Genomic DNA, 133,725 nt, shown 5'->3' on the forward strand with positions numbered 1-133,725 from the left:
ATTGAAAACAGGTCCAGGAGTTAATGTAGGGTCTAATCCCTCTAGATTAGAGTTTGCTGTAACTTCCACATTTGTCTCAGATTATACAGATTGATTCACGCTCAATTTCAACTTTGAAATGTATATTTTTAGATTGTATGTGTGAGCGTGTGAAAGGGACTCATATACACATGTAGAACTAGGTTTTCCCTCCAGGACTGAAGAGGGCTGAGGGTTCTATGGAATTGCAGTGATACCCAGATTGAGATACTGTAGGACTTCCTTGCCATGCAGTCTACCTGGAAAATGAACTCAGCAAAAAAAAGAAACATCCCTTTTTCAGGATAAGTCTTTCAAAGATAATTCGTAAAAATCCAAATAACTTCACAGATCTTAATTGGAAAGGGTTGAAACACTATTTCCCATGCTTGTTCAATGAACCATAAACAACTAATGAACATGCACCTGTGGAACGGTCGTTAAGACACTAATAGCTTACAGACGGTAGGCAATTAAGGTCACAGTTATGAAAACGTAGGACACTAAAGAGGCCTTTCTACTGACTCCGAAAAACACCAAAAGAAAGATGCCCAGGGTCCCTGCTCATCTGTGTGAACGTGCCTTAGGCATGCTGCAAGGAGGCATGAGGACTGCAGATGTGGCCAGGGCAATAAATTGCAATGTCCATACTGTGAGACGCCTAAGACAGCGCTCCAGGTAGACAGGATGGACAGCTGATCGTCCTCGCAGTGGCAGACCACGTGAAACAACACCTGAACAGGATCGGTACATCCGAACATCACACCTGCAGGACAGGTACAGGATGGCAACAACAACTGCCCGAGTTACACCAGGAAGGCACAATCCCTCCATCAGTGCTCCGACTGTCTGCAATAGGCTGAGAGAAGCTGGACTGAGGGCTTGTAGGCCTGTTGAAAGGCAGGTCATCACCAGACATCACCGGCAACAACGTCGCCTATGGGCACAAACCCACCGTCGCTGGACCAGACAGGACTGGCAAAATGTGCACTATACTGACTAGTCGCGGTTTTGTCTCACCAGGGGTGATGGTCGGATTCGCGTTTATCATCGAAGGAATGAGCATTACACCGAGGTCTGTACTCTGGAGCGGGATCGATTTGGAGGTGGAGGGTCCGTCATGATCTGGGGCGGTGTGTCACAGCATCATCGGACTGAGCTTGTTGTCATTGCAGGCAATCTCAATGCTGTGCGTTACAGGGAAGACATCCTCCTCCCTCATGTGGTACCCTTCCTGCAGGCTCATCCTGACATGACCCTCCAGCATGACAATGCCACCAGCCATACTGCTCATTCGGTGCGTGATTTCCTGCAAGACAGGAATGTCAATGTTCTGCCATGGCCAGCGAAGAGCCCGGATCTCAATCCCATTGAGCACATCTGGGACCCGTTGGATCGGCAGGTGAGAGCTAGGCCCATTCCCTCCAGAAATGTCTGGGAACTTGCAGGTGCCTTGGTCGAAGAGTGGGGTAACATCTCGCAGCTAGAACTGAGAAATCTGGTGCAGTCCATGAGGAGGAGATGCACTGCAGTACTTAATGCAGCTGGTGGCCACACCAGATACTGACTGTTACTTTAGATTTTAACCCCCCCTTTGTTCAGGTACACATTATTCCATTTCTGTTAGTCACATGTCTGTGGAACTTGTTCAGTTTATGTCTCAGTTGTTGAATCTTATGTTCATACAAATATTTACACATGTTAAGTTCGCTGAAAATAAACGCAGTTGACAGTGAGAGGACGTTTCTTTTTTTGCTGAGTTTATAATGAAGGGCTATCAGATTAGGATAGACTGATCATTACGCTGGATACTGGGGTCTATTTCATGATGTGAAACGTTCAGAATGTGGCAGACAGAAACATAATGAATAGAGCAGACAGACACATTCCCTGTTCTACATGACAGGCAACCCCACAGAAGCCTTGTGTTACAATAAGGAGCGGTGTTGAAAGAATGCAAAAGACAAAAGCTAAACGGCTGTACATAACTTTAACCAACAGTGTACTTTCTTGGGCATTGATGTTGACATCAATGTCCTATACAGACGTCAAGGAATTAACTTTAAATCAGGTATGACTCTCGGTACTTGTAAACAGGTCTTTCTTTAATGAGTGGAAAAGACAGCGGGATATTGGTGCATTAGTCTACTCTCAGATCAATTGGAGAGATCAATGGACCACAACTTTGTTTTCCATGCAATAAATCAAATCAATACTCTCCACAAAGGCTCTAGCTGAACATTGAAAGAGAATATGTTCTTTCTCCAGTCCAGGCATAACGTAATCTTATTGTGTATACTATAGTATAGCAGTAACAATGGTAGGAATGGAACTGTGTAAATACTAGGGGCTTACTATTCAATACTGTGCTGAATAGATTGAGTGATATGAAAGATATGGGTTGTCACAATGTAATTGTTTTGTGGTATTGTGGGCTCCCTCACATAGTAGAAACCTTATTATTGAGAAGAGGGAGACATTTCTCCACAACACTGGTAAATAGTGGGTTAATATGACTACTACCCCTCTCGCGCCATCTACCTTTAGTCCCATTGTCTTGAGATTGAACAACACAGTGTTCCGGCCACAACTAATCACACTTATATAACAGTATTACTGTACAACTCACACAGAAGGAATTTAGGTCATCTTCCTACATTAAACAATTATTAAATGTTAGACATTATTCCACGCTAGACAGTACCTAACAGTACAGAGACAGACATCCATCCTACAGCTCCTGTATCAATCACAATGATTAAAAGGGTCATAATAATTATCCCCATTTTCCCCAGCGCATCACATGTCATAGAATCCTTAGAAAGACTACATGAGATAGCGTCCTACAAGAGGAATGGGACAGGCTATCTGGAAATAGCCTACGAGTCTCTCACTTAATCATTTGAATGATACATTTTCCTAATCACTTAAGGGTTCATGAATTAAACATGAACTAATTAAATATTCATGAACATTTCAAGGACTTTGAAAAAATTGCAGCAGCTTACCTTGACCAGTCATTGAAGTGAGCAAAATAACTAAACAAACAAGCTTTGGTCATATTAATGAGTTGAAATATTTATTTTAAAAACTGAAAAAAGAAAACAAACCCACATACATTGTTTTTAGTATATCATAGAAAGACATATCAAATGTTATTTTGAGTACTGTTTGTTTCTCATCGACTACAGTGAGCGGCAGTTTGAAAGGCTGGCTGAGCTGGTTGGACTACAGACACAAACCAAAGGGTGAGAGGTTAATAACCAGGAAGTAGTGCCGGAAGTACACCGCTAAATCGTCATTAAATACCCAGTGTCACAACTTTTTATATAAAACAGCCAAAAGCATAGCAGAATATTAAAAACTCAAAAGGGGCATTAAGACACGCAGGAAGACAAACTCCAAAGAGCATCACACACAGAGAAAGTATGCTATGATTAAACCAGATCTGGGCCCAAATAGGATTCATACATTTTTGAATTGCATTGCTTTTCATCGAGCCTGACTTGAGTGCCAGATGGGCGTGTTTTGAAGAACATTTGGGACTATTTCATTGGTTCCATTGCGCCAGGCAAGCTCAAGAGCAGCTAAAGTATTTCAAAGGAAAACAAATACTGGATGAAACCCTACTAACCTAACTCATTGTGTACTCGACAACATACGATGTTCCCATTTCTTTTCAGAAAGCCAGATTGAAGAGCACTAGTGTCCACTGGCAAGAGAGAGGTGGAGGAGAAGTCATGACGAGTCTCTGTACTGTAGAAGCTCTGCTGTGGAACACTGCCCTCTTGTGGCAATGTAACTTATTGGACAGGTCCAGGTAACTGTTCCAGTTTTCTTCCGTTTGGTGCCTAATGAACACGGCCCAGGTGTTATTGCTATTGTAGACAGATGGTGATGGAAGTTGTCGGTTCCTCTGTCTAGGCTTTACAGCTACGTCGTCTGGTGAAGCTGATAAGAGCCCAGCAGTGTGGGTGTGTAGGGCTGCGTTCCAATTCCCTGCCTCTCTGCTTATTACTTGCTCACTCCACCATATTTCTTACACCATATTTCTTAAGTCCATTCCATTTAAATCAATGAGGGGAGCGCCTGGGGAAAAAATGGTAAATTATCAGACGGCAGCTTATGGAAGTCCATTTTCCAGCTACGTTACAGAGACCAGGAAGCTCAGAGCCACACAGCCAATCAACGGTCCAGCATGATCAGGGTCGTGTTCAATAGGACACGGCGTAGCATATCGTTTTGCAACGGAAAACAAGTGTTTCTTATTGGACATGTTCAGGTAGTACCTTTTAGATTCACTCCGTTTTCTTCTGTGTTGTGCCTAATGAACACAACCAGGGGTTCAAAGCAGCCCCAGAGCATCACACACCACTTCAACTTCAGCAGCAGTCCTCTCTGGCTGGTCAGACACACCACACTAGTGTCTTCAGAGAACCTAAACCCCATTCATTTCAACAGACAGAGCCAGATCTATTTCTAGTGTATCCTCAGGGTAGCTGGGTGTCTAAACGGTCTACTCTAATAATAATAATAACAACAACAACAGTCATCATGGTCTTTAAACCAGGAGGCGAAAAGGCAGAAGTCCGTATCTCGGTGGGCGTATAGCTCAGACGGGGTTTGGGTTAGAGAGGTAAAAGCTCACAGTGAGAGGAAAAAGAGGACCCAGGAGAAAAGAAAACTGGCGAGGGCAACAACTCTACGACTTAGAAGAACAACGCAACAACTGTTTAGTGGGAGAAAAACAGACAAGCCTGTTTTCGTTGCACTGATGAGACATTGGGTGGGCAAGGGGTGGGGTCTAACTGGCAATCAGTCAAGTCTCCCTCTGATGAGGGATTGGCCCTTGTGCAATGCATTGTAGGATGTCTGGTTGTGAAGAACTTGTGCTCGTGGTGGGTCGCTCCACACACACACTAGTGGTGCTCCCACTGGGACAAAACGAACCGTTGGTAGAGGACAGAGGAGCCATCAGCAGGTGGGCTATTCCTCAACAGTCGAGGGGGAGGGGCCAGGGAGGTAGTCAATCCATCCCCCGCCACTTTCCCTCCTCATCACTGTCCCATTGGAAGTCACCGGGAGCAAGAGGAGCATTTTAAAAAAAGCACCTTTTTATTTGGCTTTCGTAAAAATTAAAAATAAATAGGAAGAGAAAGACCGAAGAGAGTGTATAAATGGGGCAAGAGGCAGAGCGAGAGAGAAGTCAGTCTTGTGGTTGGAGGAGTGGTGGGGAACAGACCTCAACCTGTACCTGTGAGGAGAGTAGAGGGATATTAGACTGAGCTTCAACACAACCAAAAGGCCAAAAATAAATCACACACAACAGCTATTTCTGCCATAGTGCCTCTGAGTAATCATGTTGAGACGCACATACGCACCTTCGTCCTCCTCCCCCCAGCCCTCGGCCACCCCGGCCAGCTCGTAGTGCTTCTTCCTTAACTCTCCCAGACGCTCTCGCTCCTTCTGCAGCTTTGTCTCCAGCTCTAGAACCGAAACCTGACAACACACACAAAAACACAGTTTACTTAGACCTGTAACACACACACACTCAGCCACCCCACATTGCTCTTACCTGTGAGTCCATCTCCTGCCTCTTGATCTGAGTGAGGGTCATACTGGAGAAATCCATGGTGTCTGAAGCACACAGTCATAGGAGAGAGAGAGAGAGAGAGAGAGGAGAGAGAGAGAGAGAGAGAGAGAGAGAGAGAGAGAGAGAGAGGAGAGAGAGAGGAGAGAGAGAGAGAGAGAGAGAGAGGAGAGAGGAGAGAGAGAGGGGGAAAGGAGGGAGAGAGAAAGAAAGAAATTCAGCATTCAGTCACAAAACATTCAGTCACAATCCATGTCATGTTGATCTCTCACTGTAAATCAATGGCCACGCTACTGTTAATCCACTCACCTTTCTCCTCGATCTGGGACTTCCCGGACTTGGTGGAGGCTACAACCCCGGCGGTGGCCTGTGTGACCCCTTTGGATGCCAGCTTCAGGCGGCCCAGGTTGGCGTTGTCTTTGTCTGCCTTCACCTGCCCAACAGACCAGAGTGGCTGGGTTACCAACAGGAATGGGTCATGGGTGCGTCTTAAACACATGTAGAGATATGGTTGACACACCAAGTGATGAGACATGTAGGTTGACATATGTACATCTGGTTGTGAGTGAGTGTCTCACACACGCATGCACAGTTTCAGTTACCACATGGTAAAGTGGGTGGGGTTATATCCTGCCTGTTTGGCGCTGTCTGGGGGTATCGTCGGACGGGGCCACAGTGTCTCCCGACCCCTCCTGTCTCAGCCTCCAGTATTTATGCTGCAGTAGTTTGTGTCGGGGGGCTAGGGTCAGTCTGTTATATCTGGAGTATTTCTCCTGTCTTATCCGGTGTCCTGTGTGAATTTAAGTATGCTCCCTCTAATTCTCTCTCTTTCTCTGAGGACCTGAGCCCTAGGACCATGCCTCAGGACTACCTGGCCTGATGACTCCTTGCTGTCCCCAGTCCACCTGGTTATGCTGCCTGCGGCCATGGAACCCTGACCTGTTCATTGGACGTGCTACCTTGTCCCGGACCTGCTGTTTTGGACTCTCTCTCTACCGCACCTGCTGTCTCTAACTCTGAATGATCGGCTATGAAAAGCCAACTGACATTTACTCCTGAGGTGCTGACCTGTTGCACCCTCTACAACCACTGTGATTATTATCTGACCCTGCTGGTCATCTATGAACATTTTAACATCTTGGCCATGTTCTGTTATAATCTCCACCCGGCACAGCCAGAAGAGGACTGGCCACCCCTCAGAGCCTGGTTCCTCTCTAGGTTTCTTCCTAGCTTCTGGCCTTTCTAGGGAGATTTTCCTAGCCACTGTGCTTCTACACCTGCATTACTTGCTGTTTGGGGTTTTAGGCTGCGTTTCTGTATAGCACTTTGTGACATCGGCTGATGTAAAAAGGGCTTCATAAATACATTTGATTGATTGATTGATATCATTATACAAGAAGTACCGTCTCACCTTGGATGCGGCCACCAGTTGTGCAGTGCTGGCTGCAATCTCATGCGAACACACCATCAGCTCCTCGTACTTGCCCTTGCCCTGCACCACCAGGTCTGCTGCATCTCTATGGGATACATTACACAGAGCATTATGGGTACTGTAGTACATCATGCTACTATTTCAACGGTTATAGGCTATACAGTAGGGGCTGGAGTCATGTAGTCAGGAAAAACTTCTGGCCTAAATGAGTGTATTCCAGAATACCATGGTGTTGTGGAGTAGTAACAACACTGCTGTAACAGTGCTCCGGTGCAGTAATACAAGCTTACGTTAGAAGAGAAAGGGCGATACTACTTACACCATGACTGTGGCGCCCCAGCCCACGGCTTTGGAGGCTGAGATCAGGCCTTCGGTCCAGCGAGAGTTCTTGACATAGAACTCCTTCATGGATGCTGCCCCCTGGTGGGACGAATATATTATATTGGAATATACACTGAGTGCGCAAAACATTAGGAACACTGAAGTTTCCTCCTCCATGTCAATGAGGGGGAAGCAGCAGTGGGAGCACTGAGCAGAAGCTATATATGCAGCAGAGACGGCAGCAGCTACATAAAAAAAATACAGCACATGCGCATAAATCTCTGCATCAATAGCCCCGGCAAGTCAGCCACTCCGTATATTATATTATTATACATTATGATGCACATATGATAGGTTTCTGTTTCTCACCCTGCCACTATCCACGATGTCCCTTTGCAGGTCTTTGGAAGACAGAACGAGCGCTTTTATGGCCTGCATCAGGTCTGTACAGGAGGCCAGGATCCTATGGGGGGCGATAGAGGACACATTCGTTCGGCAGCTCCACATCTTGATCTGAAACGTTTCCCTCATTTGAAAGTTATGTGATTCTCAAAGCAAAGGGACAAAAAAAAAGAAGAGCTTTTCTTACTGGACATGTCCAGGAGACTCACCTCTCGTTGACCTCCATCTTAACCCCTGTGTCGACTGCACGCGACTTGTTGAGCATATCCTGTCAATGGAATAGAACAAATTAGACACCTTTTGGTTGATACTACTGTAAAATGAAACCAGAGGATTCTTTACACACACACACACACACACACACACACACACACACACACACACACACACACACACACACACACACACACACACACACACACACACACACACACACACACACACACACACACACACACACACACACACACACACACACACACACACACACACACACACACACACACACACACACACAAATTGAGCTGGTTACCTCTATCCTGGCGGCTGCCGACTCCACGGCGGCTGATGTGGCAGCCATTTCCTGCTCCACCAGATCTCCCAGCTCCCCCTGCTGCAGCTCCAGACCCCGAGGACGCAGTTTCTACAGACCATAGAGAGGGAGAGAGAAAGAGTGTGGGGGAGCTGACCTGTGCCTGAAGGTCAACTGCTAGTGTTGTCATTTCCCCTCCACGGTCACGTACTTTGTTGAAAGGATAAGAAGCAGTGAGACTCATCTTATCATGATGCCATCCCCTGGTTTAAATGTGCACAAATAGGCATTATGAAGATGCTGAGGTTCTCAGAATGATTGCAGGGTGTGGACTTCCACTAAATTTAGTAGACCTATGTCACAACCATGTCTGAGAATTTCACAACCATGGCAGGTCAGCACTAATTCTTCTTATAAAGCATTATATCACAAAACTTCCAAGTGACATGGCAAGAGAGAGCCCATGGCTAAGCCATAAAACAAACAGTGGTGGACGCCAGTCCCCAACAAATGCTAGAACCTAACCAGTGGCGTAGTGACATTTTTTTAGGTGCCGCGTCGCAAAATAAATGTATGACGTCACTGCTTCTCAATCAAAGTTTGTACCGACGTAGACCATTGAATAATACCATTTTAAAATATGCAGAAATGCATCATCTGTCTAAACCAACACATATTGGCTCAAATACATACTGTCAATTGTGAATGATAAAACCAGAGGAATTATCGGTGAAACGCCCAAGCTGCATCTGCATGCCAACCATCTGATCTCAATCAGTTTCATGGGAATATGAATTTAGATCTTCTACTGTTTGAGCAAATATACGAGCAGATTGTATTAACGTGCTACAGCATACACTATACATACAAAAGTATGTTGAAACCCCTTCAAATTAGTGGATTCGGCTATTTCAGTCACACCCGTTGCGGACAGGTGTACAAAAATCAAGCACATAGCCACGCAATCTCCATAGACACATTGGCAGTAGAACGGTATTACTGAAAAGCTCAGTGACTTTCAAAGCTTGTCAAATGTATGCCCTGCTAGAGCTGCCCCGGTCAACTGTAAGTGCTGTTATTGTGAAGTGGAAACTTCTAGGAGTAACAACGGCTCAGCCACGAAGTGGTAGGCCACACAAGCTCACAGAACGGGACCGTCAAGTGCCGAAGCCCGTGCACGTAAAAATCATCTGTCCTTGTTTGCAACACTCACTACAGAGTTCAAAACTGCCTCTGGAAGCAACATCGGGACAATAACTGTTTGTCGGGAGCTTCATGAAATGGGTTTCCATGGCCGTGTAGCTGTACACATGCCTAAGATCACCATGTGCAATGCCAAGTGTCGGCTGGAGTGGTGTAAAGCTCAACACTACCTGCCTCAATGCATAGTGCCACCTGTAAAGTTTGGTGGAGGAGGAATAATAGTCTGGGTCTGTTTTTCATGGTACGGGCTAGGCCCTTTAGTTCCAGTAAAGAGAAATCTTAACCCTACAGCATACAAATGACATTCTAGAAGATTCTGCGCTTCCAAGTTTGAGGCAACAGTTTTGGGAAGGCCCTTCCCTGTTTCAGCATGACAATGCCTCCGTGCACAATGCGAGGTCCATACAGAAATTATTTGTCAAGATCGGTGTGGAAGAACTTGACTGGCCTGCACAGAGCCTTGACCTCAACCCCATCAAACACCTTTGGGATGAATTGGAACGCCTACTGCGAGCCAGGCTTAATCGTCCAACATCAGTGCCCGACCTCACTAATGCTCGCGGCTGAATGGAAGCAAGTCCGGCAGCAATGTTCCAACATCTAGTGGAAAGCCTTCCCAGAAGAGTGGAGGCTGTTATAGCAGCAAAGGAGAGATCAACTCCATATTAATGCCCATGATGTTGAAATGAGCTGTTGGATGAGCAGGTGTCCACATACTTTTGGTTATGTAGTGTACCTGTATTTTGTTTCAATTAACACGACCTTTCAGCAAAATCATCCTAACATTTTATAAGAAATTACATGTTGTTTTTGGTCTAACACTAACGTTAAACTACGCTATTAAATTGGGTCTATTGTGTAGAATACCTATTAATCATTAAGTGATCTTGCCAAAACATTGATTTAGATTTGATCTAAACTTTATTAAACAACCCCAATTCTGAGTAGTGGCGGCGTTTTGTTCCGGTGCGGTACGGCAGCACCTGGACCTAACATTTTCTGAAACTTACGTTTACGGGAAAGAACCCCCCCCCCCCCCCCCCCCCCCATTATTACCAAGACAATAAACATGGGATCAGCAGTTTCAGCAGAATAGCAGAGTTTGTTCCTCATCTCAATAACAGTAACTGATTGAGTAAGTACTGCTGTGACATACCAAAATTCTTCTATAAAATGGTAGGTTGGAGACGAGATTTGCACTCCTGATCATCCAGATTCCAGCATCCTCCAGCTAAGATTCTAGCTACACCAACATTCACCATGGACAGAAAAGGCCTGGTCTGCTCTGTCCTCCTGTTGCCGTCCCTGCTCCAAGTCTCTTCAGCCGTCATCAGAGAACTCCAATCAATCAATGAACTGAGAACCATAGAGTTTGGCCACAGCTATCCACGTCACGGTCTCAAACTGCTCAACTGGTTCGCTCAACAGCTGACCATCCATGACCGCACAGGCGCCATTTCTGTTTGATTCAACGCACGCCGGCTGGAATATGGCTTCCATTCCTTTGGGAACACAGAGGCTACTCCCAGCAGTTGATACGACCACACGACTCTACTTTGCAGTGGGCAACCTCAACACAATAAGCAACCCCGGTGCTAGCAGCCTGCCAAATGATGTTGTTTATGATAACAGACCACCCTTTACTCCCGAGAAGAACATGGATCGGATCATTGTTAAGATCCCCTATGACCGGCTCGTTGTGGAAGACGTGTACATAACGCAGCACCAACCGACAGCCGTGCGGGGAGACGAATTCTACGACCAGGCGAATACCTACAAGATCAGTGTGGGCCTCTTGAGAGAGATACGCAGACAGAGAGATATAGCAGCTTTTTTGCGAGCGGCAGGTTATGTTGCCAGAAACCAGGGCTGAAAGCAGATTGATATGTTTGCCAGTAGGTATAATACAGATTGCAAAAAAATTTTTGGAACATGTAGTCAAATTGTGATTGTTTTGACTGTTCTTTTCAATTGTGATTCTTCTTCTGATGAGATGCCAAGTGTTAAATGACAGCCTTATTGTTTACTTTCTGTAGTTCACTTTAAGATCAACTGGACATGTAGCCTATTCTAGTTTATACATGAATCCCTCCGTCCCTGCAGCCTGACTGAGGTTTTCAATGGTTTTGTATCATCAGTATCAACGTTAGTAACCTCCTCCTCCTTTCAACTCGCTAGTAATTGTGTAATAATCTCATGTTTTCATGAAATCAAATGACTGTAATTTGCACCTATACTGTACTATGTACTCACATTAAGAATAAAGCAATAACAATAACAACAAAACATGTATGACCATAAAGACTGACCTCTGCTGTGGCCAGGATGCCATCCAGTGCTGCCCTCAACGCTGCGCTGTCTGCCGTAGCCAGGCTTTCCTGCTCCTTCATCTGACCCAGCAGGGCCAGGGCTTCAGCCCCACACGCCTTCACACTGTCTGACAACGCTGTGGAAAGAGAGGGGGGACAGAGAGGACGGTCAGAGACGCACACACAGTACGGAGACTTAGAGGAAGTGGGTGGCTAACTGCTATCCTGGTCCTTGATCTGTTTGTGCCGTATTCCCAACGCCGGCACCCGGTGACAGACAGCACAAACAGATAGGGGACCAGGCTATCGTTGCCTGTCTGCGCATGATCAGTACTTCTCTAACAGATGTATATAGGAACGTAGTGGTTTTTATAAGACATGGATCAAATCAAACTTTATTTAAAATCATGGAGCATTCCTGTCCTGGATGTGTGAGTGCACAATTCAGTTTAAAAGACAGGGACAGCTCACACTCACCGTCCGCTTGCTCCACTGGCACCATGTGAGAGGTGGCACTGCCCTGAACAATGGTGTCGCCCACCAGGTGGGCAAGATGGGTCACTGCCCGCACCAGCTCTGACACACCTGGAGAAGCAAAGGTCAAACTGATATAAAGTCTATATACAAATCAACAGGATATGCTACTTTTATATGAAGTACTTGAAGGCGGTAATGTTGAAAAACACTGTATTTGAACAATAAATACGCATTTTTACCACAGCACCAGTCAAAAGTTTGGACACACCTACTCATTCCAGGATTTTTCTTTATTTTTACTATTTTCTCATTTAGAATAATAGTGAAGACATCAAAACTATGAAATAACACATATGGAATCATGTAGTAACCAAAAAAGTCTTAACCTGTTAGGGCTAGGGGGCAGTATTGACACGGCTGGATAAAAAACGTACCCGATTTAATCTGGTTACCACTCCTACCCAGTAACTAGAATATGCATATACTTATTACATATGGATAGAAAACACCCTAAAGTTTCTAAAACTGTTTGAATGGTGTCTGTGAGTATAACAGAACTCATTTGGCAGGCAAAAATCTGAGAAGGTTTCATTCAGGAAGTGGCCTGTCTGACAAGGTGTCGTTCTTCTTGTCTCTGTTTATTGAAGAGTGAGGATCTTAGCTGTCCCGTGACACTTCCTACGGCTGCCATAGGGTCTCAGAAGGCGGTAAAAAGCTGAATCGTGGCTTTGCAGGCTCTGGCTGAAAAAAAGTAGCGCGTTTGGGTAGTGGCTGGTTACAGTACTGTGAGACTCAGGCTCGTGCCCACGTCGACCGAAAGCTTTGTTTACTTTCCTCTGTTTAGCTAAATGGACATTCCCGGTCGGAATATTATCGCTTTTTTTACGAGAAAAATGGCATAAAAATGGATTTTAAACAGCGGTTGACATGCTTCGAAGTACGGTAATCGAATATTTAGATTTTTTTTGTCACGAATTGCGCCATGCGCGCGACCCTGATTTACCATTTCAGATAGTGTCTGGGACGCACGAACAAAACGCCGCTATTCGGATATAACGATGGATTATTTTGGACCAAACCAACATTTGTTATTGAAGTAGCAGTCCTGGGAGTGCATTCTGACGAAGACAACAAAAGGTAATCAAACTTTTATAATAGTAAACCTGATATTGGTGAGTGCTAAACTTGCCGGGTGTCTAAATAGCTAGCCCGTGATGCCTGGGCTATGTACTTAGAATATTGCAAAATGTGCTTTCACCAAAAAGCTATTTTAAAATCGGACATATCGAGTGCATAGAGGAGTTCTGTATCTATAATTCTTAAAATAATTGTTATGCTTTTTGTGAACGTTTATCGTGAGTAATTTAGTAAATTCACCGGAGGTTTGCGGGGGGTATGCTAGTTCTGAACGTCACATGCTAATGTAAAAAGCTGGTTTTTGATATAAATATGAACTTGATTGAACAAAACATGCATGTATTGTATAACATAATGTCCTAGGGTTGTCATCTGATGAAGATCAAAGGTTAGTGCTGCATTTAGCTGTCTTCTGGGTTTTTGTGACATTATATGCTAGCTTGAAAAATGGGTGTCTGATTATTTCTGGCTTGGTACTCTGCTGACATAATCTAATGTTTTGCTTTCGTTGTAAAGCCTTTTTGAAATCGGACAGTGTGGTTAGATTAACGAGAGTCTTGTCTTTAAATAGCTGTAAAATAGTCATATGTTTGAGAAATTGAAGTAATAGCATTTCAAACGTTTTGAAAATCGCGCCACAGGATTCAACTGGCTGTTACGTAGGTGGGACGAATTCGTCCCGCCTAGCCCAGAGAGGTTAAACAAATACAAATATATTTTAGATTCTTCAAAGTAGCCACCCTTTGCCTTGATGACAGCTTTGCACACGTATACATACACACACACACACACACACACACACACACACACACACACACACACACACACACACACACACACACACACACACACACACACACACACACACACACACACACACACACACACACACGTCCTTCCCGTTAATGTTGCCGAGTTAATTACTGTCAAACTGCACAGCGACCGTCGGTGGCTAACTTTTGACCTGCTACACAAGAACGACGACAGCTTCGATAGGTGCCTGTAAGTAGATTGTGTGTGTGATGGCACAATGCTGACTAAGGGAGTAAGAGAGAAGATCTGAGTCTGACCTGTGTTGTCTGCCATGTAGCCGTCTCTGGCAGAGTGAAGTCTGTCCATACAGTCCAGAGAGGCCTGACACCTGGACGCCAGGTAGTCTACACACAACGAGGGTACACAGTGAGGGGGGAGGCATCTTCCACCATACAAACACACCACTATGAAGGGACATCATCCTACATCACACACACACAGCACGGGTTCCACAATGTAGCATCATCTCAGACGGTCGGACGGACAGACAGGAATAAAGATGGAGTCAGGTGTGCATAAGACAGAGGTTGGAGAGGGTTAGGGGCTGACCTGCAGAGCTGGTGCAGCTGATGTGTGCTGGGTCATCAAGCTGGGCCAGTGAGTCCTGGACTATCCTCTCTGCCTCCTCCACAGCCCCCTGTAGGGTGGACCAGCGGGCTGCCACCAGCTGGCTCTCCAGGGCCTGCTCCCTGCTCTCCTATCCACACAGGGTCAGTGAGAGAATCAGATATCACACACGCTCACTGAGAAGCTGAAACACAGGCGCACACAAACAGCTACCTCCCCTGAAACACACCTTCTCATTGAGTTGGTTCTGTAGGGCCTCGGCAGTCTTCACTCCACTTTTCCTCTCACTGGCCAGGCTGCTCTGAACACGCTCTAGCTCCTCCCCCAGACCTGCAAGCTCCTCCTCTTTCTTCAACAAGGATCCCGCTAGCTCCACCTTCTCCGATTCCACAGTCGAGAGCTGCGAACTGAGCTCCTCACTCGACTGAGAGAGAGAGACGGAGAGAAGGAAAGTGAGTGAATTGTCAATTGTCAAAGACCCCAGCCACCCCTAGTCATAGACTGTCCTCTCTGCTACCGCATGGCAAGCGGTACCGGAGTGCCAAGTCTAGGACCAAAAGGCTCCTGAACAGGTAATCAAATGGCTATCCAGACTATTTGCATTGTGTCCCGCCCCTCAACCCCTTTTACGCTGCTGCTACTCTCTGTTTATCATCTATGCAAAGTCCCTTTAACTATACATTCATGTACATACTACCTCAATTAGCCAACTAACCGGTGCCCCCGCACATTGGCTACCCGGACTATCTGCATTGTGTCCCGCCACCCACCACCCACCAACCCCTCTTTTACGCTACTGCTGCTCTCTGCTTATCATATATGCATAGTCACTTTAACATACATACTACCTCAAATCAGCCTGACTAACCGGTGCCTGTATATAGCCTCGCTCCTGTTATAGCCTCGCTACTGTATATAGTCTTTTTACTGTTGTTTATATTTCTTTACTCTGTTCACCTAATGCCTATTTTTTACTTAAAAATTCCACTGTTGGTTAGGGCCTGTAAGTAAGCATTTCACTATAAAGGTCTACACCTGTTGTATTTGGCGCACATGACACATTAACTTTGATTTGGGGGGGGGGGGGGGGGGGGGTCGTACCTATCCCTGTGTTATCTTCTGAAATAAACAACAAGGCTCACACACTAGACACTCCTAATACCACCTTCTTTAATGGTGACTACGCCCTAAGTGCTATGAGATGTGGATATGACAACTGCCATTCCTCTACTCTCCCTCGCCCGTTTGTGGGCACCCTCCTGAGCATGCGAACAGGAATGTGAATGAGAAACGGGAAGAAATAGTTTGTAAGTGAAATGTGTGACAAAGTATGTGTGTGAGGACAGGAGGGAGTGGTTGTGTGAGGGAGAATGAGAAAAGAAGGGGGTAGGGTGAGAGAGAAGTGAGTGTGTTGATAGAAGTGAAGAGTGGTAGGACACACACACACACACACACACACACACACACACAGAGATGGGTAGAAGAGTAACATGGAGTTGGGGAATGTAAAGACAGAAGACAGAGTAAAGATGATGTGAAGGTGTCAGAGTGAGGTCAGGTAGGGTAGAGTGGAGAGGAGTGTACTGTTGGGTGAGTGTTTTTGGCTAGAGAGTTGGCCACCTGTTGGGACGAGGCCATGGTGCTTTTCAGGGTGTCTAGCTCCGCCCTGCTGGAGATCAGCTCTCTCTGCAGCTCCTGCAGCTGCTCCACCTGTTCCTGCTCCTGAAGGGGGACAGAGGCGGGAGAGACGGAGAAAGGAGGGGGAGAGAGATGTCATCTGCTAGGTCTCCATCCCTCTACCTCAGTTTATTCTGACAGGTTTTCCTACCTCTCTAACACCTACATGTACAGCAAGGCATCTCAGTTACACAATGAGATAGAGAATGTTTAAATGTACTGTAGTATGAATAAGTTAAGTATATTACATTTGAAGTCATCTGTGTCCATGAAAGCAAGAGAGAGAGGGGGAAAAGAGAGAGGGGGGAAGAGAGAGAAGAGAGAGGGGGGAAAAGAGAGAGGGGGGAAGAGAGAGAGAGAGAGGGGGAAAAGAGAGAGGGGGGGGAAGAGAGAGAGAGAGAGAGAGAGAGAGGGGGGGGGGGGGGAAACGGTTGAGAGAGAGAAAACAAAAGAGGGTGATACAGTATTTCAGGACAGTGTGTGCCTCGCCCTCACCCGTCTCTCCGCGGCCTCCTGGGCAGCCTTGACCTTCTCCTGCATCTCTCTCCTCACGCTGTCCACCTCGTCCTGAGCCGCTCGCGCCACTGTCATCTGACGAGTCACCTCCGCGTTCTGAAGCCACGAACAGAAAAACACAAGACGTTTTAGGGGAGGGAAGAGCTTTTAGAATTACAAACAAGAAATCTGGAGTAAACGTGTGAGCATTGCTGCGTGAAGTGTATTCTCCATAGAGGTCCCTGTTCGCACCCTACTCCTGACCCCTCTCCCTTGGCCCAAACACCTCTGATGTTTGCAGATTGCTAAGTTGGAAGCAATATGGTGAAAACTCCACCACTACACTGTTCATACTTATCCAGACCGTTCAGATCTGCAAACAAGGGAGAGGGCCAAGTGAGAGGGAGCAAAAGGGGACTGGCTGAGAGGGTTACGAGTTAGCCTGCACCATGAGTCTGAGGGGTGAGGTTCTTCAATCGTAAGGGGTCTGGATGGGCCTACCTTCCTCAGCAGGTCAGCGTGACTCTGCACCAGCTCTGTGTACTTCTCCTTCAGCTTGACGTAGCGCTGCTCGTTGGCCACCGCTTTCCCTGAGACACACGGACAGACAGCGCTGTTACTGTCACAACAGTCAGAGGGCTGAACACACGTTAACTAACAAAACACATGTCAAGTGGTATAGATTGGTCCTGGAGTGTCGGATGGTAGTGGGTAACTGCTAGAAGGTGGAGTTGTGCAGATGTGCCCGGGTTGTTTCTGGACTCACTCTCGATCTCAGTGAGGCTTCGCTGCTCTTTCTCCGTGTCCTCTTTGACCCGGCGCAGGTCGTCAAGCTCCGCCCTCAGGAACTCGCTCTCTCCCAACGCCTGCATCCTCAGGTGGCTCTGCTCTGCTAGCTCCGCCTCCAGCTCATTGACACGCCCACGCAGCGCCTGGCACAGACGCCCACTCTGAAGAGAGAGAGAGAGAGAGAGAGAGAGAGAGAGAGAGGCAGAGCGAGAGATGGAAAGAGAGAGAAGGGACAGAATGTTATGGTTCAACAGTGTGTAAAAACACACTGCCTCAGTAGTTCAGGCATTATGGAGAACTGTCTCTGTAGTGGCTCAAGTGCCTCATTAAACCTACTCCCCCCTCCTCACCTCCAATCTGAAGGACTCCAGTTCCTCCCTGAGGGCCTGGATCTCCCGTGTCAGCTGCTCGATCAGGCGGTCCCTAATGGAAACAGGACAGGACAAGGTCGTGTTCATTAGGCAAAAAAACGGAAGAAAACAGGCCAAAACAGAAAAAGGACTAACTGGACGTGGCCAATGATAAAAGCGTATTTTCCGTTGCAAAACGTTTTGGTACGGTATGCCCAGGCCATACCTCAGCTGCAGGGCTTTCAGTTTGTCACACAATTCAGACCAATCTATACAGACAAAGGATATCCTACAAATGTCAAACTCGGTCATCCAGAGTGCAGCCAGTTTGGTTCTGTTGTCTTACTTGTCGTCCTTGCGCATCCCGTTCTGATTGTTGAAATTGAAGGGGTCCGTGGCGGCGGATGTGCCAAAGAGGTCGTCGAACCTGGGCTCTACCACAGCAGCCTAGTCGGAACCAACACAGCAAGACAGACAGTCAGTCAGTCAGCCAGCCAGCCTGTCATTCTATAGGCTTTAGGTTTCATTAGGTTAAGTTGACAGACACAGATACTGTACAACTGAGACTGAGCACAGAAGGGGCACCGTTTGTAACATGCCAAATTCTGTAAAAAAAACACATACATACATACATACATACATACATACATACATACATACATACATACATATTCCATGCCACAGGAATGGGATAAGTTTGAGTCAGCGAGCGCACAGAATTCATCTTTCACACACAATATGGCATGTTCCAAACGGCGCCCTATAAGAAAGCAGTAATGGGACATGTTCAGATGCACTACCGGCTGGATGGGGATGTCAGTATCCACCAGGTCCTCTGTCACCAAGTCCACCATGTGTTCCGTCTCGGGGGAGGACGACTCAGCCGGGATGACTACCACGGGACTGATGTGCTCCGACAACGCCGACGCCCGCAGGAAGTTAGGTGGGTTCTGACAGCAGAGAGAGACACACACACACACACACACACACACACACACACACAGAGACAATTAATCAAATTGTATTTGTATAGTACTTAACCCAAGTAGCTGAACAGCAACCTGGGCCCAAATTCCTCAAGAGGAAGCAAGGGCAACAGAGAAAATGGGAGACTACGTGCATGTGCATGGGTGTGAGCGTGTGTGAATGATACAGTATTTACTTGATAATACACAGCAGAGATCCTGTCTAATCTACAGGCTAGTTCAGGAGGACTCCAGGCCTTACCTCAGGTAACTGTGGGATCTGAATGAGCCTCTTGAAGTACTGCAGGTTACTGGAGCGGTAGAACAGACTCTTCAGCCTAGCAGAGACAACACACACACACACACACACTGATGAAACACTCCGTCTTCATCATCACACCTTCAGCACTGCAGGCGATAGAGCACTACGCGCGCTGGTCAAAACTAGTGCACCATATAGGGAATAGGGTGCTATTTGGGACGCTATCCATGACTTGTGCGTGAACTCACTTCTTGAACTGCTCCTGGAAGCGGTCTCTGTGGCCCTGGAGTGTGTCAGCAGGAAGGCCTGGAACAGACAGACAAACAGATCAGAGTTTTGGAATGTGTGTGTGTGTATGTGTATGAAACTACTGAAAATGTGTGTGTACTACAGTGCGTGTGTACTAAGGTTTTAGCCATTTCCTAACCCCATGATATGACCAGGAAAATTATGTGAATGACGTGCCCTTGGAATAGCCACAGGTTTTCTGGGAAGGTCACAGGAAAAAAACTGTTGGCCCTAGATTAGTAGTCAAGTATGAGATATTCAGGCTGTCACTCTTCCATTTGTCCAGCGGGGGGCGTGTGTGCTGGACTCACAGGAGTGCAGCTTGAAGAGCAGCTTAACGGTGTAGTCGTACAGGTGGCTGCTGTCCAGGATGACCTGGATCAGGGGAGCCAGGCGACACTGGCCCGCCGCCGTCACCGACACAGACCGTGACATGTCCAGGGAGCTGAACACTGCAAGGGAGAACACACAAACATATATCTGATCATCTCGCTCTATCACTCTCTCTCACACACACCCACACCAGTGACTGTCACACACCAAAAAAGGCACACACTGTTTGTGCACACAGGTGGTTAGGAACCGCTGTTCTAGACTGAATCAACCAATGAGTATGTACTCCAACAGCATCTCTTCCTTCCTCTCTCATTACAGCTCTCTTTCAGTCCCTCCATCGCCTTTGCACTCCCTCCCTCCCGTTCTGATGCCAGTCCCTACAGATCCAGTCGCTCCCTCCACACAGAGGTGTGGTTTCCTGTGCAGCCAAACCCAGACACACACACGCCTCTCAGCTCCTGGGTGACGTGATGCTTTAGCCTGCAAAACATCTCTCCTGATGGGAGGCAAAGGGTGTGTGTGTGTGTGTGTGTGTGTGTGTGTGCGTGCGAGATGGATGAGAGGAGGAGGAGACAGGGTAGAAATTAGTCCTACTGAGTGTTCAAATGGAGGACGAAGGGCACTCATGTTGAGATAGATGGAAGATGTGTGTTTCACTTTGTGAAGAGCATACAGTGGCTGGGAGACAGGAGAGTACTGTATAGCTCTGTTTTAATGTCCATACTAGTACACTACTTTCAATTAAGCAATTTATTGGGCACACATTCTAAGTGGCATGCTAGTGTGGATATTGGGATGAAGCCAAAACCAGGGTTATGTTCATTAGGCACCAAACGGAAGAGAATGGACAAGAACAGAAAGGGACTACCTGGACTTGTCCAATAAGAAACGCCCATGTTTGTTTTCCATTGCAAAACTTTTTCCGTTGACTGCGCGGATGAACATGACCCTGGCATATAAAAGCTAGAACCAGATGGTTGTGTGTGAACGCTGAGGGCCATGTTATGTCACAACATCTTTAGATAAGCGTGGTTGCAGAGGAGAGATGGAGAGAGAGAGACAGGAATAGCTTACCACCAAGGAATAGGTTGAGCTCACACTCCAGGTAGTCGAACATCTCTACTGTCAACTGGAAGCTGTATTGAGAGGACACACACACAGAGGGGTTGGATTGGAGTGTTCACAGCATGTACAAAGTGGATGAACCAGAGTTGGTTTGTATACATATAACAAGAGTCATATGCTATATATAGAGTATCTAATAGAAGGCAATAACAAAAACATTCTGCATTTTCTTGTCACTTTCAACACTTGTCACTTTCAACACTTGTAATCATAATTAAAAGGGAACATTGGGGTTATATTAGAATATGTATCATTATAGATCCAGCCCTCTGTGGTTTGGTGAGAACAACAAAGGCAAGCGACACTCACAAGTTGTTGACGTCGTTCTCTCCTGCCTCGTCAAGCTGCCTGTTTGACATCTGAAGGTTGCCGGGGAAACGGGGATTCTGGGGGAGAGAGAAGAACGAGTCATATCAGAACGGGCTGAATCTCAATTGTATTTTCGTGCTCCCTCGTCTCATCTCTCCTTGCGTCCTTCTCAAAACGTATCGGAGGAGAAGATTCGAGGGGAGGAACCTCAGATCTTCTGCTCCAATGTGCTTTGAGGAGACGAAGAGAGAGGACGTGAGGATTCAAGGAAATACAATTGAGATTTAACCTTGGTTTTTTTCACTTCAGTAGGCATCTCCATCTCCAGGAACAATGACTAAAACCCCCAGAGCAACACCAAGTCTGCTGCCTGCAGTATTTCACTGAGCTTAGCTATCTATTAACTAATGATTTCTAAAAGGCCATTCGTTTTAGAAAAGTGTTTCTGTGTTAGGAATATCCTCAGAGAAGGGTATATGCGAGAGACAGAAACAGACAGACAGACGAGACTGGTCTGCCTGTCGTTCATACAGGCTGGGGCACTACTCACTTTGACGTGGAACTCCATCTTGGTGATAAGCAGTTTGAGGTAGATGCTGCACAACTTCCCATATCCTTCACTCAGGTGACCCTGTGGACAGAGGGGAAAAGGGGACCAGATCAAAGTGAGATAGACATGGTCTTCTCCAGGGCCTTGGGAGAGTTCCAAAGGAGTCGCTAGTTGCTGACGTTGCAGAAGGAATTTTATCATTAAATCAAATTGATCTGCTTCTGCAATGTCTTGCACTGTATGAGTGCAGGCCTGTGTGTGTGTGTGTGTGTGTGTGTGTGTTTGTTAGTGGTACGCAAGTCAGCTTGTTGTTCACCTGCACCCGCTCGCTAACACATCCGCAACCGCCTGACTATGTGATAACGTGAAAATCTGAGGCCCACACCTGATCCTAACCCCCTAATATAGCAAATGCGCTGTAGGCTAGTCAGAGACGGCAAAAACAATTTTTGACAGGGGGTGCAGGATTTGTTTTTGCCTGATTTAGACATATTTCTGCTTGTAATTGTTATAATCTATAATTAGATACATGTAGCTTCTCTTCTGTCATTAAATGTTGGCCTAGAAGACTAAATAAACTCTTGCTTACCAGAATAATGTAATAAGTCGATAGAATGAATGTTTGAATCTAGTTGACATCACTAAAGTTCTCTTTGTCATCTCTGCTCCTTTCACAGAGCAAAGATGTTTAGAGACCAGAGAGAAAATGCAATAATGTTTTTGTTTTTAAACTGAAAGATTTTCTGTACATCAGGAAATAGAGAGTTGTGAAAACAACCCGACATGTTTCTGATAAGTTTTCAGTTCGGCTTGGATGAATATTTTGTGTGGTTGAAATACTAGATCAGCTTTTATGACGCTGATCAGAATCACCTTTATTTGCCAAGTACATTTACACATACTCAGAATTTTACTTGGCGATATGGTGCTGCTAGTGAAAGACAACATTTAGAGACAGAATACAGACGACAGATTTTAAACACATTATATACAACTTTATATAAAAGATATATACCGTCGGTAGAGGGGCTAAATGCACATTCACATTCTCTCAAGATGCTGAAAGATCTAAATCTTGTTCCCCAGTCAAAACTTTGCCTAAAATTGGTGTATCATTTTACTGTAAGTAATGTTTAATTCTGCAGGAGTTAATATTAAGGCTGTCAGAGGTTTTAGACCTACAGTCAGTGTCCAGATTTCAGTTACTATTGAACCCATCTGAACAGTAGGTTACAGTTCCCTTGACATGCCATAGGCCTATGTCGTGTGTACAGTTAGGCCCGAAAGTTAGGTTCATGCACTAATGCTAGATAGCCTAAAATAATGAAATAAACATTTTATGTAGCCTATAGAATGATACATATGGACTTAAGGTATTGTTTTCTCTTTATTCAACCACACAATATTTCATGACCCTAAACCCACCAGTCCGCAGATATAGCCGCGGCGACTGCGGGTTATGAGTCAACCCATGCATCACTAGTGTGCATGTGTGTGTGTGTCAAAATGAATAGCCAGCTATAAAGTAAATTGCTTCTTCTCACTTCCCTTTCTTTGGGCCCTCAGTGTGTTGTCACAACAGGAAGGAAGCAGTACTGACTGGTCATCAAGGTCACTAGCCCAGAGTCATAGTTAATTTTGTACCATCAATAAGTACCAAGAGAGACTCAACTAAGTGTACTTCCATTAAAAGGTTACTTGTCAGCATTAGCGCCTACTGCACCCCTGTCCATCCTGCTCACTGAATGCATGGGCAGTAAACGGTTTGGCTTTTCCACTGTACTGCTGCAACCCAGAGGCAACTCTTTTGTTGAAATGTGGTTATTTAATGTAAACGTTTTACGTATGTCAAATTAACAGTCCTAAATCAATCCTTTAAATGGACAGCCAGCCCTCCAAAAGAGTGTAAAGATATTGTCTATACACAGTAGCACCATTAGGATACCATAACAACAGCGTGTGTGTTGTTGAGTCTGACTCAGGTTTAGCAGGACCACATTGCTGTGTGACTGTCACCTATTAGAATGTTTGTCACTCAGATGGCAACACTAACTGACAGCAGACCGGCATGGACACACCACACTGAGTTTGCGTTGAGGGGAAATAATGAGGGTGATCATGATTTTACTCCCCAGTCAATGTACAGTACATGACATGCGTGTTCTAAAAATTACACCAAATTCCCTATATTAGGACTGTCCCCAACAACAACAAAAAAAAATATTGGTAGACCGAAAGTTTGTTAATTGTGTATTTTTCCATATATAGACACACCCTATGTGTTTTAATAAAAGCAACTACACTGAACTAAAGTATAAACGCAACATGTAAAGTGTTGGTCCCATGTTTCATGAGCTGAAATAAAAGATCCATGAATTTTTCCATACGCACAAAAAGCTTATTTCTCTCAAATGTTCTGCACAAATTTGTTTACATCTCTGTTAGTGAACATTTCTCCTTGGCCAAGATAATCCATCCACCTAATACAGTGAGGGGAAAAAGTATTTGATCCCCTGCTGATTTTGTACATTTGCCCACTGACAAAGAAATGATCAGTCTATAATTTTAGTGGTAGGTTTATTTGAACAGTGAGAGACAGAATAACAAAAAAATCCAGAAAAACGCATGTCAAAAATTGTATAAATTGATTTGCATTTTAATGAGGGAAATAAGTATTTGACCCCTCTGCAAAACATGACTTAGTACTTGGTGGCAAAACTCTTGTTGGCAATCAGAGGTCAGACGTTTCTTGTAGTTGGCCACCAGGTTTGCACACATCTCAGGAGGGATTTTGTCCCACTCCTCTTTGCAGATCTTCTCCAAGTCATTAAGGTTTCGAGGCTGACGTTTGGCAACTCGAACCTTCAGCTCCCTCCACAGATTTTCTATGGGATTAAGGTCTGGAGACTGGCTAGGCCACTCCAGGACCTTAATGTGCTTCTTCTTGAGCCACTCCTTTGTTGCCTTGGCCGTGTGTTTTGGGTCATTGTCATGCTGGAATACCCATCCACGACCCATTTTCAATGCCCTGGCTGAGGGAAGGAGGTTCTCACCCAAGCTTTGACGGTTCATGGCCCCGCCCATCGTCCCTTTGACGCGGTGAAGTTGTCCTGTCCCCTTAGCAGAAAAACACCCCCAAAGCATAATGTTTCCACCTCCATGTTTGACGGTGGGGATAGTGTTCTTGGGGTCATAGGCAGCATTCCTCCTCCAAACACGGCGAGTTGAGTTGATGCCAAAGAGCTCCATTTTGGTCTCATCTGGCCACAACACTTTCACCCAGTTGTCCTCTGAATCATTCAGATGTTCATTGGCAAACTTCAGACGGGCATCTATATGTGCTTTCTTGAGCAGAGGGACCTTGCGGGCGCTGCAGGATTTCAGTCCTTCACGGCGTAGTGTGTTACCAATTGTTTTCTTGGTGACTATGGTCCCAGCTGCCTTGAGATCATTGACAAGATCCTCCCGTGTAGTTCTGGGCTGATTCCTCACCGTTCTCATGATTATTGCAACTCCACGAGGTGAGATCTTGCATGGAGCCCCAGGCCGAGGGAGATTGACAGTTCTTTTGTGTTTCTTCCATTTGCGAATAATCGCACCAACTGTTGTCACCTTCTCACCAAGCTGCTTGGCGATGGTCTTGTAGCCCATTCCAGCCTTGTGTAGGTCTACAATCTTGTCCCTGACATACTTGGAGAGCTCTTTGGTCTTGGCCACGGTGGAGAGTCTGTAATCTGATTGATTGCTTCTGTGGACAGGTGTCTTTTATAAAGGTAACAAGCTGAGATTAGGAGCACTCCCTTTAAGAGTGTGCTCCTAATCTCAGCTCGTTACCTGTATAAAAGACACCTGTGAGCCAGAAATCTTTCTGATTGAGAGGGGGTCAAATACTTATTTCCCTCATTAAAATGCAAATTAATTTATAACATTTTTGACATGCATTTTTCTGAATTTTTTTGTTGTTATTCTGTCTCTCACTGTTCAAATAAACCTACCATTAAAATTATAGACTGATCATTTCTTTGTCAGTGGGCAAACGTACAAAATCAGCAGGGGATCAAATACTTTTTTCCCCTCACTGTAGGTGTGGCATATCAAGAAGTTCATTAAACAGCATCACCATTACACAGGTGCACCTTGTGCTGGGGACAATAACAGGAACTTTAAAATGTGCAGTTGTCACACAACACAATACCAGAGGTGTCTCAAGTTGAGGTAGCATGCAATTGGCATGCTGACTGCAGGAATGTCCCCCAGAGCTGTTGCCAGATAGAGAAATTAACATTCAATTACCATAAGCCGCCTCCAACATCATTTTAGAGAATTTGGCAGTATGTCCAACCGACCTCACAACCACAGACCACGTGTAATCACGCCAGCCCAGGACCTCCACATCAGGCTTCTTCACCTGTGGGATCGTCTTAGACCAGCCTCCCGGACAGCTGATGAAACTGAGGAGTATTTGTGTTTGTAATAAAGCCCTTTTGTGGGGAAAAACTCATTCTGATTTGCTGGGCCTGGCTCCCCAGTGGGTGGGCCTGGATCCCAAGTGGGTGGGCCTATGAAATCCCAGTCCCACCCATGGCTGCACCCCTGCCCAGTCATGTGAAATCCATCGATTAGGGCCTAATGACTGATTTCATTATATGAAAAGCAACATGTTGCATTTATATTTTTGTTCAGTACATATGCATTGAGCTTGTCTGATGCTTTAAGCGCACTGTTTGATGAAATAAGACACAAGTGACTCAAAAAGGGAGCCAGAGATCAAGATAACCAGAAGAAAGAAACCTTAACTTGACGCAACCATCCTCCTCTCGTTCCTGCTGGCTTTCGCAGATTCTGCCTTTTTTTATCCTGAATTGGACATTAGGTTTATGTAAACTTCCGACTTCAACTGTGTGTGTGTGTGTGATATATATATACACACTGCTCAAAAAATAAAGGGAACACTTAAACAACACATCCTAGATCTGAATGAAAGAAATAATCTTATTAAATACTTTTTTCTTTACATAGTTGAATGTGCTGACAACAAAAATCACACAAAAATAATCTATGGAAATCCAATTTATCAACCCATGGAGGTCTGGATTTGGAGTCACACTCAAAATTTAAGTGGAAAACCACACTACAGGCTGATCCAACTTTGATGTAATGTCCTTAAAACAAGTAAAAATGAGGCTCAGTAGTGTGTGTGGCCTCCACGTGCCTGTATGACCTCCCTACAACGCCTGGGCATGCTCCTGATGAGGTGGCGGATGGTCTCCTGAGGGATCTCCTCCCAGACCTGGACTAAAGCATCCGCCAACTCCTGGACAGTCTGTGGTGCAATGTGGCGTTGGTGGATGGAGCGAGACATGATGTCCCAGATGTGCTCAATTGGATTCAGGTCTGGGGAACGGGCGGGCCAGTCCATAGCATCAATGCCTTCCTCTTGCAGGAACTGCTGACACACTCCAGCCACATGAGGTCTAGCATTGTCTTGCATTAGGAGGAACCCAGGGCCAACCGCACCAGCATATGGTCTAACAAGGGGTCTGAGGATCTCATCTCGGTACCTAATGGCAGTCAGGCTACCTCTGGCGAGCACATGGGGGGCTGTGCGGCCCCCCAAAGAAATGCCACCCTACACCATGACTGACCCACCGCCAAACCGGTCATGCTGGAGGATGTTGCAGGCAGCAGAACATTCTCCACGGCGTCTCCAGACTCTGTCACGTCTGTCACGCGCTCAGTGTGAACCTGCTTTCATCTGTGAAGAGCACAGGGCGCCAGTGGCAAATTTGCCAATCTTGGTGTTCTCTGGCAAATGCACGGTGTTGGGCTGTAAGCACAACCCCCACCTGTGGACGTCAGGCCCTCATACCACCCTCATGGAGTCTGTTTCTGACCGTTTGAGCAGACACATGCACATTTGTGGCCTGCTGGAGGTCATTTTGCAGGGCTCTGGCAGTGCTTCTCCTGCTCCTCCTTGCACAAAGGCGGAGGTAGCGGTCCTGCTGCTGGGTTGTTGCCCTCCTACGGCCTCCTCCAAGTCTCCTGATGTACTGGCCTGTCTCCTGGTAGCACCTCCATGCTCTGGACACTACGCTGACAGACACAGCAAACCTTCTTGCCACAGCTCGCATTGATGTGCCATCCTGGATGAGCTGCACTACCTGAGCCACTTGTGTGGGTTGTAGACTCCGTCTCATGCTACCACTAGAGTGAAAGCACCGCCAGCATTCAAAAGTGACCAAAACATCAGCTAGGAAGCATAGGAACTGAGAAGTGGTCTGTGGTCCCCACCTGCAGAACCACTCCTTTATTGGGGGTGTCTTGCTAATTTCCTATAATTTCCACCTGTTGTCTATTCCATTTGCACAACAGCATGTGAAATGTATTGTCAATCAGTGTTGCTTCCTAAGTGGACAGTTTGATTTCACAGAAGTGTGATTGACTTGGAGTTACATTGTGTTGTTTAAGTGTTCCCTTTATTTTTTTGAGCAGTGTATATAGTGTACCAATCAAAAGTTTGAACACACCTACTCATTCAAGGTTTTTTCTTTATTTTTTTACTATTTTCTACATTGTAGAATAATAGTGAAGACATCAAAACTATGAAATAACCCATAAGGAATCATGTAGTAACCAAAAACGTGTTAAACAAATCAAAGTATATTTTATAGGGTGGCTACTTAGAATTTTTTTAACACTTTTTTGGTTACTACATGATTCCATATGTGTTATTTCATAGTTTTGATGTCTTCACTATTATTCTACAATGTAGGAAAAAAAATGGAATAAGTAGGTGTGTCCAAACTTGACTGGTACTGTGCATATGTTTGTTAATGCTCGACTAAATAAAAACGTTGGTCGACCAACAGCCTATCGACCAAACAATCGACCAGTCGACTAATTGGGGTCAGCCCTACCCTATATAGTGCACTAATTCTGACCAGGGCCCGCATAGGCCTCTTGTCAAACTTAGTGCAGTATATAGGGAATAGGGTTCCATTTCCGACACAGCCAATGTGTCCATGCCAGCCTGCCGGTTAAGAGTGGTAGACATGATGACTGGGGCTGAGAGTTTTTCCTGGTCTGGTTGGGAAGGGCCTTAAGGCCGTAATGCCAACCATCAGTGCTGTGTTCTGATCCTTACCCACATTCTACTCATGTCACTCAGGTCAGCCTTGTTCCTCATCGAGTCCTTTATCACCTGAACACACAGAGACAGAAAGAACATTTAGACAAGGCTGAAGCCACAAGCCAAACGTTCAGAATCTTACCGATACAACAGAGAGAGCACTACACGTGAAGATGTACTGTATGCATTGTGTGGGTCTGTTCAAAAAGGCCAGTGTGTTGGGCAATTGCCTGGGTGCTCAGAAGTGAATGAATGTGTATGGGGGTGTGTGAGCAGCAATATGCAGATAATTTTCATGGTGCATAATGCTAGTTCTTGGAGGTAGTAGCTACTGTGGCTAAACTGGTGGTTGTCATCTCACTGTACAGTATGATACATTAATAGAAGTAGAGGCTATGTAGCCTGGTCCCAGATCTGTTTGCTTTTGGCATGACAACGCAATACGACTTGGCAAGGCAGCACATACAGATCTTGGACCAGGCTAATGGCTATTCTGAATTAAGTGCAAATCTTAAATGATATTCCCTATGGGCCGGTTTCTTGGACACAGATTACGCCTAGTCCTGGACTTAAAAGCATGGTTAATGGACAATCACCATTTAAAAAAACGGTTTTAGTCCAAGACTAAACTTAATCTGTTTCCGGGAAACCACCCCTATATTTAGTTGACCTAAACCTTATTTTACCAGGCAAATTAACTGAAAACACATTCTCATTTACAGCAATGACCTTGGAAAGAGATGCAGGGGAGAGGACAGGAGAGGGGTTGAAATTAGCCAATTGGAAGCTGGGGATGAGGAGGGCCAGATTAGGAATTAAAACAGGGCGACCAGGGTTAACACTCCTAGTCTTGGGATAAGTGTTGCGGGATCTTAGTGATCACAGAGCGTCAGAGTCTCCCATTCTATCCCTATCCTGCCTGGCTGGCTTCAAACCAAATCCAGCCGAGTAATAAACAGGGAATATTGTATCATTCTAGACCTCTTGAGCACAAGTCTATGGAGAGATGGGCATGTCCCTGGTGTGCAGTATGTTCAGGGTTGTGTTCATTAGGGACCAAAAGAAAACGTAGTGAAACAGGGAGGAACTAACAAGTCTTGTCCAATAACAAATGCTCATTTCTGTTTTCTGCCGCAAAATGTTTTCGATTGCACGCCTTACAGATCGCGACACAGGTGTGTCCCCCATCAGGGCTGTGTTGGTGGGTTCAGACTTACGTTGGGATGGCCGTCTCGCAGCAGCTTGTGGAAGACGTGGCAGAACTTCCAGCAGAGCACCGCATTGCTGGAGAGCGGCAGCCGGTTGACCGCCGCCCAGAAGGTGTGGGCGCCCTTCTCATGGTGGGTCCCCAGGATACAGGGTGAGACAGACCAGTCAAGGAGAAACACACAGGAGATGGCAGAGATAGCACACATACTCTGACGAAGGCTGCTGGGAGGGGGGGGGGGGGTTTAACATAGAGAGGTGTTTTGCTTGCCTATTCAACTTCCATTGTTCTCTCAAGAGGGGCTAAAAAAAAAAAAAATAATCTACCACACATCTCACAAAGACCGTTACAGAGCAGTCTATCTCACACACACACACACACACACACACACACACACACACACACACACACACACACACACACACACACACACACACACACACACACACACACACACACACACACACACACACACACACACACACACACACACACACACGGCCTGGTCCCGGCAGACATCAGGGTCACGTTCCATTATTGTTTTGTTTTGCACGAACACAACCCTGAGTCATGAAGGAACAAGAGCTTGCACAAACACATGGGAGTCAACAAACACAGCTCTCCTTTCTCTATAGTCAAAGAAAAACAGATTCTATCCAACACACACACACTACCACTATGCACGCACGCACACACACTGCGCAACTAACATCGACACTACACACACAGTGTCACCCACACACAGTGTCACCCACACACAGCGACATACCCGGCTCCACAAAGAGGATATTCCTGGCATGCTTCTCTTTGACGGCGACCTCCTGCGTGTTGATGGCCTTGTTGATGCTCACAGCCTGTGCAGAGGAGTAAGTGGAGAGGGAGAGAGGAAAGAGAAAAGCATTGCACTGATTGGTGTTCTCACACTCCTCACTTGAGGAAGACACACACTCATAATTCTCTCTTTTATATGAATTATCAGATGCCAAAGTGAATTACAATTAGTTACACATACAGTAGGCTACAGGTCTATGTGGCCCATGATGTGTCAATCAAAGCCTAACCCTGATGTTTCCAACACCATACTCTAACTGAACCATTGGAACACACACACAGTGACTATAAAAATATAGAAATATATCAGTAACAAAGAGAATATTTGTAGCCTACTTATACTGAATATTCAAGAGCACAATCCTGAGTAAACTGGCACAGTGTGGGCTTCACTTGGGGTGGTGGTAGCCTACCTCCAGTCGAGAGGTTTAAACAAACAGGGCTGAGCAAATGCCAAGGACACACACACACACCCACACACACACACACACACACACACATCACAACCCCATCAGCCATATGCCAGGTAAACATCTGATTCCTCTCACACACACACACACACTCCCATAAAGCTTAGTGCTTCCATACAATGGGCCCCACTAAAATACCACCAGCCACACAGAAGAAGAATCATTTCACTTCAGGGTTGTCATTTTTCAATTTAGGAGACATTCTTTTAAGTTGTGTAAAGAGCCACATTATTTTTCCCTTTTAGTGATAGGCCTATTAGGAGTATCCCTTTCAGGCCTATTAGGAGTATCCCTTTCAGACCTATTTAATCTCGGACTCCATCTGAGAGGAAAAGCAGCCCCTCTGTGCACCTCCACCTCTTCTCTGAACCTTTAAATCAGGGATTGGCAACTTTGATGGGGGTCACAAAAAAATCTGAACTTATCATAAGTGGCTCGCGGGTCTACGTACCCACATCTATACCCACACATGCAGTCAGAGCCAGCCCTAGTCTTTTGGGGGCCCTAAGCTACATTTTGTTAGGGGCCCCCCTACCTTGAAAAATACATTGGCGGCCCCCCACAGAGGAGAGAAAGTTTTGGAGTTAATGTCCTGCAATTCTACACATTTTGCCAAGGGGCAAAGGGAAAATGTGGCAGTTTTAAAGCAAGTTTGATGCAATTCTATACATTTTGCCATGGGGCGGTGAGAAATGTTTGCAATTGTTATGCTTATTTCCTAAAACTTTTTTTTCTCCTCAATTTTTTGAAATTGATCTGTGGGCCTACAAAAGGGGGGTGGGGCCACCAGTTGCCCATCTCTGCTTTAAATGAATACCTGTGTCACATCTAGTATGTTGTCAGATAAAGAACAGTGATATTGAAGTCTGAAGTGGAGTGGCTGGAGAGTCACGAAAGGACAGGCCAGGTTGAATAATCTCACTTCCCCCAGATGTCCTGAGTCCTCTCTGGGAGGGGAAGCAGAGGGTGATAAATCATCACAGGTCCACTTCACTGGTGGTTCACTGGGAGCGCAGGCAGTGCGTTGGTCTCACACGAAGGAATAACTTGCTGACCATGGCATTCATGGGAATAACCTAGGAGTAGTACACTACACAGTCATGCTTGATTGGTGATTATTTGGACACCTTGTTCATTCGGACATGTAGATTTTTTATCATTATAGAAACATCAACAAAACTTTATACACACACTAGGGACACAAGAGTCATGACAAGGGTAGACAAAATAGCTTGTTTCTTTCTGTCTTTTTCTCTCAGCCTCATTACAAACGGCATATTCACAGCTCAAGGTGACAAAGACGGGCTTTGTATTGACAAGATCGATTCACAGGGTGACTGTCTAATTAAGTCACAGCTGTGCCTTCTGAAGAGGAGGAGGAGGACAAGGATAAAGAGAGGAATGCAGAGCTGGCCAACATCTCTCAACACACACTGCTCCCTGGCTCAAATTCCACTCCATCCATGTCTCTGTGCTTAGCTTGTAGCCCTGCAGAGGATGAACCAGAAAACATGCTCAGCTCTACTAGCCATGCCTTCTATCATTAAACATACATGCAGGGTTGATATGGACACCGGTGCTACAGGTGGAACACCTGTTGCTACATAATCAAGCACAAGCCAAGAGATTTGTCTGTATGCCATCATGTCAACACTGCACACAGAGCCATATATCTGACCAAAGTATCCTGTGGTTTCCTCTATGTTTACTGACAACGACAGGCAAGCGAATGTGTGACCTTTTCAAGTGTCACCATTGTTTGTCTGAGAATCTACTGCAGGATGGATGAGACGTATTGAAAACAGCTCAGCAGGAGTCTGGACAAAAGGACAATATCTTAGATTTCACTTGCAAATACAGTCCAACACATTCAGCATCTTCTTTACTGAACAAAAACAAAACGCAACAATTTCAAAGATTTTACTGAGTTATAGTTCATAAGGAAGTCGGTCAATTGAAATAAAATTAATTAGGCCCTAATCTATGGATTTCACATGACTGGGAATACAGACATGCATCTGTTGGTCACAGATGTATTTTAAAAAGCTAGGGGTGTGGATAGGAAAAGAAATTACTGTCAGTATCTGGTGTGACCACCATTTGCATCACAGCGACATCTCCTTTGCATAAAGTTGATCAGGCAGTTGATTGTGGCCTGTGAAATGTTGTCCCATTCCTCTTAGAATGGCAGTGCGAAGTTGCTGGATATTGGCGAACTGGAACACACTGTCATACACGTCGATCCAGAGCATCCCAAACAGGCTCAATGGGTGACATGTCTGGTGAGTCTGCAGGCCATGGAAGAAATCATATATTTTCAGCATCCAGGGATTGTGTACAGACCCTTGCAACATGGGGCCGTGCATTATGCTGAAACATGGGGTGATGGCGGCAGATAAATGGCACGACAATGGGCCTCAGGATCTCATCACGTTATCTCCATGCATTCAAATTGCCATCGATAAAATGCAATTGGTGTTAGTAGCCTATGCCAGCCCATACCATAACCCCAAGGCCACCACTTTGTTCACAACGTTGACATCAGCAAACTGCTCGCCCACACAACGCCATGTGAGGCCAGTTGGACGTACTGTCAAATTCTCTAAAATGACATTGGAGGCGGCTTATGGTAGAACCATGAACATTCATTTATCTAGCAAGAGCTCAGGTGGACATTCCTGCAGTCAGCATGCACATTTTAGAGTGGCCTTTTATTGTCCCTAGCACAAGGTGCACCTGTGGAATGATCATGCTGTTTAATCAGCTTCTTGGTATGCCACACCTGTCAGGTGGATGGATTATCTTGGCAAAGGAGAAATGCTCACTAACCTGGACGTAAACAGATTTGTGCCCAAAAATTTTGTGAAATACAAAATGGAACATTTCTGGGATATTTTATTTCAGCTCATGAAACATGGGACCAACACTTTCCATGTTGCGTTTATATTTTTTGTTCAATGTAAAAATAGCACTCGTGTCTACCATTACATTTCAGTCAAACCCCACACTATTTCTTTACGTAAATAAAACTTCCAAAAATCCAAGGAACGATGGAAGGCTCCCAGCACTTGTGCATGCGGTTCCCACACAGGAACGACCCAATTAGTCCACAGAGCGACTTTGTCGTCCGTCTGAAAGAGAGTGCCAGCTGCCCAGGACTCCTGGCAAGCCAATGGGACTAGAAGCTGGAGCGGCTCGCTGGCATCGACAGGCCTATTAACTCGTCTCGTCGCAGCATGGGCAGCCGATGAAGTGAGATGATGACTGCTAGAAAATTGAATTAGGAGGTGAGAAACAGACTGTGGTGGTGGGTGTGTTGCGGTTGGGGAGATTAGACAGAGGATGAGGCTTGCCTCACAGACAGACTAGTCTGGACTGGGCCCACCTACGTAATGCACAGAGAACTCTAGAGGCCTCTCCTGTCGCCATTGATATGCTAGTCCTCACCTGGCTGTGTGGCAGTGACACTGTCAAGAAACAAACCCTAATGGCCTGCACACTTGTTGAGCTTAAAGGATAAATGCAAACAATATGGTGAAAACTCCACCCAGCCTATCAGAAGACAAGGTGAAGGAATTACCATACTGCTTAAACCTATCAGATCCTTTGAGATCTACAAGAGTGCCCAGGCTTTAGGGGTGGATTGGGATTCAGTACGAGCCTGTCTTGTCTAGTACTGAGCAGGACATAGCCGGTGCCTTAAAAGCCGCCCAGTCAGTGCCTGTTTAATAATGCAGCGATCTCTCATTGATGAGTCATTTCCCCAAAGAAAGCATTTGAATAATGGTTTTGACTGCTTGACATGAACATGACTAAATGGCCCATCCCATGGCATAATGGGGATCATTTTTTATTCCAAGTTTTTCCTGCAGACATAGCGGTACTAGGACACTAGATGATTATGACGACAACGCAGTATATTTTTAGCACTGCTCTAGGAAACCGGTTGAAGAGCCGAATAAAGTTAATGATGGTTGAAAAACATCTGCATTTAGAGATCGCACCTTCTACTCCTGTGCAACAAAAAAATTGGATCGATTGAATCAATCAATTAACGCAATCAATCCAATCAAAATAATAGTCTAAATAAAGAAGCCTGGGTTCTCACAAGTTTGGCGAGCTGCTATTCTTACATGACCTACATGGCTGACAGGGAAGAAGAGTGCTTTTTGGTTAGTGGTCTTGAGAGATAGCGTTTTAGATGATCTGCTGTTCACACAGTGCTGAAACCACACCAGAACACAAGCAGAGGCCAAGCAGCACAAACTATTCCCTGTTCCCACAGTTCTTTTATCAGGCACCGTGGACTGGAGGTGCACGGCGGGTTGCTGCGGTGGTACTGCTAAGACTTGCCCACCACCTCAAGAGGAATGGGTAAACAGGGAAGGATGGGGGGAGGGAATGAAAACAGGAAACATGGATGGCTGCCTGTGAACGCGTCCCCACTGTACACAGAGGTGCTGTGGTGGGGAGAGGGTCAGTGAGTCTGGGGGAGTGGTAGAGAGCAGGGGGAGAGGGGTGCTCTGTCAGGCTTGCTGTCTTGGCACACCCCGTCCAGCCCATTTCCTGCCTGTTGAAAAATGCACCCAGCTCCTCCACCTCCTCAGGCCTAGTACCCGGTGCCAACCCAAACAGACCTCACAGCTCCCCTTTTATAATGTTTCCTTTGCCAGCATCTTCCAGGTGGCCCCAATGGTCAACTGGACATAGTTTAAAACTTTTACCCCCCTACCTGAGGACACGCACGCACACACACAATTTGTAGCTGTTTGACACCAATAGTGCTCTCCTGCTGACAAGGATTGCTTTAGATGGAAATTTTGTAATAACCAAAAAACACCTCCTAGCCACTTCCTGAAAAGTTACTCACTTCACATTACATCACACTAGACAGACTGAAAACAACATCATACTATGCACTTAAAAACACCTTTTTAGGAAGCAAATGAAAACTGAAAACCAAGCATATTACTAACATCCCTCAAATCAACAAGTTGTAAAAGCCATAGAGCGTAAAAGTGAGAGGGTTTAGGTTATATTATTTCTTTAGGTTGGAACTCCACCCCTTTTAAAAGGTCAGCACACTGAAAAGGGCCCTCTCTGTTACTTGTTTTGGTAAAGAACCATTTTACAAATTTGCTCACATTTCTGACGTCGATTTCCGCTCCCATGGAACATTCACTCTACACCTCTAAGAGCCTGGCACGGTAGGGAAAGGAAACATAAAAGACAATCCCTCCAGCATGGCTACTCTTCCTGTCTATGTGAACATAGAGCCAACATGGATTAGACCAGGGTTGTGTTCATTAGGGCACACCGTAGCAAAATGTTTTGCAACAGAAATTGAGTGTTCTCATTGAACAAGTTCAGATAGTTTTTCCTGGTCAGGTCATGTGCTCAGGAAAGAAAAAAAACACAGGACCTTACTCAGGACCAAAGTATGACAAAATACTGTGAATATACTGTCCAGAATCAAACTGGTAGGCCTAAATATTTTGTACACTGAATAGGTATATACTACTGTATTGTCGCACTACTTCTCATTGTCTCATGTCTATTAAGACTCCATTATCAGTTCAAAACTGCCAGCATTGAGCTAGTCAAAGTCTATAACCTCACCGACAGCAGGCTTTTGTTCCTGTAGGGCTTAGGCTGGAAGACAGGACGGCAGGTGGTTGAAGAGACATACTGGCCGGAGTGTGGACCTTTGGGGCCAAAGGCCCTGGCTAGCATAATAAAACCTAAACCCCATGGTCCATTTACGAGCCTCCTTTGACAAGACAGCTTCCTGCAACCTCCTGTGAGGGAGGCCTCCTATCTACTTTGTGTAACTAGTGGAGCTAACTTCCTGAAGAAGTGCTGATGTCATAAAAGTACTGTAAAAGGGCAAGCATAACAGCCGCTGAATTAGTTTGTGGTTTCTCTATGGACATTTGCACTAATTTACCTTGATAAAGACGCTATGACACTATAGAAATGTAATACAGTCTTACAAGACTAGGTTTTAGTTCGCCTTCACAACAATAGTAGGCCCTCTTTGAGAACGATTCGATATCTGCTTTTGGTTCTTGCATCTGCCAAGACTGTTGATGTTTTCATACCATTGTCTCTCAGTGCATGACATGAATAACCAAAGCAGAGGAGTCTGAGCTAAGAGGACGCAGGCAGGCAGGCAGGCAGGCAGGCCTTTATCTTCCTCTGGCCGAGAGAGAGGAACTTGTCTCAGAGAGCAGCCTTGAGGCTTCGTCTGTTTGATCCAGAGCGGTGAACAGCGCTCCAATAACATATTTATAACGTGACTTTGAGCAACCCTGTGTTGCTTCCAAGAACAACAGAGGAGCGTATTCCATCACAACTAGTGTTTGCCTCAAACAAACTGTTGTGTGTGCTCAACGGTTACCTCCACATCAATGAGATTTCAGGAGGAGCACAAAGCTTGGTATTGGCCCCCTTCCCCCACCCCTCTATAACGGAGCTAGAGTAGCCTACTACACCGTGTTGGCACTGAAAGGGCAGTCTTGGTGCTTTGGCCTTGCTAGTGCACCTGCTCTGGAACTCTCACACCAAGTCCAGCCAGTGTTGAACTGACCCTGAGGGGATTTCTGAAGTGGGGATTCCCCTATTCACAAATTACTGAATCAATGCTCTCCATCTGCTGTTGTATCCAATTCATGATCAATCATTCAAAACAGCATGCATAGCCTCTATCACTATGAGCCATGATATTTGCAATGACACTCATGATGTAACAAAAATGTGATGGTTGTCTATCAATAAGAGTGATTATTAGTCCGAACTAATCATGCATGGTTTGTAACGCCATATCTTATGTCCCTGGTGGATAGTAAAATATTTTAAACGTATTGTGCAATCCAACCTATTAGTAGATATGCTGCTGTCTCTAGTAGTCTTATAGAAAGTATTTAACTGACCCATGACACGCATTGCAAAGTAGCTGGGCCACCATAAGTCTGACTGACATCGCTTTCCTCCAAGAAAACAACACTATAGTCTAGTGAAATAGCTCGTTGATATTCTAGTCACCGTGAAAAACGTGCGCGTGCTTACGTTATCTAATGACCATAGAAAACGGGCCAATGTGAGAAAATAAGGGGGAAACATCCGATCAGTCGGGGGAAATTCATTAGCAAACTATAGCCCAATACATTAGTTATAGCCTATACTAAAACATGTATCTGACTGGAGTCTGGACTATCCTATAACAATCCATAGCATACACGGCCAACTTAAAAAACACCACTCGATACAGTTGCATGATCAGCAAATGATTTAGAGCGACCATGAACATATATCCCGACTGCAGTATCCTAACTTGTAATTTCCTAAATAAACAATCCCGGTAAAAAAATTAGTTCGCTCTCACCCCGAACACACATATTTGTTGCGCCTTTTTAACAATGTTCACTGGAAAAATAAATCGATATCTGGAAACCTACCATTTTACTAAGATCCATAGTCCCAGAAAAATGCAGGGTGGCTGTGAGCTCAAAGACGAATCCGGTCGATGGCAATACTTCGACAGAATAGTCTACAACTGGGAAATGAGAAATCTAGAATCGCTTATGAGGGAGACGGTAGAGGGTGGTGGAGTGGGCCCGTTAACTTAACATGTGTCCCGATTTGATTTGATATCAAATGCTCTCCAATTCCTTTCCTTCCGTGTCCCTTCTCCCGGTCCTACGTGCTCAGTTAACAGTGGGGGCTCCCAGCCACAGCATCCGACTGTCGAGAAGCGGAACAGAACTGTCTAGAAAACGACAACCTACCCCTAGAGTAGGCTACACACGGGAACATCTCCCTCTCGTGTATTTTTTTTAATATATTTCATAGCATTGTAGATTGCAATATTTAAAAACATATTTCTAAACAGGACGGCAGGTGGTTCTAAACATCGAGAATTGAATGTCTGTCCGGGGATTTTGTGTAAACAACAGCGTGCTCTCTCTGTGAAACAATAGGTGCAGACTGGGGATGGCACAAACCCCCGCCCAAACTAACTTCGTACCTCACCATGTAACAAATTATACTATCCTGAAAAAAAGTCAAATAAATGACGAGACACCAGACCAGCGCGGCTCGGGCACACTGCAAATCATCATGATGGTAAACAATGTAACTTTCCATAACCAGTGCAACAGTGTAACAAATAATCTGTGATTTGGGGACTGCTTACATGTGGCCATAACATTACTCTCTGATGTAGGCCTATGTTTATGGGCCATACTGAAATAGGATATGCTATTCGAAAAGGGTAGCCTACAGTGGCATAATTAAAGTAAGTCACTGTCAATATCAAAGTTATACGGTGACACTGCAAAAAGGAGCCGTTTTCAGTCTTCAACTATGCTGAGGCAATGTGGTTATAAACTTTAGCTTACATCAGAGTCATTTTAGGTAAATCGTGCCCTCCTCTGGTTACTCTCAGACAGAGGTTTATATCATAATCGTGAAATTATTGCACTCTGGAATCTTCACAAAAAAATCTAGCAGCTCAGATAATTTTAGATATCTAAAAAAACAACTTTGACAAAGCACAATATTAAGTCAATATTAGAGTATGCATATCATTCTTTAGTAATAACCTCAGAAATGTGGTACTGAACACATGAAATTAAGTATTTTTCTGAATTAATTGTGCGTCATGCATGAAAAGCAAATTAACAATTAAAGTTACAATTATTATTATTACTAGGGCCAAGTGAGGAGCATAGTCCACGGTAATCAATATGCGACACATTCTCCTGCTTGCAGACTGGCCGCTCCACACAAACAGACTGTCTTCAGACAAAGCCTGCTCTTCACCAGTCTCTTCACTTCCTGGTACGGTGTGGGCCAATGGTGTGGGTGGACCCATCAAGCACGGCTCTATGGAGAGGCTGCAATTCTCACATACACTACTCTAGTCCTTTATGAGTATCATGTTTATATTCTAGTCAGTTGTAGAATATTGATTGTTTGAACAACTGAGTTTCTCTTTTCGTCTGGGTCCCCGTACATTAATTCCGCCTTAGTGATGGTGGTGCCGAGCACACACAATCACACACGCCAAGTTAAGGGTGAAAGCCCCTCTGTCTCAATTCTGTGGGCAAAGTTCATATAAATGGCCTTGAACACGGCTGAGACAAAACCGTTCCAGAACAAAAACCTACTTACTGGTATGCCACAACGACATTTAATCGCTGAGTAGGCCCTTCTATCCAGTTGGCCAGACATTAGAGCATAGTTAAATAAAGGTAAAAAATAAATAAATAATTATACATCACTACTGTGTGTGAACAGTATCCACTAAGCTATAATGGATTTACGCAATAATGAAGTCAGAAAGTGAGATCTAAAATCACAAGTATTATTGTAATGATGAACTAAAAGTCAATAATACAAATGTAGGTCCTTGTGATGATGTAACCTAAGCATCCAATGTCCAATCAACTTTTTTAGGTTTTAAAATATCTAATCCATCCATATTAAAGCCAGAGTTAATGCCATTTTGATATAATTTCAGCACTTTGTTCCAATGGCTGACCTGCCACTCATGTCCAGGACTTTTTAATCTATAGCCGGTGCAATGAGGTCACAGGCCAGTGCCTGCTGTTTTTGCTGCCTCAGTGGTTTTAATGGGCCCGGGCCGCTTTCTCTCTCCCTGTGCGGTGTGTGTGTGTGTGTGTGTGTGTGTAACTACCCCTCTCCAACTCACCCTGGTTATAATGACAGGGTACAAGCACAGGGTGGGGGTACTTACAAAGGCAGGAAGAGAAAGTAAGACCAAGAGTGTGTGTAACAGAGAGAGAGAGATTAGAGAGTGCTTGTCTGGGTCCGCCATGCTGTTCTGCTTGTGCCCAAGGGACATGGTCGTGGATCCTCCTCCAAATTCCACAGCTGCCAGGGAACCACAGTGCTCCACTAAAGGGGGCACAGGCGGTGGGGTGGGCAGCATTGATTACCAGACTGAGACATGCTGTGGCACTGCTATCTCTTAGTTAAACTAACGTACATCATCTAAGAAGCAAACTTTTAACGTCCTCAAAAAGTGTCCGAATGACTCTCATACTCTCAAAAGGCACAAGTGGATTTCGACACCCACCATCTCAGATTGTTCTGAAAGTTTCTGTTGTTAGAAACAGATAAGATTAGCATTCCTGCAACATAATTGAGTTAAAATATAATTTGATCTAAGAAATTAAGCTAATTGATTGCACCTAAATTGGCAATTTTAATATATTCGATTCATATAATATTCAATAAATATAGTACCTGACATCTGATTTGGACCAAACCTTTTTCTAACAATGAGTAAGACATGAGGAATCCAAATAAATTGTCACCGACAGACCCTCCACGCCAATCCCCAACAACAAGTATATAGTATCAGTTCTCTACGTCTGACATGTTGTATGAAACTGTGGCTCAGAGTATTGTTTCTACATCCTATGTAATGTATTCCCAGTGAATTTTGTGATGTTTTTTCCCCCCTGTTCAGTGAAATTAGTCATTGAAGTTGTTAGGTTTATGTCCCATCCTACATCCTGATATTACCAGGTTCTGGCCACTAGATGGTACAGTTCCAGGTGATTGCTCAATGTTAAAGGGATCGTTAACCAAAATTACTCAATTACATATTGGTTTCCTTACCCTGTAAGCAGTCTACTGAGAAGGTATGACAGCAATCCATGTGTTGGTTGTTGTCCACTGTTTCAAATGCTAACTTTTTTGCAAAATAAATAAAAGTAAATGTGCCTATATTAGCCTTTTCACACTCCATGCTACTTGTCAGACATAGAGAACTGATTGGTGTGGGATGTAGAGGTTCCGTGGGAACTTTTGACAATTTCTTTGGATTCTTTGAATATTATATTAATCCTATAAATTAAAAAAATTGCCAATTTGAGTGCAATCAATTAGCTTAATTTCTCAGAGATCTAATTAGATTTCAACCAAATAATGTTGCAGGAATGCTAGTCTTATGTGTTTCTAACAGAAACAATTTCAGAACAATCTGAGATGGTGGGTGTCATGGCTTGCTGAAATGACAAGGAACGAACCGTACTGAATATCCAGAGGCCGTGGAGAGCTGTGGGATGCAGGGGGGCTGGAGACAGGCAGGAAGAATCTGGATCTAAATTTAAGACTTAATTATGTAAGCCACATTGCTGTGTGGTGGAGTCACTCTCAGGATGTATCCCACAATAGAAAGCCCAGTCTGGGAGCTGGGAGACCCAGGAGAGGTTCTAAAGTGGGGTGCCAGGCTGAACGGAAGTAGCTTTCTCACAGACGCAGCCATGTTTCTCTCATTTCAGACCACTATCCAGACAGACACGCGGTCATTGTAGCAGGCAGTACTTAGCTATGGTTTCTGACAGTGGGTTAACTGTCTTGCTCAGGGGCAGAATGACAGATTTTTACCATATCAGCTCTGGGATGTGATCCAGCAACCTTTCGGTTACTGGCCCAACACTCCTACCCGCCAGGCTACCTGCAAAGTCAGGCCTGTCATTCCAGAAGAGAAAGAGCTGGATAGCAGCTCTCCCCTGGAAGTTAAATGGTTAATTAAAGTGGTACAGTGTTCAAGTGGAGTTTCTCTCAAGCTGGTCATTGAGCTCTTTTTTAACAACTGTGCCGTTATGTTTCATGACCGATGAGAAACTGTTACGTAGCAGTACAACTTTAACTCCAGAGAGAGGCATGGCAGTCCTTCATAAACAAGCACACTGTAGATTCATTCCATCTCCAATTAGAGAGGACACTACTTATTTCAGGTCTCTAAACATGTCATTACATGCATGCTGTATGTGTTATCTGGGCCTGGGCGAGGTATTTTTATAACTCTGCGGACAAAATGAAGTAGTGAGTACTCTGAATCTGAACACACCCTTGTTGTTTACCAGACTCTCAGGCTCTAAGAATCACCGAGATAGGAGCCCTGGGACCCATGACTTCACCCTTACCACTATCAGTCTACTCTAGAGACTTGTTCTGTGTCAGTGCACATTTCTATACACCATAAAAAACTCTTATGGTCAATTGGTGTAACAGCACAAAAAGATCTGGGACCAGTCTAGATTGTATTAGAGTGCTTGTGCCTGAACAGAGGTCTTAGAGCAGAGCCACTGGTGGTTTTGGGACAGTGGTGAAAGCCAGCAGATTCCGGCAGATCCAAGCCACAACAGATCAGATTAACTCGGGGCTAATCCCTGTATTAAAGCACAAACAAGATTTCATTGATTCTTCCCTCCGCCGCGGAACAGCTTTACCGTCAAGAATCAACCATAACAAAAACAACTGCTACAACCAGATTAGGAATCGTATCTGATTTGAGCAATTTTGAGAGGAATGTGGTGTGATTAGCCTAAATTTACACATTTAGCCTTTCATCTAAAATCAATGTCACAGTCACAGCACACTATGACTACAAGAGACAGCAAAACTCTGCTCTCTGGATCAATCGTCAGTCCTCAAAAGCTCATTGGCTAATTTAGCAGTGGTTGTAGTAGACGATGGGGAAAGCAGGCTGCATCTGCCGCAAAAACCCCCCCAAAAAACCCAGCAGAGCAGGGTAATTTAAAAGGCTTGATTCATCTGACCTACTTTTTGACTACCCCCCATCTGGGAAGAGGCTGCCAAGCAGGAAGTGTCTTGTCCACCCTGCTCAGCAGCGTGCATGAAAAATGAGCATGCGTTTTTCTGGACTACAGCTCTTGAGTAACAGCCTGTCAGCTATATGGGATCTAGAATTCAAAGTACATCCAAACCATTAAAGGGTCAATCTGCAGTCGATGCATCCCATTTTTTATTTATAAATGAATGATATGTACCCATTGATTCTTGAAGAATATAACTTATAAATGCCTCATGAGCTTAGTTTAACTGTCCTACCCCATCAGAACCCAAAATATAAGCTTGCTTTACTCCAATGTTTGTAAACAAACACTATAAACTCAAAACATGATTAAAACAAAAATGTTGATATCATGGATGGTCAGTCCTTGCATCCATAGCTCTGTCTATGAATTTGAGAGTCGTTACAGCCCCATCCCTCAGCTTTTTACCAAAACACTTATTGTTTTAACTGCGGATTGCCCGTTTAATAAAGGGCATCAACAAACAGTGCTGCTCAGTCCCACCCTTTCTTCAAACTTATTTCCCTGGATAAAAGCAACAATGATAGTCCCACCCAGCTCTCTCTCACACACCCCAGTTTGTAGGCTGATTGTACTTTCCAGAACCCATCACAATATCTCTCAGGACATTGGTTCTAGTGTTGTCTCCAGGATGCACTAAAAGGCTTTTTATTGCAGTTCGATACATGGTAGTTGTTTTATGGATTGTCCAGGCAGACACATACAGCATTTTGCCTCTCTCTCTCCACAGTTGTGGGCGTGACCTCTCCTGAGATATGGTAAATCAGACTGTTCTTAATCAGGCAGAATTTCTCAAATAACTAAATCTGTGCTCTTAGGACTGACCTATTTCAACAGATTTTGATCTTGCATTGAATACCCAACAATGATGTCATGTCTCTATAATCTTTGTAATATCAACTTTGTGACGATAGCTTCTACTAGATTAGAAAAAGTATTTGAGGCATAGCTATCAAACATTCGTATCAAATATGTCACCCGCTGCTAAGAATGAGGGATGATGATGATGATGATGGCTTGCAGTTGTGTGGTGGTACTATACTACTACATTGTATTACAAACATCGTAAACAATGCATTCCCGTAAACACTCGCTCATTTAGGTCAAGTTGGCGCGCACACACACCTTCGTGCATAGATCATGAGCAATGTTCACAGAAAAAACCATGGAAATCCGAACCTGCGAGGCAGCACCAATCACTCAAGCTGATAAACCATGACATGTCCGCAAGTTTTCACGCTGAACGGATCATTGCCAACTTCAATGCAACGGACGGTTCCAACTCGAAGCTTCACCATAACTATTATAATATCTTCACATTTCTTAGTCCTTTCTAATTCTGTACAAGAAATCCAGAATTCCAACTAAACAAGTGCTTTACCTGACCGCGTTCAAAGTTCTCCTTTTCAAGTTCTAAACTGTTGGCACCACCGGTCCGACGAATCAGCGCTTTGGGAATTGGGTTCGGTACTTGCTGCATGGAGCTCTTCACTCGGTCCATTGTGTCTCTTTAGAATTTCAACTGAAAAATAATATTTCTACAATGATATCGTCAAATTATTCATACAATTGGACAATAATAGTTCAGGCAGTCGACAAATTCAGGAGGTCATTTCGCCTGTCCACCGCGTCTCCCTCTGTAGACGATGTCATGTTTTTAAGCTGCGTTCGTAACCAAGTAGGAGGTGGGAATTTACTAGTTGTGAAGTAGTAAATTCATTAATGTGCTGTGAATACGTTGAGAAACGTTCATGCCCAAGAAGCTGAGTAAACCATAAACTCAAACTACAGCTATCAAGCCTGTAAACAAATGATAGTGTTCAGAAAACATATTAATAGATTGCTTTTTATAGTTAATGCTTTGTTTTTTGCATGTAACTGCCAAAATGCTGTTATCAAGGTCATTTTCTTAGTATATGACGTCAGAGGTCAGCATATGGGAGCTCAGTATGATAGACTACTTTCCCACTAGTAATGATCAATTGGAGGGCCGTTCAAGCTGATTTTTCCCAGTCGTATGTAGTAAATTCCCACTTCCCACTTGGTTAAGAACGCAGCATTAAGCCTGATGTACAGTGAGGTTGCTGGTTGCACTAAGCTGATTTTAAAATATAATCCCAATGCTCTCATGTTGATTACCTTTCTCCCTATGCAGTCTAAATCAGCTTTTTTGCAAATGTGCTGCACTGTTTTGACACTGATGAACTAGGGCAATAGTTGCCCAAACCATAGAGATAGATAGAGGACTTATTTTTGTATCTGTGCTCTTATAGCATCTGTGACAGCATGGGCAGTGTCATTGAGGCTATCTGTAGTAGTCAATTTTCTTCTTCACGATTGGCTAAACCTTCCTGATGACCCGGTTGGACATGACTCCAGCAGTGTCACCAGAAGGAATCAGCCAATGAAGTTGGAAGTCCAACCTGGACTCAGAGGTCAACATAACATAGTACATGTAAATCCGGGACACGCCAATGTTACATTTTGAATGGTAGGTATTAATTTGTGGATGTCTGTCAACCATGTCGTATGATATGTTACGAATTCCAATTTGTATGATATGTTATGAATTGTAATTCGCACAATATGTTACAAATCTCCCAAACGTAAGATATGTTACAAATTCCAATTTGTTGTGGTTAACATTAGCTAAATTAGGGGTTAAGGTTAGGAGTTAGGTAAAAGGGTTAATGTTAGGGTTAGCTAACATGCTAAGTAGGTGTAAAGTAGCTAAAAATAGGTAATTAGTTGCAAAGCTGCTAATTATCTAAAAAGCTAAAGTTGTCCGTGATGAGATTCGAACACGCAACCTTTGGATTTCTAGATGTTCACTAGACCTTTGTGTTATACCTTCTGTCTTATTTAACCGTTCCACTAATTTGAGTATCCCGGATTCACATTAACTATGTTACGTCTAGTCTATGAGACCAGACTGGAAAGTCCCAGCCAGTTGACTACATTAAAATTGTGGAAGCCCTCAATTGCGCTGCCCATGCTAATATGGTATTTTGGCCACTAGAGGTCTCTATAATTCTCTATGGCCCAAATGCAACTGTCACAGACTCCTCCCAGAAATGTCAACGATTGGCTAGAATTCTGCTGGTGCCTATCTACATCAATATTATGGGACCATTATTGATTTTGATATGATGCGCAATTACGCATGATTGAAGGCACAAGATAGCGTTTGGGTTGTTGGTACAGACTTTATCACCATAATGTAAATATAGAAAAGTCCATGTTATGACTGTAGGCCTACAGTCAGTGTCTAATTGAGTTTTTGCTACAATAGCCTACATAATAGAAATGCCAGTGGCCTATTCATTTTTTATTCAGAGTAAACAATTAATCTCCAGAACTAAATTAATAATATGGTGGTTATAATATGGTCTAATAATATGTGTGTAATATGTGTTTTTATGGATATGGTTATAATATGTTATTATATAGATCACAGGAGCTTGCAGGTCACCAGTCCACTCCTGTGAGCCTTGAATTAGATCATTTCCATGGTTTCTGCTGGCCCTCTCATATTTGATAGCTGGCAAGAGGCTGGTTTTCTCTACAGTACTTTGACAGTAGTGTGTGTGAACAGTGTGTGTCCATCATCTTAAAAATATCTAACAGAATCAGAATTGCAAGATTTGGGTTTTCAAAAATTCAAGGAGCGGGACACTAACCCGGATGCTTATAAGAAATACAGCTACGCCCTTCAACGAACTATCAAACAGGCAAAGCTTCAATACAGGACTAAGATCGAATCCTACATCACTGGCTCTGAAGCTCATTGGATGTGGCAGGGCTTGCAAACTATCACAGATAAACCAGCCAGCCAGAGGAACTAAATGCATGGGCCCTCAGATCTTCAAAAAGTTCTACACCTGCACCACTGAGAGCATCTTGACTGGCTGCATTACCGCTTCGTATGGCAATTGCTTGGCATCCGACTGCAAGACGCTACAGAGTGTTGTGTGTATGGCCCAGTACATCACTGGGGCCAAGCTCTATGCCATTCAGGACCTCTATACCAGGCGGTGTCAGAGGAAGGCCCTAAAAATGGTCAAAGACTGCAGCCACCCAAGTCATAGTGTTCTCTCTGCTACCGCATGGCAAGCGGTACTTATGCACCAAGTCTGGAACCAACAGGACCCTGAACAGCTTCTACCCCCAAGCCATAAAACTGCTAAATAGTTAGTTAAACCAAATAGCTACCTAGACTGTCTGCATTGACCCTTTTTGCACAAACTTTTTGACTCATCATATACACTGCTGCTACAGTTTACTATGTGTCACTTTATTCCTAGTTATATGTATACAGTATCTACATACGCTATCTACCTCCATGCCCTCGTACCCCTGCACATCAACTCGGTACTGGTACCCCTTGTATATAGCCAAGTTATCATTACTCATTGTGTATCTACTATTACTTTTGTTATTATGCGTTTTACTTTTCTATTATTTCTCTATTTTCTTTCTCTCTGCATTTTGGGAAGGGCCTGTAAGTAAGCATTTCACTGTTAGTCCACACCTATTGTTTTCAAAGCAAGTGAGGAATACAATTTGATTTGATCTGCCTGGGTGAAATGTAAAATGAGGTGTGTTTGATTGAGTTTGGAGGATTTTCCCGTTGGTTCCGTAGTGCCACTCAAACTAAATCAAGCACAGAATCCAGGTTAGCTCTGCTGCTACGCTGTTCTGGGTCTTTTCTAGAGCTAGTTGAGGTAATTAGCCATAGCTATAAGATCAGAATACATAAGTTTGCACAAAATATCTCACCCTGGTGATTGAGCCTGCCAATCAATATTTTTTTACTCCAATGCTTGACTTGGGCAGGAGCTCACCGGAACTGAGTACCAGCACCTAAAATGTTCTACTGCTTCAGTTCCTGATATAATATTGGCTTAAAACTATTGCAGAGTTCCTGCACCTAAATATAAACAGTAACGGCACACAAAATGAGTACTGGCACCAATTTCAGTCCAAGTCAAGCACTGGTTTGCTCAATTGAACTGAGATTACAAATGCATGCCATATCAGTGTTTATTGGCCAGTGCTACCCTCTGCAAGACATAAAAATAAAATCTTTGGCCATATAGTAGGCAGGGAGGGATAGATAGGCAGGGAGGGAGCTCCAGCTGTGCATAATTGGATCTAATCACTCCCTCTCTATTGTAGTTTATTCACCCCCCTCACTTCCTCTCATACCCAAGGATTATCAACCCTTTCAATCTGATAGTGAATTTTGTAAATCCTTTATAAATCAACTTCGTAAAATCAACACTATATCCAGTTTGATTCATTACGTTTGTGTCATTTATGGGGGTTAAAATATCCAGATATCCATAATAACCATCACAACAACCTATTATTTTACTGTCAATGGTAATGTGATGACGTCGTCTCAAAGATGATGGGGAGGATGAAGAAAACAGACAAACCAACCACTAGGAAAAGGGAATGGGTGTTAAAACCTCGCGAGAATATTAGCCTATTGGAGGAGTAAGCACACTGCAAGATTGGAGTTGCAAGAAAAGACATCTCCAAAAAGTAACAACTAAAGATGTCCGGACGGTCAGGTCGCGCGGAGACACGAAGTCGTGCTAAAGATGACATTAAAAAGGTGCTGGCAGCAATTGAAAAAGTGCGTAAATGGTAAGTAAAACCGCGGGGATTATGTAAATGAAATGTAAACATCTGCAATGCCACACGACAAACTTCACTCGGAAAATATTAGAGGGGTTGGCGAGTGACTGACACAACAGCCAATGGAGAGACGAAGCTGCCGAAGCCCGGCAATTCTATGGGCAGGACTAACGGAAATGTTCACAGTCTGTCAAAATGGCTACACTTGTCCACATGTTGTTACAACGTTACACATTCTGATATAACTGTGACCCACATTGAAAATATCCGTTGTCCATCTGAGCAGTTTCCCTCGGCGAGGTTCAGGAATATTAGGCAAAAAATGCACTTGCACATAGGCTATTTACATAGCTTAGCCCTGTGCATAGCCACCAGTAAATCAGAAGAATCTTTGGTTCATGCTTTTTATTACTGAATGTAGTAAATCTATTCTCTGTTCTATTACATTTCATTTTCAGGGAGAAGAAGTGGGTAACTGTGGGAGACACATCCCTACGCATATTCAAGTGGGTGCCTGTGACAGACACTAAACAGGTTTGGTATCTAATAATAGATGACTGCATCAGACCATCCTATGGTTCATGAATTTAATGAGTTTGTGTATGGAACAACCTTACCACTCTGGCTCTATTTTACTCTCTCTCGCTCCTTTTCTGTTTCAGATATACCGGAGCAAATCCATAACTGGAGAGGTTCGAGGTCTAAAAGATGTGGTGCTGGAAAACACCAGCTCTACCATGGATTTCCTAGGTGAGGCACTGACTGACTGTGAGAAGCACATGCAGTTTGGAGCAGGTTTTAAAGAACTGCAATACTCTATATAACAGGGTTGGGGGCAATTCCATGGAAATTCACTGAATGCAGATAAAAACTAAATGCAGATAAAAACATTTACATACTTTTTAATTGGAATTTAAATTTACCTCCTCAATTGAAAATGATATTGGTCTGAAAGCATTCAAGACTGCTCCTGTTCTTTTCACCGCAGATGAATGCAGCAACCAGAGTTTCCTGTCTGATGTCTACCAGCCCAAAATGGACAGCAGCAGCTCCAGCTTCCAGCACCCCAGTGAGGCAGTCAGTCCTCTTCCTCACACCACAACACTCCGCACGGCCGAAGATGCTCTACCACCCATGCTGGGCCAGGAGAGTGTGGACGGTACAGTTGGCTTAGCATACTACACCATCGCACTGCACAGTCCACCCATGTAGGGCCTGGAGCTTTTCCAGACCCTGTAACTTGACTAGGAAAAATTCTGGGCCCTAGCTATTATGTCACTCTTGTAACTGAGGTATACTATGTTGGCTATATTACACTTAATAGCTCAATGCCTTTTTAAGTGTTTCACTCAGTCTTTCACTCTATATGCAGAGCCATCCCAGCCAACACATGAAGTTGCTGATGAGCCTCCCACATTGATCAAGGAAGACCTGGTTTTGCCCCTTGGTGTCCGAGTAAGAGTTCAATGCACAGAGGTAAGTCATTTTCTATAGTAATAAAGGATATGACCATTTTTATTAGTGTTAAAAAAAAATGATGCAAAAAGTTGTGATTGGTAATTGCTTAAGCTCTTAATTAATAATAACATTAAAGATATCACCACAATCAATTTATTTAAATACCAACATTTCTAACAGGAAGAAGAGGAGGAATCAGGAGCCCCTCCACTGAAGAAAATTTGCACTGAAAAAAAATCTGTACTGAGATAACTAGTTGATTGGATGGACATGCATGCAACCCATGCACTCTATTGAAGTCTTCAAATGGGACATACGAGTAACTGCCAAAATAATGGAAACACTTGAGTAAATGAGGGATACAAAGTATATTGAAAGAAGGTGTTTCCACCCAGGTGTAGTTCCTGAGTTAATTAAGAAATTAACATCCCATCATGCTTAGGGTCATGTATAAAAATGCCGGGCAGGCCATTATTATGGCCATTATTTTGGCTACCATGAATATGCCCCCATAGTATGACAAAACACCAAATTATGCAATTTCTTGTGGAAGAATGGTGTTGCCTTCAATAGATTTCCAGACACTTGTAGAATCTATGCCAAGGTGCATTGAAGCTGTTCTGGCTCCTGGTGGCCCAATGCCCTATTAAGACACTTTATGTTGGTGTTTACTTTATTTTGGCAGTTATCTATACATACGTTATCATAAAATATGCATTTCTGTTAATCAAGTCACTACAAATGGAATACATTTAAAAAGAAAGTTGAAGTTATTGTTTAAAGTTGTTTATTAAAATACAATTTTACTTTCTCAGCTTTGAAAGTAATTTTAAGCCGTTTAATGCGTTACACTGTACATAGTCGTGCTCAAAAAAAGTGCCTATCGCTCTGAAATATACACTATATATTTATTTTCTGTCAGACAAGTGTCTCATATGTTATGCTATTCGTAGAAATTGCACAGATTGAAATAATTATGGCCCCTATTCAATCAAATCGGTTTGTTAATTCTGAGGGATGAAGTTGAGCATATCTTAATTAATATTCTGTTGAGTTTCTTTTGTTTCACACTGTTAGCGCTGTTTTGTTAAATACATTTATCCAAGCAGCACAGGAAGTATGAGGGGAAACTCATTCCGGTCACTGGATTTTATTGAATATGGGCTGAAGTTTTTGAAATATTTTTTTACATTTGTACTTCGCTTTGCAAATAAGATTAGACAACTGTTTGTCATGTCTATCCTTTTTGATATACTCTTATCTTGCTTGTTAAATTTTCATAGGCCATTGGATGTGACTGGTATAGCATGAGTTTGAATGGTGAACGAGGTTGAAAAGTAGTTAAAGACCTTGTATTGTAATTCAGAGATTATTTCTTATGGTCAGGTGGGTCATGCTCTCAAGTGTTAATTTTCTGCTGCAAAAGTGATGCACATGCTGGAATATACCCTGCTCCATAGTAAAATATGGTTGTTGATATTGTGTTTTCTTTTTGCATCTTTTGACTCCCACACTCTCAAATAATTGTCCAAAATGTTTTTCACCACAGGATGACCACTTGACTTGGTTGCATTTTATCTTTCATGGAAATGATCAGATTGCAAATCCATGGCCTTGGGCCCTCAATTTAGACATAGAAAGCTTGGGCCGTGACTGGCCATCCGTCTCCAGACTTAGCATTGTGGGTTTTTTAAGCAGTCCATTAAATAAAATCATGACACTTGATAGAGATGATAGAATTATTCTTGATTTAAAGTTAAAATCCATGGGAAGTAAGTAACTCATCACTATAGGACAGTAGTTCCTAAACTTTTTATAGAGCCGTACCCCTTCAAACATTCAAACTCCAGCTGCATACCCCCTCCAGCACCAGGGTCACCGCACTCTCAAATATTGTTTTTTTGCCACCATTGTAAGCCTGCCACACACACATATGATACATTTATTAAACATAAGAATGACTGAGTATTTGTCACAACCTGGCTTGTGGGAAGTGACAAAGAAAGCTCTTATAGGACCAGGGCACAAATAATAATCTATAATTTTGCTCTTAGCCATCTTACATATAAAACCTTATTTGTTCATCAAAAATTGTGAATAACTCACCACAGGTTAATGAGAAGGGTGTGCTTGAAAGTATGCGCAAAACTCTGCAATGTTGGGTTGTATTGGAGAGAGTTGGCCGAGAATTCACTCTCACATAGGTAGGTGGTTGCAAAGGGCATCGGTGTCTTAACAGCGCGATTTGCCAAGGCAGGATACTCTGAGCGCAGCCCAATCCAGAAATCTGGCAGTAGCTTCTGATTAAATTCCATTTTCACAGAACCGCTTGTTGCAATTTTGATGAGGCTGTCTTGTTCAGATATCGGTAAGTGGACTGGAGGCAGGGTATGAAAGGGATAACAAATCTAGTTGTTTGTACCTGCATAATTACGCACCCAGCTCACTCAGGTGCTTCGATATATCACATTTGACATTGTCCGTAATCTTGAGTTCACTTGCACACAAAAAAATCATACAATGATGGAAAGACCTGTGTGTTGTACTTGTTGATGCAGACAGAGAAGACTTCCAACTTCTTAATCATAGCCTCAATTCTGTCCCGCACATTGAATATAGTTGCGGCGAGTCCCTGTAATCCTAGATTAAGATCATTCAGTCGAGAGAAAAAACATCACCCAGAAAGGCCAGTCGTGTGAGAAACTCGTCATGCAAGCGGTTAGACAAGTTAAAATTATGGTCAGTAAAGAAAACTTTAAGCTCGTCTCTCAATTAAAAAAAACGTGTCAATACTTTTCCCCTTAATAACCAGCGCACTTCTGTATGTTGTAAAAGCGTCACACGGTCGCTGCCCATATCATTACATAATGCAGAAAATACAACAGAGTTCAGGGGCCTTGCTTTAACAAAGTTAACCATTTTCACTGTAGTGTCCAAAACGTCTTTCAAGCTGTCAGGCATTCCCTTGGCAGCAAGAGCCTTTCGGTGGATGCTGCAGTGTACCCAAGTAGCGTCGGGAGCAACTACTTGCACGTGCGTTACCACTCCACTATGTCTCCCTGTCATGGCTTTTGCACCATCAGTACAGATACCAACACATCTTGACCACCAAAGTCCATTTGATGTCACAAAGCTGTCCAGTACTTTAAAAATATCCTCTCCTGTTGTGCTGGTTTCCAGTGGTTTGCAGAAGAGGATGTCTTCCTTAATTGAACCCCCATATACCAGGAGCTGTGCCAGGCCCGCCACGTCTGTTGACTCATCCAGCTGTAATGCATAGAATTCACTGGCTTGTATGCAAAGCCGTAATTGTTTCAAAACATCTCCTGCCATGTCACTGATGTGTCGTGAAACGGTGTTGTTTGATGGAGGCATTGTCTGTCGTTTTTTTTGTCCTTTTCCCCCAGCATTGTCCCAACCATATCCGCGGTAGCAGGAATAATTAAATCCTGCACAATAGTATGGGGCTTGCCTGTCCTAGCCACTTGGTAATTTATAAGACACTTCTAGCCCCTTCTTATTAATGGTATCTGTTGCTTTTATACATGTCTTACTACACGTAAGTCGTCTTCATTCTCGCTCAGAAAACTCCTGTGGCTTATTTTTCAAATTGGCATGTCTTGTTTCTAAAAAGAGTGAAGGTTTCATTAAGTTGTGAGATAGTACTTTTGCACATATAATACACTGTGGCCGAGGAAAGGCACTACTCCCAATATAAGTGAACCTCAAATCAATGTAGTTCTCATCATATTTGCGCCTCTTTGATGGTCCAACGTCCCTGTCTGTTGTTCGGTGCTTTCCCGGGTAAGGGGGCAGAAGCTCTTCGGCTGCATCAGATTCACAACTGTCAGTGTCCGTGCTTGCTGGGCTAACAACAAATGTAGAATTACTGATGCTAGCATTGGATGTGCTCGTGGAAGCAGAACAACTTGTGTTGTCGACAGGTGCAGGTGTCGTACTGCTGATAGTAGCAGTACTACCAGTAGAGCTGGTACAGTGAGGGAAAAAAGTATTTGATCCCCTGCTGATTTTGTACGTTTGCACACTGACAAAGAAATTATCAGTCTATAATTTTAATGGTAGGTTTATTTGAACAGTGAGAGACAGAATAACAACAAAAAAATCCAGAAAAACGCATGTCAAAAATGTTATAAATTGATTTTTATTTTAATGAGGGAAATAAGTATTTGACCCCCTCTCAATCAGAAAGATTTCTGGCTCCCAGGTGTCTTTTATACAGGTAACGAGCTGAGATTAGGAGCACACACTTAAAGGGAGTGCTCCTAATCTCAGTTTGTTACCTGTATAAAAGACACCTGTCCACAGAAGCAATCAATCAATCAGATTCCAAACTCTCCACCATGACCAAGACCAAAGAGCTCTCCAAGGATGTCAGGGACAAGATTGTAGACCTACACAAGGCTGGAATGGGCTACAAGACCATCACCAAGCAGCTTGGTGAGAAGGTGACAACAGTTGGTGCGATTATTCGCAAATGGAAGAAACACAAAAGAACTGTCAATCTCCCTCGGCCTGGGGCTCCATGCAAGATCTCACCTCGTGGAGTTGCAATATTCATGAGAACGGTGAGGAATCAGCCCAGAACTACACGGGAGGATCTTGTCAAAGCACATATACATGCCCGTCTGAAGTTTACCAATGAACATCTGAATGATTCAAAGGACAACTGGGTGAACGTGTTGTGGTCAGATGAGACCAAAATGGAGCTCTTTGGCATCAACTCAACTCGCCGTGTTTGGAGGAAGAGGAATGCTGCCTATGACCCCAAGAACACTATCCCCACCGTCAAACATGGAGGTGGAAACATTATGCTTTGGGGGTGTTTTTCTGCTAAGGGGACAGGACAACTTCACCGCATCAAAGGGACGATGGACGGGGCCATGTACCGTCAAATCTTGGGTGAGAACCTCCTTCCCACAGCCAGGGCATTGAAAATGGGTCGTGGATGGGTATTCCAGCATGACAATGACCCAAAACACACGGCTAAGGCAACAAAGGAGTGGCTCAAGAAGAAGCACATTAAGGTCCTGGAGTGGCCTAGCCAGTCTCCAGACCTTAATCCCATAGAAAATCTGTGGAGGGAGCTGAAGGTTCGAGTTGCCAAACGTCAGCCTCGAAACCTTAATGACTTGGAGAAGATCTGCAAAGAGGAGTGGGACAAAATCCCTCCTGAGATGTGTGCAAACCTGGTGGCCAACTGCAAGAAACGTCTGACCTCTGTGATTGCCAACAAGGGTTTTGCCACCAAGTACTAAGTCATGTTTTGCAGAGGGGTCAAATACTTATTTCCCTCATTAAAATGCAAATCAATTTATAACATTTTTGACATGAGTTTTTCTGGATTTTTTTGTTGTTATTCTGTCTCTCACTGTTCAAATAAACCTACCATTAAAATTATAGACTGATCATTTCTTTGTCAGTGGGCAAACGTACAAAATCAGCAGGGGATCAAATACTTTTTCCCTCACTGTATGTGTCTCTATGGACGCGGGCCTTACTTTTTTTTAACCGTTAATCAATTTTCAAGCAAACGGAATGAGCAGCAGCTACGTTTGGCTACATACGGACTGTTAGTGGAATTCCCGCGAGAGAGTAATGGTTAATGTGATTGGATGTTAATTATTTGACTAGGCTACCTGTATTTGACATTGTGTTGTTATTTCGCTAAACACTAGATGGTTGATTTTTATTTTTGGCAGTGAAACGAGGCTACTCAGGCGAGAAACAAAAATCACCAGTTGGAAAATCTAAATGGACTGTTTGAAACGGTGAAGAAGAAAAAAATTGTTTGGGAATACCTGCATAGGAATAATTTTATTTCAGTATAAATTATTGTAAAAACGCGATTTTAGTGTTTTCATTATTTGTAAATAATACAATTTCCCTGTCATACTACACATTTCAATCATAAGACATATTTATTTGCTTGTAATTGAATGTAAAGGAATAGTTCACTCAAAATATAACCAAAAGTGGATTATAGGGGAATAAGGTGACTTTTCAAAATTCTAATGCATACAATATGTCTTCAGATAGGGATACTAAATGTAAAGGGAAATGATGTATAAAAAAACATGTTTCTTTCTTTTTCTGGAGGGGCCCAACCCACTCAAGCAACAGAGCCCCACAGTGGATGCATCATAATACCCATAAAACCTAGCGGTCAAACATGGAAATGGTTCCAAACCTTTTTTTTCACCATTCATTTTTCCCCATAGGGCATTTTATATTCCGCTCTATTTACTCTGATTTGAAAATGCTAATAATCATGCAAGACTACAAATCCCTACAAGCTCCTGCACTTCATTACTAGCTCCTACCCAAAACAAAAGAAATATTGAACCTTTTCATTTACTGTTAGATATTTTATTTAATTAATATTTGTCTTATTTATGCATTTGGTCTTGTACAGAATACTATCCTAGTAGCGTCAGATATTTACAATGTGCCATGAATACTAGGCTATTTTTTTTGCAAAGAAGCTAGCTACCTAAATGATGCTAGCAACATACCCTTATTTTACCAGATCCTCTTCTCCTTCAGCCAGTGGAGGTCTATATTTAATCCTTTATCATTCCTGCCAACTAAATGAATGAAGAGAAATCTATTTAAATTCATGTTGTCAGAATGCACGTCTGTATTAAAGCAATTCAAAACTAACTTGTGGACATGTTCTGTTAAGTCTTGCCGATTCAAAGCCAGATCAACTTTTTGCAGAATTTAAACATAATCAGGAATTACTGAGCATATTTATTTGACAAGAATGCTCCTAGTCTCCCATCAATCACGTCAAACACCTGAACTCCAACAATGACATTGTTTTAAAGAAATCAAAATTGTAAACAATGCATACGTACAGTATGCCTTTCATACATAACATACTGTATAAACATCTGACTTGAAGTAAAGATTAAATGATGTATTAATCAATGCTACAAACCTGGGACGTCGCAGAGCACCATATGAACTATTATTACAATCAGAGAGCCACAGATTCTTCTGATTTTCCATTTTAGGAATTACACCAGCACAAATAACACAACATGTAAAACAGCATATTGTGATTTTTGGTGGGGAGTTACAAATGGAGAAACAACTGGATGTGTAAGGTAGGTTTATTATAAAATACTAGATCAACTCCAGTAGAATGAGAAACAAAACAAGGAAGCCATGCCTAAACACAGCTATATCAACACCCATCTTGTCAATTGAATGTTGCTGCTGTCAATTTACCTTTGCATTCAGTCTGAACCTCAGAATACGCAGGACAGCTTTACACAGGTGAAAAAAAGTAGCAAAAACAGTACACCACAAAACTTTTAAACGTGTTACGGAGTCTAGATGCTATCAAATCAGAAGAATAACAAGTTAAGGAAGCAACTAATGCCGGTTTGCCTGAGGCTGATGCCGTGCAGGTGTTTGTACACATGCATATACACACACTCTCATTAAAATAAACGCATACAAGAACACACACATAAATGTAATAGTGCCAGACATGCACACAAACATATACAGTTGGCATTGCTGTTATGATTTCAGTTGTCCTTGATGCATTGTTGTTTGCTGTTTTCTTCTGTGTTTTTCTTTTTTCTCTCTTTAGTTCGTTCATTCTCTTGGTTGTTGGTGCATTGAGGGGTTCTTGGTGGTGGGGAATGGAATTAATTGTATTTTTTATTTTTATTCGGGTTGGGGGGGGGGACTGTGGGAGGGGTCTAGAATGGTTGAGGGACAGCTATTGGGGAACTGTGGGGGGGATCGGGTTCAGTTTTTTGGCCTGGTGGGAAATCTGTCAACATGCCCTTGAACAGGGCATTGACCCTGGATGCTTCTGTGAGTCGCTCTGAATGGGAGTCTGTTGGATGACTGGTATGATGTAGTTGTTGAGCGGCTTCACTGCAAGTATATTGTATGTTTCGGATATAAAAATATATATATATATATAAAATTAAGGAAGCAGCATAGAGAAAATGGGTGACGGTAGGGTGGGTTTATAGAGATAAGATGGAGAGTTCCAAAGTGTCTGAAGTTGAGGGACCATGGGGCATAAAAGGCAGTGTGGAATAAGGGGTAGGTAGAGGGATGGTTGGCTTTGGAATAAACATAAAATGGGGTTCTGGTGTGCTTCTACACCCCTTTTAAATCATTGTCACAAATATCCGGCCAATGTCCAGTCATACTCGGGGTCTCAGCGTGTCCCTCAATGTCATTCAAATCGTGGTCATCGTGTGTCTCTGAATCACAAAATTAAAGACGATGAGTGATCACAGGATTTCCACAAATTGAGCCATACACAATACAATTTAAGCAATGAGGACAGCGTTTTGTTTACAACCTGGTGCTTTACACTATGTCTATGTGTGAATGATGGAAGAATCTTACCCCAGCTGTAGGTCCATTTCAGTGTGTGTGGTCACTTAGACCTGCACATCAACCAGTACTGGGACCATTGGAGACTTGGAATGCTTTCTCTCAAAGTGCTACTTGAATGTCTTTGGGTCTGCATCTACTGTATAAAGGTGAAGTACAAAATGGAGGAAGTTAACAATCTGTGGCTTAGATTTTATTCAAAGTCAACACAAATTATAAACTAAGCAATACGATGCAACAAACTACAAAAAAAATGAAAGACTGTACCACACAGGCCAGTACAATAGCCTACACATAGAGAGTAACCTAAAAGCACATACAGTACCAACCAATACTACTCACCTGACAGACAGGGCAGGTGTGGACCAGTGCTGCCTTTGCTGCAGTCTTCTGGTCCGCAGCTACTCCCTTCTTCTTAACATCCGCCGCCTTGGTATCAGTCAACAAGTTCAGCTGTACCCATAGTACAGAATAATGACTTAAAGGGGTGGACGGCTCCAGATATGAATAGCAGGAGTGTGTACAGTATACACTTTTGTTCCAGCCCAGCTTATAACTGATTACAAATCAAGGCCTATCGCAGTGATTCGTTATGATGATTATTTAAGTCAGGTGTTAGAGCTGAGCTGGGACAAAACCGTTCACACACTCCTGCTCTTCAGGACTTCCTGCAATGACCGAAACAGACCAAAGCAGAAGCACAGTGTTCCAGGTTTAAACAGATTACCTAGTTGAGAGGTGATAAGACTCAGGCACACACATTGGTTCTGGAATAGAAAAGGTTCAAATAAGGTTTGCAATTTGGCATCAATAACATGACAGTAATTTTACCAAAAATCAAACAGACGTGTGAATACCAATTTATTTAAAACCCACCATAGCAGGTAGGACTAAATAAGGTTACATAACCATGCCTACTAGCTATACTAATGATCTGCTGTCCAGAGGGTAACAGCAAACAGATCAATGTATTCCTGTAGTAAAGTAAGCACACTGTTGACTCAAGAGAGGATGATAATCAATCAGTCCATCTCTGAAACCTCACAAAAAGCCAGACCAAAATAATACTGCCAGCTAGGGCAGCTGCAAGTCAATAAGTACTTGAAGTAGGCTACCCATCCCTCACACACAGACACAAACAAACATTATCCAGAACACCTAGCTTCACCATCTAAGTTAGCTAGTTAGTTAACTACAGGTTTATATATTGATAAAATCCAAGATTTTGGATATACTGACAAGATACAGGTGTCTCCGTCCTAACAATGGGAGTCGTTGTCCACAAAGCGGCATGGCGGGCTGTCTAGGTCCCGCCTATCCTTTCTTTGGATTGGTGTATACATCTTATTATTGTAATGTTTTTTTTTAAATATTCGATGAGGGTTGTTGACGTCAACCTCCAGTATTCAATGGAGAGAAATGCTATGCCACTAGCCTCATGACATGAATATGCATAGCCATCTCGAGACAACTCCAATAGAAAGTGTTTTTTTTTCTTCTCAAAGATGCCGGGATGTCACGTGTCCTACCTATATCAGTACACTCGTAACAACTTAAGCATTACAAAACTTTTATTAGATCAAATAAATCTCACGTAGAAAATAACCATTATTTTTGTTGTTGAGCTAATTCGACACTCTTTTATTGACCTCCATACAAAAACTCCTTACTTGGTGGGCAAAACAATGAAAAAACAACCACCTGCAGAGACAGATTTTCCACTGAGTTGGGCCTCTCTCTTCCTCTCTGATAAAAGTCACCTTGTCTGAGAGAGATTTACAGTTATCAAAACGTCACATCAGGGTAAGCCTACACGAAACATAGCCCTTACTTGAAATGTTTCTAAAATCCCCCATGGGGAAAATGAATGGTTGAAAATGGATTGGAACCATTTCCAAGTTTGACCGTTAGGTTTTATGAGTATTATGAGTATTATGACAAACTGATTATGGTACTTACACTGTAGATACATTATTTACAGTGGCTGATGGAATTTTACAGTATGGCAGAAGCTGCTATCCACATGCTGTTACAATATAATATATTTATTATTTTGATGACATGTCCCCGATAAAAGAAAATATTTAAAAGGTCTAGAGTGCCATCTGCATACTCCACTGACAGTGGCCGTGTTCAAGAGCGTCAAGACCATGATGTAGCATGGGTAAATTGTGACTGACTGATCTACAAATAATATTGAGTAGTTATTTAGGATGCAAGCCAGGTGATTTGTAGATCAGTCAGTCTCGACTCGCCTTTAAAGTTGGCTGCAATAGAGCTCGCCAGCTTGAAGTCCTAAAACCCGTAAATGAGCTACCTAAGGTTCGTTCAGCCATCCCTATAGGAAAGATTAATGGAAAAAGAATAGGGTTTTGGAATAAACGGCCAAAAATAAGGTCTGAGGGTAACACTGGTTTAGGAGATTTTATACGTTTTGTTCTATGAGATAATAGCAGTCAGTTAACAAGAACTTTATGAATTATGAAGCCTTTTTGTGCTATATGTGTTTTTTAAATTACATAAATTCTTCAAAATCCACAAAAAGTGACTGATTGAAGATTATCTCCCAAGCCTGTGTTTACCACAGACCTCATAGAGAGAAATAGTAATGGTGTCTTTTCGTAGGCACTAACTACGGCATGGTTCATTGGAGGAAGCCTATGAGGAAAATGAATGCCGTTTTTGTAAGGTTTTTGGATAAATGCTGAAAATAAGGTCTGTGGTAAACACAGGTTTAGGAGATCTTATACATTTTGTTCTATGAGATAATCTTCATCAGATAACGTAACTTTTTGTGAATTTTGAAGAATTTATGTAATAATAAAAAACACATCAATCACATAAAGACTTCATAATTCATAAAGTTCATGTTAACTGACTGCTGTTATGTCATAGAACAAAACGTATAAGATCTCCTAAACCAGTGTTGCCCTCAGACCTATATATATTTTTTCACCATTCATTTTTTCCCACACGAAGGCTGAACCAAAGATGGTTTAGTATGAAGATATGTTGAAATGCTTCTCCAATAGAAATTCCTGATCACGCTTGTAGGCGATGTCCTGGCGACGTTAGCTTGCTAAATTTATGCGCAAAAAACACGTAATCTGGTTTAACGGTCGTCTCGCTACGAACTGCGCATGTGCAACCTGTCAACTCAAAGGCACTCCTATTTAAAAAAATGTTTTGCCGAAAATAAAAACGTGTCAGCTTGACACTTTCCGGAGGTTTGAGTAATAAATGTTCAGCTGCTTAAGGAATTGACTCGCATCTTGGTCTGGTCTTCCGAGTCTGCTTCGCAAGCGTTCCCGGAAGTCTCGCAATGTGTGGCCTTCTGGGTTTAGAACATGTGGCTGAACGAACCATAGGTAACTAATTTCCGGGTTTTAGGACTACACCAAAGATTTTTATAAACTAACCCAAGACAGACCACAGCCCGTCGTTTCCAATGGGAACAAATTAGTCATAGTGGGCAGAACAAGCGAGGAGGGGGGGGCAGAGCAAACACGAGTTAGCGAGATTACCCACTGCCTTATTATTTAATATTCGTACATCCCCCGTAGCTAAACCACGCCCCTAACATGATATACGTTTTAGTTAAAGGTCGGGTAGTGACAAATGTCTAAAATTACTTGTCATTTGACATTTGAAATAATGTGTTGACACAACAGCGGCAAATCAAAGTATACTAGCTATGAAACGGGCTTAATCACGTTTCATTTTAGAGGAGGGCACCATTTTGAAATACGGTTGGAAACAATAGAGCTCGCCAGCTTGTAGTCACAGATAGAACAATGAGCCAGGTATTTCACCGGATGTATAAATGTGAAGCATCCGGTTTACTTTTCCACTCACTACCGAATATGGGGATGAGAGAAAGCCTAGTCGCCGGCAATGGGAGGACATGGAGCGAGATGGATTTTGGCCGACATTTTGCTAATTATCTCACCGATTGAACGTTTGATCTCAATACAGTTTTCTGTTCCAAAAACTAAAATCTGTTACAAACAGAGTGAACTAAGTTTAGTAAAATGTACCCTTTGCAAAAGTTGTAAAAAATGGCATTGTTTATAAGTTGTACAACGGCGAATTGAGTTATTGCACACGCGCATTTCACAGAGTAGGCGTTTCCTAACGGAAATATGCAAATACTAACTAGAACGCGCCAATAGGATCGCTCTTTGTTAGACCAATCGAAAGAGAGAGGGGCGGGATAAATCTGTACGACGCTGTTTGCTGCTGGGGAAACTGAGTTGTTTTGTTGTGCAGTCTTTGCCGGGCGGAAACTCCCGCCATTTTTTCAACACAGTAATTAATCTCTTGCATATTTCAATGAAGTTATTACAACCCTTTACTATCATTGGAACAATTTAAACTTTCAAGGACGGAAACTGCGAGGTAAAAAAAAATCGCTCCATGAGAAGAGGGCTAGTCTTCGGAGACCGGAGTGGAGAGCGCGCCAGACCCCCTGACGAGAACCTCCGCTGTTGCCGCGAGTTCGAGAATCCTGTCAGCTCTCCTCTCCATCCTCCTTTGGGACAAGCTAGCAGAAGTTTCTCCGGATAGCCTACCCGAAGAGTCCATTATCATTGCACATTTTTAAACAGTTCAATGCATTTTGTAAAGTTTGTGTTGATAAACAATGACACAACTACCGGCGAACAGAACAAGGATGCGATTTGACTGCTAGCAAGAAGTGCTGTGTTATTGTTTGCAGCGAGGATTTAGCCGACTTGCTAGGTTAGCTAGCTAGATGCTACACGTTGAATGCTCCTGGAATATTTTTGGATACTTGACTACATGCTAAGGCCATATTGTCATATTTTGCGTAGTTTTGTGGTAGGAGTTTTATTTTTTAAGACGTCATCGCTGCCGTTTCGTATTCAGGATGGCACCACTGCTGGGCCGGAAACCCTACCCGCTGGTTAAGCCGCTAGCCGAGCCGCCAGGCCCAGAGGAGGAGGTCTACAACATCGAACACACCAAGGAGGCCTTCAGGAACAAAGAGTATCCTTTCACATTATGGCAAAGCCGACTCGGTTCGCCAGTTAGCTAGCTGACTGTCAAAGCAAAACCATTATGTACACTTATCAGAACATCGCATTTTGTGTCAGTGTTTTTATGTTGTTCAGCTTCTGAATATTAATATTAGCTAAATAGCTAACGTTAGCTATGTCGGATTTGTTGGGCTTCTTTGGGATTGTTTTCCCTATCGTAATATGCACACACAGTCACTCACTGTTATTTCGTAGTCAAAGTTGTGCTCTCTTTTTAAAACTAGTTAACTAGACATACCGTAACGTTAGCTAAGTACTACTAACGTTACTAGTATTACCTGAGAATTGCGCTATCTAACGTTAGCTGATCTATGCATAACTGGTTTGGGTGATTCTCACCGTCTCTGAGTTTGTCATGCTGTCTCGGTGGCGCGTTTACTAGCATGGCTAGCTAACTTTACAGGGTAGACTGAAGAACAAGCAGATTATATCACGTCAGTTCTGACACTAGCTCATGATCAAATCGGACGGATTTCACTTGCAGATCAAACTGGTAAGTTTGACTTGTTGGAAATACAACGGTTGTAATATGATTTGTAAGAAAAGGCAAACGTGTTCGTGACATGAATCGCTTTCCAATCAAGTGTAGCCGGTGCATGGCCGCCTGGCATCCTGGATTGATATACTAATGCATCGTTCAGGTTGCTCAGAGGTCTAATAAAAATGCAGTTCAATGCATTATTTTTAGGTCCCCTAGCCTTACTACCAATAGATACAGAAGTATTTTGGTGCCCCACGTGAGTTTGACATGTATTGCTCCTTGAGGCTGCATAACTCACTAGGCCAACATCCCCACTTTTTGTCTGTCTAGTCTAAAGGTACAGTACAATAACCGTATCTGATAAATAGCAAATTACGAGCCACCTGTAAACAAACCTTAATACTACTACTATTCCAGTGCAAAGCATCATCAACCCAAAACTTTTGTGCTCTGCATTTTGTCAGTCAGTGCAATATAATAAGTCAAGTTTGTACTGCTTAACGTCTAGTTATAGATGCCAAAGTCCTAATGATATCAGGACGTGATTTAACGCATTGCTTAGTCCCTACAGAGAGGAAGACTTGTCAGATTTAGTTTCAGATGGAGCAGTGTTTCTGGGGATTATCCTGCACTTTGGCTCTGTTATGAAAGGATCCAGAATGTATGCTTGGTGTGGGATGTCCCTCACATCCGGCCTTTTAATTATCGAGATCAATTGCTCCTAGCATGATTCATTAATTATGAATGGAGGGTCTCTCTGGGTATGCCGTAGAGCTAACTGAGTCAAGTGACTAGGTGGATGTTCCTGTCCTGTGTCCTAGTACTCACACTATGCGATTGAGGGGAATATATGTTGTTATCCTGATGAAATGGCTACAGCGAGTATGAGGCGCGCCTGCAGAGATACGCCGAACGCATCTGGACATGCAAGAGCACCGGCAGCAACCAGCTCACACACAAGGAGGCCTGGGAGGAGGAGCAAGAAGTAACTGAACTGTGAGTAACAAGCAAGTCTAGCTTGAGCGACATTACGACCGCTAACAGAAATGCTCTGTTTCAAAATAAATATAAATAATCATTACATGCGGAGGCTAAAAAGATCAGTGCAGCTCCGTCTGTAGCACACACTGCTCACTGCCTCCAGTTGAAGGTCACATGATTTACAGCTGTGTTATTGGACGTTCCCCGCGCGCCTCCTTCCTTTCTATTTGCAGGACGTATGGATTGAGTCATCCTGGAATCTAGTGAATCCAGTGACGGGGAGAATGCATTTTATTTCATGGAAAGAGGAGTGTGCAAAATAAGAGTGTGGCCTGGTCTAGAAACAACCCCAAGGCACTTGTGTGCATCTGAAGGGATTGGATTAGGGATTGTTTATAGGCAAGGTCTAGGTTCTCTCATTTGATACGTGTCCAGATTGGCTGCTGTGGCATTGAGCGCTGCGCTGTGGGAGGACATTAAGCTTTGAGTTCTGTGTGTACATGAATGACCTCAGAGCAGTGCCACAGCCAGGCTGTGCTCCTCCGGCACCCTCAGCGCAGGCCTGGCAGGATCAGCAGACGTATTTAAAGATGTCTATTTATAACAGGCAGGGAAGACGGGGTTTGAATTGGCTCCCCCTGTTGGAGAAGTGGTTGTGTACAGATAGGCTAGACATTGGTGGTCCTAGCAGTCTGTGTTTCATCGAGGCGTGTTCATTTGTATGTATTCCTTGGATTGGACTGCTCCATGCATGTTTATGAATTACGGATAGCATTTGCAGGTGACTCGATTAGTGAAATAGCAATAGCCACACTAAGCCATCATCTGTCAAAATTATTGGAGTGAAAGTGCACCAATAAACCCAAATCAGTTAGCATAGGAAGACTGTTTATTGCTGGCATTTTCTATTGAGTGTTAGATAAATGAGATGTTTGACATGAGTAATTTATTTCCAGGCTTCAAGAAGAGTACCCACTATGGTTCGAGAAGCCCGTCCTGGAGATGGTTCACCACAACACGGTCTCCCTGGACAAGCTGGTGGACCAGGCCTGGGTGGAGATCCTCACCAAGTATGCCATAGATGAGGAGTGTGACTTTCTGGTGAGGTTCTTTTATTTTGGTCGAATGCTGTGGATGTTTGTTTTCATGTGGTAATATAGTAGTCAATGAAGGTGGAAGAAATACTGTTATTGGAATATATGTTGATAGAAAATGAAATACCTTTTTTCCCCCCTCCACCTATTCATTTTGTTTTTTTAAGGTGGGGAAGGAAAAGAGTTTGCGGGTTAAGGTCGTGAAGATACACCCGCTTGAGGGGAACGCTGAGGGGGAGACGTCAGAGAAGAAGCTAGAGGGAGCCTGCGACTCTCCTTCCAGCGACAAGGAGAATGCCAGCCAGGAGAACCAGAAGAAGGAACAACAGCTGCCCAGAGAGGAGGAGAGCCCCAGGGAGACCAGGGAAAGCAGGAGAGAGAGCCTCAGTGAGTACAGCACCTTTGGGACATGTTGTGCTAACAAATACAATTATTAGATTTTGGGTAACCTGCACCAAAATCCACCACAGTAGGTGTGTGAATGTTTAAACTAAATTGGTATCCTTAAAGTTAAGGAAAATCCCGAACCCTTTTTAGTTTTTTCCCAACAAAATGTTAATTACAGTGCAGTTACAGTGGTGTAAAGTACTTAAATACTTGTAGAGAATAGGTGGGCCATTTCAGACCAAACAAACACAATGCTTGGTTATTATCACTAAATCTTATTAAGTTTGTCTTAATAAGGTTAAAAAAATAATAAAAAAAACTTATAAGATTTAGTGATAATAACCAAGCATTGTGTTTGTTTGGTCTGAAATGGCCCACGACAGCAACAAAGTCTTATATGGCAATACTTTGAGAAGGTAATGTAAACTTTGCGAGGTGGAATTAAGGTAAAGTAATGGGGTAGTACAGGTGCAATGCTTAACTTTCTGAAAGAGATGGACCATGAGACCCAAACCGCTGTCTTAGTTTTAAAGGGAAACCGATTTCTTTTTTATAATTTATTTTAAATAATAATAAATAAAAAAATGTCAGTTTAAACCATGTGTCAAACTCATTCCATTGAGGGCCGAGTGACTGCGGGTTTTCACTCCTTTGTTACTTGATTGATGAATTTAAGGTCACTGATTAGTAAAGCAACTTCCCTCAGCTGGTTGTCTAGGTCTTAATTGAAACCAAAAACCATCAGTTTTGACACATCCCTAAAACACAGCACATGGAGCTTTAACATTTGTCAAATGGACAAATTTGTACATGTAAAAATAGCATAGAATCCACACAGGCCTGATCCCCAAAAATTCACATGCGTGTAAAAATATACTGTGTGCTTGTTTGCCATTAGGTGACCGAGCACGGCGCTCGCCCAGGAAAACACCCATCGCTATGAAGGAGGAGAAGAAGAGATGGGTGATGCCAAAGTTCCTGCCACACAAGTATGACGTGAAGCTGATCAGCGAGGACAAGGTTGGTGTCCTCTCCACTGCTTTAAAATGTTTTATTGTTCACTTCCGGGCCATCAAGTGCAGGTTTTATGTAACTGGGTCGTGTTCATTGGTTACACAATGGGGGGGTGGGGATGGATCGGAACAGGAAGGGGCTTCCTAAACTTGTCGAATAAGAAATGAACATTTTTGTTTTCTGTTACTAAATGGATTTGAAATGTTTTCCATTGCATGGTGTAATGAACACAACACTGGGGTCGATGTTATGTCATTTATATAGATTTTTAAACGCTACACCAACAGGTAATCAGTGATGTCCCAGTGGACAGCCTCTTCCGGACTGAGCGCCCTCCGACCAAGGAGATCATGCGCTACTTCATCCGCCACTATGCACTCCGGCTTGGGATGGGAGAGACGGCCCCCTGGGTGGTGGAGGATGAACTGGTGAAGAAGTTCAACCTGCCCAGCAAATTCAGCGACTTCCTCCTGGATCCACACAAGGTAAACCTGGATTTATATGGGGTTTTAACTTTTTTTGTTTGTCCAAAAACCTCCACATAATCTCCTGGTGATATAGGAGCTCTGGATTATGGGATGGACATGTAGATAAAATACAACAGTAAGACAAAACAGCATCATACATTGCCTTTATAAAGTATTCATACCCCTTGACTTATTCAACTTTTACATTTACATTTTACATTTTAGTCATTTAGCAGACGCTCTTATCCAGAGCGACTTACAAATTTTTGTTCTTACAGCCTGAATTAAAATAAAATAAAAATAAAAAATCTCTCCCTTCTACACAAAATACCCCATAATGACAGTGAAAACGTGTTTTTAGAAGTTTTTGCTAATTTATTGTAAATTAAATACAGAAATATCTAATTTTAAAATAGTTTTCACACCCCCTGAGTCAATACTTTGTGGAAGAACGTTTGGCAGCGACTATAGCTGAGAGACTTTCTGGGTTAGTTTCTAAGAGCTTTCCACACCTGGATTGTGCCCATTTATTATTTAGTAAATTCTTCAAGCTCTAGAATTGGTTGTTGATCATTGCTAGACAACAATATTCAGGTCTTGCCGTAGATTTCAGTCAACTAAATTGTCCACTCAGGAACATTCCCTGTCTTCTTTGTGAGCAGCTCCAGTGTAGATTTGGCCTTGTGTTTTAGGTTATTGTCCTACTGAAAGGTCAATTAATCTCCCAGTGTCTGGTGGAAAGCAGACTGAACCTCTTAAGATTTTGCCTGTGGTTAACTCCAATCTGTCTTTATTTATTTTTATCCTAAAAATCTCCCCAGTCCTTAAAGATTACAAGCATACCCATAACATGATGTAGCCGCTGCTATGCTTGCAAATATGAAGAGGCTTACTCAGTAATATGTTTGGGGCAAATCCAGTACTTTGTATTCAGGACAAAAAGTGAATTGCTTTGCCAATTTGTTTTGCAGTATTACTTCAGTGCCTTGTTGCAAACAGGATGCATGTTTTGGAATCTTTTTTATTTTGCACAGGCTTCCTTTTCACTCTGTCAATTACGTTAGTATTTTGGAGCAACTACAATGTTGTTGATCTATCTTCAGTTTTCTCCATTGATTGGCCTCATAGAGAAATCCGTGTCCGGTTTCCTTCCTCTTCGACAACTGAGTTGGGAAGGATGCCTTTATCTTCGTAGTGATATGTATTGATACACCATGAAAAAGTGTAATTAATAACTTCATGGTCAACGGGATATTCGATGTCTGCTTTTTGTTTTTACCCATCTACCAATAGGTGCCCTCCCTGGTCTTTGTGGTTGAATCTATTTGAAATGTACTGCTCGACTGAGGGACCTTACAGATTGTGTGTATGAGGTAGTCATTTAAAAAATGTTCAACACTATTATTTCAGAGTCCATGCAACTTAAGTCAAGGGGTATGAATACTTTCTGAAGGCACTGTGTTTTTATATAACATTTGTTTTTAAATATGTGACTAATAGTTTTGTTTGCCTTCTAGTTTTTCACAGAGAATCCAGTCTCAGCCAAGCGCAAGAGCCTGAGCTCAACAGAGGGCAAACCCAGTAAGATGCTGAAGACCTCGAACACCCCGGGAGGAGGGAATTCGGGGAACGAGAAGAAAAATGATCCTCTCGGCATGCCCCTGAGCCCTACAATCTGGGGCCACATGCAGGTTTCTCAAATTTTATACATGCTGATGTAATCTCATTTGCATATATTTTTAGCTGGCTTAGTGGTTTTCTAAAGAATCAGAGGATTTGTTAAATGTTCAATTGAATTTGCATATTTAGTCTTGCAATGGATTGACTCAATAAAGCATCAATTTATATTGTAGATGAAAATGAATGGCTCGCCTCTGAAGGTAAAGAACTCCGGAACCACCAAGAAAAGAGAGGGGGGGGCTTCTGTCCTCTCCTCCCCCAAGTCCAGCAAAAAACCTGGAGACAAGAAATCTGCTACTGGCAGAAAGACCCCCGGCAAGAGCGGCCAGAAGGCGTCATTCAAAAAGGATGAAAAGGGTGGAGGCGCCAAGAAGCCCAAGATGAAGCAAATGACCCTGTTGGACTTGGCCAAGAGCCCTCACTCCGCTGGAAGCCCTAAGAAGAGAGCCCGGAGCACCGGCCCAGGGACCCACAAGCTGGGCAAGCCCCTGCACCCCATGGCCCTGCACCTGCTGCGCTACTACAAGGAGCACAAGGGCAAGGAGGACAAGAGGAACGCCATGTCCTGTCTCATATCCAAGGCGGCCAAGGCCCTCTCGCCTGAGGACCGGGGCCGGCTTCCTGAGGAGCTCTGTGATCTTGTCCTGAAGCGCTGGGAGTTGCTGGAGCACAAGAAGAAATGGGCGGCCATGAGCGAGGAGGAGAAGCGGGACGTGATGAGGAAGAAGCGTGAGGAGATCAAGGAGAAGCTCCGGGAGAAGACTAAGGAGCGGCGGGAGAAGGAGCAGCAGGTGCGCCGTGAGCAGCAGCGCCGCTATGAGGACCTGGAAATCAAGGGCGGCAAGGCACTGCCTGTCTTCAAGCTGGTCGACATGCCAGAGGGCCTGCCCAACTCCCTGTTCGGAGACGTGGCCATGGTGGCGGACTTCCTCAACTGCTACGCGGGCCTGCTAATGCCCGATGACCAGTACCCGGTGACGGCAGTGGCCTTGATGGAGGCTCTGGCCGGGGAGAAGGCAGGTTTCCTCTACCTGAACCGTGTGCTGGTGGTGCTGCTGCAGACTCTGCTGCAGGACGAGCTGGCCGAGGGCTACAGCGAGCTGGACATGCCCCTGTCGGAGATCCCCCTCACCCTCCACTCTGTCTCTGAGCTGGTGCGCCTGTGCCTGCGGCCATGCGACGCCCATGGTGATGACTCGGGCCAGGGCTCCGGGGGGGATGATTGGGGCCCCCTAGGGGGCTTCGACCAGGTGGTAAGCAGCGAGTTCCTTGAGCGGTTGGAGGCGGTGGAGGTGTTTGAGTTGACGTCGACGGAGAAGGCCAGCCTGCTGGTGGCACTGTCTCACCGCATCCTCATGACCTACTCGGTGGAGGACCACGTGGACTCCATGCAGCAGCGCTCAGCCGAGCTGTGGAAGGAGAGGCTGGCCTCGCTCAAGGAGGTCAACGACCGCAAGCGGGCTGAGAAGCAACGGCGCAAGGAACAAGCTGATGTCAAAGGCGAGGAGGCTGCCAGTGGCGACACGCCGTCAGCCACCACCAAGGTGGAGAAGAAGAAGAAAGAGGGTAGCACCAAGAAAGAGGTGAAGGTGAAAGCAGAGCCAGTGGCCGCGGAGCCGGAAGACATGATTAGTACGGTTAAGAGTAGGAGGCTGATGTCCATCCAGGCCAAGAAGGAAAAGGAGGAGCATGACAGACAGAACAAAGGTAAGGACAGCTGGACATGTAGGTCATTAGACTGGGCCAGTTTTCCTTATGTTACGTGGTGAGGAAATACTCCTATCATTAGGATAGGAATTTATTTCTTATCGAGGCAACAGTAAACATGTCGTCCCCACGAATGATGCAGCGCCCCTTTAAGCCAAGCAGTGTAATTTTGAAAATGACAGATCTCTATGGCAAGACACATCATTCACTCAGGTTTTGTCAAAATTCAGCCAGTGGTGTTTTGAGTTTGTGTGGGTTAGCTAGACTCCTGTGCCAGAGCGTGTGTGCCAAATTTTATCACTGAGTCAAACAGATCAAGAAATAGAAACCTGTTCGGTATAGCGCCATCGTGTGGTCGATATGCAAGCAAGAACATTCATATGTTGTTTCTTGTGTGTTTTCAACATGTGTACCAAATGTTGCTACAATATGATTATCTTTGACGGATTTATATGCATTTGTGCCAGACCACGCACGCATGAAACTTTATTGGTCAATAGCGGCCATGTTTTTAGGTACTCGTCTGGAAAATATTGCTTTGAGACCTTTGTCCATTGATGCCACATGTCAAGTTTCATGCAGATTGGTTGTTCGGTGCCAGAAGAGTAGCGGGGAACTATTTTTATTTTATTTAGATTTTTTTTTCTATATTTTTTTATTTTCTTTCTTTTTCTTCAAAATGGTGGAAATTCCATAATGACTGACCTTATGAGTCTCTGAGGCAAATATGTTCCTTGTGAGGAGAGGGACCTATGTTCCAAATGTCATGATTGTAGATCAAACGGTGAGGGGCTTGACCTTTCAAAGTTTGCATTTTCAATCTGTTGTTACACCGCCATTATCTGGCCAATCTGTAATTTTGTAAATGCCAGATCTCTATGCTAAGACTCATCTTTCACACAAGTTTCGTTAAAATGGGGCCAATGTGGTCTGAAGTCTCGTGTGACTAACGTATTACCAGACGGAGACAGATCCACAGTCCTCTCCCCGATTTTCATTGTGGGGGACAATTAGAAAGGAGAAGATAGTTATGGTTGAGTCCATAGTTGCTTAGGTGATTTATGCAATGGGAATGCTCTGTTATGAATGAGTGCCTGCTCAAATTCTGTTTTGTCTCCCCTCAGAGCGCATGGAGAAAGAGGCGGAGGAGGAGCGTGTCCGCAAGCAGAAGGCTGCAGCGGAGAGGGCCTTCCAGGACGGCATCACCAAAGCCAAACTGGTGCTGAGGAGAATCCCACTGGGAACTGATCGAAACCATAACAGGTCAGCACGCACACTTCAATGGTTCACAATATGTTTAGTTGTTTTATTTCCAGTGTACTCTTGGTACATGCACATAGTGCTCTGGTTTAGTGCATGCTTCCTCAATGGTCCCAATCGACAACTATGTAAACTGTTTTACCACATACAGTTGATTCAGGTCACTGTTGGTTTATATTACCATCGGTATTGACCTGTCAACTCTTTGTCTGTGTGTTAGGTACTGGCTGTTCTCTGATGTTGTGCCTGGCCTGTACATAGAGAAGGGCTGGGTGCACGACAGCATTGACTACAGTTACACCCTCCCCCTGGAAGAGGCTATAGCCGAGCCTGAGGACGAGGAGGCTACCAAAGAGGAGACTAATGGTAAGTTAGTACACTGTCATCACAGCTGAGAGTCTGCAAACCTTAGTACTAGTACACCTTATGCTCTTCACTAGCTGTGTTTAGTGCCTCATGTCCCAGAAGAGTAAAGAAATATCATTGATAAATATAGCTGTGAGCACATGACAGAAAGGACACACGAGATCAGTTGAATAACAAAACAAGCACTCGGATCATGTAGGAACTATTTTTATGTGGAATCATGAGTCTAAATACAAAATCTGGAGTGAATCTGACGAATGGTTCATGAGGAGAAGATGATTGCAGATTTTGAGCATTAGCGTTACATATGCAAAGAATGAGTTGCAATAGATTCCTTGTTTTAGATGTCAATACGAAATTCAGTGTGGTTTATCTTAAGGACATCCATGATAGCGATGACAAGTTGATGGTCCAAATGTGGAGTGGATTTACACTGGTTTTAAATGGACACATCAAAAACTCAGCCATCTTTTGACCATTTCTGTAGTTTTTCTCAAACTATGATAAGACTTGTACCATGGGCCTACATGTAATTTGGTTCTATTGTTCATGAGAAAAAGATTTTGGTAGTATTTTTAGCATATTAGCATATGTGCTCATTTGCATCTACTGGTATTGTGTGGCAATCTTTGAATACATCAACTTTATTTTCTTAAACTCTTTAGACTATTGTGATGAGTCAAAAGACCAACATTTGAGTAAATCTGACTTAGTCCATGAGATTTTATTTATTTTATTATTTTGAGCATTAGCGTTACATAGTCAAAGGTGAATTGTTAATAGTTTCCTTATTTCTTAAGATAGCAATGCCAAACTTAGTTTCAAGTTGATAGGCCATTGTGGAGTGGATTTACAAAGGATTTCAATGGACACGTAAAATCTGCTTTCCTTATTTATTAATAACTCAGCCATCTCTTAACCTAAGTCAAAGTCGGGGTGTGTGGTCGACCTCATCTCTGCGCTCACATACAACCTGGATCGATGTTTGGTTTTATTGCAGACAAGTGCACTAAATCCAGCGTCATACAGATATGAGCTGGCAAAGGGTGCCATAGGTTAAATGGTCAAATCATGACTTGTTCAGTGATCTTCAGGTCAGAAAGTCTGTTCTAGAAAGAGGCTTGAGATTCTGAGTTGGGTGACTGTTCAAAACAATTTTTCCTAGTCTGAGCTAATTTTTGTACATGTTCCCAGCTGTCTCGAACACACTGAAGTTGGAGATTTCCGAGTTCCCACGTTTGTTTTGAACGTGGCCTTAATGCTCAAAATGAGACTGCAGGGTATTCTCTGAGTCAGGAACCTAAACGCCTGTATTCAGTTCGTTCAGTTTCCCAAATATGTCTGTTACGTAAGCAAGGAGACGCATCTTATTTTCATAGAAAGTCACCAAAGTTATTTTGTATTTATTTTTTATATCCATTGTGAATGACAATAGTTCCTCTCTCAATGTGAAAAATCTCCCGTGACCCCATTTTTTAAATATCAGGTGACCCTAGTTTGGGAATCGCTGTTTTAACCAATCCCTTAGTTTAAGAAAAGCTATGTTACAGGGTTCGTACGTCATGAAAATCCTGGAAAAGTCATGGAATTCTTTTAAGTTTTCCATGAACTCCTCCGTTGCTCACGGAGAGATACTGTCGGACATTGCAGCAGCACTTAGGCCTATATATATATATATATATCTCCTATAAAATATGATAGAGAACCGACTAACTAGGTAGCCAATTAAAAACGTATATTCTACCCTGTAGTTAACTGTTTAGCTGTTGTTAGCATGTATGTTTTCATCATGTTCCAAAAAACCTTCCACCGACACTTGCGAATAAGGCCATATAAAGTTGATTCATTTAAACCATTATTTTTTACAACACACGATTCACCTCGCCATTGTATTAGTTGGGATTTGGTTCAATTGTGATGAATCAAAATGTGAATCAAAAATAATAATTTACGAATCGCGAACAGTAATATTAGGGGGTTAAAAAGATTAGCTGTAGCTTTTCTTTTGGAATATGTGGCTTCAACTTGTTTTGTAAATACTTCCAGTTGATTTGGGCATCCAATGTATGGGACATGACAAATCAATAGATGCTCGTCAGCCTGCAAAGTAAACACTTCTAAGGTAGCTAAGATCAAAATGACTACACTAAAAGGTACATTTTACTGAAAATTTGTGGGCTTGCTTCAGCTGAATAAAAAGCTTTGTAGCCTACCATAGCATTTGAGCTTTGATGTATTAAATGAGTGAATTATTTCAAAAGGCATAACGTATTTGGTTGCAATGTTCTACATGACAGCAAGTGGATGTGTAGGCTGTTATTCCAGTCCCCCTCTGTTTGAGCAGAGCTTGATCAAAAGCCTGCAGAACCAGTAGTTCTCCAGACTGAGGGTTGACCACATGTGTTTTATACAGTTGTCTAACTGTTGTCTAACTTTGGGGGGGTGGGGGGGGTTAGAGATGCCACATGGGATCAGAGAGGAGCCTCTGTGTCAATACCACATAACCTCTACGTATTAAAAAAGTATGTGTAATGAAATTCCATCTGTCAAAAATGTGTATGAACCCTGAAGTTAAGAGAGGCCTACGTACTGAATTAGAGTTTTTTTTTTTTTTTCTTCAAAATGGAGGAAAATCGACCTGAGTGACCTTATGGGCCCTTGAGGCAAATTTGTTCAGCATGTAAAAGATGCCTACATAGAAAGTTTAGTGTCTAGGTCAAACAGGGTGACTGATATGAGGGTTTAAGTGAAACCGCTTATAACAGTACCATTCTTTGCTAACTTTCTCATGGCCCTGTAGTTTCTGTATGGCAACTTAAGACTTTTTTTTTTGTTATTTGACCATGTCAAGAAAGAAATAAGAATTCAGAGAATAACATAATAATCACAACTTCTGTGAAACCTATAATATCATTTTTTGATATTATTGATTGTTGCAGGGTTAAACCAGGGTCGTATTCATTAGGTCACACTGTAGAAAAACCTAGTGCAACAGGGGGGGGAAAATAAGCTATTCTTATTGGTCAAGTTCAGAAAGTCCCTCACTTCCTTTGTGTCTACTGAACACGACCCTGTTCTGTTTCTGGTCCTGCAGATGTTGAGGAGGATGGTGGCAGTCTAGATGGTGCTCTGAGCGAGGGCGCCCACCAGGGGGCGCTAGCCGCCGTCTGCATCGAGACCACCACTCCCAACCAGGGACAGAACCTCTGGTAAGAAAGTCAATGACATATGATCATTTGTTGACTTGATAACTATCAGATTTGTCGTTCAATAACAATGTTGAAACGATACTTACACCAGAGAGCAGATTATATTTGTGCTTTGATATATTATGTGTTTACACCACGCATGTGTTGAAGGTTTGTGTGTGATGCTCCACGGGAACTCGATGACCTGGTGGAGAGCCTCCACGCGCAGGGTGTGAGAGAGAGTGCGCTGAAGACCAAGCTGCAAGTCAGGTGAGGAGACATTCGCCTTATATTCTACATACCAAGCCACTGCCTGTTCACCCCGCTATCATCCAGAAGGCGAGGTCAGTACAGGTGCATCAAAGCTGGGACTGAGAGACTGAAAAACAGCTTCTATCTCAAGGCCATCAGACTGTTAAACAGCCATCACTAACATTGAGTGACTGCTGCCAACATACTGACTCATCTCTAGCCACTTTAATAATTAACAATTGGATGTAATAAATGTATCACTAGTCACTTTAAACAATGCCACTTTCTATAATGTTTACATACCCTACATTACTCATCTCATATGTGTATATACTGTACTTTATACCATCTACTGCATCTTGCCTATGCCGTTCGGCCATTGCTCATCCATATATTTTTATGTACATATTCTTATTCATTCCTTTACACTTTTCACTTGTGTGTGTATAAGGTAGTTGTTGTGAAATTGTTAGATTACTTGTTAGATATTACTGCATGGTCGGAACTAGAAGCACAAGCATTTCACTACACTCGCATTAACATCTGCTAACCATGTGTATGTGACAAATAAAATTTGATTTGACCCTCCACCAATTCATTCACTCACCCCATGCCTGCTTTGTGAGCGATGCCACACTTTATCTTGTCCTATTTATGCAAATGCCCCAGTGTTTTTCCTGGTTAGGTCACATGGATCAGGTATATGTGTGTGAGTTAGTGTGACTGACTGACTGGGTGTTGTACGCTGACAGGTACCAGGACATCCTCCACTCTATCAACCTGGCCCGCAAGGGGAACCCGGGGCTGAGGAGCTGCGACGGCCACCAGGAGCTGCTTAAGTACCTGCGCAGCGACGTCATCGAGGTGGCCTCGCGCCTCCAGAAAGGCGGGCTGGGCTACATGGACGACAGCATGGATGAGTTCGAGAGAAAGGTAACTATTTATTCATACAATCAATTAACGTTTGGAATCAGGAGTTCACATATCTGGTCAGGTCATATGGGCAGGAAAAACTAATGACCATACATATTATATTATCTACAAGCTTCAAGATTTTCCTCAATGCCCATTTACCTGTATTTGTCTTTGTGCCTTGCACATCCAGCAGAGTATGACCTCTGAACCTGACCATTCCCCTCTGACCCCTGTCTGTCTCTGTGTGTTCAGGTGCATGACCTGGAGAACCTAAAGGACTTTGGGGAGTGCGTCATCACCCTCCAGGCCTGCGTCATCAAGAAGTTCCTGCAGGGCTTCATGGCCCCCAAGCAGAAGAAGAAGCAGGAAGGGGAGGAGAGCAGGAAAACTGAGGAGGTGGATGAGGAGAAGAAGCTGGCGGAGGAGGCCAGGGTGAGTAATACCTATTTTAGACAGAACATGGTATGTTACCTGTAATTTAAAACAAGGCAATCCCTTTTCAAACAGCCTCTTTTTTACCACTTTCTTGCAAGTAGACCGCTGCTCGCGAGTGGGGCTCCCGAGTGGGGCAGCGGTCTAAGGCACTGCATCTCAGTGCTATAGACGTCACTATAGTTTGAATCCAGGCTGCATCACAACCGGCCGTGACCTATGGGTCCCATAGGTCGGCGCACAATTGGCCCAGCGTCGTCCGGGTTTGGCTGGTGTAGGCCATCATTGTATATGATAATTTGTTCTTAACTGACTTGCTTAGTTGAATAAACTTTTTTTTAAATTATTTATTTAATAACCCCTTTTATACATGTCATTGCGTAACCGGTAATTGGAAGGGGGAGGATTAAACCACGGCCCTGTTTGCGATTCAAACAAGGAAGGTGTTAAACAATAGTGTTATTGAATTTACCTGCATAAAACAGATCTTTTCTCACAGACCCATTACCAGGTTTTTGGTTACAGGGTCTGAAAATACAGGTTTCATGACTAGGTCTGGAGGTGGGTTGTAATGTACCTTGTTTTTTTTACCCCCTACCTCTGTCAGTTATTAACAGAAGATGGTATGAAGAAGATGGTATGGTTAAAAAAAAAAAGGGATTTGTATCTGTATATGAAAGGGGTATTACTGACGACTGATCCTGAGTCCGATGTTTCTTCATCCAGCTAATGGTTAAGGATAGGATTGAAGCTAGGGTAATCTGATCCTTGATCTGGTTTTAAAGGGCCTCTACCCCGAGCTGTATTTGAGCTTAAGGAGGACTGTTCATTCAAATCAAATAAATGTTTTAAAGTGCACTTTAAACACATTTTTCTGTAAAAATCAATACAATAAAAAAAGTAATAAAGAAAATAGTAATTTGTCTGCCGTGCAGGTGGCGACGGCAGTAGAGAAATGGAAGACAGCGATCCGCGAGGCCCAGACCTTTTCCCGGATGCACGTGCTGCTGGGCATGCTGGACGCCTGCATCAAGTGGGACATGTCGGCAGAGAACGCACGCTGCAAGGTGTGCCGCAGGAAAGGTGGGTGATCCTCAACGTCCTGGAGCTGTATGAGGGAGTCCGAAACTGAAGAGGGGATTTTAAAATGGTGTCAATGGAAAGGACATGCCAATTAGTAAGAAACAATTACAGATAGTATCCTAAAAGTGGCATCATGCCCCAAGGTCTCGTCAAGAAAACCTTTCTTAGTATTGAGTCATCTATACCAGCATTTCCCAAACTGTTTTGCTCTAGCACTACACAGCTGAATCAAATAATCAAAGCTTGATGATGAGTTGGTTATTTGAATCAGCTGTGTAGTGCTAGGGCAAAACACGCACCCAGGGGGGACCCCAGTACCGAGTTTCGTTAAACCCTGATTTACAATAAAAGCATTTGACTGTCATTTTCTGCCTGTTGGAGATGATCCACCTGAGCAAGGTGCTGTGAAGACTTCGGCTATCCACAAATCACCTTGCATTCCACTAAAGCAGGAGTGTCAATCTGGCCCGCGAGGTGGTTTGAGTAAAACATTTATAAACAAACAGGAGTTCGCTGGCCCCTGCACTAAAGGAATCTTTGCAGGAAAAATGAGCAAATCTGTTCATGGCCTTTGAGTCAAACCTCTCGAACAGGCAGAAAGACATGATTGACTAATGTTTAGAATCTTTGAATGACTAAAGTGAAGTTGCTATGTGACGTTATCAGCTACAGTTGAAGTCGGAAGTTTACATACACTTAGGTTGGAGTCATTAAAACTCGTTTTTCAACCACTCCACAAATTTCTTGTTTACAAACTATAGTTTTGGCAAGTCGGTTAGGACATCTACTTTGTGCATGACACAAGTAATTTTTCCAACAATAGTTACAGACAGATTATTTCACTTCTAATTCACTGTATCACAATTCCAGTGGGTCAGAAGTTTACATACACTATGTTGACTGTGCCTTTTTTAAACAGCTTGGAAAATTCCAGAAAATGATGTCATGGCTTTAGAAGCTTCTGATAGGTTAATTGACATAATTTGAGTCAATTGGAGGTGTACCTGTGGATGTATTTCAAGGCCTACCTTCAAACTGGGTGCCTCTTTGCTTGACATCATAGGAAAATCAAAAGAAATTAGCCAAGAACTGCCAAGAACAAAAATAAGCCAAGAACTAAAAATTGTAGACCTCCACAAGTCTGGTTCATCCTTGGGAGCAATTTCCATACGCCTGAAGGTACCACGTTCATCATCTGTACAATCAATAGTACGCAAGTATAAACACCATAGGACCACGCAGCCGTCATACCGCTCAGGAAGGAGACGCGTTCTGTCTCCTAGAGATGAACGTGCTTTGGTGCGGAAAAGTGCAAATCAATCCCAGAACAAAAGCAAAGAACCTTGTGAAGATGCTGGAGGAAACGGGTACAAAAGTATCTATATCCACAGTAAAACGAGTCCTATATCGACATAACCTGAAAGGCTGCTCAGCAAGGAAGAAGCCACTGCTCCAAAACCACCATAAAAAAAAGACAGACTACGGTTTGCAACTGCACATGGGGACAAAGATCATACTTTTTGGAAACAAAAATAGAACTGTTTGGTCATAATGACCATTGTTATGTTAGGAGGAAAAAGGTTATGCTCGCAAGCTGAAGAACACCATCCCAACCGTGAAGCACGGGGGTGGCAGCATCATGTTGTGGGGGTGCTTTGCTGCAGGAGGGACTGGTGCACTTCATAAAATAGATGGCATCATGAGGGATGAAAATTGGGGATAAATTGAAGCAACATCTCAAGACATCAGTCAGGAAGTTAAAGCTTGGTCGCAAATGGGTCTTCCAAATGGACAATGACCCCAAGCATACTTCCAAAGTTGTGGCAAAATGGCTTAAGGACAACAAAGTCAAGATATTGGAGTGGCCATCACAAAGCCCTGACCTCAATCCCATAGAAAATTTGTGGGCAGAACTGGAAAAGTGTGCGAGCAAGGAGGTCTACAAACCTGACTCAGTTACACCAGCTCTGTCAGGAGGAATGGGCCAAAATTCACCCAACTTATAGTGGGAAGCTTGTGGAAGGCTACCTGAAACATTTGACCCAAGTTAAACAATTTAAAGGCAATGCTACCAAATACTAATTGAGTGTATGAAAGAAATAAAAGCTGAAATAAATCATCCTCTCTACTATTGTTCTGACATTTCCCATTCTTAAAATAAAGTGGTGATCCTAACTGACCTAAGACAGGGAATATTTACTAGGATTAAATGTCAGGAATTGTAAAAAAAGAAACTGAGTTTAAATGTATTTGGCTTAGGTGCATGTAAACTTCTGACTTCAACTGTATGTGTTGCTCTTTGCTCTAGTAAATGTATTGCCTTGATTTAACCAGTTATGTTATTGGAACCCATTCTCTCTTCCAATAACAGCCTGTACTCTCTCCAGGGACAGGGCTGAGGCCTCCTGTCCTCATGCTACGGGACATGGTTAGCCCCAGTCCCAGGCAGGGCAGGTGGATGAGCCCAGAGCAGGGACAGAGTAGTGTCAGACAGGTGCAGGTGTACCACATGCTGCCACACAGCCACACTACAGGTGAACTAGCAGTAAGATACTACAGTATAAGGTCCTGTATAAGTATTGAGGTAATATTATTACTATAAGTAGAAGTACAATACTCAAGGCCCTGTGTGACAACACACTGCTCCCTCCTATCCATGTTGCTGATCTGACATTAGTGGAGATGGTGTAGTGGAAACTTACCCAGTGATTTCAGGTCAGCCATGGCTTGTAACCTTATCTTGAACTACAAATATTTGGGAATGAGAGACATATAGGTTATAAATGATTATGATGAATCCTTGTTTTGGTAGAGCTAATGGGTGTGCCCTTATTGCTGGGGGTTTAACCAACTGTCTCATTGTAAGTTGGGCCCTAGCTAAATGTACTTGGATGTGTGATGGCAGCTCCTTGGCCCATCCTGTATCATCCCCTACTCCTTGTAGGTGTGGGTCCTGGGCTGTGAGGGATGCAGCGCGGACTACACACACTCCATACAGAGAGGCTTCTCCTTATTTAATATTTTACATGAATAACTTTTGCTGGTCTTAGTGACTTTAGACAATTAAATATGTATGTATAGAGTTAATGACAGTGTAGGCCTTAACTATTTGTCTGCGATGATGATGATTTTCTCTCTCTCCATCCTTCCTTCAGGTGAGGATGACAAGCTCATCCTGTGTGACGAGTGCAACAAGGCCTTCCACCTGTTCTGTCTGCGCCCCGCCCTCTACCGCATCCCCCAGGGGGAGTGGCTGTGTCCCGCCTGCCAGCCCGCCGTGCAAAGACGCTGCTCCCGCGGAAGGTAGGGTTCAAACGATAACACACAACACCTCACTGGAGGATTAAAGACTTAGCTGTGTCTAAACTTTCTGCTTCTTTGTCAAACATGACAATTAAGCTGTTTCAATCTAAAGGTGGTACTGTAGAAGCCACTTGGAAAATACTCTAGTGTTTTATTATTTTGACTCCACTGATGAGCCCCCAAATAAGCCCCTAGTTTCAAGTGTTCTTCCAAATGTACGGCGTGTAAAGAAAAGCCTGTTTTGCTATTGGATGAACGCTCTTTAACAGAATGCTGATGGCTACTTATTGTTCCAGAAACTACAATGAGGACACTGAGGAAGAGGAGGATTCTGAGGACGAAGAGGAGTCTGAATCCGAGGACTCTGATGAAGAGGACAAGGAGGATAATGATTACAAGGCTGTGGGCCACAGCTGTGAGTATTATTGACCCCAGTAGGGACCCTTACTTACCATAACCCAATGTAACAGTACTGACGAGCACAGTGGCCGATGTGTGCAGGGTTTTGTTCCAGCCTAGTTGAAGTTGAATCTGTGCTTGAAATTCAATACTTGGCCGAGGGACCTTACACATGTACAATGCCCATCATAAGTATTCACCTTCTTGGATTTTTTTTAGTGTGAGTCTTGCCAATAGATTTTCAAGTAGATTTAAGTCAAAACTGTAACTTGGCTACTAAGGAACATTCACTGTCTTCTTGGTAAGCAACTCCAGTGTAGATTTGACCTTGTGTTGTAGGTTATTGTCCTGCTGAAAGGTGAATTTGTCTCCCACTGTCTGGTGGAAAGCAGACTGAAGGTTTTCCTCTAGGATTTGCCTGGTCTTAGCTCATCCCATTTCTTTTTATCCTGAAAAACTCCCCAGTCTTTTCAGATATCAAGCATACCATGATGCAACTAACACCATGCTTGAAAATGAGGCAATTACTTAGTGACGTGTTGGATTTGCCCCAACCGTGAGGCTTTTCATTCCTTTGGTGTGATAATAAAGGATGCATGTTTTGGAATATTTGTATTATGTATATTTGAATTCTTCTTTTCACTCTGTCATTTAGGTCATTATTTCGGAGTCAAATTCAAGCTGCTTTATTGGCATGAAAATTGTGTCAATATTGCCAAAGCAACAATGTATACAATATACATTGTAATAAAATGATAAATTATAACAACAAATAATATTAAAAATGGTAGTAAATAATACAAAATTAAATGCAAAAATAAAAACAATATATTAGAAATGCAATCACTACAATGTTGTTGATCCATCCTCAGTTTTCTCCCATCTCAGCCACCGCTGTTTTAAAATCACCTACTGCCTCATGGTTAACATCCCTGAGCAGTTTTCTTCCTGTCCTGCAGCTCAGAAGGACGACTGTATCTTTGATGTGTCTAGGTGGCTTAATATACAATCCAGTGCATAATTATTAACTTCAAAATAGCTCTTTAAGCATGGTCAAGTCTGGTTTGTTATTGTTAACCATTTACCAATCACTGCCAGTTTTCATGAGTTGAATCTGTGCTTGAAATTCAGTACTTGACCGAGGGACCTTACAGATGTACAGTGCCTTCAGAAAGTATTCCCACCCCTTCTTCCATTTTGTGGTTGCAGCCTGAATGTAAAATTGATTACATTTAAATGTGTCACTGGCCTACACTCAATACCCTATAATGTCAAAGTGGAATTATGTTTTTAGACATTTTTACAAATGAAAAGCTGAAATGCCTTGAGTGTTCAGCCCTTTGTTAGGGCAAGCCTAAATACGTCCAGGAGTAAAAAATGTGTTAAATCACTTAAGTTGCATGGACTCACTCTGTGTTCAATAATAGTGTTTAAGAGGTTTTTTTCTTATGAAAGCATCTCTGTACTCCACACACAATTATCTGTGATGTCAAGCAGTGAATTTCAACCACAAAGGCCAGGGAGAGTTTCCGATGCCTTTCAAAGTAGGGCACCTATTGGAAGGTCGGTTAAAAAAAAACCAAAAAAAACCAAAAAAGGTAGACATTGAATATCCCTTTGAGGATGGTGAAGTTATTAATCACACTTTGGATGGTGTACCAATACACCCAGTTACCACAAAGATACAGGTGTCCTTCCCAACTCCGTTGCCGGAGAGGAAGGAACCCGCTCAGGGATTTCACCATGAGGCCAATGGTGACTTTCAAACAGTTCGAGTTTAATGGCTGCGATAGCAGAAACTGAGGATGTATCAACATTGTATTTACTCAGTAATACTAACCTAATTGACAGAGTGAAAAGAAGGATGCCCGTACAGAATACAAATATTCCAAAACATGCTTCCTGTTTGCAACAAGGCAGTAATACTTCAAAAAATGGCAAAACAATTAACTTTTTGTCCTGAATACAAAGTGTTATGTTTGGGGCAAATCCAATATAACACATTACTGAGTACCACTTTATATTTTTGCGCATATTGGTAGCTGCATCATGTAATGGGTATGCTTGTAATTGTTAAGGATTGGGGTTTTTCAGGATAAAACATTTAAAAAAACATAATGTAGTTAATCACAGGCAAAATCCAAGAGGTAAACCTGGGTCAGTCTGCTTTCCACCAGACACTGGGAGATTAATTAACCTAAAACACAAGGCTAAATCTTCACTGGAGTCGCTTACCAAGAAGACAGGGAATGTTTCTGAGTGGACAAGTTAAAGGGCCTGAGTGGGAAGGGCCTGTAGTGTAGCAGGGGTTTTACATAGATACTAGGGCCCAGACATTCTCCTATCCTGACCAGAGAGAACTGAACAGCCCGAACAATGTACGCGTTTCCATTTCACGGATACAGAGAAAGATGGGAATGACAGGAATGTGGTGCAGTATTCTGAGCTCATTCTCTCCCCTCTTCATTGTCTGAGTGTCGTCCCCCCTTTTTGATCTGGTGGGCTTTTCACCCCCGGCTTGGCTGACGGTATGTGGCAGAGTGATCCTCTGTGAGTTTAGGCTTGCACGTAAGATAACCACACACAATTGGGTTTGGAAGACCGGTGGTTATAGTGCTGCCGTAGCAGGTCGAATTATTATTATTATTATTATTATTTAAAAATAAAAGAAAATAAAAAAATATATTTTTTACATTGAATTTTTACATTATTTATTATATACACTGCTCAAGAAAATAAAGGGAACACTTAAACAACACAATGTAACTCCAAGTCAATCACACTTCTGTGAAATCAAACTGTCCACTTAGGAAGCAACACTGATTGACAATACATTTCACATGCTGTTGTGCAAATGGAATAGACAACAGGTGGAAATCATAGGCAATTAGCAAGACACCCCCAATAAAGGAGTGGTTCTGTGGTGGTGACCACAGACCACTTCTCAGTTCCTATGCTTCCTGGCTGATGTTTTGGTCACTTTTGAATGCTGGTGGTGCTTTCACTCTAGTGGTAGCATGAGACGGAGTCTACAACCCACACAAGTGGCTCAGGTAGTGCAGCTCATCCAGGATGGCACATCAATGCGAGCTGTGGCAAGAAGGTTTGCTGTGTCTGTCAGCGTAGTGTCCAGAGCATGGAGGCGCTACCAGGAGACAGGCCAGTACATCAGGAGACGTGGAGGAGGCCGTAGGAGGGCAACAACCCAGCAGCAGGACCGCTACCTCCGCCTTTGCAAGGAGGAGCAGGAGGAGCACTGCCAGAGCCCTGCAAAATGACCTCCAGCAGGCCACAAATGTGCATATGTCTGCTCAAACGGTCAGAAACAGACTCCATGAGGGTGGTATGAGGGCCCGACGTCCACAGGTGGAGGATGTGCTTACAGCAGGAAGTTTGGCATTTGCCAGAGAACACCAAGATTGGCAAATTCGCCACTGGCGCCCTGTGCTCTTCACAGATGAAAGCAGGTTCACACTGATACATGTGACAGACATGACAGAGTCTGGAGACGCCGTGGAGAACGTTCTGCTGCCTGCAACATCCTCCAGCATGACCGGTTTGGCGGTGGGTCAGTCGTGGTGTGGGGTGGCATTTCTTTGGGGGGCCGCACAGCCCTCCATGCGCTCACCAGAGGTAGCCTGACTGCCAGTAGGTACCGAGATGAGATCCTCAGACCCCTTGTGAGACCATATGCTGGTGCGGTTGGCCCTGGGTTCCTCCTAATGCAAGACAATGCTAGACCTCATGTGGCTGGAGTGTGTCAGCAGTTCCTGCAAGAGGAAGGCATTGATGCTATGGACTGGCCCGCCCGTTCCCCAGACCTGAATCCAATTGAGCACATCTGGGACATCATGTCTCGCTCCATCCACCAACGCCACGTTGCACCACAGACTGTCCAGGAGTTGGGCGGATGCTTTAGTCCAGGTCTGGGAGGAGATCCCTCAGGAGACCATCCGCCACCTCATCAGGAGCATGCCCAGGCGTTGTAGGGAGGTCATACAGGCACGTGGAGGCCACACACACTACTGAGCCTCATTTTGACTTGTTTTAAGGACATTACATCAAAGTTGGATCAGCCTGTAGTGTGGTTTTCCACTTTAATTTTGAGTGCGACTCCAAATCCAGATCTCCATGGGTTGATAAATTGGATTTCCATTGATTTATTTTTGTGTGATTTTTGTTGTCAGCACATCCAACTATGTAAAGAAAAAAGTATTTAATAAGATTATTTTATTCATTCAGATCTAGGATGTGTTATTTTAGTGTTCCCTTTATTTTTTTTTGCAGAATAGAGACCATGTATGTATGTATGTATGTATGTATGTATGTATGTATGTATGTGATGTCTCTTGACTTCACATCGCTCCCTCCCTCTGAGAAGTTGGGCTTGTTGATGAGCCTAGTCGACCAGAGATCTGTTTTAGGATGTCTATTGAAAGATTTTAAATAATCTGAATGTTTTAGCATTTTACTTGTGATTTATAACTTCATCCTTATTCTTACAGTTCACACAGGTACAACAAATAGGGCTGATTTGAAATGTTTTTCTGATATGTGTGTGTGTGTGTCTGTGTGTATATTTAACTGGACTCTTCTGCTTCCCAGTGAGATCAAGGAAGAAGACGAAGCACTCTAAAGCATTGAAGGCGTCCAGTAAGGCGTCTAAGAAGCACTCTCCCCACAGTAAACCCAGCAAACAGAGGGCCGCCCCTAGCAGTCCTGCAGACATCGACGAGCTGGTGAGAACACACACACCCTATGGCTCATGCTTAGAAAGACTTTAGTCTGGCCTCCCGAGTGGTGCAGCGGTCTAAGGCGTTAATACAGACCCAGGTTCGATCCCAGGCTGTGTCGCAGCCGGCCCGTGACCGGGAGACCCATGCGGCGGTGCACAATTGGCCCGGCATCGTCCGGTTTAGGGGAAGGTTTGGCCGGCTGGGATGTCCTTGTCCCATCGTTCTCTAGCGACTCCTTGTGGTGGGCCGGCCGCATGCACGCTGACTTTGGTCGCCAGTTGTACGGTGTTTCCTCCGACACATTGGTGCGGCTGGCTTCCGGGTTTAAGTGAGCAGTGCGGCTTGGCAGGGTCGTGTTTCGGAGGACGCATGGCTCTCGTCCCATCGCTGCAACTCCCATACAGACTCGGGAGAGGCGACGGTCAGGACTGTAACTACCAATTTGGCTACCACGAAATTGGGAAGAGAAAGGAGTAAAGAAAAAAGTGCCAAAAAAAATTGACTTTGGTGACTCATGTGCTGGCAAAATAACTTGACCCCTTGCCAACACTAATATGGTGTGTTTGGTTTGCTGCAGGTGCGTCAGAGCTCAAAGGCGGGTATGCGTCGTCAGGCCCTGGAGCTGGAGAGGAGCGAGGAAATCCTGCAGAAACTGGTCAAATTCCGCTACAGCTGGCCATTCAGGTGAGACTGATGCACTACTATTCTGTTAGTTAGACTGGCATGCAGTTAAACATTTGTGAAGCTGGGAAATGCCTCCTGAAAGTGTTTCAAATATGGCTTGACTAGCACAACTAACTTTGGACTTGTGGGGGAGTATTTGATCCCCTGCTGATTTTGTACTGATAAAGAAAGGATCAGTCTATAATTTTAATGGTAGGTTTATTTGAACAGTGAGAGACAGAATAACAACAAAAATATCCAGAAAACCGCATGTCAAAAATGTTATGAATTGATTTGCATTTTAATGAGGGAAATAAGTATTTGACCCCCTCTCAATACGAAATATTTCTGGCTCCCAGGTGTCTTTTATACAGGTAACGAGCTGAGATTAGGAGCACACTCTTAAAGGGAGTGCTCCTAACCGCAGCTTGTTACCTGTAAAAAAGACACCTGTCCACAGAAGCAATCAATCAATCAGATTCCAAACTCTCCACCATGGCCAAGACCAAAGAGCTCTCCAAGGATGTCAAGGACAAGATTGTAGACCTACACAAGGCTGGAATGGGCTACAAGACCATCGCCAAGCAGCTTGGTGAGAAGGTGACAACATTTGGTGCGATTATTCGCAAATGGAAGAAACACAAAAGAACTGTCAATATCCCTCGGCCTGGGGCTCCATGCAAGATCTCACCTCGTGGGGTTGCAATGATCATGAGAACGGTGAGGAATCAGCCCAGAACTACACGGGAGGATCTTGTTAATGATCTCAAGGCAGCTGGGACCATAGTCACCAAGAAAACAATTTGTAACACACTACGCCGTGAAGGACTGAAATCCTGCAGCAACCGCAAGGTCTCCCTGCTCAAGAATACATATACATGCCCGTCTGAAGTTTGCCAATGAACATCTGAATGATTCAGAGGACAACTGTGTGAAAGTGTTGTGGTCAGATGAGACCAAAATGGAGCTCTGGCATCAACTCAACTCGCCGTGTTTGGAGGAGGAGGAATGCTGCCTATGACCCTAAGAACACCATCCCCACCGTCAAACATGGAGGTGGAAATATTATGCTTTAGGGGTGTTTTTCTGCTAAGGGGACAGGACAACTTCACCGTATCAAAGGGACGATGGACGGGGCCATGTACCATCAAAGCTTGGGTGAGAACCTCCTTCCCTCAGCCAGGGCATTGAAAATGGGTCGTGGATGGGTATTCCAGCATGACAATGACCCAAAACACACCGCCAAGGCAACAAAGGAGTGGCTCAAGAAGAAGCACATTAAGGTCCTGGAGTGGCCTAGCCAGTCTCCAGACCTTAATCCCATAGAAAATCTGTGGAGGGAGCTGAAGGTTCGAGTTGCCAAACGTCAGCCTCAACCTTAATGACTTGGAGAAGATCTGCAAAGAGGAGTGGGACAAAATCCCTCCTGAGATGTGTGCAAACCTGGTGGCCAACTACAAGAAACGTCTGACCTCTGATTGCCAACAAGGGTTTTGCCACCAAGTACTAAGTCATGTTTTGCAGAGGGGTCAAATACTTATTTCCCTCGTTAAAATGCAAATCAATTTATAACATTTTTGACATGCGTTTTTCTGGATTTCTTTGTTGTTATTCTGTCTCTCACTGTTCAAATAAACCTACCATTAAAATGATAGACTTTCTTTCAGTGGGCAAACGTACAAAATCAGCAGGGGATCAAATACTTTTTTCCCCCACTGTATACTCCTATCTCAATGTAACAACATACATTGACACTAACTATGTAGATATCAGACAGTTAATTAGATGTATGTTCAGTGTAGGTGTCCATGTGAATTCCATGGAAATAGTAACAAGATATTTAGATCTGAGATAGTAGACCTGACCCCTAATCTCCCCGTCTTCTCTCCTCGCTCCAGAGAGCCGGTGTCAGTAGAGGAGGCGGAGGACTACTTTGACATCATCTCCAGCCCCATGGACTTCCAGACCATGCAGGCCAAGTTCAGCAAGGGCCAGTACCGCCACGCCCAGGACTTCCTGGAGGACGTCAAGCTGGTGTTCTCCAACGCCGAGGAGTACAACCAGACGGGCAGCTCGGTGCTCTCCTGCATGGCCAAGACGGAGCAGAGCTTCACCCAGCTGCTCCACAAGCTGCTGCCCGGCCTCGGCTACCTGCGCCGGCGCCAGCGGAAGAGAGTCAGTCGGACCCCTCAGGACGAGGAGGAAGAGGAGACGCCCAAGGTTCGGAAGATGCAGAATGGGAAAGGCAAGGTGGGTCGGCCCAGGAAAGCAGTGGTGGAGCAGAGGAGAAAGGAAGAGGAGGAGAGCGAGGAAGAGGGCAGCGTGAAGAGGAAGAGCAAGCGGGCGACGGCCACGTCCAGCCGGAGAGACTACCGAGAGCAAGAGAGTGACGGCGAGGAGGGCGACAACCGGAGAACTCGGCAGCGGGGGGGTGATGGTGGGGATAGTGACGAGGAGAACGGGGCCAGCCACCGACATTCCAAGCGGCAAAAACGTTCATAATGAAGGCCAGGGTGCTTCTTGTGTTTGTCTTTTCAAATTTCTGCCCCTAAAATGAAAACGGAACACCCCTCCCAATTCTGAGGAAATGGGACTCAACTTCTCAGATGGAGTTTTTTGTGTTTTTGGTTTTATGTTAATATTTTTGAGTAAAAAAAGAAACTGATTTATATTTGTAATGCGATTTAATATTTGGTGACTTTTTTTCAAACAGACATTTACATCTAAGACGAGAGGATTTGTCAGAGCTCTTTGAGAATTTTAATTTATCCCCCCCAGACCTTACATTCTGGTCATCCTCCCAGGTTTAAAGTTGTAATTTAGCTTCTGTGTGGCTTGGGCTGTGAGGGATGGGCTGTTAACCGTTGTCCAGGAAATAAGTAATTTATGTCGATGTACAGTCATCATTCTCTGCTTTTGCTTTTTGACGTGACTAAACACTGGCCTTTGGGCAACCCAGCCGTGCGAGGGCACCAACGCCCTTGGTGTATGTCTCAATTCTTCCTTCAGGCTACACACCAACTGCCTAGCCATCATTCTGCCTAAGCAATTGAACCATACAGATAATCCAGGTTTTTACATATGCAATTCAGTTTCCTATGTTGACAATGAAAAGACCTATTGTAAAAACAACGGTACATTTTAACCCCCTCTTTCTTTGCAGCAACACATGTTTATCTGCAGTGTCTCATTCCTGGTCCACCGCGTTGCCCGACCTTTCACCTCCAGAATGTCCTCCAAGTTCAGGAGATGATTCCCCTTAAACTCCGCCCTGTAGTTCTCTCCCTGTAAAGCTAGGGCTGCCTTTTGTTTTCATATACCTACTGTGGTAGGGCTCTACTGTCTCATTGACTTTATAGGCATTTATTATTTTAAACCAGTGTTTAAACCACAAATCCAAGCATAGCCATGGTCTAAATGCATGGAAATGTTTGTTGACTTGAAAATGGGATTTTCATGATTTATTTTGTTGCACATTTTGGCCGAATTTGATTCAAAGGAAGTGTATGAAATACTTGTGAGCGATAACCACTTCCTTCCTCAAAGATTTGTCAGCGGTCATCTTCATGCCATGTCATCAATACAAGGTCTGGTTAGGTTCTAGTCCGATGTAGGCGATCTGTGTGTGGAGGAGGGTTCGTGGACCATGAGCCGGGTTGTTCGGTTCAAATCCTTCAGGTTATTGCCATTGCTTCAAACTACTTATTGTGTATGTTTCCATTCATTAGCACCAGGTGGTGCTATACTCCTGCACTTTTAACCAGCATAGTGCAAGTCATGGTCTCTTGAGAACCTCTTGTCTTGTTCATATCCTTTCTTTAAACAACCTCATGCACGTCCTACTGTGGAGCAGGTGTTAAAACATCCCTTCCCTCTCACTAGTGTGTACCGTTATCGAACCTTGGAGAGCGCTAAGGTCCTTGGAGTAATTCTCAGATGGGTTGTTGGGGTAGATATTTACAAACACAGGTTAGGTAGTCATACAATGCAGATGTCTTGATTATGACCTGTCCTGTATGTGAAGTTCTATGCAGTATGTTAGTGCTTTTCTAACACTACTGTCATTGAATCGTCAAGCCTACGATCTGATTTTAATTTGGTTATCATTTGGGCAGTTTAAAAAGTGCTTTGAGTTTTTTTTTTTTTTTGTACTACTCAAATCCTGTACCTGAGATGATTGAAATGTAATTGTTGGCTGTTCAATTACATTGAATATTTAGGTGGAAGAGCAGATCTAAAGAATTGCAAAAGTGACTGCCCTCCTCAGTAAAATTCCTGTTGTAAATACTTTCTTTCTTTCCGGAGGAACTAAAAACGTATTTTACACTTTAAAAAAAAATATTTATAGTTGCAACTGGGGTCGGGATTGGTTGGACAGGTGTGGGACTCACATGTAAAGAATCTCTCTTCTCCCCCCCCCCCCCCTTTTTATTTTTAAGGATATGGGTTCGAAGTTTAGATCTCCCCTTTGCTTTGTTTTGAGGTTAATAGTATTCCCCCAGCCATCACTGCCAATGGTAAACCTGATAGAGAATTGCCAGTGGAGAGGAGTTAGCCATGGGACCGCAGGCTGACGTATGTTTTCTTTACTTTTTAATAAAACATCATACAATGGTATCGCTTTCTAGTGTCTTGCTTATTTCAGTCGTCTTTATTCTTTATGGTTGGTTTACCTTCCTTGGTTGAATGCACTGATTCTAAGTTGTCTGCTTAATGACTGAAATGTACATTTTGATAAAGGTCCTATGCATTGTAAAAGATGGTTACAACCCAGTACATGTATGCTTAGTGGAGAAATTAGTTTGAAGATGCCTTGGGGAATTAAAACTGCTTCCAGTCATCTGAGGGGGGACAACTTTGCCTGAAAGATTGTCCTATTAAGGAAGCTTTTGTGGAGTCAAATGAAACTCTGTCTCGAGTTTGTAGGGTTTCGTTGCCTTGTCGTGACGTCTGGAACACTGACGTGGGGGCTTCAGCAGTCTGTCTGCTGTCGGTCTCTGGTCCGATCTCATTGGGTCTGCACTCTCTCACACGGCGAAGCATGCCGTTATTTTAATTACAGACACTTGTGTTGTTCTTGGACCTCCGGTGACACCAGGTAATTATCCCTAGTCACTTGCGAGGCACACAGACTCCAGACTTTCCACTGCTGCATGGAGGGAGAGGGCCTGCGGCAGGGAGGGGATGGTGGGGAAGAGGGGCTGCTATGAAGTAGTTAAGGAAGTGACAGCTCCTCAGTTTCTAGTTGGAGACTCAAGAATGGTTAACCATACAGGGAATTATCCAGACATAAAAGGTCATTTTGTACTCATTTATACTATATCCAAATTGTTTGAGTGTACAGCCAGTACACATTATTTGACCTCTGTCCCAGTGCGTATAAAGACCACTGTTGATATGCTTCAAGTGTTGTGTATCTGGTATGGCTCATCATGGCTTCTGTTTATATTCAAGATGGGTTGTCCAACCTCCCTAAATCCTTTGGGATGTGTCAGTGGATCTGAAACTCCCTTACAAAGGTAAGAGTGTTCCTCTGTGCTCATCCAGTGCTGCGTTTCAGCCATGGAATACCTTCAGCCATATTTACTCTAATCTCGGGAAACCCCAGACCTAGGGCAACCACACATTGGTAACATTGTAGGAGGCAACCTGTCTGTCTAGAGAGACTATACTCTGGTCAGGCCAGACCAATCGGTGTACACTTGAGTCTGCTCACTGGCGTGGGTGTGGGTGTGGGTCTACTCTACACCTCTTCTGAGTATCTTGGTATGATGACAAGCCCTGTGATTCCTCAGAAGAGCCAAACTGACCAAAATCAGATTGAATGTACTATACCTGAAGACACTTATTATTATATTTTTTTTTTTGTGAAGTTAGCCAAGATGAAACTTTGAAAAGAAGTGTACGCTCAGGCAGACAGCATGCTCATTTCTGAACCCAGTGTCTTCTACAGACGTCTTCCAGCAATGAGAGGATGGAGCAAACAAACCCTGTAGCTTACAGCTCTGTTACCTTTAGGTAGGTTGATCATGATGTGACCTGGGCAGGGAACATTTTTCTGCTCTAATATTATAGGCTATATAACTAGAATAGAGTCCAGAGTTTTCCCTGTGTTAGGTCCCTCCAGGCCCTACCTGTAGAATACATTTAGCTGTAGCCAGACTCAGCATAACATTCTAATGACCAGGTGTTTACCCTGTAGGGATACTGAATAGGTTGGGGTGTTAAACTGATAATGGATGTCAGCGTTATCTTCACGATGTCAACGTGACCCCTTTTATAAAGTACAGTCAGAACAATATTCTCCATCTGAAAGTGTGACTTCATTAGGTCATCGGGGCAAAAGGTAACGCAAACCATACCTCTAAAGTATGGAAACACACTAGCAGGGCTTCAAGCTGCAGACATCAGGGAATCTGAAGTTTTACACAGCTTGTCATGTTCATTCGGGCACGCAACGGAATAAAAAATACTTTTTGCAACAGAAAGTAAAACCTAGTGTTTCTTATTAGTCAAGAACAGTTTTTTCCTTTTTCAGTCGGTTTTCTTCCGTTTGGTGCCTAATGAACAATACCCGGGTTTAACGAGGCCGATATCACCATCGTCAAGCAAACACTCGCCACGTGCAGCGTCACCTTTGACCCAGCAAATATTGACCCACAACTTCTGTCCAAGGTCTTGCTCAGTGCAGAGGGCATTTGGCAGCAGCAAACAAACATATTTCATAGGTGAATCCACAGGGGATTGTGTGAGTATGTTTGTGTCTGTATGTCACGTGGCTGTGGTGTGGGTACCAATCTTCATCTAAGGGCTGGTGATGAAACGTTTTCTGTGGAACAAAGTTAACAGACAAGAAAAATCCTGACAGCCTGACTATGCAGACTGAAGGCAGACTGAGCCACAGAACCATACAGAGGGACAAAAATGACCTGAAAACGACTGACAGAACCAACTCCCAAGACCTCTGTATCAGCAACATCAATGCACCCAATTAAATCCCCTTCTCCCTTTCAATGCGAGCTCAGATGATTACTAATGCATTATTCAAGAAACAGCCCTCTACTCCAAACTCCTTTACCCCAAATTTCTCAACAGAAGTGCGTCCTCCTCTCCTTTGATGATAAAAAAACTTTGTTAAAAAAAACTCCAGCATGCAGAAATAGAGAAGTTCTGAGGCTGAGATTCCTCCTGGGGAAAGACAGGGAGATCATCCCGATGGGAGTCTGCTCTCCTCTGAAATCCTCCCTCCTTCCTTCCCTCATCCCAGATTAGTTCAAACTCACCCAGAATTTACATCACTGATTTATGCACTGCTGCGACTCGATCTGGAAATAGACAATTTTATTCCTATGCTTGGTAAACAACAGGTGTAGACTAACAGTGAAATGGTTACTTACAGGCCCTTCCCAACAATGCAGAGAGAAAGAACATAGAGAAATAATAGAAAAGTAAAACACATAACACAAGTATTAATACACAATGAGTAACAATAACTTGGCTATATACACAGGGTACCAGTACCGAGTCGATGGGCAGGGGTACGAGGTAGATATGTACATATAACTAGGAATAAAGTGACAGATAATAAACAGCCTATATCAGATCAGACAGACTTGGACTGCTTACTGGCTGAATCCATTTTGCTTTCTATTTGAGAGGTTGAGCGGAGAAGTGCTCCAGTGATCCACTCCTGTCCTGGAGGTGCTGTGGTGTTTACTGGTTTTACATGTTACATCCTGGCACTTTGATCATTTGGTGACGCTTTTTAGCCATGTTACATGTTACAGCTGTTGTATTGGCAGGATTAGAATAGCAGTTCATGTTGCTATTGAAAGCCTGTCTAACGTGTGAAATCAAATGACAGTAGTTTCAATACAGTTTTCAGACTAGTATCTTCACTTGTCAAAGGGTTCCTGTTCTACAACTTTTCCCCTGTGTTTCACTCATATGACAGTACGCGTGTCATGACAAGCACATCTAGTCTTCAACATAGTCTTCATCTTACTTGTCTGCTGATTTAGTTCCTGAGTTAAACTAATCCTGAGTTAAGTTCCCCCAGCCATTTCACCTATTTGGTCTGTGATTCAACTAATCCTGGATGATTAGTTGAACAGTTGAATCAGATATGTTGGTGGTACTGAAGTAGATCAAAGTGGAACGGCTAGAGATGCTTGAGGAGGTTTGGGACACATTGCTTTAGCCCAACAAACTGCCTCTTCCCCCAGCTAATTTCCCCGTCTGTGTTTCATGGGCAAAGAAAACCAGAGAATTCAATAACCCCGTTTATACCTGGTGCTAACATGGGTCGTTGGTCCAGATCTAGTCTACATTCTAATTGTACCCACATTTCCAGAAATGTGTCTACACATGATATTAAAATGTTTCTGTTATCCGTCCACTGTGTCTGCATTGTGACCACATTTCCTGGTCCCTTCCTTTGGGTAAATTATTTCACAGCTATTCTTTCAGAATAATATTTATTGTAAGACACATATTGATGTAATTAGTCAATGGTGCCACCTGTCAATTATTTTAGAGTTTGGAATAATGATGATTTACTGGTTTCTCTGTCCAGATCTGTCTACACTTGTAACATATCCAGACACAATGTGTGTCTGACTACCTCCGGAGATGGACATGATAACAATCAGATCACAATGTGTCTTTTGATTGTCTACACCTGTCTAAAATTGTGGGCACAATCACAATGTGGAAAAGATCAGGACAAAGGACGCAAGTTAGAACCAGGTATAAACGGGGCTATTGAGACAGTTCTTTAGGCAGTTCAGAAAGATTGGCTCCAATTTTTCCTATCATCAATTAAGCCTGTTCTCCGGCCAGGGGTGTTGACTTAGGCTGATCACTGTACATTAGACTGCTCAGCACTAAGAGGAACCAGCTGGCTGCCAATAGGCCACAGTCAGTCACACACACTAGACCTTTTTTGTACCGCAAATGAAGGAATGCTCAACCACCCCAAACCTAAAGAAAAAACAGTTATTGCATGAGAGTTATTCTTTATGTTAAGACGAACATGGTTCTCCATTGTGGCGTGTTGAACATTACATGCCAGCTCGATGTAGAACTGAAATCAACTGCCAGCCAATGTAGGCTTTGGAAACAGTGAGGTGGTTGGTCGGTGATGATTTTGATGGCTAGTGATGTTTTTTTTTCAGGTCTAGCTGCAGCTAAGTTTGATACCTGTCTTCATTTTCTCTGTCGTCACACTTCATCATGACTTGCCTTGTTCTGGTAATAATACATTTCCTGTGTAGTTGGTCTGCTCTGCATCTGTTCTTGTTTACAGGCCAGAGAAGAGCCTCATTAAGGCTGACACTCCGCTGGGCGGATGTGTCCAGAAAGTACCTATTAGTGTCTCCAGACTGCAGGCCAGAGCCACAGTCACACTGGGCCAGGTGCTCATCAACACCGGTTGGCCTCTAGCTCTATTACACCATGCCAGGCCCTTCAGCACCAACAGGGAACATGGCCAGTATTGTTGTCCAGCTGCAGGGTGTCAGGGATAGGGCTGCGTTTCTCTTGTTAGGTCAAGCCTCAGAGTGTGTGTGTGTGTGTGTGTGTGTGTGTGTGTGTGTGTGTGTGTGAGAGAGACATTTCAGAGTGATACCCTGAGAAAGAGGGCACTCTGAGACAAAGCCCTCAGTGAAGCCTGTGAGAGGAATTCCACAAGTGTTTTCAGTTTGAAGTGTCACAAAATAGTTCCTTGGGAGGGAGATAGAGGGGGGAGACAGAAGGGCAGGAGGGATTAGCAGTACCCCCTGCACTCTCATGAACTGCAGTCCTGCTCACACACACACACACACACACACAGTGTAACCGACAGCACTCACACAGTGTGACACGCAACACAACCAAACACTCTTCCAGGGGCTCTGCTACTAAAACAAACGGCCACGGGGGAGCCGGGAACTCTGCAGCCACAAAATGCTGCAGTAGAGGTGGAAGTGATCCTCATGATTTACTCTTAGCACTGGGCCCCCCCCAGGGGTGTGTCCTCAGCCCTCTGTCGTTCACCCACGACTGAGTGGCTTTTCAAAACACCAACTCCATCATCAAGTTTGCTGGAGACACTACGGTTGTAGGCCTGATAACCAACAACAACGAGTCAGCCTATAGGGAGGAGGTAATTGAACTGGCATTGTGGTGCCAGGACAGGACAACAACCTCTCTGTCAACGTCACAAAAACAAAGGAGTTGATTGTTGACTTCAGGAAGCAGAGGGAACATGCCCCAATCCACATCAACCAGACTGCAGTAGAGAGAGTCAGCAGTTTTAAGTTCCTCTGCGTCCACATCACAGAGGACTTGATATGGACCAAGGGCGCACAACACTGTCTCTACTTCCTAAGGCGGCTGATAAAATTCAGCATGCCACCCCGCGTCCTCCAAATATTACTGCTGCACCATCGAGAGCGTCCTGACCGGTTGCATCACGGCCTGGTACGGGAAATTCTCCGTCCATGACCCCAACGCCCTCCAGCGGGTGGTGAAGACAGCCCAGTACATCACTGGGACCGTGCTCCCACCCATCCAGGACATCTACTCAAAACGCTGCCAGAGGGAGGCCCGCAGCATCATTGAGGACCCCTCACACCCCAGCCACGAGCTGTTCACTCCCTTACCGTCGGGCAGACGGTATCAGAGCATGAGGTCTGATAACAACAGGCTCAGAGACAGTTTCTATCTACAAGCCATCAGACTGCTAAACACTTCAACTGGACTGACCACCTGCTCTGATCCTCCGCAACTTAGCACACATGCACTCACTCATGCACAAACCCACACAGACATACACACACACACATATACATTCATGCTATACACACATCACAACTGCTGCTACCAGACTCATATTATGATTGCTAAATACTGCACAGTTTAAACACATTGCCCCCCAACCCCCCTTCCCCAAAACACGTGTTAATATTGGATTTTAAATTGGGCCGTCTTTATTATACTGATGCTTACATTTTTCTTTCATTCTACTGAGTCATTTACTTAGTTCGTATTCCTATCTTTTATTATTTATTATTGTTGTTGCATTGTCGAGAAGGAACCTGCACGTAAGCATTTCATTGGACGTTATATACCATGTATGTCCAGTACATGCAACTAATAAAACTTGAAACTTGAAGTGAAGGGAGGCTGAGGCCTGGGGTGTTTACACAGAGTGGCTATAGAGAGAGCGGGAAATGCCACAGGAACATAATCCACATGTTTGCCTTACCCTCGTTAATCCGACAAACGACACAGCGAGCAGATTGCCTTACAGAGAAAGCTGGCACTTCGATATTTATCCTCACTAAGGCAAACATCTGGCCTGCTGGGTCCACTTTCTCTGTGAGGAAGGAATGAGGGGGTAGTGGGGTGGCGATCCACTCGGCCAAATTTATTTTGGGTGTTAAGTTTTCATTCAAAGTGAAAGTGATGCCGGGCAGTGAGGTGCACCCTGGGTCTTTGTTCCCCCCTGGGTCCCATTTGTGTGGAGGGACAGAGGGGCATGAGGAGAAGTTTGTGTGTGGTGAGGAACAGGGGAGGGGGTATTACACGGAAGGTGCTGATGGTGTGAAACTTCTCTCCTTGTTGTTTGTTTTCATTATCGGTCAGGCGAAGCCCAATAACACCCCCCCTCTCCTCTCCCCTCACTGGGAGTAGGATATGTTACTATCGTGTTAAATTGGAATTATGGCCAGCCCATTCTCTCCTCATCCTTCATAGGTTGGAACTGTAAGTGAACATTTTACTCGAGATATCTTCACAAGAGTGAGACCTGTAATAGTATTACAAATGTACCCTATTTCACTTCTTGTCCCCTATTTCACTGCTTTTGCAGATCAAATGAATCACAGGATTAAAATAACTTCAGTTTGTTTGTATTTAGTAAGCGAAGGTACAGTACAGCGGGTGTTTATTGTACTCTAGTCAGAGGTGTTTGAATAACCCGTCTCCCCTGTGATCACCTGGCCAACGTGGCCCTAATGACAGATGAAGAGTGTGTGAGAGTGAACAGGCCCTCTGTGTTACCTGGCTCAGTGAATGGTCTGAGAAGATGATCTTACCTGGCCATGTCGCCTTCGCGTCAGCGGCTCAGTTCAGACGGCGAACGTATCGTGTGTTACCTGGCCATGCTAACGGCGTGAGAGGATGTTAATTGGCCAAGAGGCGCCATCCCAGCCCTCGCTGGCATCAGAGCCAGGAGACATGGCATAAAGCCTACATAAAGCCTAGACCTCCAGACGCGGTGGGTCCAGAGAACCAGAGTGTCTGCCCGCTGTCTGGCTACCTCCCCTGGACAGGGCTCCTGTCGCCTGGCTGCGGAGGGCCACTCAACCTGCGTGGATATTCTTTCCTCCACATCTGCTGTGCATTAGCCAGAGCCCCGCCATTCAAAGGGTCCTTTATGGAGCCGTCAGCAGCCCCTCTGACTGTCCTATGAAAACACACACACACACTAGAAGGGTTGCTCACACCTCTTGAAAAACCCTCCTTTTTCTTTTACAGGAATCTGACCTCCTGCAGGACACAACAGCTGCAGCCGTTTTTTTATGCGTCACCAGTGTTTAGCTCTGCTGTGTAGGAGGTGGGAGTCCAGGGGTGGTTAATACGCAGTTACACGCCTTAATGGTTTTCTTTCTGATTGAAGTCTCCTATCTGCCGAGAGCACACTCAGGATTAGTTTACGGAGAGGTTTCGGGCTAAAAGATGTAGGCCTATATAGGGTGTTTACTGGTAAATAGGGTGTTTACTGGTAATGGCATAGAACAGAGAACATAATGCAGAGCATGTCTAGTGGAACAGCTATACTGCACTGGTTGGTTTGATTGGTACAGGGGGGCGACACTCAGCCCCCCTCCCCTTTGGCCCTCCTTCTTTCCACCTGGGTTGTGCTTAATTAAGTAGGCCCCCCACCTCTCCGGTCCCCATTCTGCCCTCCCTTTGTTGGGGTGTTGGGTTTGGAGTGATTGGGGGGTTGGTATTGTTGTGGTGGAGGAGGTCGCTCTCCTTACACCCCTCTATAAAGCTACCAGCCGCTTCACAATGGGCCAGAGAAGACAATAGGCCTATAGGCCTCCAGGGCTAGTGGGAAAATTCACTCCTCTGTGTGTGTGTGATCTCCATGGGGAGATCCCAATCAACTAACACACACCTCTGTTATGCTGAACATCACACCACTGCTGAAAACCCTTCAGTAGTCCTCAGTTCATTCATCTATCACTCAATCGCAATGCATTGTTCTTTCTGGTTTGTTAGCGACACTGCTGGGTCAGCGTGCCAAGGTAACCTCACAAAATATGTAAAAATAGATGTTTCTTTATTTTACCCTTATTTTACCAGGTAAGTTGACTGAGAACACATTCTCATTTACAGCAACAACCTGGGGAATAGTTACAGGGGAGAGGAGATGAATCAGCCAATTGTAAACTGGGGATGATTAGGTGGCCATGATGGTACAGTATGAAGACCATATTGGGAATTTAGCCAGGACACCGGGGTTAACACCCCTGTGATAAGTGCCATGGGATCTTTAGTGACCACAGAGAGTCAGGACACCGTTTAACGTCCCATCCAAAACAAAAGACAGCACCCTACTCAGGGCAATGTCCCCAATCACTGCCCTGGGGAAAAAGAAAACAAATTGACCAGAGGAAAGGGTGCCTCCTCCTGGCCCTCCAAGACCACTTCCAGCAGCATCTGGTTTCCCATCCAGGACCAACGCTGCTTAGCTTCAAAAGCAAGCCAGCAGTGGGGTGCAGGGTGGTATGCTGCTGACCTAAGTTCTCAGGTGGTTTTTTGGTGGTACTGAAAAGGCTCTGACTGAAATAATGTTCCTTGGAGTGCATAAATATGAAACAGCACTCAGAGATTAAAAAGTTCAAATCAAAGTGTGGAGTGAATTCAAAGGCAGAGGAACTTGGAAGATTTTAGTCTACCCGGGGGAGAGGAGGAAGGCTGTGCTGGGCTGGCTTTCTAAGAGGAACACAGACCTGTGGGGGGAGCCTTTGATGGCTGAGCATGACATGAGTATATTTTGGGACAGGGTAACAGTGTGACAGCCACACTTGCCAGCCAACAGAGATGCAAGCAGCTCTCATCCTCTTCACCCACCTCACACACCTGCCAGCCTCATACACCTGCCATTTTGAAACGGTGTGTCATGTTGTTTCCTGGGATTAGGAGGTAAGAGTCAGTTAGTGTGACAAACAGGGTTGTGTTCTCGCATTTGAAAGTAATGGGGACAAACAGAGAGAGGCGTAAAGTGCAGGCAGACATACGAAGCAGGGTAGTGGAGAGAGGCATGCAGGGTGAAGACAGACTCACATCCTGGCCTTTACACTTCCCTTCTCCTTTTCAGTGTTTCTATAAAGCAGGTCGTAATGCAGCATGGTTTTGTGTTCTTTGTTGCTGTTGTTGATTTTGTTGTCTTTTGTAGTTTCTACTCTCTTTATCTCCTCTCAAAAGAGACTATGGTACTGGCGATTAAAGGGGTGCTGCCTAGCAACCGATTCAAAATGGCAGCTACCAAAGGGGTGCTCTCTCTCTCTCAAATGCCTGACCTACATAATCCCAAGCCTCTGATCTATGGTGCAACACAACAACACGATGAAAGGGGCAACATTATTCTTTAACCCTCAAACAAATGCTTGCCATTGCTAGCCTCCACCCCAAGTCACTGCACCCCGGGTCGTATCAAAGGATGAGTTTAAATCTAAATAGAGGATGAGTATAAGCAACACTGAAATGAAATAAACATGAAATGAAATCAATGTATCTGAGAAGAAGGCAAAGCCGATTATGATCCCGGCGATGCTGTTAGCTTATTAGCGGCTACACAGCAAGAGAGGCGGAACCTCCCTCTGTTCTTTAACTCATCCACCAGTCCAGAGGCAGGAGAAAAAGGGATGAGACGCGTTTAGAGTTCTGTCTGATTTACTGATCACAGACTGTGAAAAAAATAAAAATAGAAATTCCAACTAATTCCAATAATGGAGTTGTCTGTTCCAAATCCAACTGAACTGCTATCTGTGGTAAATGTTCCTGTAAGCTCTTTGTACTGATCCTCTCTTTGTACGGATCAGTACAATTTCTCATATTGACATCAAATGTGATTGTACCATTGGTATGCATGTCTCAAGTGTTGATGGTTGGGATGAGGATCAGAGATGACGGTTGAGACTGAGGCTTCTTACAATGTGAAGATATCAAGGCTTTCAGATGTGAAAAGGCACATGATATGATACATCACTGGCAAGCCAGCAAAATAACAGCGATAAAGACATGACATTATAATGAGTTATGATTGTTCATACCTATCGTGTAGTTGGAAAATCAACATCATGTTTTAAAGACATTTGGTTTGGGTAACCATCTGTTATAACAGAGATATTAGCTCTGTGTTGCAACAATATTCATTTTATTATCCTTTATTTAACTAGGCAAGTCAGTTAAGAACAAATTCTAATTTACAATGATGGCCTAGCCCAGCCAAACCCTAACCCGGATGACGCTGGGTCAATTGTGCACCGCCCGATGGGACTTCCAATCATGGCCAGTTGTGATACAGCCTGGAATCAAACCAGGGTCTGTAGTGATGCCTCTAGCACTGAGATGCAGAGCCTTGGGCCGCTGCACCACTCAGGAGCCCCATCATTGCTGCTTACTAAATAGCTCATGATTGTCTGAAATGTTTATGAAATTCCAAGGCATTGAAAAATATACAGCAGAAAATGAATGCTCTAAATCTTTGGGTTTACCTTACCAATTTAAATGGTAAATATTATTGCAATTTTCAGCAATGGACCTTTCTCTCAAATTCTGCTATTTTTTCAACCCAGGCTATAATAAGGTTATTCTTTCACACTAGTCTTTTTATCAGAAGTTTAGGCTTGTGTGTGTGTGTGTGTGTGTGTGTGTGTGTGTGTGTGTGTGTGTGTGTGTGTGTGTGTGTGTGTGTGTGTGTGTGTGTGTGTGTGTGTGTGTGTGTGTGTGTGTGTGTGTGCTGGTTAGTGAATGTGTGTGTGTGTGTGCTGGTAAGAGAGAGCCAGAGAGACGGTGTTGAACTGGCAGCCCAGTGGGAGGCCAGTAGTGAAGGGTCTGAGCTGTGTGAACTCTGCTGCTGCTCTCAGACTGAAGCATTTTCATGGAAAGCATCTCTTTGGGGCCTGCAGGTTTTCAATGCACTCATTTACACATCAAAACAGCCCAGGAAAGGGATAGTGCTGAGAGGGAGTGGGGGAGGGCAGAGGAGGGACAGCAGCAGGGTAATGAAGGATGCTTTCTCCCCCGCACCCCCCGAGGGGTAGGCAGGTTTAGGGCCAGGAGGGAGGGGCCTCAGTGCCATAACGATTACCTCTCTAATCAGACGCATGACCAGACAGCCGGATTTCTATTCACACCGCCCACCCAGACAATCACATAGACACTGTCAGCTCAGTAGTCCCTTAACTTTTAATAAACCCACCTCGAAAATAAATCCAATTCACCCAGCCTAAACAGTTAATGTAATACTCCACTGTTGTGATAAATCAACCTCCTCCCACACAAAAACAAACCAGATACAGACCCCTATGTCATGCTTCTCCAGTCTGAGTCAATACACTGTAGGGATCCGGAGAGAGTAGCTAGAGACAAAGACAAGATAAAGTATGTTGAAGTCCCCTCTAACTTTTTCAGATAGGTGCAGAGACAGACAGACACTGAGTCAATTCTGTCTCACAGACTGTAGTTAGAGAAAGATATCTCCTCAAGGCTAACCCCCTGAGCCTTGTGGTTGAAAAAAACAGTGCCTTGGCCAAGCAAAATCTTTCGACCAAGACCAAGCTTACTCACTCTTGAAATTGAGCATTTCTGTTTAAAAAAAGGGTGTGTGGATTATTTCCATGGTCGTGCTGATTGGCTGGCACAGGTTCTAGAGGGCTGACCTCAGGAGTGTGTGTGAAGGGCAGGTGTTACCAGAGGTGTGTGTTTTGCTCTATATATGAAGTAGAGTTCGAAGCAGTCGGCACGTCGGATGATTTATTTACCCGATTCCTCGGATGAATCTTGAATTTTTCATCAACTAACTTTCTACCACCTGGTTTGTATTTAAATTCAGCTTTACACTGTTGGCCACAGGTATGGTGCCCCACAAGACACACAGCCCAAACAAACTCTGTTTTAGCTATTCTGGACCCAGCCCCATACTCCCTTCCTCCTCCCTTCCATCTACATAGAAGTTCAGTCGTGTTGTGAGTCTGAACAAGTTTTTCCTCTGGAGATCGAACAGAACAGCTAGAAAATTCCCAAACTACTGGCACTAAAATATACAGACAGCATTCAATCCAGGAACAAGCCCCATTGAACAAGGTTTATAAACAACAAAAGTTTGCAAAAGCTCCCTGTTACTGCAATCACTGTGTGTTGTCTTTGGGGATTCGTTTTCTCTGTCCAGCCACACAAATAAATCAAGTGCCTCCATATTTCCTTACTCAACCCTTGTCCTCCGCACACTGCAGTTCCTATCTAATCACAGAAAACACAGGTGGGACTGGCTTTCTTAGATGTTTTTAAGAGCAAGTGTTTCACATCACTGGGTCATGTCATAGAGCGTAAACCAGAGGGGAAGCCAGCAGCTCGTTCAACCGTATGTGAACAGATGGATGTGGATTTAACTCCAGTTACTGTGTCCCAGCAACATGTTCCAAAGAAAACTCACACTCACTTTTAATAGTTAAATGTGGTTGGCGATGTCAAGACTTCAGCTCTCTCTGCCAAGCAATGTGCAATGTCTACAATGTCCATGCAAGGAAAACACAGAGGTTAACCCCCCATCTCCCTCCTTACATGTGCGAACACACTATAATACAATAAAATATATACTACTCTGTTCTGCAAAGATTATGATGAGTAAATTCCTTTAGTTTTGACATGCCACAATCTTCTGAATTTGAATGCAGTTGTTAAGTTTTTCTAATCTCGAAGTTGATGGTATCTAACAAAGGTTAAATGAAAACCCCAAACCAACACAACCGTCTACAAAGCTTGACGTTAAAGTGAGCAGCAGTCTGATGATGTAAATGTTACTCCTGGTCCTCACATCTTTCCATGCCATCACCCCATATGTTGCCTGACACAGAACACAATTACACAGACATAATAAACAATTACATTTACTGTCAAACACCATACATCCCAGCAAGCCTTACAGTGAAAAAGCTGGTCTCTTATATTTGTGTGTGCTTATAATTGACATTGACACCCTAATTGTGTGTGTGTGTGTGTGTGTGTAATCTATAGGCCTACTGAACAGTTGCTGCCAGAATAAGGCTTTGATGTCCCAAATTCAGAGACAAAACCATGCAACCAATGAGCAATATGTAGGATGTAGTATGAAATTTGTGAAACTTTTTGGTCAAATACAAATCTTCAATTAAATTCCTCACAATTTAGATCTAAAGCTTTGGACTAGTGCTGAGATCTAGTTGGCCTACTTCAAATTCCTCCTCCTGGATCAAAGTGCCGTGTATTTGCATGGGGATCAAACAGAGCGGAGGAGAGGGAGAGGGCACAATAGTGGTTCGGGGAAAGGATTAGCACACCCATTAATTAAATATATTTTTCTGTGACCAGCTCCAGCATTTTAAAGGGGTACTTCGGGATTTTTTGCAATGAAGCCCTATATCTAATTCCCCAGAGTAAAATGAACTCTTGGTTATGCCTACCATTTGTATGTCTCTGCCTGCAGTTGGAAGGAAGTTGCTAACAATCGTTAGCACACACGCAATGGCTGGACGTCTATGGTAACTGCTAGCATGCTAGTAGATACCATAGACTTCCAGTCATTGCGCTAACGCTAGTTAGCATTGGCTCACGAAACTGCCTCAAACGTCCTTCATACTGGATGCCGGGACATAATGGTATCTATGAGTTCATCTGACTCTAGGGAAGTAGATAAAGGGCTTCACTGCCAAAATCCCGAAGTATCTCTTTAAAGATGATGACCCGAACATTGAGACTACTTACCACGGATTGTCACTCTATTCATCTCCAAATCTCTTTGCGGAATAGTGTGTCGATGTTGCTTCCAGGATGTAGCCTATAGTATACGCAGCCCACGCAGTTGGCGCGCGATTCTCACTGTAGAAAATGAAGGACCAAATGGTCGACAGGAAAATAAATAACAAATGTTGGCCTTATTGTCCTGTGATCAATGTATTCAAAGAGGCTACAACATTGTAGTGAGAAGACATGGGTGTATTAGGCTACAAAAGGTAGGAATATAAACTGTTGTATTTATCCTTATATTGTATATTGAGAAAAATGCTCCAAAGGATTACAGTTGATTTTTGCATGTTGGCATTATCATAGGAATCAGGCCACCTTTAATTTACAAAAGAATGAACCCTACTACAGTCTACTTCACCTAAAAGAGAATGAACCCTACTAGTCTACTTCACCCAAAAGAGAATGAACCCTACTAGTCTACTTCACCCAAAAGAGAATGAACCCTACTACAGTCTACTTCACCCAAAAGAGAATGAACCCTACTACAGTCTACTTCACCTAAAAGAGAATGAACCCTACTACAGTCTACTTCACCTAAAAGAGAATGAACCCTACTACAGTCTACTTCACCTAAAAGAGAATGAACCCTACTACAGTCTACTTCACCTAAAAGAGAATGAACCCTACTACAGTCTACTTCACCTAAAAGAGAATGAACCCTACTACAGTCTATCCCATCTGATTTATTCTGGTCGTCCTGGGATAATGAAATGAACGAATCATGAATATCTATAGCCATAGATAATCTAACAAAGTTCTCATTTTGTGAGAAATGTTTTTATTTATTTATTATAGAACCAAATTATTATCAAAGAGATCGTAAGATGCAATATTTTTGGCAATTAATTTTCCTCTCAAGTCTCCACTAAATATAATTTCCTCAATCAATATAATGAAGCTAAACCATATTGAAACATATATGGGATTCACACTGAACTTAATAATAGTAAATAAACCATGACCAAAAACATACAATTAAAAGGCAGTTTGAAAATGTATACCACATGTTATTATTCTTAAGAACTTGATAAGAGGCACTTTATTTTCCTTGATTCTCAAGAGTTTAATCTTTAGCCTAACAGATGCATGTTCACTCCAATCAAACGTGTGAGAACCAAAGTAAACTTAAATTAAATATATATACAATAAATAGACTGTTTAACATTTAAACATATTTATGAAGTTATTTATACCCAGTTCAGGGGAGAACAATGCCTTTCCTTTAAAATGTCCATGCAAGTCCTTTTCTGCATTGCAGTTGAGCATCTCTGTGTAATACAGTCCACACATCTTGTGTGTCTATAGAGAGCAATACTGAAATGCATCAATCTTGAAATAAGGAAAGCTGTGTCTGCTTCCATACAATAGCCTGTGCTTTCTCCCTATGCACAGAAAAGCAGCAATTGACAGTTGAATTATAACTTCTCTCATTCCATATACTACAATGTCACCCCAGTAGCTCCATGCGTTTAGACAGAGCATTGAATGAACTGCATACTGGTAATATACTGTCTGTCAGTGTCAGACATGTGTGGGGCTGTCTGAGTAAGGGTCTGTCTTGGCCATGTGGAGCACCACGGCAGGGGCTTTGTAATGACAGTGTGTGCTGCTGCAGCTCACGCTGCCACAGGGCTTCCTGTTAGTCCTGTCTGATGCCAGCTTCCTGCTGCACAGGCCCTGCCAGGTCTGCAGGGTCTTGGAGCTCCACACCCACACACCACTGGTGATGCCCACCACCAGAGACATGAAGATCTTCAGCATGAATACCGCCACAGTGGGCACCGACACATCCAGGGAGCAGTCCTCGTTCCGGCGCCCGGGGAACGACACGCACTTGCCCTCCAGCCCCCTGAACTTCCAGTAGTCCATGTTGAGCCTCTCGTAGAAGTAGCAGATGATGACGCAGGTGGCGGGCACCGTGTACAGGATGGAGTAGATGCCGATCTTCACCATCAGCTTTTCCAGCTTCTCCGTGTTGGTGCCTTCGGTTTTCATCACCTTGCGGATGTGGAAGAGCGCCACAAAGCCGGTGAGGACGAAGGACGTGCCAATGACCAGGTAGCAGGACAGAGGGATGAGCACAAAGCCGGTGAGCGCGCCAGAGTCCATGCTGCCCACGTAGCACAGACCCGTCAGCTCATCCCCTGCTACCTTCCTCATGGTGAGGATGATGATGGTCTTCAGAGCCGGGATGCCCCACGCGGCCATGTGGAAGTAGTTGCTGTGGGACTCAATGGCCTCGTGTCCCCACTTCTTACCAGCGGCCAGGAACCAGGTGAGGGTAAGGATGACCCACCAGATGGACGAGGCCATACCGAAATAGTAGAGGATGAGGAAGACGATGGTGCAGCCTGTGGACTCCAGCCCCTCCTGGATGATGTAAAGCTCGCCATTCTCCCGGTCGCAGGCGATGTTCTCGGCCCCGGCCACCGAGCGGATGATGAAGGCCACAGAGTAGATGTTGTAGCACATGGAGAGGAAGATGATGGGCCGCTCGGGGTACTGGAAGCGGTGGGGGTCCAGGAGGAAGGTGAGAACGGTGAAGGACGTGGAGACGAAACAGAGCGTTGACCACACCGTCATCCAGATGAAGGCAAAGTCCTTGTCCCGTCTGGACCAGAACACGTCCACTGCCGAGGAGCAGCGCGGGGCACATGACTGGCTCTTCTCCACGTACTGGAACTTCTCTGAGTTCTCGCAGGACCCCAGACTGCCCGGGGAGCGCCCGTTACCGCTACCCGGTTGCCTTGGCCGAGGGGGAACAGGAAGCATGCCCTCTCCCTTCTTGATCTCCGTCTTGGTGTCGTTCTCTGGAGCCTCCATGCACAGCGCGTTGGGGTCGTTCCTGGTCGGGAGCTTGGAGCAATCCAGCGAGTCAGGCCATGCGTAGTGGAACTTCTCCATAATGGGTGAGCACTTCTGCCTGGCCTGCTCACACATGGGTCTGCAGGCTGGGATGGAGGTAGACACTTTATCAGTGCACATGGGGGTGTAGAGAGAGCAGAGGAAGAAACGAAGGTGCACATCACAGCCGTACTCCACTAGAGGTGCAAACTCATTCAGCTTGATGGCAGCCTCCTTTTGGTTGTCATGGTCCATAAAATTGGGCATTCTGGTCATGTTGTAGCCAATGCCCTGGCACATGGGGATTACTATCGGTTCGCATTTGGCTGGTCTGCCTCGTTCCAGGTCGTAGGTTCCTAGCTCCACACTGTAGCCAGCAACCACCAACTGACACCAGAGAGAAATCAGTATCTTCAAAGGAGACCCCTCCATGCTTCTTTTCAGTCATATGTTTAGTGTAAGAACAAGTTGTATTTGTTCAGACCAAAAATGTAAATTTATGCGGATATGTCCATATTATTTTACCATTGTAAGCACAGCCCCCAAAACAAGCGTTGTAAATCCGTTGTTAGAAATGCATTTCTTGCTGCTATACAACGCAAATGCAGGTCAAATTTAACACAAATAATTCCAGTAGGTACACATTAGTCTATTATATATATATATTTTTTTTTAAATAAAGCTTCCACGGTATTAGATGTTTAAATGTCCTTAGAAGGTAAGACTCCGAGCCAATTCGAGCACGACAGAGTTCAATCTAGAAAATTAAGTTTGCAATGAATTGAGAAAATAACGGCGGTGAGCTCAAATAACGTTCATTACAGAACGTGTTAATCCTGGACTTCTTAGTTTTGAATAAAACATTTTTAAAGCTAAATCCGTGCAGCTGTTTGCAGCAGTACATACATTTCACTCTACCTCAGACAACTGCTCTCCATCCATCGTTTGAGAACACTGAACTTTCTCTTCTATTTGCGGCTCTTACCCAATGCGAGGGTGGGCACTTCCATGACGCGCCGCTTCCATCTCGCACCGCCCACCACTGCCCTGAGAAGCTTCTTTAAGCGCACGCACGACTTTATTAATTCCACATTTCTCTATTTGGACATTTGAAAGTGGTGAGTGAGGTGTGGATAAACTTGAATCTTATAATTTAACCGAGTGATCATGACAATAGGCTATGGCCCATTCTGTCCAAATAGTTTATAAGGGATCTTATGATAGGCTACACATCTGCTTCTGCAATGGTTTTAGTGAGTAGTGAAATGGTCACTATTTAATTAACATACAGTATCACAATGATGTATATTATGTAATGTGGCCAGTGTTTGTGCCTAGGAAAAAGACTATTGTTACCATCTAGTGGCTGAATGGTAGGCTACAATTGCCCCCTTGACATCTCAAAGAAGTGTTTGATCTTTTCATTCACTATGTGATACAGCTGACTCTACTCATGCACAAAATCCCATTGATGAGGCTATCTAAGGCCAAAGAGAGACCAGAAAATATCAAAGAGACAGTATGATCCAACAGCTTATAATATGACAGTGACACAAGGCATAATAAATCATGGTCTTGCTAATTATATCAGACATGTTCAAAAACGAGGTGCATATTAGGCCCATGAACCAGGTGCACATCTGGCACATGATGCTAAATCTGTTTGAGCTTTCAAGGGTAAATTAAAGATATCTATAAAATGCATAAAATATTGAAATAGGCAGCTTCACCAACACTTGAGTTTATGAAAAGGTTTCCTGAAATCAGTCACAGATAACTGAAAGAGATCACCCCAAGGAGTCATTTCAGATGTGAATTAATGTATTTTCATTGTTGGCCAATTGCAGCAGTGCTTATTCTGCATCAGAGGCAATGTCCAAGCCTGGATTGGCTTTGAACTCCTCTTAATCGAGAGAGAGTGACTTTAACTATTTGCTCATTGTTAAAACACTGTATATAGCCATAATATGTCGTTTGAAATGTCTCTATTCCTTTGGAACTTTTTGTGAGTGTAATGTTTACTGTTCATTTTTTGTTTATCTCACTTTTGTTTATTATCTATTTCACTTGAGAAAGAGAGAGAGAGAGACAGAGAGAGAGAGAGAGAAAGAGAAAGAGAGAGCGGAGAGAGAGAGAGAGAGAGAGAGAGAGAGAGAAGCTGTGAACGATCTGAGAGACAATGCAAGAAGGGCCTTCTATGCCACCAAAAGGAACATAAAATTCAAAATACTAATTAGGATCTGTCTAAAAATGCTTGAATCAGTTATAGAACCGATTGGCCTTTATGGTTGTGAGGTCTGGGGTCCGCTCACCAACCAATAATTCACAAAATGGGACAAACAGCAAATTGAGACTCTGCATGCAGAATTCTGCAAAAATATCCTCTGTGTACAATGTAAAACATCAAATAATGCATGCAGAGCAGAATTACGCCGATACCCGCTTATTATCAAAATCCGTATAAGAGACGTTAAATTCTACAACCACCTAAAAGGAAGCAATTTCCAAACCTTTCATAACAAAGCCATTACATACAGACACATAAACCTGGAGAAGAGCCCCCTAAGCAAGCTGGTCCTGGGGCTCTGTTCACAAACACAAACAGACCCCACAGTACCCCAGGACAGCAACACAATTAGGCCCAACCAAATCATGAGAAAACAAAAAGATAATTACTTGACACATTGGAAAGAATTTACAAATATAGCAAACTAGAATGTTATTTGGCCCTAAACAGAGAGTACACAGTGGCAGAATACTGGACCAATGTGACTGACCCAAAATTAAGGAAATCTTTGACTATGTACAGACTCAGTGAGCATAGCCTTGCTATTGAGAAAGGCCGCCGAAGGCAGACCCGGCTCTCAAGATAAGACAGGCTATGTGCACACTGCCCACAAAATGAGGTGGAAACTGAGCTGCACTTCCTAACCTCCTGCCAAATGTATGACCATATTAGAGACACATATTTCCCTCAGATTACACAGACCTGGCAATAATTTGAAAACAAATCCAATTTTGATCAACTCACATATATATTGGGTGAAATACCACAGTGTGCAATCACAGCAGCAAGATGTGTGACCTGTTGCCACAAGAAAGTGGCAACCAGTGAAGAACAAACACCATTGTAAATACAACCTATATTTACGTTTATTTATTTTCCTTTTTGTACTTTAACTATTTGCACATCATTACAACACTGTATATAGACATAATATGACATTTGAAATGTCTTTATTATTTTGGAACTTTTGTAAATGTAATGTTTACTGTTAATTTTCTATTGTTTATTTCACTTTTGTTTATTATCTATTTCACTTGCTTTGGCAATGTAAATATATGTTTACCATGCCAATAAAGCCCCTTAGACTGAAAATAAATTGAATTGAGAGAGAGAGAGAGAGAGAGAGAGAGAAGAAAGCTTTGACTATTTTTCTTTCTTTTCTGACAAATGGTGGTGAAAGCAGGCAATAAAACCACTTAACCTCTAATGTTATAATGTGGTGATGCATGAGATTTGGCAGTTGGTAAAATATGCTGTCACCTTGCCTTCAATTTCAAATTGGGGCTTGATACTCATCTAGCCAGAGAGGAAGTGCATTCCAGACACAGAGATGTTATCTTGCTCGACATCAGCATGATGCTTTTGGTAAATGTAGTATGATACTTCACAGTTCTTTCACGTCGTTGAACGAGCTAGCTTATACTTAGCTTCTAAAAGGCCCAGGTTTCAAAGCCATGAGGCAAAGTGAGAGGGCCTAAGAGTCAAAAAGGCTTAACAAAAATATACTTCTCTAGATATAGCTTCTCAAGGTGTAACAGTTGTGAGTCCATTTGAAAGGTCAATGGAACCCATTACAAAGGCACAGTGACTGGAATGACCTATCAGGAAGGAATACTGTACATGAGAGAGGTGGCTAACCCGAGAATTGATTTCCCACTTCTTGGAAGAAAGTGCAAATGTTGAGGTTAATTCTAATCCCTCATACTCACACACACGAACGCACGCACGTACACGCACGTACACGCACGTACACGCACGTACACGCACGTACACGTATGTACACACACACACACACACACACACACACACACACACACACACACACACACACACACACACACACACACATACACACATCACACACACACACACACACACACACACACACACACACACACACACACACACACACACACACACACACACACACTCCCCCTTCTCCAACACTGCAATATAACACAGCTTGCCATTGCCAGGTTTTTGTACAGTATGTCTTTATAATAACCAGCCTTCAAACAAACCCGCCATCTTGTATTACATACAGTAATCAGACGATCCAACGTGTGGGCCTTGTAATTATTACTCCTCTTACTTATTGGTTATCATATATCAGACACCAAGCCATAAACACACTGTGGAGAACAATGGGAGAGCTTGCCACAGCTTGGGTTGACATTACTCTCCCAGAGACGCTGGCTGTCTGTGGTCGTTATGGGTGTAACAAGAGACACCTCTCACTTAAAGCACTACATCTGGTCGGCCATACTGCTTTTGACGGGGAGCATAATGGCATATTGTCAGAGGTCGGATGATGCAATTAACTCTTTGTTCATTTAGTCCCAATCCTCTACTGCTCTGATATCCTGACCTTAGCTAAGCCTCACTGTATAGAATGAGGGGCCATCCCTTGTCGGTGAGGGTGGGGTAGAGTGCTCACTGAATGTTTGGGCACAGTTAGTTTCAGAACCATTTCAGTAGCAGGAAATATGTTGCCTAATTTACTGCAGTGGGTGAGTGCACAAGTGATGAACCATCTGGTATGCACTACTGCACTACTGCACTATTAATATTCTGAACTCTCATGAATTACAGTATTGGACTATTATTGTCCTGCTATTCTGTAACTGGTTCAGAGAATTGTAAGAGAATTGAAAGGAACAAATTCTTTCATCATCACAACCCATCTGTGTTCTCCATCTCTCAGTGATGTGGAAAGATAATGTTCTTTACAGCTCTGATGGTGGCAGGTAGACAAAATAAGTGAATGGCTGCCTATTCCTTGTCCTTCCCACTCCCCTCTCTCTGTCAGAGGGGAGGGAACACAGGCACTTAACGAGGTAGGCAAAACCCAGCACTTTTCCAAATCAAGGGACCAAGGCAGCACAGACAGGCTCCTCAGACATATGGTTAGAATTGGAGGTGCCAAGCAAAGCAAATCTTTTTGAAGGATTTCAAAAATAAACGGGGGTCTCAGTTCTATAAGAAGGATTCATTAAAAAGGTCCAAACAATAGCATCCAACCAAACTATGTCAAGAAACGTGCGATATCATTTACTGTAGAGAAAACTAAAGGAGATTTAATATAATCTCTCTAAAAACAGGGATTCTAATCCACAACTCCTGACTCATCTATCCTTTAACCATGTCCAAAGTGAAAGGAAGAGAGAGAGAATGTGTGTGTGTTTGTGTGTGTGTGTGTGTGTGTGTGTGTGTGTGTGTGTGTGTGTGTGTGTGTGTGTGTGTGTGTGTGTGTGTGTGTGTGTGTGTGTGTGTGTGTGTGTGTGTGTGTGTGTGTGTGTGTGTGTGTGTGTGTGTGTGTTCGCAGAGTTATGCAATTCCTGTCTAATTGTGTGTCCATGCATTAATTCATTTGGGGTTACTAGCAGAGCATTCTTTGGCTGTTAAGGTGTGTGTGTGTGTGTGTGTGTGTGTGTGTGTGTGTGTGTGTGTGTGTGTGTGTGTGTGTGTGTGTGTGTGTGTGTGTGTGTGTGTGTGTGTGTGTGTGTGTGTGTGTGTGGTCTTTGACAGATATAGGTAATAAAGAGAGTTAGAAAAGGGAAGCCTGATGTTGAATATCTCAATTTGAGAGAGTTAACCTTTTCCCCTTTGTTTTTGAAAGATGAACTTTCTGGGCATACACACGTGCACTTTCTCTGGTCCTAGGGGAGCAATGCAATGGAAAGCAATATTACTGTGTGGTCGCAGGCCTAATGTAAGGGAAAGGGGGGTGTTTTGAGGGATTGGATGGTTGTAAGGCGGTAAAGTGGGGTCAGAAATGCTTTGGAAGAGTGTAAAGATAACTCATCGAAGGGAGGCATACAAATTATATCAGGTAGTTTGTTGTTGAAACTCGCGAACTTGGGTTATTCACATTTCTGTGGACGTGTAACAGAAAAACAATGCCTGTTTGCCAAGGTCGTATAACTGGAGAACATGTTATATTCTGCTTCCCCGGAATATGAATTCTCAGCAGGCATTCTCCGTTACAGTGAATGCTAGGCTTGGTTAGATTTCACAATGGGTCGGAGTGCAGGAGGTAACTACTCCTGTGTTAAGGCTGAGGTGGAAGGACTACATTTGGACTGGAAGGAAACGTAGCCAAGAAGGTCAGGTGTAGCTATTAAAGTAATAAGCAATATTCCTAAATCAATGTAAAACTAGCATTTGCCATCCCTCTTCACAAAACCTGTCACGCGCTGCTGGAAAAACCCCAGACATAGTAAAAACAATATATCTGAAATGAGCTTCTAGTTTCTAATATCTCCTCTAAATACCTTTCTCTCCTTTGTGTTTCAGAATGAACCTGAGTTTTAGAGAAAAGGAGTAAAACATACAATGAGTGTACAAAACATTAGGAACACCTTCCTAATATTGAGTTGCACCCCTTTTTGCCCTCAGAACAGCCTCAATTTGATGGGGCATGGACTCTACAAGGTGTCGAAAGCATTCCACAGGGACGCTGGCCATGTTGACTCCAATGCTTCCCACAGGGCGGCAGGTAGCCTGGTGGGTAGGAACGTTGGGACAGTAACCCCGAGCTGAAAAGGTAAAAACCCTGAGCAAGTCAGTTAACCCACTGTTTCCCGGGCGCCGATGACGTGGATGTCGATTAAGGAAACCCTGCACCTCTCTGATTCAGAGGGGTTGGGTTATTAAATGAGGAAGACAAATTTCAGTTGAATGCATTCAGTTGTACAACTGACTAGGTATCCCCTTTCCCTTTCCTAGTTGTGTCAAGTTGGCTGGATGTCCTTTGGGTGGTGGATCATTCTTGATGCACTGGGAAACTGTTGAGGCTTAAAAACCCAGCAGCATTGTAGTTCTTGACACACTCAAACCGGTGCACCTGGCACCTACTAACTACTATACCCCATTCGAAGGCAGTTAAATTTCTTGCCCATTCAATCCATGTCTCAATTGTCTCAAGGCTTAACAATCCTTTAACCTATCTCCCCTTCATCTACACTGACTGAAGTGGATTTAACAGGTGACATCAATATGGAAACATAGCTTTCACCTGGATTCACCTGGTCAATCTATGTCATGGAATGAGCAAGTGTTCCTAATGTTTTGTACACTCGGTGTACTATCAGAGTGGATGAAATGGTAAGTAAGTTCTTTCCTTATCTTGTCGCTAACAAAATAGAGGCTACGTTTCTTCACCCTCCCAGCCTTGCTGTGCCCAAATCACCTCTGAGGAGGCGCGATCATCAGAATGCCTGTTCTACCCCACTCTCTCTCACACAAGTCTCTTAAATCACCGTCACGTCAAGGCTGTGAATAGCGGACCAATAAGCTCAATTAACACCCAAATACTCTGAATCCGTGCCCTTCTGGCCACCCGTCACCACCTACCCGGGGCGGCTTCTCGGTTCTCAGCACATAAGAGAGCACCGCCAGCCCCCGGACCCTAAACACAACTCCCCAGCCCCTCCCCCATGTCACACACACAACCCCCCTCAACGCCCTGGTCACACACACTGACACAGCCCACCTATTTATACATCACAACCTGGCAGCGTACATGGGAAAACAAGGCCACTCTACTATCTGTGTATGTCCAGTACTCCTTCAATCATCACTTTGATGTCTAGGGAGATAAAAGGACATCAGGTCACTTCAGCTATATCTGAGGGTTTCTGTATAGTGAAAGGTTGACAGACAGGCCAACAAGCCAATCACGTGGCGATTGAATTACATAATTTGCCCCCACTCCCTTCCTATTTGTGTAAAAGTCTGGAGGACTAGGCCATGGCAATCAATGCAATCAGTGTTCTCACAGATCCTGTGAAGGTCCTCAGAGTCTCCCTGAGTCTCCCTGAGTCTTACAGAAGAGGTACGATAGCATAGAGATAGATACTGTATCAGTGTAACCAACAGCGTAATCTCTCGTGGTTGTTGACAACTGTGGCCTAGCACCATCTCCAACTGGAGGAAAAGGGCAACAGTGTGGCAAGGGGGTAAATGGGTAGAGGACAGATGGAGAGATTGGCTGGAGGACAAGCAGCGGGTAGGACGGCATCTATCTTTGAACCCCCTTCTCACACCCCCTCTCACTCCTGCCCCTGAAGGATTACCAGCAAGTTTGACAAGCCAAACAAGTCCTATTAATAAACTGTGTGTGTGTGTATTTGTGTGCACACGCATTGTGTGAGGTGGAGGTTTGTATGTACATGTGCATAAGGAAGGGCTTGGTTACACAGTCAAATGACATAGGGACCCATGTATTGTGCTCACGTGTTTCTTTACTGGACTAGACTCTCAGGTCCTTACACTATAAATGGGGGTAGGGGGCACCTGCCACCAACATCTCCCGGAGAGGAAAGTGGGCTGTTTCCAATCCATATCTTAAACCTTTATAATAATTATTTGAGTATCAACTATCATATTACAGAGTAACAACAGTAAGAGAACCATCATGCATATGTGTGCGTGACTGAATGGCACATGGGCAGCATAGATTATGTTAATGAATATTATACAGTGCCTTCAGAAAGTATTCAGAAAGTTATTCATACCCCTTGATTTATCTTGTTGTGTTACAGCTTGAATTCAACATGGATTAAATCAAGTTTTTCTCTCTCACCGATCTACACACAATACCCCGCAAGTGAAAACATGTTTTTAGAAAATGTAATTATGAAATACAGAAATATCTCATTTACATAAGTATTCACACCCCTGAGTCAATACATGCTAGAATCACCTTTGGCAGCGATTACTAATGTATTGCAGTGGATTTGCCCCAAACATAACACTTTGTATTCAGGACAAAAAGTAAATTGCTTTGCAATATTTTCTGCAATATTACTTTAGTGTATTGTTGCAAACAGGATGCATGTTTTGGAATATTTTTATTATGTACAGCCTTCCTCCTTTTCACTCTGTCAATTAGGTTAGTATTGTGGAGTAACTACAACATTGTTTATCCATACTTAGTTTTCTCCTATCACAGCCATTAAACTCCTGTTTTAAAGTCACCACTGACCTCATGGTGAAATCCCTGAGTGGTTCGCTTCCTCTCACGCAACTAGAAAACACGCCTGTATGACAAAATCCAGGGAAACATGGGACCAGGGGCGATGAGGAACAGGGAGTGGCTGAAGGAGGCCAGACAGAGCTTGCAGTAGCGTGTTACTCTGAGCATACACCGTGCATGCGGCGACGAAGGCTGAGACGTCAGGAACCATAGTGGGCCACCAGAAGCGTTGTCGGAGGAAGGCCAGGGTTCGACGGGAGCCAGGGTGACAGGTAAGCCTGGAGGAATGAGCCCATTCCAGGACCTGAGATCGGCCCGAATCAGCCCCCCCCCCCCCCCCCAGAGGTCTCAATACCCCAGACAATACCCCCGCAAGACATGAGGTAGGAAGAATGGTGTCAGAGGGTGTGGCAGCAGGAACTGTACAGGCGAGAGAGGGAATCCGGCTTCACCGAGATATTCAACATTTTTATGGTCAGTCCACACCAAAAATGTGTGTTCCGCCCCTTACAGCCAGTGCCTCCACTCCTCCAGCGCAATCTTGACCGTCAGAAGTTCCGGATTCCCTACGTCATAGTTTCTCTCCGCGGAGTTGAGACGATGGGACAGGAAGGCACAGGGATGAAGCTTTTGGTCCTGGACAGACCGCTGGGACAGGACGGCCCCCACTACAACATCGGAAGCGCCGACCTCAACCACAAACTGACGGGACGGGTCCGGATGGATGAGGGTTGGACGTGGGTTGGGGGCCAATCCACCACTGCTCTCACCTTTTCAGGATCCATCTGAACATTCCCCTCAGCGATGACGTATCCCAGAAAGGAGATAGTAGAGCGGCGAAACTCGCACTTCTCTGCTTTCACGAACAACTCGTTCTCCAGGAGGCGCTGAAGGACGTGTTCTTGGGCAGAATGGGAGAAAATAAGGATGTCGTCGAGGTAGACAAACACAAAACCATTCAACATGTCACGGAGCACATTGTCGACCAGGGCCTGGAAAACAGCGGGAGCGATGGTGAGCCCAAACGACATGACCAGGTACTCATAGTGTCCACTGGCAGTGTTGAAGGCCGTCTTCCACTTGTCTCCTTTGCGTATCCGAACAAGGTGGTAGGCATTCTGAAGGTCCAACTTGGAAAATATGGTTGCCCCCTGGAGAGGTTCAAAAGCAGAGGAGAGGAGTGGTAGGGTGTAATGATTCTTAACAGTGATGTCATTGAAGCCCCGGTAGTCAATACATGGACGCAGGGTCTCAACCTTCTTTTCCATAAAGAATAACAATGCGCCGGCAGGGGAGGCAGAAGGGCAAATGCTCCCAGCAGCCAGAGAGTCCTCAATGTACTCCTCCATGGCCTTGTTCTTCGGGCCAGACAGGGAATATAGCCGGCCTCGAGGCGGTGTGGTGCCCGGGAGGAGGTCAATAGCGCAATCGTTGCGATGATGCGGAGGAAGGCAGGGAGCACGAGCCTTGCTGAAAACCTCCAGGAGGTCCTGGTACTCTGTGGGAATGGCAGAGAAATCCGAGGTTTTTAGAGCGTTGGACCAGTAACCGAAAGGTTGCCAGATCAAATCCCCGAGCTGACAAGGTAAAAATATGTCATTCTGCCCCTGAACAAGGCAGTTAACCCACTGTTCCTAGGCCGTCATTTTAAATAAGAATTTGTTCTTAACTGACTTGCCTAGTTAAATAAAGGTTAAATAAAAAATAAAAATCAAACCCGTAGGAGGACGTTCCGGGGGAGGCTGCGCCGCCTTAAGGCAATGTGAGAGTCAGAATGGGCTCCAACTCAGGATAGAACCAGTGGTCCAGTCAATAATGGGCTTGTGCCTCTGGAACCATGAAAATCCCAAAACAGGAATATTGGGAGATTCAATGAGAAGAAGCTGTATGGACTCACTGTGATTGTCTGATACCTGCAGGTTAATGAGAACTGTGCTGTGCGTGACTGCCAATGGAGCGTCCGTCTAGTGCTTTGGCATCCATGGGAACGGAGAGGAGTTGTTTGGAGATACCTAGCTATATTAGAGTAGTGTCCATAAAACTCTCATCAGCCCCAGAGTCAATGAGCACCAGGAGAGATTTAGACAGGTCACCCCACAGCAGGATAACATGAAAAGGAATACGAGTAATGGGAGTTAGAAAACTCCCAGTCTGGCCCACCAGCGTACTCGTACCTTCTAATGAGGCGGGTCTTTTACTGGGTAGGTGGCTATGTAATGCCCCGCAGCACCACAATACAGACAATTGTTGGAGCTCAGCCTACGTGAACGTTCCTTAGGCGATAATCTAGCTCTGCCCAGTTGCATAGGCTCCAGAGTGAACGAGTCGCCCGTCCCCGATGATTCCCGAGGGATCTCGAGTGGCTTCGGCTCCTCTCAGAAGTACAGACGTCGGGGACTTCTGGACCTCTTCGGAGATGAGCAAGCAGCAGCGGATGGGCGAGTGTGACCGAGACCAGACCTCCTCTCCCTCCTGCATTCCCGTAGACGCCCATCAATCCTAATGGTTAAGGCAGTGAGGGAATTGAGGTCCAAAGGTAACTCCCGAGCTGCGAGCTCATCTTTTATCTCCTCTAAACAGTACATGAAGGAAGGTCTCGAACAGGGACTCCGGATTCCAGGCACTCTCGGCAGCCAGCGTGCGAAAATCTACTGTGAAGTCTGCCACACTACAGGAGTCTTGACGTAATCCAAGTAGTTTTCGGGCTGCCTCTCACCAGAGAATCGAACACCTTCCTCACCTCTACCATGAAATCTTCCAGATGAAGGCAAATGGCGGATTGTTGCTCCCAAACTGCCGTAGCCCAGGAGAGCGCCCTTCCAGACATTAGCATAAAAAATGAGGGAGCATTGGGAAAAGAAATGCCCTGCAGGTTCCAGGATCCCCAGCATAATGCTCCGGAGGAGGTAAGCGAGTTTCTCGGAAGCCGGGGTAGGCTGTACAAAACCACCACTGGTAGGGGGATTACTGAGCGTCTGGGAGGTCTCCGTTGTGGCATGCTGCCTGTCGAGATAGTCCACAGAATTGCTCCAGTAACGTCTTGAAACGCTGGTCGTGGCGTTCCGCCAGCGAATGGAGCCCTTCCATTAGGTTCTGAAGTAGCTCCTCATGTTTTCCAATGGTGGCTCCTTGTAGGGAGACAGCGTGACGGAGCTGGTTCGAGTCTGCTGGGTCAGTCAGGGCCAGTTTGTACTATAATGACACAGGGCAAGACCCAGATGCAGACACCGGAGGCAGATGGTTTGAGTCGCTGATATCTATGGGGTATTGTGTGTTGGCTAGTGATAAAAAAATCTAAATGTAATCAATTTTAAATTCAGGCTGTAACACAACAAAATGTGGAAAAAGTCAAGTGGTGTGAATACTTTCTGAAGGCACTGTAGTATAATACAGAATCTGTTTGTTGGGTCTGTTTGTCATATGTCATATGTCTTAGTATAAAAGGCAACCATTTTGCATTGTTCAAACCTCCAGAACCACTGCATTCATCCTCCATTCATTTCCCCTGCCATAATCAACACATGTGTCTGCCACAAGGCACTGGTTGTGAGGTGTAAGGATAAACCTGGGCTTACTTGGGACAGCTAATAGGCTCATCCATCATGGAGAAATGAGACAGGTTCCCCGTCTCTCTTCTCCACCACTAGTCCTCTCCATCTCAAATCCGCCAGCCACTAGTCCGACTGCAGCCAACTAGTGTGCCCAAAAGTACATGCTTCAGGGGAATTTATTTGGAAGTTCTGGAAGTTCTGTTACCAGACCAGGGTGTCTTTCTTTCTTATTTTGAGTGAACAAGGGGGCCTTCATACTGAACATAATTTATCCAGTGTCTCGTTTCGGGGGAAAATCTCCAGAAATTAAGCGGAGGGGGAAAAAGGGTCACTGTGGTTTTGAAACCTCCAAACCTCAAGCCTCCCTGAGCACTGTATGCACGAAGCTAGAGGGTCTTGAGGGCTCCTATTCATTTCTTGCACCGCTTCGACGTGGATGAAAACAATAATCAATCAATGGAGCCATTAAGGGAACGTTACACATTGTTCCCCTGCGCGATAATTTGTTGCCGGTGGAATTTGAACATTTTATATGCATCGTTTGAGGTGGTGACAGCTTGCTGTGAGATTATACAGGGTTTGTGTACTGTAAATCCTATTTGCACTGTCAGTAGCCATGAATATTCTGGACTTGAAAAACACATCTCCTCTTCTACATATGTTGAGCTGTAAGCAAAATACAAATTGGGTTGTGAGCAATAGACACATTTCTGTTGTCTGCAAGATAATGGAAAGAAAAGTATTATTCTTCAGTGCAGCTGAGTGCTTGGACATGGGTCAAACATTTTCACTTTAATGAGGAACACAACGTGATTATGCTAGGATAAAAACACTCAGATTTATTACAATTTTACAAGCAGCTTGTGTGAACCTCTCATAACGCAAAGAACTGTGGTACAGTATGTGCTTACATTTTGATGTATCCAGAGGACCCAGTCTTGAGTTTTTCATGCTTCCACTAGTCTCTTTGACAAAGTGTTTAATCTCTTTGAGTACACGCACATCACACGCGCATCGGCAGACACATACATGTAAACACACACACGCCGAGCGCACGCACAGACGCACACACAAGCACACACATAGACAGGATATGTATAACCCTCACACACAAAATCTGACGAGGAAAAAGACCCCTTTGATTTGGTCCCAAGTGCTGTACCTAGAACTCTGCATGTTTTCCTTGAAGCAGGAAAATCATAAAAAGTCCAGGTTCCTAAATTACTGTCACTCAAAGGGCTCCTTTCTCCTTCTCTTTCACCTCTAGTCCCCAGCCCCCAGACTCTTAGTCTTTCCCCCTTTCCACCGGCAGCAATGGGGTCTTTCTCTTGTTCCTGGTGCTGGCGCTGTTGTATAAACACACAACCTCCCTCATACAAAGGCTCAATTCTTCTCCTTAATGTTTAAAAATGGATACAAAGAGAAACTTGTATGATAATTTTTAGCATATGGTGGTGGGGGCCAAGTCAGACAGTGTTATGCCTTGTTCTTAAAAAGTGTCAGAAAGTTTGGGGCAGAAGAAGTTTGTGTTTTATTCAAGACCAGGCCTATGTCATCTGAATAGAATCTGAGTCGCAGTTTGTGTTTCAACGTGCCTAGATATTTCAGGTTCGGGAAACTCTGCATCTCAGAGTCATATTCTTTGATTTGTGTTGACAGGGAATGCTAGATAGTGCTGCTACATCTAGTTTGGGTGACATGGAGGGAGGGAAACTTGGAGAAAACAAAAAGCAACTACAAAAACACAAAGATGAACAGAGTCACTCTCCTGGTGGGCAGTCTGACAGTCTATATTAATGTCTTCATCTTTGGTCCGATTTTGATTTGTAGTATCGTAACGTTACCCAAAATACAGTATAGTATAACGGAGAGAATGCAGCCCAACCCAAGAGTTGGAACATGCCTGAGATGGCACTGATATCCCTCCTGCTATGTGATCGCCTGCTGATAGATTGTGGATCACTTTACAGACACTGTGCCTGCGAGCATTACCATAGAGCAACCACAGGCCTCCTCAGAGAAAGCTAGCAGAGAGCTAGCATCAGCCATGGCTGCAGAGGTTAAGCGTAGGGCCAGCAGTTTTTCCGGACCACATGACCTGACCAGGAAAGACTCTTAAATGTAGTCGAATACAGGCTGTGACTGCTTGAGCCCTGAAAACCAACCAAAGACAGGATGAGATTAAAGATGGGCTGACACAAAAAAAGGGTTAAAAGGATAATAATAAAAGAGCGTGTGAAATAAGAGTGATAAAATAACTTGAGACAACAAACACCTCTAGGTTTAATGTGAGACTAAATCAGTTAATTCTCTGAAGAGGAGAAATCCCTTATTGACACACCACAACTTATATCTCTACCTTTGCAAATATCCCAAATGAATATATCCCAATATTCCAAATGTGGAACAATACACAGCGTTAACTGACGACTTGTGTGTTTGTTCCAAAGTATGGACACCTATGATTGGCAGCACACCCCCACCATTAATAAGAGGTTCATTCTTCTAGGTGTGAGAGTATAAAGCACACATTCAGTGGCAGCCAACGGACACAAGGTATTTTGGTTGCATGGGGACATATAAAATCTACTTTCGACTGTTTCTTCTGTCCCAAAGCCTGCTGGATGCTTTCGTCTAGTCGCACCTCATCCTTGTCCTTCAACCCTACTGGAAAAAGTAAAAAGTTTAATATGTGTACCTGAATTTCTTTCCTCTGACTTGTTCCAGCTAGTGTTTGTATGACTGATTATTGAAACCTCCACATCAAACCCACCTCCAAAGGAACTATTGACAACCACAGTTACGACATACAGGATTACCACACAGACATTGCTATACAGAAAGCCTTTATTCAAGAACGTGTTTGTTTCCCTATGGCTAGTTATGTTGTAGTCCACTTATCTGCAGAACACTATATATACATAAATCTCTCATGCTTATAGAAAAGGCAGCACCACTCGTCCCTACACACACACACACACACACACACACACACACACACACACACACACACACACACACACACACACACACACACACACACACACACACACACACACACACACACACACACGGGGGGGGGGGGGGAGCGAGCGAGCGAGCGAGCGAGCGAGAGAGAGAGAGAGAGAGAGAGAGAGAGAGAGAGAGAGAGAGGAGAGAGAGAGAGAGAGAGGAGAGAGAGAGAGAGACACAGACACACACTTTTATCAAAGGAGAGGAAACTGCTGCACCGGCACAACATGGCCTCGTCTGTTCCTAAAACATATCCATCATCAGCCATTGTAATTCAGAGGTGTCTTAATTTGGAAAGGCCCTTGAGCAGTGACCCCTCATGTTGAACGCGTCAAGGTGTTCAATCTGTTAGTAACTGTGTAACTAACCGCTCAGAGAACAGAACAGGGCTTTTTAAGGCTTCTGTGTGCGGTGAGGGAGGTCTAGCGTAAAGCATGTAAGAGAGTTCCTCAGACCCTCATCCCCTCCTCCCATACACACCACCATAGAGGTAGAGGAAGATAGAGCACCCCTATAACATACTGTACAACACAGGAAGCAGATCTCAGAGATAACAGTGGGCTTCAAGGCTGCAGTTTCAGGTGTCCTTGGCAGACAAACCTCATAGCATTGCATATCATGGTCTGGTTTTGTACACGCATATGATACAGTAGGCCTACAGTATACAAAGAAAGTCTGGATACGCACCTGAGAGAAACAGAGAGCCAGAGAGTCAATGATAGAGGAAGGGAGCAAGACTTGTTGACATCCTGACCACCCTGTGTGTTAAGATGACAGAGGTCAAGCTTATGACAGACCAAAGTGTCTATCCAATAGATATGTCACTCTGTGGTCTATGCTGTTTAGGTGAGTGGGCCCTACAGCTCCGTGTGTCTGTGTTAAACCTTCCTGTCAGAGATAGGATTATATCAACGCTGCCCAATATTCAGTCACGGCTCAGGTTGTCATCAGGCCAGACACCCACTTCAGTCTAGACGAGTTAAACCCTCCTAACAGTAGGGCTATACCAGAAGCTATACTTTGTAGCAAGGAATTTCCAAGATCTCCCCTTGTTGGTACAGGATAAAAACAGCATGGTGGTTATAAGCCTATCCAGCACGGTGTCAAAGCTAATTTGCAAGACTCTCCTTCCACCGATTGGTTATCAAGTGGGCTCATTGCTGATCATTTCATAAAGTTTGACAAACTGTGGTCGCCTGGTCTCTTGTCGCCAATGGTTAAATCGCTATAAGTCTCCTTGCGTCTCCGCCTTCCATTGAAATGTAGTGATTTCTGTTAGTATGATTACTTCAAGTAGTTTCTGGCAGAGCTGTACTGCAAGTGCTACGTATGGCTGAGAGAAAACTCCATACAAAGGCATCTGTGTATCTCAGTTAAGGAGATTATATGCTGCTGCGCAGGCTGGAGACTTTTACAGAGTCCGAAAACCTAATTTGCTTCCTTGGGTGTTTTGTCCTGGCTGGAGGTATGCCCGGGCTCGTCTGATTTACTACACGTGTCCTACCCATTTCCTCTGCCACGGGATTGGCGGCGCCCAAGGCCGGGATAGCCCCCGACCAATCAGAGCCATGGGCGGGAGAGCGTCAGGGGCCGTCAGCCAATCAGGGGCCAAGAGTGGAGCAGGTCATGCTGGGAAACGCGGTTCCTCTAGGTGAGATTAGAGTTCTAATAAAGCTCCAGTATGTCTGAGAGCAGGGAGGCTGAGCTCCAGAGGGGGACTCAATCTGTCAGGGCCTATCAGCGGCGCCCTAAAGCATGGCGATGGCTGCATTCCTAATGGCCCACAGGGGCAACGTTTGTTACAGAGTGATGCTGAGAGGAGATTTGCTACTGCCTCTCCTGGGTTGCTCTCCTCCACTCAGAGGAAGGCCTGTAGATCCTTCCACAAACAGCATGGAGATGTTAATACACCTTTGTCTATTTTGTTAAGGGTTGGATGAATGGTTAATAATATATAACAGTGAGGGAGGTTCTATCATACAACTATAACCCAAACTGGCTAATCATTACAAGGAAAGGTCATGTCGATTTACATTGTATACAGGCCATAGGGTTGCCACATGAGTAATGGTAAACAGAGTAACAGTAAATGGGCCTTTACTCATTTTGTAAATGATGGATCTCTATGGCAAGACGCATCATTCATTCATCCATGTTTCTTCCAAATCTGGCCAGGGCTGTCAGAGATATTGCGTGTGAGAAACGAACGGCGACAGATCCACAGTCCCCGCCCCGATTTCATCCTGGGGGACAATAACTTGTGAAAGAGGGAACATGTTGATAATATGTGTGGTGGTAATTTACAGTGTTGCATACAGTCACACAACACTACCTTGAGGGTGGCAACAGACTGACATCAGACAAGACTCTCCTTAATGTGCCACACCCACTCCTTCAATACAGTATGTTCCTCTAGGAAACCAATATCCTTCAATGGGTTCCACTATGCTCTATACACTAAATGTAAAGAGGAGCCTATCAGCTTACCCAGATCTCACAGAGTTCTTCCTTTGGCCAATAAAGGCCACTTTATACAGCTGCGAAGCCTTGACCCTTTGCAGTGGAAATGTCACACACTGCCTGCTCTCAGCACAGCACACATGTATGCTCTGCCTGGCCGCAGGGTGTGTGTGTGTGTGTGTGTGTGTGTGTGTGTGTGTGTGTGTGTGTGTGTGTGGTGTGTGTGTGTGCATCTCATGCCCTCCCTGGCCATAAGGGACACAGGCCCTCTCACACATTCCCACCACTCAGACATCTATGGGAGGCCTGGTGGTCCCTCCTAATGGATGCTAATGCATTCAGAATGGAACAGTGCTTCAGGAAGCAGATTTCTCTGGAACTTTTGGCCTAATCTACTTCATGTACGATGATACTAATGTTTAAACTAAGCGTTCGACCTCTAAATCTTCACATAATTGCACTGAGATGAGTTAAAGCTAGCTTGGGCTTGGCCCGGCTGGCGAGACCTCCGCAGCACATATGTGGCCCAGGCACAGAATCTGTTCGTATAGGATTAACCCGCTGATCTGTGATAAAGTGCTCAACTGTTTTCCACACACTACACATTCTGCCCACAAGGGCATAGGAAAGGACAGAGAGAGAGAATGAGAGAGAGTGACAGAGAGACAGAGAGTAAGAGACAGAGAGTAAGAGAGAGAGAGAGAGAGAGAGAGAGAGAGAAAGAGAGAAAGAGAGAGAGAGAGAGAGAGGCAGACAGAGTGCGAGAAGTGAGTGTGATGGCAGCGAAAGCGGGTGAGAGAAGGAAGGGGAACAAAGGACATATTGTCAGCGAGGGGTGCTAATCGTCTCCCCTCGGGCTGCCAGAGACAACAGGTGAGAGCAGTTTGACTCCCTGCAGGCTCCATGAATCTTTCAGAGGGGGGCCGGAGGCGCCTTGGGCCCACACTGGATGGGAGAGGAGGGCCTGTCCGATGCCAACCCAAACGGCAAATGAGAAAATGCGCCATCAAAAGGCTGCTTTCAGAGGTGCCAGGGCCGTGGCATATGTGTGTGTGTATGTGTGTGTATAGTGAACGGGGAAGGTAAGTTTGTGCGTGTGCGGGTTGTGTGTACGTGCTTGCATGTGTGACCATGCCCAACTGATCCATCCAGAACACCTTTTATTCCAACTTCTCAGCCAAGAAACCCATTAAGATGTCCTTGTCACAACAATACCTGGAATATTGCAGTGAAGGAATGGTGTTATGTTATAAATGGCTGTGAAAGCACATACTTATTATGTGATAATGGCTTGACAAAGCATGTGACTAGAGCTGCTGTCTGGAGAATGCCCTCTTCTAAGAGGCATGGATGGTGACCTTATGGGAGTTGTAGTGGAAAAGAGGCACAGTGGAAAAGAGCACAGGACCGAATAATGTTCTGCAGGACACGGAGAGTCAACTATGCATGCTGGGATAAACATAGGAAGGGAAGCCAACAGACCAAGTCCAGTAACATCTGTGCTCAGGGGGGTGTGTGTGTGTGTGTGTGTGTGTGGTGTGTGTGTGTGTGTGTGTGTGTGTGTGTGTGTGTGTGTGTGTGTGTGTGTGTGTGTGTGTGTGCTGTGGTGTGGTGTGGTTTCTCATCACCATTATCATTATCATATAAAATGGTCTAATGTCTATATCTTCATTCATCTGTAGAGCTCACTACTGTGTCTTTGCTTTCCTTCGCATGTAAAATGTCATCCAACAGAACTATAAATATGAGAGATTAAATGACATATAGTTTAGATATGTGGTATTGGTATGTTACCAGTTAAAGTATTTACAACAGGCGTTCGGCTACAGTGATTGAAAAGGCAACTTGAGCTCAGTCGGACTTGGAACTTAAATACCAACTGATCGACAGTCTTATTGAGACGGGACCACAGAGCCCAAAGTAGTGATTCTTAAATTAGTATGTCTGTCAAAATAAGACAGAATACCCCTGAGGGCAGTGTACTGCACCTGACCTCTCAACTGTAAACTTAACAGGGGACTGAGGATTAGACCTGGGTTCAAATAGAATTTGAAATCATTTCAAATACTTTATCTGAGCTTTATTGAACATTCCTGGCTTAACAGCCCAGTAGATTATTAGCCAAAATGGCAAACCCCGCCCACATGGCACTAATGGCAGGCTAGAGAAAATGCTCAAAGTATTTGAAAGGTTTCAAATAGTTTTTGAATCCAGGTCTGGGGCACGATACTGCACTGTCTTAAAGGGTGGTTGAGGATCATCAACTTTGGCCTACTTGCTTTCAACCGTGGGCATGGAAAACAGCTCAGAGATGGGATGAAATCTATTTAAGCACAGAAAATTATCTGTAGTTACAGATGAAGACTTTTACAAAACTCATTAATTGAATTTCCATCAAATTTCCTGAATGGACTGGGATTGAAATGAAAGTGAAATAGATCTGTGTATTTCCACTGTGAGGCTGCATGGGTCATGGGTATACAGTGTTAGGTTAAGTGAGGCATAGACAGGTGAGGGGACAGGATCTGAGTGCACACACACACACACACACACACACACACACACACGCACACACACATTGGGAAGTTAAGTGAAGTATAGACAGGTGAGGTGTGCACACACTGCGATGGCCTTGGATCCAGTCCAGACCGCCTGCTGTGCCAACCATCAGTCACATTACTATGGCAAAAAAGAGTGCACTAAAGCACCACATAATTAGATTACAACTGGATACACTCTTACAGACGCCTAGCACCTGACAACTTATATTACTGTGTTATGGTTATGGGAAACAGATCCAACAGGGAGGAATCTTACCTGCGTCCAAGACACTATTACTATCCCTCACGTACGCACACACGCACGCACCTACACCCACACACACACACACGCGCGCGCACACACACACACACACTTAACCGCCAAAGAATGCTCTGCTAGTAACCCCAGAGGTTGCGTTTAAGTACATTAACACATGCACCATCATTTCTCAGCACTCAGGAAAAGGAGTATATGTCGTAAAATGTTTCCTTAATACCCTATCCCTATCATTATATATCCTCTCTCACTCTTTTGATGTGTTGTTCCTCTGCCACCCTACAGTCTGGAGGCAAGACACTGCCGTAAGCGCTACACTGCAGTCCACTCAGATTTCAGGATGCAATAACTTTTGATGAGCTCCAACCAACCCGTTTCCTTGGGATTTGGTGCTTGTAAGTGACAGGTGATGGTGGCAGAAGGAGGATGTAATGTTGGACATTGGTAGAGAGAGGATGCAGTGTGTGTGTGTGTACGTGTTTTTTCTGTGTCTCCCAGGCCTGCTACTCCTATCTCCTCCCCACCCTGGCAGGGGGCTCTGGGGTCTGGCTCCTTGGATACACCATACTGAGCCTCTGAGAGGAAGCACGTCTAACACAGACACCATGTTTCTGTTGGACGGCACGGAGGAATTCACTTATTTGTGGAAATGTGAACAATTCAAGCAATGAAGCTGGAGAAATTGAATGTAAACCAAAAGCTAAACAGTTCCCCTGTGGTAAAGTAAACTAACTGGAGTGTCAGACAGGGAGCCATGACCAGCCCTCTTCCTCCTCATCCTCCCACGCGATTGGCCTGGGCTCTCCTTCGCTCTCCCTCTGGACAGACAATAGGCTCTGTGTCTACTGTTCAGCCATTTCTCACCTGTACTACACGCTCATGTGCATATTATACACACACACACATGTGCACACATGGGGCAAACACAGACACACACACACACACACATGCACACTGATTCCTCAGGAGGAAAATGGGGTTATATCACACACGTGATAGCACTCTGGAGATGCCAGGGCGGAAGTGTGCTGCAGCCTTTTGAAGTTAAACCTTAAGGACAAGCAGGTACCAAACACATATCCCAATTTACACCCTGTCCCACTTTGATCTCTAATACCCACTGCCACAACAGAGGTAACAAGTGTGTGTCTGTCTAAGTGTGTGTGTGTGTGTGTGTGTGTGTGTGTGTGTGTGTGTGTGTGTGTGTGTGTGTGTGTGTGTGTGTGTGTGTGTGTGTGTGTGTGTGTGTGTGTGTAGGACAGGAGTGTGCGCATGTGGAGGCTGAGGTTGCAGTAGGGCCGTGTTGGAAGGCCACAGTTGCACTCCTTGCTCTAAAAGACCCTGGGACTAAACATTGGCTGAAGGTCGTAGGCGCCTGGTAAAAACATGTTCCACGAGACCTGACGACGGGTTGATGTTGTCAACAAGTCGTCCACAGATGACTCCCTCATCTGCCATTACGTGTGATGAGGCTCCGGTTGTGTCTTGGGTTTCCATCTAAACCCCTTCTAAT

The 133,725-nt window shown here is 44.1% G+C and overlaps 4 protein-coding genes, 1 long non-coding RNA gene and 1 other non-coding gene across 9 annotated transcripts; 2 read left to right on the forward strand and 4 right to left on the reverse strand.

Moving 5' to 3' along the window:
* Positions 1 to 3,070: 3,070 nt before the first annotated feature.
* LOC106612577 (huntingtin-interacting protein 1) lies at positions 3,071 to 45,911 on the reverse strand. Of its 3 annotated transcripts, none has more exons than XM_014213860.3 (31): positions 45,622 to 45,911; positions 31,074 to 31,137; positions 30,294 to 30,436; positions 29,092 to 29,148; positions 21,948 to 22,028; positions 21,398 to 21,474; positions 21,038 to 21,099; positions 19,939 to 20,079; positions 19,588 to 19,645; positions 19,340 to 19,415; positions 18,913 to 19,062; positions 18,459 to 18,559; positions 18,113 to 18,185; positions 17,740 to 17,923; positions 17,475 to 17,563; positions 16,974 to 17,090; positions 16,422 to 16,523; positions 15,031 to 15,225; positions 14,784 to 14,931; positions 14,492 to 14,578; positions 12,285 to 12,392; positions 11,808 to 11,944; positions 8,296 to 8,406; positions 7,973 to 8,031; positions 7,731 to 7,824; positions 7,360 to 7,460; positions 7,020 to 7,125; positions 5,918 to 6,041; positions 5,594 to 5,655; positions 5,400 to 5,517; positions 3,071 to 5,272 (listed from the first exon to the last, which is right to left on the reverse strand). In XM_014213860.3, exons 1-31 carry the CDS (start codon positions 45,739 to 45,741, stop codon positions 5,262 to 5,264), a joined length of 3,156 nt encoding a protein of 1,051 aa, XP_014069335.1. In that variant the 5' UTR covers positions 45,742 to 45,911; the 3' UTR covers positions 3,071 to 5,261. The 3 variants fall into 3 exon arrangements, with proteins under 3 accessions (XP_014069335.1, XP_014069336.1, XP_045580423.1); XM_014213861.3 differs by lacking the exon at positions 45,622 to 45,911 and adding an exon at positions 39,042 to 39,516; XM_045724467.2 differs by lacking the exon at positions 45,622 to 45,911 and adding an exon at positions 37,204 to 37,382.
* Positions 14,310 to 14,425, reverse strand: LOC123724169 (small nucleolar RNA SNORA16B/SNORA16A family). The gene has a single exon (XR_006756849.1). It is a non-coding gene; the product is annotated as a small nucleolar RNA SNORA16B/SNORA16A family (small nucleolar RNA).
* Positions 45,912 to 49,754: 3,843 nt separating the features above from the next.
* bcl7b (B-cell CLL/lymphoma 7b) lies at positions 49,755 to 52,828 on the forward strand. Its single transcript, NM_001140154.1, is given in 6 exon segments — positions 49,755 to 49,895; positions 50,345 to 50,420; positions 50,549 to 50,636; positions 50,875 to 51,045; positions 51,259 to 51,362; positions 51,525 to 52,828. Coding segments are annotated over 6 exon segments (603 nt in total). The 5' UTR covers positions 49,755 to 49,803; the 3' UTR covers positions 51,597 to 52,828.
* Positions 52,829 to 58,462: 5,634 nt separating this feature from the next.
* On the reverse strand, positions 58,463 to 63,454 carry LOC106612586 (uncharacterized). The gene is made up of 3 exons (XR_001330325.3): positions 60,078 to 63,454; positions 59,748 to 59,874; positions 58,463 to 59,599 (listed from the first exon to the last, which is right to left on the reverse strand). It is a non-coding gene; the product is annotated as an uncharacterized LOC106612586 (long non-coding RNA).
* A 490-nt stretch (positions 63,455 to 63,944) lies between these two features.
* On the forward strand, positions 63,945 to 93,817 carry LOC106612575 (tyrosine-protein kinase BAZ1B). 2 transcript variants are annotated; one of them, XM_045724466.2, is made up of 21 exons: positions 63,945 to 64,742; positions 66,153 to 66,269; positions 67,211 to 67,355; positions 67,516 to 67,735; positions 68,634 to 68,755; positions 69,037 to 69,234; positions 70,734 to 70,907; positions 71,070 to 72,603; positions 73,728 to 73,866; positions 74,084 to 74,229; positions 77,324 to 77,438; positions 77,589 to 77,687; positions 78,422 to 78,602; positions 78,837 to 79,016; positions 79,952 to 80,099; positions 82,487 to 82,633; positions 83,255 to 83,402; positions 83,699 to 83,817; positions 88,407 to 88,540; positions 89,115 to 89,221; positions 91,099 to 93,817. In XM_045724466.2, the coding sequence occupies exons 1-21, from the start codon at positions 64,624 to 64,626 to the stop codon at positions 91,700 to 91,702; spliced, it is 4,896 nt and encodes a 1,631-aa protein (XP_045580422.1). In that variant the 5' UTR covers positions 63,945 to 64,623; the 3' UTR covers positions 91,703 to 93,817. The 2 variants fall into 2 exon arrangements, with proteins under 2 accessions (XP_045580422.1, XP_014069332.1); XM_014213857.3 differs by lacking the exon at positions 82,487 to 82,633 and having other exon boundaries at positions 63,946 to 64,742.
* A 14,719-nt stretch (positions 93,818 to 108,536) lies between these two features.
* LOC106612580 (frizzled-9) lies at positions 108,537 to 112,047 on the reverse strand. Its single transcript, XM_014213868.3, has one exon. It carries the CDS (start codon positions 111,536 to 111,538, stop codon positions 109,784 to 109,786), a length of 1,755 nt encoding a protein of 584 aa, XP_014069343.1. The 5' UTR covers positions 111,539 to 112,047; the 3' UTR covers positions 108,537 to 109,783.
* Positions 112,048 to 133,725: the final 21,678 nt, after the last annotated feature.

Source organism: Salmo salar, chromosome 09 (genome assembly GCF_965601325.2).
Source record: "Salmo salar chromosome 09, fSalSal1, whole genome shotgun sequence".
Classification (NCBI taxonomy): domain Eukaryota; kingdom Metazoa; phylum Chordata; class Actinopteri; order Salmoniformes; family Salmonidae; genus Salmo; species Salmo salar.

What these genes read in the sequence shown, in the direction of transcription:
- LOC106612575 (XM_045724466.2), top strand. Translation starts at nt 64,624, where the DNA reads ATGGCACCACTGCTGGGCCGGAAACCCTACCCGCTGGTTAAGCCGCTA. An exon ending in GAGCAAGAAGTAACTGAACT is followed by an intron (nt 66,270 to 67,210) that starts GTGAGTAACAAG and finishes ATTTATTTCCAG; the next exon opens with GCTTCAAGAAGAGTACCCAC. An exon ending in ATGAGGAGTGTGACTTTCTG is followed by an intron (nt 67,356 to 67,515) that starts GTGAGGTTCTTT and finishes TGTTTTTTTAAG; the next exon opens with GTGGGGAAGGAAAAGAGTTT.
- LOC106612580 (XM_014213868.3), bottom strand. Translation starts at nt 111,538, where the DNA reads ATGGAGGGGTCTCCTTTGAAGATACTGATTTCTCTCTGGTGTCAGTTG.
- LOC106612577 (XM_014213860.3), bottom strand. Translation starts at nt 45,741, where the DNA reads ATGGACCGAGTGAAGAGCTCCATGCAGCAAGTACCGAACCCAATTCCC. An exon ending in AGATCCCACAGTTACCTGAG is followed by an intron (nt 19,063 to 19,339) that starts GTAAGGCCTGGA and finishes CTCTGCTGTCAG; the next exon opens with AACCCACCTAACTTCCTGCG. An exon ending in AAGCCTCACTGAGATCGAGA is followed by an intron (nt 17,564 to 17,739) that starts GTGAGTCCAGAA and finishes CGTGTGTCTCAG; the next exon opens with GGAAAGCGGTGGCCAACGAG.